Source organism: Pelodiscus sinensis, chromosome 5, assembly GCF_049634645.1.
Source record: "Pelodiscus sinensis isolate JC-2024 chromosome 5, ASM4963464v1, whole genome shotgun sequence".
Classification (NCBI taxonomy): Eukaryota; Metazoa; Chordata; order Testudines; family Trionychidae; genus Pelodiscus; species Pelodiscus sinensis.
In genome coordinates, this window is record NC_134715.1 from 130,725,534 (window position 1) to 130,869,712 (window position 144,179).

The following is a 144,179-nucleotide window of genomic DNA, read 5'->3' on the forward strand; positions in this document are numbered from 1 at the left end:
GAGACTTCTTCATCTCCTGTCTGATCGTGCTGGGGGCTCTGTCCTGCTTTTCTCCTGCCCTCTGAACCCCCGGCTACCATCATCATCTGGGAACCCCGATCAGTGCAAGCTCCGTGGAGTGGTGAGGTCTCTCTCTCTCTCTCTTTCTCTCTCTCTCAACTATCTCTCTAAGCATAGCCTCCTGACCCTGCCCTGTGTAAACTGTTATATGGTTACCTAACATTTGTAATCAGCTTCAATTTAGATTTAATATTGTAATTGTTAGATTTAATATTGTAACTGTTTGATATCTATTCACTACTCAGAAATAAATCACTTTCATTGTTAAACTGGTTGCTTCTCTCTCTTTCTTTCTCTTTTGCTCACTCTTCCTTAAGGGGTGTTGTTTTGGCTTCCCCATTCGCTCTGCAACAACGCTTCTTGTACCCAAGCAAAAGATCCCTGGAGTGCCCAAAATCCTGTGGGGTTTGCTCATCGTGTGGTTTACCTGTGAATGACTGTGGTGTGAAAGTGGTGATAGGGGGTGCTGAACCTGGGGGCTTATGAGGATGGCAGCTTAAAGTGCTGTTTAATCCAGCCCACGGAGTCCAAAGGCACATGAGGGTGCAGTGTGGCATTGCTGTGAAACCCAGCCAGCTGAGTCCAGGGACATATGAGGGGGTCAGCTTGTGAGTGCTGAGTACCCAGTCCTCTCAGACGTGCTCTGATTAGTGGGTGTGAGTGTCTATGTGTGTTGCTAAGGTGGGAAGAACCCCATCCTGAGGAACCTAGTTCCTGCAGGAGAGCTCCAGTGGGAGGGGGAATTGGCAGCAGGGAGAATTCAGCTCCATATGAGAGCCCAAGTAAGCACCAACAGCACACTGATAGAACTGTTAACCTTCCCCCAGTCCCATAAGGGTAACCCTGATAAATGAGCATTCCCCAGAGTATTGGGCAAATCTGGTAACACGTGCCATTCGTGCCCTTTGATCGTCGCACATGGTCCGGCTCCCGCCAATTCCTCTCACCACCCAGTTATCTGTAATAAGAAAGAGACAAAGCTCCAGAGCGGGGAGGAGGGCGGGCCGTGGAGCACCCACGGGGACACATCTCGAAGAAACATCGTTACTGCACAAAGGTGAGTAACTACTACTTCTTCGAGTGGCCCCAGGGCGGGGGGGCGGGCTCCACTGTAGAGGACTACACAGCAGTATTCAGAATGCTCTCCGGAGTTAAGGTTTAACCATAATCAAAAGTACTGCAGAAGTGACAGTGGAATCAGCAGCCAAGCACTGTACGATTACATAACGATGCATGAATGTAGCATTCAATGACCAGGTAACTGCTCAACAAATATCACTCAATGCGACTCCTCACATGAAGGCTGTAGAAGTAGCTACTGCTCTCGTACAGGCTGTGTCCAGACTCAGGGGTTTTTTCGGGAAAAGTAGCCTTTTTCCGAAAAAACTTCACCTGCGTCTAGACTGCAGCTGCGTTCTTTCGAAATTAAATCGAAAGAATGCGGCTTTTCTTTCGATGGTGGTAAACCTAATTCCACGAGGAAGAACGCCTTCTTTCGAAAGTGCTCTTTCGAAAGAAGGCGTTCTTGAAAGCAAACAGGCTTTTTAAAAAGAGAGCATCCAGACTCACTGGGTGCTTTCTTTCGAAAAAGCGGCTTGCTTTTTCAAAATTCCACGTGCAGTCTAGACGCTCTCTTTCGAAAGAGGCTTGCAGTCTAGACATAGCCACAGTGGGCTTTTGGTTGGGATTGGAGAGGTTTATTGCGAATGGCATGGCAGGTTGTAATGCATGTCACTATAAGCCTTGCAATGCATTGGTTGCATAAGGCGTTGCCTTTGGATCATTCTACAATTGATACTATCAACTGATCCATGTTCTACACCATTCTCGAGTCCTGTCAATATCAAAGGAAAGCGCTCATCGTTCGTCGAGTGTATGGAGCAGAGCTTCTCATGAAGAAGAATGAGGTTTCGGATAAAAAGAGGGTAACACTATGGGTTCATTGATATGAAAATTAGAACAAACTTTGGGAATAAAAGCAGGGTGTAAATGCAATATGACTGAGTCTTTGGTAAACGATGTGAATGGTGGTGTTGCCATTAGAGAGGCCAACTGGCTGACTCTGTGCGCAGAAGTAGGATGCTATTAAGGTGATGTTGTTTCAAATGCATCAATTCCACAATCAGACTGCTTCTGCCACAGGGAACGTGATTGTGCACCTCCCTGCTGACTGATGCAATATATCACTGCGATGTTGCTGGACAATATTTTGATGATTGTTCCGGATATGTGAACACAGAAATGGAACACACGCATGAAAGACAGCTCTGAGCTCTAGAAGATTTATGTGACAAGCCCCTTCTGAAGCTGACCACTTGTCCTGGACTTTCATGCCATTCATGTGTGTGCCCCCGCTGGTAAGGGAGGCATCTGTAGTTAGCTGATTGGTAGGTTGCGGGCGATGGAACGGGACACCTGCTATGAGGTTGTGCGGGTTGGTCCACCACAACAGGGAACTGCGGACACAGGCTGGAGGAGCTACTGACTTTTGAATGCTGTGCTTTGTGGGAACATATACCGAAGCCAGCCAATGCTAGGCAACGGAAGTGTAGTTGGGCATGATGTACTAAAAATGTGGTAGTGGCCATGTGTCATATCAGTTGCAGGCAAGTGAGTACCGATACCATAGGGGTGTATATGAGGATGGTTACCAGCTCTTGTATTGCGTGGAATCATTCTGTCAGTAAATATGCCTGTACCAATATAGAATCTAGTCTGGCGCCTATGAAGTTTATGGTCTGAGTCGGCTCCACCGTGGAGTCGGCACACCCTCACTGACGTGGCCCAGGGAGTCGAAGGACTGTCTGACTAACATGACCATGTGGGACGTCTCCTGTCGTGATCTGAGACAGTCGTCCAGGTAAGGGAATATAATGACGTCTTTGCGACGCAGATGAGTTGCCATCACCGAAAGCATTTTCGAGAAAAGCCTGAGAGCGGATACCAGACCAAATTGTACTATGCAAAATTGAAAATGACCATCGCAGACAACAAAATGAAGGAATCATCTATGCGCCAGATGAATAGTAATGTGAAAGCAGGTGTCTCGCAGGTCGAGGGCTGCAAACCAGTCTTCGTTGTGTAGTGATGGTATTATAGTAGTAAGGGTTACCATTTTGTAGTGTTGTTTCCGGAGGTGACGGTTCAACTTCCACAGATCGAGAATAGGTCTCCATTCTCCCGTTTTCTTCCGAGTTAAGAAATAATGGGAGTAGAAGCCTCTTGCTTTGAACTGATTTGGGACCCTCTCTACTGCTCCTATAGACAAGAGGCAATGGACCTCTTGTCTCAAGAGATCCCCGTGAGATGGGTCCCTGAAGAGGGACGGGGTTGGTGGGGTGGTGGGAGGAACACAAGTAAATGGGATTGTGAATCCAGAATTCATGACTTCCAGGACCCATCGGTCCGATGTTATACTAGCCCATTGGTGGTAGAATGGCCGTAGTCGGTGGTGAAACAAAAGAGGGACCTGGTGTTGAGTCCTGACAACTTACCCTGTGTGCGTGCCGTCGACCGCAGAGCCAAACCTGCTGTTTTGTGGCAGATTGATTGGACACGTGGGGTGGCTGGGCATGTCTGTATTGCAAACATTGCTTTGGGCGAGACTGATCATGGGGCGGTGTTGTTGCCTTTCGTATCGGAACTCATATCTACTCTGATACAGGTAGTATCTCTTACGTCTATCTGGAGGAGTATACATCCCTGAAGTACGCAATGTCGTACACAAGTCCTTCCCTGAGCGGAGGACTACATCTGTCGTTTCTGCAAAAAGCCTGTGTTTTTCGAAAGGGAGGTCTTCTACTTTACTTTGTAACTCTTTGGGAACCGCAGCTGTAGCTAGCCAAGACGATCTCCTCATAGCCATCGCCACAGCTGTGGAGTGAGCAGCTGTGTCCGCTACATCTAGGGCAATCTGCAGTCCCACCCTAGCTGATGTGTATCCTTCCTGTATGACGGATCTCAGAAGTGGTCTCTGAGTCGGGGAGATATTGGTGCAGCTCCGTCAATTTCAAGTAATTATCAAAATTATGATTAGACAACAAGGTGGCATAATTTGTTATGCAGAGAAGCAAAAATGTCTAGTTTTTTACTGTCCTTGTCCGTCACAGAGTTCCTGTATTGTGGTGTCTTCACCCTATGTTGCACCGCATTCACCACCAGAGAATTCAGCTGCGGGTGGCTGAATAAAAACTCAAGGCCTTTGGAGGGGACAAAGTACTTCTTGTTGGCCCGCTTGCTTGTTGGCGCCACAGAGGCTGGGGTTTACCAGATTTCTTCCACCGCCTCCATAATCACTTCATCAATAGGAAGCGCAATTTTTTACCTTTGCTGGGGGTGTAGGTTTTTCAGCAGACGCTATTGTTTGGTCTGCACTTCCACCAGCTGCAACTCTTGGGATTCTGCAACCCACTTGAACAGCTTCTGAAATTGTTTCAGGGCATCTGGAGGGGACATGTCACCTGGAAACACCGCTTCATTGGGGAGGAAGAGGACTGATCCGATGGTGATGTCTTGGGTTGCTGATCCTCTCCCCTCACAATACTGGCCCTCCTCCGGTTCTGACTGTTGGGGCTGTGCAGCAGGGCTCTGTTCTGAAGGAGTTGGAAGGTGCTTGTGCTGTTGTGGTTGAGGCTCAACAGACACATGCGGATAAACCAGCGAGCGGCAGCAACATGGAGATCACCTATGAGAATGTGATCTGTAGTAATGGCGAGATGAGTAATGTGGTTTGTGGTAATGCTCATAATAACGATCAGAGTGAGCAGGCAATGAATGTCTGGATGATACAACACGACCATGCCGCCTGTAATATGCTGAGTGAGGAGACTGTCTTGACGAATGAGGCAAGTGTGGAGAAAACCTCGAGGATGGTGACATCGAGCTGTGCCTGGAGAAATAGAACTGTGCTGGTTAGCTGACTTATCCGCAGCTTTCCTCGGTGCTTATGCAGTGCTGCTCATTGGAATCAACCCTGTTTCTGCCCTTTCTGGAGCCACTGATGCCGATGTGCGTGACTCCATCATCATGGGTGCTGTTGTGCACGGCACTGTTGTCGACGCAGAACATGCTGATGGTGGCGAGGGCAACGACGGCAACGATGGTTGCGATGCCATAATATTGTCGGTTTGGGCTCCCAGTGCCGCTGAGGTAATCAACTTTTTAGATTTGGCTCTTGTAGAGGTTTTTGAGACCACAGGAGCAGTGCTGGATGTATCAAGCTTATCCCCTTTACTGACTCTGCTGACAGGTTCAGCAGGTACAGATTGCATGGGGGATGCTCTGACTTTCTTCATGGCAGTCACCCTCAGAGAAGAAGCCCTACGCTTCTGCGTCAGATGGGATTGGTCCTGCCTAGAGCGGGGGGCTGGACTTGACGACCTTCTGAGGTCTCTTCCAATTCTATGATTCTATGATAAGGGGATGGTTGGGTGAAATAACATGATCTTGGTAACTAATTGACCATTCATTATCAGTTGGAAATAGGTCAATGGAGGGATGATAGGAGTTGCTATAGGGAACTTTCTGGGTGTCTGGCTGGTGAGTCTTGCCCACATGCTCAGGGTTTAGCTGATCGCCATATTTGGGGTCAGGAAGGAATTTTCCTCCCGGGTAGATTGGCAGAGGCCCTGGAGGTTTTTCGCCTTCCTCTGTAGCATGGGGCACAGATCACAGCTGAAGGACTCTCTGCATGTTGGGGCCTTCAAAGTATTTGAAGGCTTCAATATCTGAGACATAGGTGAGAGGATTATTCTAAGAGGGGTGGGCGAGATTCTGTGGCCTGCACTGTGCAGGGGGTCAGACTAGATGATCATAATGGTCCCTTCTAACCTTAAAGTCTATGAGTCACACCCGCCTCTGAACTCGGTGGTGGAGCGAGGTTCACAGGGTAAGGCTTTATCGAACAGGATCATTTTGAGGCACATTTTTCTGTCCCTGCACGCTCTAGCAATGAGTTTAGAGCAATGCGTGCACTTCTGTGGGACTTGCGCCTCCCCGAGACAGCAAATACACACTAAATGGCTGTTGGACGCCTGCATGACCTCGCGGCATAGGGAGCACTTTTAAAAACCTGGTGAACCAGGCAGTGTCTTCAGTTAGGATACTTGTAGACTTACTAAAAGCTAACTAAAAGAACTCTTTTCTTTTTTGAAGTAAAAACTGAAAAAAAAAAAGCTTTGTTCTCTTAAGTACAAATGAACTATAGAACTGTAAACACACTAAAACTAACAATAACAATTTCTTAACTAACTATTGACTGGAAAACTCTGACCAGATGAGAAGAACAGAGCTCCGCCTGCGACCGAGGACGGTTGAGAGGAACTGGCGGGAGCTGGACTGCGCACGACAAAGGGTGCAAATTGCAGGAGACACTGACCACACATGTGCGGTCCAGCTGACTATGGCTACTGTGGCACCAGGACGAGCCTGACATCTACAGCGGAGCACCAATGGGGACCACTCTAAGAAGAAATTCTGGGTAATTAAGAGCAAGGATGGGGAATCTTTTTTGGGTCAGGGGCCGCTGACTCTCAGAAAAATCAGTCGGGGGGGGCCACACACTAGTGAGAAGCAAAAAACCAAAACACACCCTCACTGATGTGGCCCTGACTGAGGAGAAAGACACTCCCCAGACTCCCCTCGCACACCAGAGCCTGGGGGGCCTCAGGCTAGTAGATTGTGTGATCTAGCCCTACTGGGAGGCGGCAGGGGGGCTGGAATGCCAGCCCAGGATTCCCAATGCTAGGGGGGAGCTCTGAATCTTGGGGTACTGGATGCAGGCAAGCTGGGGGCCACATCTGGGAGGGAGGGAGTTTGGATGCAGGAGGCGTCGCAGAGCAGGGGTCAGGAAATGGGACAGGTTTCAGGATGCTGACTCTGGGCGGTGCTCACCTTGAACAACTCCTGGCAAGCAGCAGCATATTCCAGAAGCTCCTATGCATAGGCATGGCTAGGCAGGTCTGTGTGCTGCCTCCGCCCCTACAGCTCCCATTGACCATGGTTCCCAGCCAATGGGAGCTGCGGAGCCAGCGCACAGGATGGCAGCAACGCATGGAGCCCCCCTCGCCATTCCTCTATCTAGGAGCAGCAGGGACGTGTTGCTACTTCCGGGGAACCATGCAGAGCCAGGCAGGGATCTTACCAGAAAATCTGGTTAATAGAGCTTTCCAGCTGATCAAGTGCCAGATAACACCGCTTTTACTGTAACAATAAAACCTTCTGAACTACATAAGGAGATGCTTTCACTCTCCATTTCATCTTGACTCTGGGTTGAGCATAACAGCTACTTAACAGCACATGGTCCTACTAGTTCAGCAGAAAAAATATTGAGCTATATCCTGATTTGTTGTAATTCAGTGCTACTCCGTTGACTTCAATGAAACTACAACAACTTACATCAGCTGTGGATCTGGTCCCCCACCTGCAATGGAAGCTTCAGAGGGAATTTAGCTAGGCAGACTGCAGTTAGTCAGAACAACACGAACTTTCATTTCTGTTATGAAAAGCACTGTGACATTTTAATGATCACAAGAGGTTAGGACTCTCATATTTCACTCTTCTAGATGAAATGGATACAGAAATATACAAAAAAGTCTTAGACCCAAGACCATTCTTTGCAATTAATAAATATTTCAGCCATAGCTATAGTGGAGCAGATAGTATTGCAAACATAACGTATGGTTTGTATGGACTTGTTTTAGTCAGATGTCTTTCCTGTTTATACATTCATACAGTCTCTTCTGTGGCAAACAACAAAAGCCTATTCTGGGTATGAAGGTTACACTGAAAACCGCACATTTACAAAATGTCTTCTATCACTAGCACATCAGTTATGTGCATAGCTAAACATCCTGCAGAGAGCACCTCGGTAACAGAAGGTGGGTAGAGACAGATAGAAGGATCACAGCAACCAGAATTGGGATAAAAATCTTGACTCTACGATTTTCTGTTCACTGAACATTTACCAAATAAGACTTCTTTATCGTTGTCATCTTCTCCTTCCTGGAACACAAGGCCAATGTACTATAGGGACAGTTTGCTGTCTTACCTCTTCTTCTGACACTTGAAAATGGACTTGCTGATCATCTCAAAATAGACCACCACAGTAGAAGAGCAGAGCATGTTCTTCAAAGAGCATGAGGGTAAGAAATCAATCCCTACTTGGTTTGCCCCAGTATACATCACTGGGATCCTTCCTGGTAAGGCTTAAACATTTATTCTGTATAATTTGTGCTCATTAATGCAAATTCAGTATTGTTGGAGTGGTAGGGACAGGGATTTTTTTTCCCAAGCTGGTTAGTATTATTTGTAATTGGAACTATGGCTTTTTTATTTTAGTTACAGTTGAAACATTTTATGCCTTCAGGGTTTGAGTGCCCCCCCCCCAAAAAAAAACCTCTATTATTTCTCTGGATATAGTTTAGGAATGGGATAACCCTTCGGGAATGGAAAAAATGAATTCCCAACAAAATGGAGAAATACATTTTGCACTGGCCTCTACTGCTGAGTACAACAAGGTTGTATAACTATTCAATCATTATTCAAAGAAGGCTCAAAAGCTTATCCACTCCACAGAGTGATAAAATTGTCCCACCCACCTTAAAAGATATCAATTACAGTCTTCACTTATCCTACCCAATAGAAACCTTTCATGGCTGTTTAATTGTGGATGCCATACATACCAAACTGTTGAAGAATGACTACTATAAAGTGACACTGTAAATCAGTCCGAAGCTATTTAATTTTTTTCAGCAGTACAAAATAATTACAAATATTGAGCTATGAAATAAAAATTAAAAAATCATTCTTAAAATAGTTATAAAAATAAATAGTTAAAATCTGTTATCTACAAGAGATCATTGATTCTTAAGTATTTATAAATACTTCCAAACTAAATTAATCCGGGAAGGGCATAAAAATGCTGCTGAAATCGGTCATTTAATTTAAATATTTTTAAAAGCAATCTACATAAAATCATTGATCCTTAAATAAAAATACAAACTGTCAACATGCTAAGCACATACAACATTATTGAATTACACCAAACATTCTCTGCACACTGGAAAATTTACTATGGTTTCTCACATCACAAATGAATGTACATAGGAAAGATTCTAAAAATTCACTACGTACAATACACCTTATTTAAATAGATGCTGATTTTTCCAATCAGTTCCAAGGCACTTTTCTTCCTAAGATGCGGTTGGTGATCTTCTGTGGGAAAATATGAAGACATATAACAGATTAATTAGTATTATTTTTCTAACAATGCTACTACTTCATATTAAACTGTTCAAACACTGTCACCGGTACGTAAGTAATGATAAATCCCTTAACATATCTTATACCAACTATGCTTTTCCCCTTAGAGGGATAAGGAGAAAAAAAAACGTTGAGACACTTCCCACTAGTGGGATGTCACAAGCAGAGAACCCAGACAGGGACTAAGTGTCCATTGTTATTACAGAAGCAAATTGGGGATTAATGTGTAACCGTATAATGGCTGATATTTCAATTCCAAACTCAAAAACCTGTTTTGACTGACATAGTGGACTTATTGTGTGATGAAAGTACCAGCTGCTACTCCTCTGTTTTAATTGTATTTTAGTAAACAAAAAAAAATTAAGCATACACCTTTCTAGAAGGCCAGATCAGAACCTTAGTTGTGCATCACTGAATAAGATAAAGAGCCCTTACTCCTCTTGCCTAGCAATGCTTTATGATTGCATACACACAAAAAACACCAGGCCCCACCCCGGACAACTCTTGTGGCTCTGCAGATGTACTATCATAATACAATAGACAAGGGCTTACAACACAGTTAATGTGTCAAGTCATTATGTGTACAAACAGGTTCTCCACTGATTATGGGGTTTTATATAATATCTATGCTGTATTATTATTCTTTCCTGATTCAGTGACAGGCTGTCCCATATTGTGAGGCTGTTTCAGACAACTGTGATCAAGTACACAGCTCCTCTTCTCCACGTTTCTGAAAATTCAGGTTTCTCTCACTCTCTTCCCCCTCACACCTTTTTCTCACTACTACATCTCTTCTCTTTGAGCATCTGGTGAGCTGTTTCTGATATTAGGTGAGCAAACTTCAGATATAAAACAACCACACCTTTGTGCTGGTTCAATCAGCAGATGTCAGTATCGCCAAAGCATGGAGAAGTCTTGATTCTGTACACTGCACTTTACAAAGCAGAGTATCTATATGATCTCCTAACAGATAACTGACATGCCTGTTAGCATATTTGACCTACTGCCCCAAAGACAGGAAGCAGATACACACAAACACATAATACTAAACATTACAGTATGGATAACAGAAGACTCTGGGAGCAACAGAACAATCATCATCCATCTCGGTATGGAACCTGCCCTAGAATACTGCACAAATACTGCCCTAGAATACTGCTCACATGCTGCCCTATTCCATCCTGCAATTTCAAAATACTTGACATTGCATGACTACTGAAGAACAGCCCTGACTGGAATAAATTATGTCTGCCATGTGCAGCTGCACAGTAAAGGCACCAGTGTCAAAGCTTGTGTCTTGCTCTTTTCTGACAGTTTTGTAGAAAATTGGCAGAATTAACAGTCTATCAGATGGTCTCAGACGACCAGAACTCAAAAAGTTGACCAAACTGAAATGAACTCTGGTCCCAAGGATGGAAGATAAGAACTTTAACCACTGCTCCTTTGATAATTGAAACAAAAGTTTAAAAGTAACTGGTGGGAGGCAACAAAGGAGTCAAAATCAGATGAACAGATTCTCTAACAGCATCAAGTGGGAATGGCAGCTCTGAGAAGTGTATTATATGCCTCTAGAAACAACATTCTTCCTTTCCAGCTCGTGTACTGACACCTAGTGGCCAATGTCTTGCTTACACCCCCCGGCCCTGCATCCTTAAAGATATTAACAACCTCAAAAAACGGTTCATTGGTTTGGATTTTGAATACATGCATGGGCACTCACGTCTTTAAAAAGGAAAAATACGTAATCAAATTAATTTTTCCAACACCTGAGTAATTTTTCTCCTATGCTATCCAAATATGACTCATCTACAGAGCACCATCCACCCTGTGCCCTGAATGAATCAGGGATCCTATGGAAAAAACAGTAAGTTATCATATAATTAAAATCTGTATCATCTCACACACACACGAGGGTCAAATTAAAGTTACACAATCAACCTGGAACTCTCTCCCTCCTACAGTCTCAGTCTCATCTACTTCAGTGTAGCCAGGATGAGTAGGAATGATGTCTCTGACCTCTGTCAGGGGCTGGAAATGGGCGACAGGAGAGGGATCGCTTGATGATCCCCTGTTCTGTTCACTCCCTCTGGGGCATCTGGCATTGGCCACTGTCGGCAGACAGGACACTGGGCTAGATCAGTGGTGGGCAAAAGAGCCTCTGTGGGCTGAATCTGGCCTGCCAAGTGAGTTGATCCGGCCATTGGAGGTCCTGACACTCCATCCGCCCCAATGCCAATCAGGGCCTTGGGGATGGGGGAAAGCATGTGAAGTCTCCTTCCGTCCTGCCCCTGTCCTGCAAGGAGTGTACGGTGCTTAGAAGCACCACGCGCTCCTGGCAGGGCGGGAGGAGACTGTGCACTCCCCCCGCTCAAGCCCTGATTGACCTGGCCGTGGGGGGAGCGCGCTAAGTCTCCTCTCACCCTGCAAGGGGTGCGGCTCTTCTAAGTACTGCATGCTCCTTGCAGGACAGGGGCAGGGTGGGAGGAGACTTGGCACGCTCCGTTCCCATCCCTAGGCCAATCAGAACTTGGGGGCAGAGGGAGGGCAGTTGGCTCTAAGCACATGCTCCCTTGCAGAAAGGGGGCAGGAAGCGGGACACTTCACGTGCTCCCACTCCCCAGGCCCCTCAGGTGCATGGGTACCTAGAGGGAACTGAGAGATGTTCAGAACAGCTGGTAGTTCTCTGGGAGGGGTGGGGGGGAGAGCAAAGACTTACTTTGCGCACTCCTCCACCCCCAGACCAATCAGGAGCAGCCTGTGGCCACATCAAAAATTTCTGAAGTGGCCCCTGGTCAAAAATTATTGCCCACCCCTGGGCTAGATGGACCTTTGGTCTGACCCAGTATGGCCATTCTTACATTCTTAGTGTTTCTCAAAGTGGGACGTGGACCCACTCAGAGAAAGCTGCTAATGGGCCACTCCGGTTTGTTTACTTGCCGGCCCCACAGCCATGGAGCCTCATGGCTCCCATTGGCTGCAGTTTGCCATTTCCAGCCAAGGGGAGCTGCAGGAAGCTGCCTGGGCCACACCGCTTCCCACGGCTCCCTTTGGTTGCAAATGGCGAACTGCAGCCAATGGAAGCTGCGAGGCTCCGTGGCTGCAGAACTGGTAAGTAAACAAACTGGAGAGGCCTGTTAGCAGCTGTCTCAGAGTGGGTTCATTGCCCACTTTGAAAAACACTGATCTACCTCAACTTCCACGTTCTCACCCTCCCTGAGCCAGCCTCCAGTCTCCCTCTCCACACCAATGCTCCAATCTCCTGACCCAGGAAGCCGGGCACATGTCCCTGCTGACTCACATCAGACAGCTTCTTCCTCACCTCGGCCCGGGCAGGGAGTCATCATTGATAACATGCCAGTCAGGGTCCCTATTCTCCATTACTGCACATGCAACCCAGCACGGGCAGAGTCTACAGCAGTTCAGAGCTGCAATTGCAGGTAAAAGCCTGCTTGGCCACAGGCTGGGGCATACCCAGCCAGGACAAAATCTACAGGGAATTTTAATGCTAAAATCCAAGTAATTGCTACTGAGCATGTGCAACTCAAGTTTTTCAAAGGGTTATAATTTGGCCAAATATTGGCAGATTTTCACAGCCAAATTTTGAATTCCTACTCAAACGCATGGAGGCACCACAGCTTCTTCAAAGAAAAGGTCAAGAATTTCTTATAAATGGGCCAAACAATATATTCTTTCCTAGCCTCATTCTCGGAAATGGCAGAGTCATTTTTGCTGAAACTTAAAAGGGAGATGCATTAACACAGATGTGTCTAGGGTACTTTGTGTGACGTGTCTTTTACTATAGCTGCCTCTAAGTCACAATATGACTGCATAAAGAATTTGGAGTATTAATCTTTAACACATTAGCACTGGCCAACCTGCCAGCTAAATGAACTCCTAAGAATATATGGGATTAACAAGTCATCTTTTCAAAGTCCTCTCAAACCGTGTAGTTAAAGTTATAACCAGGTCCGTGATTCCTTGTTAAACTTATCAAACATGCTTTGCAAATACAACTAGCTTAAAGTTATATATATTCTGCACAGCAGTCCACCTTTACAGAGGTGCATACTGTAAACAAAGTATAAATAGAATAGAATAATAGAAATACGGGGCCAGGGAGGGAATCTTGAGAAGTCAAGTAGTCAAACCCCCTCGATGCTGACATGAAACCAACTGTATCACGTTGTTGACTCATTTATTTTGTCATCCACTTGGATGACAAAAGCGGAACCTTTTCTGCTATACTACTGCCTGCTAGTCACTACTCACTTTGTAGCTAGGCATTTAAGTTTTCCTTTCGAAGTGTAGTCCTTCACACTTGCCTTTACTGAATTTTATCTTCTTCATTTCAGACTAATTCTCCAATTTGTCAAGGTCATTTTGAATTGTAATCCTATCTTCTAAAGTACTCGCAGCTTGCTGTCATCTACAAATTTTATAAGCATACGCTCCACTTCATTAACTAGGACATTAACAAAAATATTGAATAGTATTGAACCAAGACAGACTCGTGTGAGACACCACTAGATATAACAGTCCTTTTTGATGGTGAATCATTGATAATTACTCTGAAAAATAGTTTTTCAACCACTTCTGCACTCACTTTATAATGATTTCATGTAGAGTAAATGAATCGGAACCAAACTAAGAGATCTTAGTGTAATGTGTTTACCTGCAGTTCTCTTTTCCTTATTGACCTGTGGCAGATCGGCTTGTGAAACAGAACACCTACCGTTTTGTAAAGCTGTGCTTTCAGCCGGTATGAAGAATATTCAGATTTTCTTTTTTCTTCCTCTCGTCTCTTCTGCACCTCAGGCAGCCGTTCATAGATTCTTAGTGCAAATACAAACAGAAAAAAGTTACTTGGGAGTAAAGGAATTTGTCAATGAAAAAAGCACACTGTTCTTTATCTTCAGTTCTCTTAAAAACTTCCGGTCAAATATAGTAGAGAAAGATTATCTTTTGGGGTTTCTAGTGCCATGGAGGCCAAACGTGAAATCCATGATCATTATCAGCAAAGATACCGGAAGTCCCCACATCCCGCAATGCCACTCACTGAAGTATCACCCCCCCCAAAAAGTATTTCTGGGAGTAATGTCAATGATATAGCAGCACTGCTTCAAAGAGTGGAAACAGAAAACAGAAATAGTACCACCAGTGGATGGGCATATTGAGATGCAAATACCAAGTTTATTCATGAATAGTAGATATTTCTGTGATAAGAAGCACTTGAAATGCCTAAAATTTGACAGAATCATCTGTGATATTTAAAGATCTAGGCCAGATTTTGCCCTCTCCTCCTGTTGAAAATTTCCCAGGCAAGGACCGGGAATAATGGGCAGCCTTGAATTTAGGAAGCATAAGGACTCAGACCTCTGCCAGGCAGCGTTGCTGCTGCCACTTCAGGCACAGTGTTCATAATCTGAATTATCAGCCCTCTGTAATACTTAAACAAGAAAAACTATATCTTGCTTCTTTACTGAGGGTATGTCTATATTACAGCATCAATTTGAGTTATCTTAATTCAAAATAGTTCATTCGAATTAAGCTAATTCGAATTAATGTGTCTACTCACAAAATGCAGCTCAAATTAGCATTTTGCTAATTCGAAATACTGCATCCACACTGACTGGACACAGAATCAGATTTAAGGCCAGCCAGAACCACGTCAGGCCCGGCATCAGGTCAGGAGTGTCTGTGTGTGCCTGCTGCCTGAGGCGGATGCCTGTGCTTAAGGGGACACCGCCCCTCCCTCCCCCTCCGGGCAGCCGGTTCTCAGGTGTCCCTGCTTGCTTGCCTGCCTCGATGAGGGACAGCAAAGCATTTGTGCCTCTGCATGCTCTTGATGCCCTCTCTTGGGACACCACAGCCCCATGGCACTCTGGTGCTTCTCGTAGACATGTTGCTGCGAGCCTGGCTGCACTTTCTGCAGGCTGCCATCCTGGAGGTCCATCGGGGGACTGTCAGTATCCAGGAGGCCCTGCAGGAGAGCTTCCACTCTGAGGAGTACTAAGAGCCTCCCTGGTGTGCTCCACTGGGGGCTTGTGCCTCATTTCTCCCTCCTTACACTTACCCCTCCCTAATCCCTCTTCCTGATGTCAAATAAAAACACATTTCTTGCCAAAAACAAACTCTCTTTATTGACCGAAACTGAGGTGGGAATGAGGGTGGGAGAGGAAAGGGGGAAACCTGGGAGGAGGGAGCTGGAAGGGGGAGTTTGGCATTACTCTTTGTAGAATGAGGTTTACCAAACTCGAATTAAGTCCCCCGCTATTTTGAATTTAATTCAAAATAGCAGTTTGCTTGTGTAGATGCTATGGAAGTTAATTCAGAATAACGGCCGAATAGTATAGACATACCCTGAGAGATTTGGGATCAAGTGTACACAGGAGAAACTTTCTATAAACACGGTGTTGTACCAAAAACACATTCTTTTAGAAGATTTATTGCGTGACTCTTTATGCAGTAGATTTAATCAGATCACTGCCTACGTTTTAGAGGGAATTAGAAGCAGATTTTCTTTTAAAAAGACATTTATTCCTTCAACGAGTATTCATTAGAAAGGGTTTCAGTGGCTTGAGGATGAGGGATACTTTCAGCTACATTTGATTCCATGTAAGTGAGTACACCTCCCATGGCAGTGTCTGTGTTAACTTCAGCAGGGACAGAATATGGTAAGATAGTCAGAAAAGGAGAGCAAGTGGCAAAGTTGTGTAACTTGCACCAATTTGATATTAAGTACCTCTGTAAAACACATCATAGGGTATGAAAGCTGGAGGTGTTAGCAGGAAAAGAAGTGGGTGTGTACAAGACAAAGCAGACTTTCACTACTTAAAATTACTCTTCCACCATCCCCAGTGGTCCCTGGCAATGAATTTGACCAGTGCTGAACATGATTCCCATCAAATATCCTAAAACTCAGACTAGAATAATCCACAAACATTTGTAAGAAGCCCAGACTACCACGTATAAACATGTTAGCTAAACATGTCTGAATTAGCAATCAGTTCACTTGAGTTAAATTCTAGAACAAACATACCCTATATAAGCGGATTCTTGTGGTAGTAGGCAGTTACACATTAAAATAGAAAGAAAGGACTCCATTATTTAAAATATATATATATAGTAAGTACAGAGGGGAACTGTTACTGCAGTGACTAAGGTAAAGCTTTGCTACTACCTTCTCAAAGACATACCTTCTCTTTTGTCCCTGTTTTCCTACTCTGTCTGTAGCTGCTCCCAGAAGCCCAACATTTCTAAAAACTTCACTAGCAGCATTACCTCTATAGAGAAGACAAAATGAATAACTTCTAGTAAGCCTTAAATTGAAGGAGGTAGGTGGTATTTGGATTAATACATTGATCTTTTGCCTCTGAAGTCACAGGTTCAGAACTGCATCAATTCACAACTGAAAAAGCTACAGGTGATTTCATTCTCTGGGTGGATGCTTCAGGCCAACCTTCCTGATGAAGTGTTGAGGGTTTTAGCCTAATACTTGGGAGAGGTTCGATTCCCTACTCTGACACAAACTTCCCGTGTTGACCTTGGTTAAGTCACTTAGCCTCTCTGTGCCTCAGTTCATTTCTGAAATGGGAACATCGGCACCAACCTCTTTGACAGAGCTGTTGAGAGGATAAATACATTAAAGATATTAAAGACTGAAGTGCTTTGAGAACCACAGAGTCATACAACTAGAAGGGACCTCGAGAGGTTACAAGGTTATTATGGGGGGGGGGGGGAATTGTGGTATTACTACCCTTACTTCTGGACTGCTGCTGGCGACAATACTGCCTTCTGAGCTGAGCAGCTGGAGAGTGATGTCTACTGGCCGGAATCCTCGCTTCGAAGGCAGAGCTGCCACCCTTACTTCTGCACTGTGGCTGGCAGGATACTGTCTTCAGAGCCAAGTGCCAAGTCAACAGCTGCCACTCTCCAACTTTCCAGCTCTGAAGGCAGCACAGAAGCTAGGGTGGTAATACTGCAATCTCCCTAATATAACCTTGCAACACCCCGTAATTCCCTTTTGGGATAGGACCCACAGTGTGAGAAATGCTGGTCTTCCCCATGAAATCGGTATAGTGTAGGGACAACACACATAAAAGACTAGATTTCATGGGGGAGGGCAGCAAAATAAGATTTCACATGTGTTTTTCATGGTTGTGAATTTGGTAGGGCCCTACTTATTATGCATTAGCACATGCGCCTTTTGGAAGTCTCTCCCTAAGGTCATACAAGTCCTCCATTGGAAATGGCATCAAATCCCCTTCGGACCTAAATTATAAGAATGGGACAGTCCACAGAACTCTTTCAGACTACTGTCCCACTTACTCTCCACAGTTCCCTCCAGCTAGGGATGGCTGGATGTGCTGCATTAACTAGAAAGTAATCTGCTGTTCAGATATTAGGCCATTGGTGTGCCTATTTATGAAGACATTTAACATATGTAGGGCATCCATAATTGTGGCTAATTCAGCATCCCGTTCCATAGTGATTTTAGAATTCTAACTAGTTTATCAAGGTGTAAGGAGAAATAGAATATTCTCCTCCCTGGAATGACCAAAAAATGTGTGCTTATTAAATAGGAAGATTTTAAAAGGCCAGTGAAAGTGATAAATTATATTCCAACTTAAACAGAGAAAAGTTATGCGTGCAGAATGAACAAATAAATGGTAATAAAAATACCACAACTGGATCCAGGTTGAGTAACTCAGAGTTAACAGACATTCTGTAAATTCAGATATTTATGAATTCTGAGTTCATAAAGATGCTGCAATTAACAGCACAGATCAAGGAGTCCTACTGACCTATGGACAGAGTTTTTTCCAGAATAGTGGAGCATTTTAAGATTTTTGCATCTGCGTTCCCGGGGCCAGAAGCAACTTTCATAAGTATGATGAACTTTCCATTTATGACCTTTGAAACAACTCTGAAATAAAATTTATCATCTTATTCAGTCTCTTTTGGCCTTTATATTAAATCACAGGGTTTATTTTGTATAGTATTTATTCTTTCTGACATGTATTTGCCCTGTATATAGTACTTAGCAAAGTAATCAGCCACATAGAATCACAGAATACTAGAACTGGAAGGGACCTCGAGAGGTCATCGAGTCCAGTCCCCTGCCCTCACGGCAGGACCAAACACCATCTAGATCATCCCTCATAGATATCTGTCTAACCTGCTCTTAAATATCTCCAGTGATGGAGATTCCACAATCTCCCTAGGCAATTTATTCCAGTGATTTACCATATGTTTAAATTCCATTGACTCCATATTCCTGTGGTAGCTGTTTTGATTCTTTCAATATCTTTTGTATGGAAAGTACTCCAGAAGCAAAAGACTTAAGTACTATACAAGCTACCATGCAGATGTCTCATCCCCTCTTTTCTCACCTCCTTCCTCTTGTACCATTTTCATGATCCAGCTGAAATATCAATTTTTTCATTGCTATCTTTCACTTATTGTCCCTATCTCACCATTTTTGTATCCTTAATTCATTATCTGATTATTATGAAATCCCCCCCCCCAACTTCTGCCCAATTTCTATCCTATATATAAATACAGATTGGACCTCCCTGGTCCAGCTCCCCCATGGCACCTGAGCAGTCCCAGACAAGGGAGTTTGCCGGACTAGGGAAGATCTAGGAGGAGGGGCACCAGCCTCTCCACTCAGGTCCTCTCCCCAGCTCCCTGGCACCACTGCCCTCATCCCCCTGGCTGCAGGAGCCTTGCTGGTGCTCACAGCCCCGCTAGCTGTGGGCTCTGCAGTCCCTCCCTTCCTGGCCCCACCAGCTGCAGGCTCTGTGGTTCCCCCCACCCCATGGGCTCCAGCAGCCCTGTCGACTTCAGCCCAGCGGGCTATGGGCTCTGGTGCCCTGCGGGCTCTGCTGCCCCACCAGATGGCTCTGTAATAAAGCTCTCTGGTCCAGCAATATCCGTGGTCTGGCAGGACCAGAGAGTCCCAGAGCACAAAAGTTCAATCTTTTGTCCCAAACTTTCAAGCAGTGGTATGTTAGATGTCTGCAGCACTCCACATACCTGTAAAAGTTTTAGAGCTCTAAGGGTATGTCTACACTGCATTCCTCTTTTGAGAGAGGGATGCAAATGCAGCTGAGCAAAATTGCAGATGAAGCGCGGATTTGAATTTCCCGTGCTTCATTTGCATAATCGCTTCCGGCCGCTTTTTTTAAATACCCTATTTCAAGATAAAAAACGCTGTGTAGACGAGGTTATTTTGAAAGAAACCCCTTCTTTTGAAATAACCCTTACTCCTCAAAAAATGAGGTTTAACGGTTATTTCGAAAAAAGGGGTTTCTTTCAAAATAACCGTGTCTACACAGCAATGTTTACCTTAAAATAGGGTATTTCGAAATAGTGGCTGGATGCGATTATGCAAATGAAGCACAGGAAATTCAAATCCACGCTTCATTTGCAATTTCGCTTGGCTGCATTTGCATTCCTCTCTCGAAAGAGGAATGCAGTGTAGACATACCCTAATTTACCTTTCACTATCCATGATGCTTTATTACTTTTTGCTTTTCACTCAGTTTATGCAATGGCTAGACTATTCACAAACTAAAGGTTTATTTTTCTAGTCCATTTCAGTTATAGTGCTCTCATATTTGCAGTGAAATGTTCAGATGCAGCTAAAATAAATAATTTTCCCAAATATCAAGGGGGTAGCTATGTTAGTCTGTATCTGCAAAAATAACAAGGAGTTCTGTGTCACCTTAAAGACTAACAGATTTATTTGGGCATAAGATTTCATAGGCAAAGATCCACTTCATCAGAGACAGGAATCCTCAGAATTTTCCCAACTTTTTTTTTTTAACCAAAACATTGAAACATGTCTATTAATAACAAATCATGCTCCCCTTCTAACAGCAAACTCTACATTTTGTACTAAAACCACTTGATGTATCCTAAGCAGCCAAAACCTTCACTTGTAAGAGTGAGAATAATTTTCTATCCTTAACACCCCATTCATGTCACCCGATTTAGTTTATCTGATACAAGTCTTAGCCTTACCTTTTAGATCTCTGAACCATTTCTCTCATTGGAACTGTCCTTTCCTTCTGTTTAACCAGGTAATCTAAACAGAAAGGCAAAGTTCTGAGCATAATAAAACTCTAGCGCTTACAAAAACAGTGAACAAGTTTGTTTAGATTAGCGCACTGATCTACTATTGTAATCTCAGTCATATATACAATTCATTTATATAGAATGGATAACTACCCTATTATAAGAATCTCATGATACATATAAAATAAATGTATATAAAATGAATAATTATGTTAAAGAATCTCATTAGAAATAAAGTACACTTGAAATCATGCCAAGTAAATTCAGTATTCCCTATACAGCACGCACAAACATGAGGCACCTCTGTTATAGAGCAGGTAACTAGCATTCTTATAACCCTTCTTCTCTGGGGAATTGAACAGCTCCTCTCGCTCGTTCTGCAACACACTCTGAATCTTCCTTTCTTCCATGATGAGCTTCAGGCGCTTCATACGCTCCCCAGAGCGGGAGATGAAATCAGGACGGTGCAATACAAGCGCCTCCTATGCAGAGGGAAAAACACTCTGCGGATAAAATGGCTTTAGAATATTCCTGCAAGCTGGGAGGGGATGATCAAAATTAGTGAATAGTGGAAAGCATTCCTTTCAAAAAATCACCCTCTCACAGTACAGAATGCTGTACCCATAATGCAGAGCAGCTCTCTGGGGGTCTTGTTAACAAGTACTTTGGCATTAAACAGCATGAAAGTTAACTGGCTGGGGAAAAGAATAGCTAAAATAATTTACAAAAGAGGGTGTGAAGTTCAGTTTAAACAAGCAGTCAAAGATCAGGCAGCCACACACCCAAACCAAGATAGGAGCAATCATTGACTTAAACACTTCCATCAAAATAAAACTAAAGTCTATTACAGCTATCCATTTAAGTAGTGCATATCTCAGTGTCTACAGCAGGGGCAGGCAGTCATTTTTTTGCCAGGGACCACTTCAAAAATTTTTGAAGTGGCCATGGGCTGCACCTGAAGGGGCAGGGTCAAGATGCTTTGGGCTTCCCCACCCACAGACCATGATTGGTCCGGAAGCCCCTTTGTTCCCCCTTCCACTAAGCACCATGCACCTGGCAGTGGGAAGAGACTTCCCATGCTCCCCCACTCCCAGGCCAATCACAGCCTGGGGGTTGGGGAGTGTGTGAAGCCTCCTCCCGCCCTGCCAGGAGCGTGCAGCACCTCTAAGTGCTGCATGCTCCTCGCAGGGCAGGGGTAGGGTGGAGGAAACTTCACACATCCTCCCACCTCCAGGCCAATCAAGGCTTGGGGGCAAGGGAGCGCGCGATGTCTCCTCCCGCCCTGCCAGAAGCATGCAGCGATTTGAAGCGCCACATGCTCCTGGCAGGGCAGAGGAAACTTTGTGCACTTTCCCCTGCCCCCAGACCCTAAATGGCCTGGGGTCGGAGGAACGGCAGAGCCTCCATTGGCCGGATTAATCCGCTTGGCGGGCCAAATCCAGCCCTTTTGCCCACCCCTGATCTAGAATATGTTGGCTTCTAAAGAAAACTTTAAAGTGGGATCTCAGCATTTCACTTTCCTTTTAACCCCAATGTTTAATAGTAATAAGCAGCTTTCAAAAAATAAAGGCAACGAGTACTGTGACTTGGCTGAGACCCCTTCCTTGAACGTCACAATGTGTGCTTATGCTGACACCACCTATCTTCATCTCTATTCTACCCCATATCACAAGGCAGCAGGTAATAATGCTCTTGCTGAAGTAGGCCATCAAGGTGTGAAACTCAATGCCCCTTGACATCAACTTCTGTCCACCAGTGTTCCCTGTAAGCTGTGCAGCAGCATGGAGCACAGCTTCACAGGTGATTGATCAGGCCTGCCCAGTCATTCCGCTCCATGCATGGAGCCCTGAGCCTCTGACTGGGTGGGGCTGATTAATCACCTGTGAAGTTGTGCTGCTGGTAGGGAACACTGCTGTCCACCTCTGCTGACTTTTGATCCTCACCATAAAACTGTATTTTTCATACCTGGTTTTGAGCACCTAAATAATTTGCCATATGGATACATGAAATCCCCATTTTAGTGTCCAATACATAGATAAATGTATTATGTTTCTGTTATATTCACTGTTTTTAAAATATCACACTGTAATCTTTATTACTTAGCATTCATGAATACTTTTGCATGGCAGCAATTAAAAAAATTTATGTTGTTACTGCTGCTGCTACATTCCTTCTGAAGTCTTGAAACATGAGATTTGATCATCCTGATTATTTTAGCTTGTATAGACATAGGTATTATAAAAAGTGTAAAATTATCCAACAGTGTTGTTATACTTGTTGACTGCATACAGCAATGAAAGTAAAATGGTGAAAATCAGGGCCACAAGTTTTGTTTTTATGAGCACCTAAACATGACTTCATCTTCTCCATCTTTTTCCCCTCACTCCTCCAAAAATTACAGTAAAACAAGAACCTCTAAAGTGGAGTGTTCTTACCTGCAGTGTCATTTTCACAAATGGTCTTGGGGGCTTGTTCTCAACATCTCTTACTGGGACCACTGGTTGAGTCTTTATGCTTCTTTGCTGCTCTTGCCAATTCCTCTCTCGGAGTGGCTCTCTCCATGGCTTTGTGCTGGTCAGTGGCTCAAACCAGGATGGACCTGGACCAGAAAAGGAGCTAAATTTGTTCTCCTTCCTAGAATCGGATTTTAAATCCTCAGCAGGAACAAACCACAAAACTCCTATTGAAAATATTTTTTAGAGCCAAAAAGTACAAATTAGAGAAAAATGTTAAAGAATATATACATTTCCCTTTTGTCTTCTCTTTTCCAGACCCTCTGTATAAACAGTGCCTCCAAACACAGAGACCTGATCCTACAGCCATTGCTCATGTCAGTAGTTCCACTGACTTCAATGGGAAGTCCTTGAATCTGTCAAAGAACATAGATAAAACCCTCTGAAATGGCTCAACTAACAACATTTCTCTTTACTTGTATAATCATTTACTAATAATTTCACATTTCTAAAACACCTATGATCCCCAAAAGTTTAATCACTCTTTACAGATGTTTCTAAGGGGCAAGTGCTTTGTATCTTCCAAACCCCTTACATGCATGTGAGTGCTTAGCCCGCCTGAATTTGCAGCCTTCTGGAATGTAAATACAATTAAAATATACACTAGGTATGTTAAATATAGAATAATCAACTAATTGAATAGTCAATAGAATTTGCATCGACTATTCAATTAGTCCATAAGGGCACCTCTGCCTTTGAAATGTAGCAAGAGCCTCAGTAGCTCTTGCTACATTTCAAAGGCAGAAGCGCTGTGGGGAGCATAGGGCGAGAGGAGGACTCAAGCAGTCCCCAACTGGCCCTGTACTCCCTGCTTTTGAAATGTACAAGAGCCCCATTCTTGCTACATTTCAAAGGCGGAAGCACCTCCAGTTCCCCACTGTGCCCCTGCCATAGACACGGTGCTGATAGAGGCAGCAAGGAGGGGAAGCGACTACTCACTAGTTGACTATCTGATAAATATATGCTTACTGGACAGTAGACTAGTTGCTTATACCTCCAACATACACTTTAGAAGTTTTCATGTGAAGCAGATACAAGACTGTGATGAGTAGGGTTATCTGTTCCTAACCAAAACATGATGAACAACTGCATACAGGAATGGAATATAACATTTTAGGACATTTCAACAGCTATGCAGCTGAGTGTTGAAGGGAAATTCAGATTAGGAGGCTGGACCCTGTATCTTCCCAAGATACAGCCACAGCTGAAGAGGGGACAAGAACACTTCCTTCCAATATCATGACCTTCTCTTCGTCTGAAATCTCACTTATTCCATGACACCCTCAATAAATGAATCACTAAAAATAATGAACTATAAATCCTTGATGAAAGTTAGTAATTCCATTGCCTTTAAAAAAACGATAGATTTGTCAATGTTAGAGACTGTTCCTATGGGGCCAGCTAGAGATCTCCTAATTACATACATTGTGTATTGGTAACAGGGGCGGATATAGGGCAGGGCGAACAGGGCAGCCACCCCGGGCCCCGCGCTTCAAAAAGCCCTGTGCATGTGCCGTGGCGCCGCTGCGCATGCGCATGGCGTCACTGCGCATGCGCCATGGCAAAGGGGGGGGCTCGCGGAATTACGCTGCCCGGGGCCCCGCAAAACTGTCATCTGCCCCTGATTGGTAATACATGCTGGCTGATGGGAAATGTGAGCACTTTCCCATTCCAAGGTGCAATGCTTGGGGCTCACCTTGTGATAGCTGTTTCCCCTTGCCTGCTAGGTTTGGAAAATCTGAACACACACAATTCAACTGCCCAAAACCATCATTCGCATAACTCAGGGGTTTCTGTGGCCTCGCCTGGCTAGCTCTTGGAGTGGGGAAAGTCACACCAACATCTCGAGTATTTTTCTTGGTTGCACTGTTCACAATCTCCAAGTCACCTATAGTTCAAGAGAAAGAAAAAGGAACACATTACCCCACAGCAGCAATGACTAAACACACTAAAATGTTGGGAAGTCATCCCTGGTCCTTCAAACTAAGCAAGTGGCCTACTGCCATATCCCCATGTACTCTGACTTTGTCAGATATAATAAGATAAGGTGGATTGAACCAGACCAGAACCTTGATGGAAGACTTCTGAGGAACACCTCAATCATCAACATGCTCTAAGCCTTTTAGAAGATGGCACTTGTGAAGGTTGACAGTTTTTTGCCATTTTACTGTAATCTTATATATGGGGCTGGTGGACTTTAAGACTCACGCCTTTTAAGTTATCACTCCAAATCCAGCTCAAATACAGTGACCAAGGGTTGTTACTATATGATGATCTTCATGAAGTTAGTTCTGTGGCATCAGTCTGGCTCCCAAGGCAAAAAGGTGTCTACATCACACCATTAATGCAATTGGCAGTTAGAGCAAAGGTCAAGCACTGAGTGGAATGAGGGAATGAACTCCTCTCTCTCTTGTAGAGGAAGATTCCTGTTTCTGGGCTGTGTCATAAAGGCCGCTTATGTTTTACTGGATAAACAAGGGAGAACTAAATGTGTGTAAAACTGAAGCTGTTAACCAAGGCTTAAGAAACTATAAGCAACCTTGGAAGAATGTCACAAACATTTACCAACCCAGATACTAAGTTTATTCACACCTCCTTATCAAAGTGATAGAAATGTAGCCGTGTTAGTCTGGGGTAGATGAAGCAAAATGCAGGACAATGTAGCACTTTAAAGACTAACAAGATGGTTTATTAGCTGATGAGCTTTCGTGGGCCAGACCCACTTCCTCAGATCAAATAGTGGAAGAAAGTAGTCACAACCATATATACCAAAGGATACAATTAAAAAAAATGAACAAATATGAAAAGGACAAATCACATTGCAGAACAGGAGGGGGATGCGGGGGGGGGGGGGGGGAGGAAGGAAGGTAACTGTCTGTGAATTGATGATATTAGAGGTAGGGAGAGTGGGATGTTTGTGAGTTAATGGTATTAGAGGTGATAGTTTCCCCAATTATCACCTCTAATACCATTAACTCACAAACATCCCACTCTCCCTACCTCTAATATCATCAATTCACAGACAGTTACCTTCCTTCCTCCCCCCCCCCCCCGCATCCCCCTCCTGTTCTGCAATGTGATTTGTCCTTTTCATATTTGTTCATTTTTTTTAATTGTATCCTTTGGTATATATGGTTGTGACTACTTTCTTCCACTATTTGATCTGAGGAAGTGGGTCTGGCCCACGAAAGCTCATCAGCTAATAAACCATCTTGTTAGTCTTTAAAGTGCTACATTGTCCTGCATTTTGCTCCTTATCAAAGTAATCATAATGAAAAGCAGGAATTTTCTTTGTCCATCCAAACAGTCACTCATCCCTTAAAGTAGGATTGTACAGGCCTGCTTTAACAAACTGTCACTGGAGGATGTGGGGGGTGGGGGAGGGACCTGAACCCAGGAAGCATACCAGTCAATAAATAAATCCTATCTGAAGTGGGGACAAGAGATATGCAAAGGGAGAATCCTGCCAACAGGAATAAAGACTGCAGTTGGCTGGCTGACTAGACTGATAGAATAGTGAGTGCTTAGAAAGATATTCAGTAACTTGCATACAAAGGACCTCGGGACTTTTAGAACTCTTACAAGAGAAAAGTAACATGGAATCTAGTGTAATCAGTTATTTGATACTGAAACGGATTAAAGGTCTGAGATAGCAGAATTCACAGATGAACAAATACCTGGGCCAGTAGCATGGTGGGAGCCAACAAATGCAAGTGTCTGATTTTAACACTTTATTCTGAAAGGATCAAAGCAGTACAATTTGTAGGCAGCGAATGCCCAGTGTACTTTCCTGTCAGTGAAGACCTGCATTAAACTCTGAAACAGCCCTGAGATGAAAGCCAGAAGTGAATAAGCAGAGATGAAGATCAGACCTAAGGAAACTCACCTGCTTGGATGCCCTTGTTTAACATCCGTGTGTGTCGCTTGTTATTGAGGGCAGAGCTTGGTCTCCAGGAACTGCTGATTGTAGCAGAAGATTCTGATGAAATAACAGAGTCTGTCATCTAGAAAAAGCATAACAGGTTCTTGGGGATCTCTATTCAACTCAAGTCAGCCTGGGGGCAGAGGTGAGGGATCAAGCTGCAAGGGAACGATAGCCACAAGTTCAGTTCTTACTGATTCTTTTATGGGCTCAAGCCAAAGGGTTGCAGGTAACCAAAGCATTTATCTCCTGGCAATGAGGAGAGTTGAGGACAGAGCATGTTTAACATGGTTCAATAGTTCTATTATATGTAAGTGCACCAGGAACTGTACGTTTAGCTGAGCACTTTGTTCACAAAGTCAGAAGAAGAACCTGAGAGAGAAGGCGCTGTGCAATTTCAAGGCAGAACATCTGGACCAAGGTACCTGAACGCTGCAAGAGAAAGGGATTATGCTGGAAGGCTGCTGGGTTCCCTTTCTGCTCAGTAATGATTTCTGTTTCTACAGTACCAGAAAGAAAGCAAAGGACTTTCCAAAAGGCACCAGTAAAAAATTCTCCCACTTTTTTCATGCCCCCCAAAAATCAGTGTTCTCTACTGAGGCGAAACCTGTTGAGAAAACTGCAACTTAGAGGAGGTAAGAAACAAGGAGCTAAGTACCATGAGTGGGAGGTTATACAGGCACTTGTACCTCTTAGTTCATCATAAAAATAGAACTAGCTGTGCTCATAGATCTAATATTGAATGGAGCTGCTTTGTAAATTTGTGTAATGATCTTATTGCCCTTTAAAATTGTAGGGCATTTTGTCTGTGAATACAATGCACCTCTTTACGCAAGATTTGTATTCTGATTATGTAAATAGGGATATGTTGGTGTTTAAATAACTCAGCAGTTATTGACAATGCTTCTACAGCCCTCAATTTTGACAATGTGGCGTCAAACAGCTGCTAGAATGAAGTTAGTTGTGCTTCATTTTAATTAGGAAACAGATTTTTCACACCTATTACAGTAATCAGTATTCTATTAATACCTCATAATACTAAATCTGATGGGCGCAACAGGAGCTATATTTTATTGCTCAGGTACCTTCATTGTCATCAATTCAACAATGCATAATTTCAATCACCGCATTTAAAAGACCTGGCTTTTATTCTCAGAAATACAAGAATGCGTCACTTTGCGTCTTGTAAAATCAATTACAGCTCTGGCAGATTTTACATGATAGATATGGCAGACATGCACCTGCACATCTGAGAACCGAATCAAAATGCATATACACATTCTGGAAAAACAAAATCCTTATTCTATATGCAGAGAAAATTGATTTCCCTCCCTCCCAAACAAGCATTTCAGCATTCAAGCAGGTTAGATATACGCAGTCATTCAGCAATTAATATATACATACTTATTTCCATTCAAACCAACTTCAATGCAAACCCTGGTTTTGCAGCTGGTGCCAGATATAACTTCAAGAGTACCTGAGAAGTACAAATTATATTTGATAGTAAACACCTTAAAGGAAGCATCCAGCATTTGTATACTGTTGAGCAGAAAATTGGCACTGTTACTGAATAAAAAAAATCCAGAACAGGGTTCTGTGGAGGCAGAGCTGACAATATTACTCAGATAAACCAGAAATTTAATAAAAACTGAGTATAAAAAGGGTGCCACTTTCTTATATAGGTTGGACCTCCCTGGTCCGGCACCCTTGAGACCTGAGTGGTCCCAAACCTGGGAGTTTGCTGGGCATGAGGAGGTCAATGCTCCCCCTACTGGCTGCCCCTCTCCCATCTTTTCCTATCAACATCTTTTGTTGCAGACTACTGGGACATTTTCTGAACTTACACTCACTTACACTCCAGACTTGCCGGACACTAAATCTCCATGAAGATCTGTCAGACCTGTCAACACTCATTGTGCCACATGGTGCTGAGGGGCTGACAATGGGAATGGTTCCAAGATATCCCTCATCAATGGTGTCTGCACATTCAGTAACAGCACTGCCAATGCAGGAAGCTGCAATGCCAGTCTGTAGCACCAGACTATGGGGTACCAGGTCATTCTTCAGTAGTGCCAATGCTGAAGAGTTGGAAGTTTAAAGAACCAAGTTCCTCTACACAGGAAGTCTTGGCAGTGCTTTTTGTGAAACCTCTTCAGAGAAGCCTCTTCTTGATGAAAATGCGCTGGCACTATGAGGAGACTAAGCAGAGTGATCTCGAGGAGATACTCTTTTCTTCTTTTAGGTGATCTTAAGAGATCTGCCTCTGGAATATGTGCCCTGTATCTTTTCGGACAATGAGTGTCAAATTAGGTTGATCTTGGTGCTGAAACAGACGGAGCCAATTGGGCCAAAGAGCCAGTTCTCACATTTGTTAGTGATGGAAGATACAGGTAGGTCATATAACCCAGCGTCCAATAACTTAATGGACTTGCTCATAAGGTAGATCTGCAGCTACATTTCCCTATTCTTTACACTTACGATGGGTGAAGCACTTGCAAATGGCACAATTTCCAAGACTTTCCCCAAACAAAATAAATGTTTTAAGGGCCTATAATTAAAGAGCACAATACTCTCACAGGAGATTTGGTTGAGGCCAATCTCATAAAAGAAAAATTTTAGTTCTGGTAAAACAAAACTAATAAAATGAATACAATGCTAACAAGGCAATTACTATCACCAATTATGCTCTAAACAAGTTTGAAAAAAGGTGCTAGAAAGTTCACTAACCACCGACAGTAAGCTAACCACGGACAGCAGGAGGCAATGAGAAGAACCGCAGTGGCAGGTGGTGTGACCAACTCTTTCATGTCTTCAAATCATGATACAAAGACACCATACAGCCCAGTGGGCCATCTTATCTCTATTACATTAACTGCTTTGCATTATATAATCAGGCTACAACTGAGAGGGCATGCATAGCCTATGAAAAGACCAAAAGACTCCAAATTCAAGTGTACAGCTTGCATACACATCATTAGTAGAATGCACATATGGACAATCAGTGATCGTTATTGTCTACTGCCCATCTACCTTTAACTCCTGCATACCTTAATTACAACAAACAAATCATCTGAAGAAGTGGGTTGTGCCCTCAAAAGCTCATGATACTATACATATATTTTTGTTAGTCTCTAAGGTGCCACCAGACTACTTGGTTTTTTTTAAAAGTTGTTTATAACAAACAAAAAGCTATTGTTGGCACTACACAGACAAAGCTGTAGAAAGCCACGCTGGATTGCTATATTCTACATAAAGATTCAAAGAAACCACACCTCCATTTTTTATTATATACATGCCAAATATTACAAAATATGCATAGTACTTAAAAATAGAATAATTGAACCAACTTTCTTTTACCCTTATTTGAAGTAGAACAGCATTCTTATCCCTATTTTATACAGGGGGACACTTCATCAAAGAGATCAACTTACTTTCCCAAAAGCACAGTATCAGAGTTAGAATTAAAACTCAAGAGTTCGTAGCTCCTAGTCCCATGCTCCTAACGCTCCCCTCTCTGGGGATGGTTAATAACCAGAAAGAACAAAAAACCTGGGTGCAGTTTGCTGAGCTGGTAGTTGAGAGGGGACAAGAAGGGAATCAGTTCCTAACCTGTAAACCATGAATATTTGATCTAAAAAAGTTACTGAGTATCAGAAAATAAACAATCTGAATGTCACTTTTACAGAAGTCACTTTTCTGACTATAACTGCAACTTCAGGATCATTTGCAGTAATTTTATATATTTTAGACAAGCTAAAAATCAAGAGGCACATTTACTCCCAAACACCTAATAACCTACTTACCCTACATTAAATGTTTTGATTTATTAACTGCTTTCATCAAAGATCAACAGTATATCTTAAAATAGAAATGTAGATGAGCACTGATACACTACCATTTTGTTCTCTCAAATATTAAACAGAGAGTACTAACATTTAAAAATACAAGAACCAGAAAGATGTACTATGCAAACACTAGAACATATCACATTCAATACTGTATCTTCATCAAACCCAAGCTCATGCCACATTTTGATAATTATCCTTCATTTATCCTCCTAACTATGGTCAAGGTCTATCATCCATTTAAATCAATTGAAAGATTTCCATTGATTTCAGTGAATTTTGAATCAGGCCTTTAGACAGTTTGAGAGAGATTTTCAGGGCAAACTTTACAGTTTAAAGTGCCATCTATAACCACATTTCTACAGATACAAATAAATCAGAAAAGTCCAGAAGTTCTCATCTAAATATAACCCCATGACTAACACAATAATTAATATTAATTACAATTGTACAAAGTAGGTTTGCTCAGACCAGCTAGAGCCAAAGTACACAGTCCCGCTTTCCCAGTTTTATCTGAAGAAATATGGAACCAGGGAGGGAATATTTAAGTGATTGCAGAGCAGGTATATTTTGAACTTATTGCTCTACAAAGTCTACAGGATCTCCAACAGACAAATTAGGAGGAAAAGGAAGGAAGTGAATGAAGGGGTGTGATGGGGCTTAATTTCTCATGGCTTGTAAGACAAGGGAAAGAACCTTGTCCTCCTGGCCAGAGGAGATGAAGCTAAACTGTACAAGAGGTTGATGCAGCTCAGTAGAGAGGAAAAGATCCAGAAGAGAGAAGGTAGAGAGAGTTCCCTCTTCCTCGGAAGAACCTGGAAGAAGGTCCAATAGGTTGGGAGTGGCTAGGGACAGGAAGCAGAGCTACAGGAGTAGGCTTAATTCCTATGGTTGGGCCCTAGAGCAGCAAAGGGCAGCCTAGTCTAATGAGTGGGTGACATAAGAAGCATTCCATCTCAGTGGACCCCAAGATTGTTGGAACCAAGACTGTCACCTGGGTGGGGTAGTTTTGCTAACTGCGCTTGTGTACCTAGAATTTGCGGAGTGTGTTGCTTGAACCACAGCAGTGCTCTGATTAGATGCAGTGGGAGCACATGGCTCTCACAGTCAATGCTCTGTGCAATCAGCACACACCTCACTTCACGTGCCCTTGCTTTACATGCGCGTCACTTTAACACTGACAGGAAAAAATCTACAGTCAACCATTCTTTACATAAGGAACAGTTACTAAGTTTTCCACTCAGTCTCATGCAGCATCAGCAAAGCTATTTAAAAAACTGTTCATTTTATGACATTATTGTATTTTTATATGAACATACAGAACATTGTTGCAACCACCGTTATATATTTGCATCAAATTTTGTACAAAGTGGGTTAAGTGAGATATCTATAAAAAGTTAAGCAAAATCTTAAAGACTAATAAAACATGTAGATGGTATCATGAGCTTTCGTGCATACCCCATAGTTGTACCCACGAAAGCTCATGAAACCATCTACATGTTTTATTAATCTTTTAAAATGCTGCTAGACTATTCGTTGTTTTTTTAAGTTTTTCCAGTTACAGACTAACTTGGCTACCCCTCTGAAGCTTCAGAAAGTTTATAATTCACTGAAATGTATCATTTCTGTATCTGAAGTAATGAGTATTGGCTAAGCACTTGTATTTCAAATGTTTGCTTCTGGAAAACATTAATGAACTTGGCCAACCTGTCGTAAAAGGGTTGCTAGTCAAGTGAATAATAGTTCTTCACCGACAATGCACCTCAAGTGGTACCAATACACATCTAAAGAACTTTGCTGTGAATGTTCAGACTAGCATATAAGCAATGGCTGTTAAGGAATCGTGCATCAACAGGTGACTTGCAATGCTAATATGACAAACTTCACCTGGGGCTTATTTTCACACAAGGAGAACAATGGAATTCCCTCCACAGCTATGTCTACACTGCACAGTTACTTCAGAATAAGCTATTCTGGAATAGTTATTCCGAAATAGCTTATTTCAAAATAGCACGTCTAACACTGCAGAGAAGCCTCAAAATTAGTCCGAGGCAGGCTTCCCTAATGTAGATGTGCTATCTTGATTTAGAGCCCCAAGAGGAATAACTTAGAACGGCCCTGGTGAGGGGCTATTTCAAAATAGCAGAAGTGGAGTGTCTACACATGCCATATTTCAAAATAGCTCTTTCAGAATAGGTGTTGTTCTTCATAGAACAAGGTTTACAGAAGTCGGAATAAGCCATCCGTTTTTTCAAAATTATTTTAAAATAATGGAATTGCTCTCATAGTTATTTCGGAATAACGGCCGTTATGCCGAAATAATTTTGCTGTGAAGACACACCCCACGTGGGCAAAGGTATAAAGAGGGGGCATCTTTGGTTTCATTCCAGCTCATCACTTCTGAAGCATCTTTGCTATGAATTGTGCCCAAAAGGATTGATGACCCATCCTAACAGCGGATTTATTCCAGAAACTTATAAAACAGTAGATAATCCATCACTGCTATAAGCCTGCACCAAAAACTTTGTAGTGTACATCATTTTATTCCTTTAACAATTTACTCTAAATTTTTTAAAATTAAACCTTTTGATGTCAGATTCTGAAGTACTAGCACAGTGTACTCCTTTTGGGTAAGATCTGAGGTATAAATTGACCTGGGGATGTGGCTGGTCCTTTGTAATGGGGCGAATCGGTTTGGATTTAGTGAGATTGGTTTTCATAACCTTTCATCTGTGTAAGGGGTGGCATTGGTTGTGGCACCAAAGAAGCTGGAATGTCAAAGGGCTTGTGTGACTTCTTGCTGGCCAGTGTGGCAAACTGAAGTGCTCTTTGTGACAGGTTTGGTGTGCCTTATTTTGGAGGACTCCCAGTCATGGGCTGTGAGTAGCCCTGTTTCTAAGCAATTTACCCTGTTTTGACCCTCTCAGTAGTACCCAGAAACCCTCCAATATTACAATTTGCCTCTTGGTTTAACTGATCACATACCTGGATATCTTTTCTTTTTCTATGTCGCTCAGACGCCATGTTAAGATCTTTCAGGCCCACTTTACTTCTTTCCTCGTTCCACTTCTCAGAGCGACTTTTCTGCTGACCGATGGTGCAATATAGTTTGGACAGTCTTGGTGACAAGTACACTCTTTCATGACCAAAAGCCCTGATCAGTCTGGCAGTGTCAATGGTGGAAATGGAACTGCTCACCTCAGTTTGAGAAGTTGTCTCCATCTCTGTTTGGGTCACCACGTCTGATTCAGAGGTGGTAGAATCTGTCACCACAATGTGGTCTTTAGTAGGCATGGTCTCTGAAGAGGTGTCACTCAAGGGATCTGAATATTTCTGTTTCAAGAACCTCTTCGTGTGATTGATAGCTCTTTCTCCTGCCCTTTGCTGTCTAGACTCAGCTTGGCTTTTTTTCTCACAACTGATTTCTGATGTTTCTCCAGCATTCAATAAATTCCTATAAGAGTGTAGGTTTCTTTCATGTATCTTCTTGTCATGCAATCTTACTTTCTTCTGCTCTCGACCCCTAGTTTTCTCTCCAGTATTGCTCTTCTCATTCTCTTCAGGCATTAATGAATGCCTAATGGGATTCTGAAGGACTCTGGCCAGTCGATCAAGACGTTCAACTAGGGACAGCTCATTGCCATGCTTACGATTATGGAGATGGTGCTTCTTTTGACGCTCTAAAAACTTAGTCCAAAGCTCATCTAAACTACCAGTAGAATAGGTACTCTGTTGCAGTGGCAGATCCATCTTCTGTCTCCTGCTTAAGTCAGTCCTTTGGCTGCTTGGTAGCAGATAGTCTCTGACCTTCTTTTGGTCTTCACGTACACGCTCTTTCCCTGAAACTTCATTTTCTAAAGATGCACTAATTCTCAAGTCTTCAATCTTGCTATAATCCACTTCTGCAGTTAGTGGAGAGAATTCATCCTCCTCATGCTCTTGATGGTAAACAAAGGCATTTTGGTCTTTCTTTGTAGCTCTCCAGTTCTGGAAAAAATTTCTTGAAGAAGGTTCAGGGTGTCCAGCATCAGTGCACTTCTTTGAAGTTGCATCATTAGAGAAGAAGTAATTCTCATGTTGCAGGGGCACTGGATGGTGAAGATAAAACTGGGCCGACTTGAAAACAGAATGAGACTTTTTTACAGATTCCAAATGATTCATGGACTCTGGAACAGAAAGATAACTTTTATTTTCCCCCCCAATGATGGCTACCAGCTTCTTCAGAAATAAACGATCTCCTATAAATGGGGCAACTCTGATTCCAAAAAATTCCCAACTACAAATATGAGTCACTTCGCATACCACTGAAATACAGCCACCTCTGCGACAGAGTCTGAAATTTTTACCTCTCTTCTAAAGGACAATATCGCTAGCCTACAGTACCATGCTACTAACTTAAAAGAATGCCACTTATAAGTGATGCTACTTCCAGTATCACCCTGTGAATATCTTAGAAGTTTCACACACAAATACTGAATAAGTCTGACCCTCTTTACCTTGTAAAATTTGATCGGATTACTCAACCCAAAAGTAGAATGGCTGCAAGTGAGTCCCACCAAAAGATGTGTAGAATAACTTATGTTTTCAAATCACTGCACACTATATTATAAATGAGATTATAATTATTTCATAGGCATGCACTGTATTCTAATAGGAACGTGCACTTCAATCAAAAAGAGTCAATGCTTGGAGGGGAAGACTCCAGACTTGTATTACAGAGCTTGCAAAGGATTAAACAGGGGATGGCTCAGCAAAGAAAGATACAGTAAAACTCCAGTGGTCCGGCATCTAATGGTCCAGCACTCCTGATGGTCCGGCACCAACTGGAACCCGGAAGTGCTCCGGGCAGCCGGACAATTGGAGCTGCTCTGCCCCGGCTTCTCCGATTCAGCCGCTACTGAAACTGACCAGCAGCTGACTCAGGGAAGCCTAGGGCAGAGCAGTTGGGGTACTGCTGGGTTGGTCCCGTATTGCCGCCCCTCTGCGCTGCGGGACCAACCCGGCAGCACCCCAGCTGCTCTGCCCCCGACTTCCCCAAGTCTGCCACTGCTGAAACTGACCAGCGGCTGACTCCGGGAAGCCCGGGGCAGAGCCTGCTGTGCCAGGGGCTTCCCAGAGTCAACCGCTGGTCAGTTTCAGCAACGGCTGACTTGGGGAAGTCTGGGGCAGAGCAGCTGGGGTGCTGCCAGGTTGGTCCCACAGCGCCAAGGGGCGCATCCCCCCCTCTCCACCCCAGACCACTCATAGCCCCCCTTCCTATAGTCCAGCATATTTGATAATCCGGCACCCCCTGGGTCCTAAAGGTGCCGGATTATCAGAAGTTTACTGTACCTCTTAGAGGTCAAAAAATGCAGGGTTACCTTGAACATTTCCAAAAGTCAACCTGAGTTAGACTTTGCAAAGGAAATTAAAATAAACAGTGCAAAAGGTTCTTTAGCCATATAAATAAAAAGAAGAAGAAAAAAGAAAAAGTAACGTGTAATGAGAATGGAAAAGAAATGAGAGATAATCTAGGTACGTTTTCCCAAAACAATGTTTATTTTGCCGGTTTTCAATAAGATGATAATGTAGAACATGTGGGCTAAGGCAAGATGGCTAATGGGAAGGATTGTGTAAAAACAGAAATCACTATATCTGAAGTGGAAACAAAACTCAAAAAGCTTAATGTACTCGGGTCTGGAGAAATGGGGGATGTGATGTTGTACCCTTGTATTTCTTTATGGAAATATGCCTTTGAATAGGAATATGCGTAACCCAAATATGCTTTACGCAAAATGTGGCATGTAACCTGTGATTGAAAAGCTTGTAATCCACTGAATGTATATATTCTATTTGTGTTCATGTATCATTCCTGTATTTGAAGTTAAAAATCTATATTTCTAGATGTGCTAATGAAGGCCATTAGTAATACTCGAGGAATTTAATGGCCTGGTACTCATGATAATAATCTGTGAATGCTCTTGCTTTTCCTATAAACCTGGACTATGATTGGTCCTGCCAAGACATATGGTCATGTCACCTGATATTTGAACCCATTTTGGATGTGGTACTTTTCTGTGGGGGCGTGAAAGGATTGAAATTGAGCACAAAGGATTCTCACCTATAGTATAATCCACTTATAAGCAGGAAACCAAACAATTGGGACATTTGCCGGACACCAAGACACTCCCTCCTTCCCACTCAGATGACTGTTGGAAATAGCTAAGACTGAACAGGGGGAAGGATCAGGCCCAAGCTAAGAGGATGCCTAGCTTGTGAGAAAACCTTCTGCACTGCTGACTATCAGAGTGACCAAAATCTGGCCACAAGAGCATAAGAAAGATGTGACAAAGGATGGTGTTACAAAAACTGACTGCTATGTCCTGTTCAAAGGTATAAGATATTCTGTTGTAATATCTCTTCCTAAATATGCCCTAGCACAAGGATGGGGAATCATTTTTGGTGGGGGGCCACACCAAGATTTTTGAAAGTGGTTGAAAGCCGCACACTTCCATGATATTAATGGAAGAAGTGGGAGGTCTGGGATGGAGGTTGAGTGCAGAGGGAGCCTTGAATAAGGGATTGGGGTGCAAGAAGGCGAGTGGGGTCTGGGAAGGAGTTTGGGTGAAGGAGGCAGTTGTGACCTGGGGCACTAGACTGGGGTGTAGGGATGTGGGTTGGAATTGGGGTGCCAGATCTGGAAGGGGATATGGGTGCAGGAGGGGGAAGAGGGTTTGGGTATGTGGAGTTGGGGGGGGGCAGGAGTGGAGGGGCAGAGGGTTGGGGAAGAGAGGGGCTGGGGTGTCAGAGGCAGGCTCTGGCCAGGAGACTTACCTCAGTGACTCGCGGACAGCAGCTCAGCACATTTCTGAAGCAACCTCCCTGCCTTTGCCTGCCCTGCCCCCACACAGGCTACAGGGCCATGTGCGTGTGTGAATAACTACGAGACGGAGGGGAGGGCACCCAGTTGCTTCTTTTGCTACCTGTTATTAAAACAGGCAGCTCTTATTGGCCAGTTTCTGGAAAGAAACCAGCCAATGGGATTGTGCTGGGGGTGGGGGCAGCGCCTGAAGTCTTCCCCCCTCCACTCCAGGCTCACAGTTTTGAAAGAGAAATGGCTAGGCAGCTCTTTTCTGAGCAGTGTGCGGGTGGGACATGGCAAGCAGGGAGCCTGCCTGGGGCTCCCTGCTGCATCCATAGGCCAGGTCTGGTGGTTTGGCGGGTCGGATCTGGCCTGGGGGCTGTATTTGTCCCATACCTAATATAAGGGTATATTTTGTGTGTGGATGCTAATGAGAAGAAAACAACACACAAAAAACTGGGCACCCCAATATTCTTGGGGAGCATAATACAGATAAGAAAAATGAGTGCTGACACCTTCATGCATATGCAACCTGGATTAGGTGTACAGAGAATCATATGACAAGTGAGGGTGCCTGTAAAACCCCAGCAGGAACCATCTCTCTCATGATGATCAATTGGCAAAGCATGCATCAAACCCTAAGAATATCACTGAGGATGTAAGAACGACTATCATTATAATTATTACATAGCTCACCATGGGATTTCTATGTGCAAAGATGACTGTAACTTTACTTATTGCTTTGATAAAACTTGTAAAACAGACATGACCTTACAGGTGTGGTCACCATCCTTGGTCTTCATGTGTTCCTAGAGGCTCTAAATCTGAAGCAAGTAGCAGAGGTAACTTTCACTCTGTTGAGCTTGAAACTGTAGCAACCAGAGCTGAACCCATGAACATCACTAAATTCACTTTAAATAGATACAGAAAAAAGAAATGCTCATGGGCAACCTACTTACCTGTAGTAGCTTTCTGAGGTGTCTTTTTTTCATTTGCCCAGGCTACCTTAGGCTCAGCCCTCTTACTGTAGATGCCCTCTTTATGTTTAACAGCTACAATGTCTAGAGGATTCTCATCCATGGAACCAAGTATCTTTGCTGGAAAATTTGGAGGAATAGCATCATTTGAGCCTACAAAGAAAGCAAACAACATGGCAAGAGTTGTTTATCATAATGAATACGAGAATAAAGTGAAACAGCATGAAGAAAGCACCTTTAAACCAAGCCGCAACCTAGAGCTGAAGCAAATCACTGAAGACCAGCTAACACAAGGAGTTTAATTTACTGCCTGAGTAAAGAATTATTAGTTGTTCATTCAGCTAATGAACAACAGAGTTCTAGTGAAATAATACCAGCAACTTACCATTACATAATTTTTCGATAACACCTCTGATCTCAAGATCAAGATACTTCCCTCTGACGTAGACAAGTATTATACCCATTTTTCTACAGATAGGAGGCATGGGGAGATCAAGGTCACATACTCAGAAGACTAGACTACCCTTTGCTGATCTTCATATTCAATTTTAGCTATTTTCACTGACGGATGCAGACAGCCATTTTCTGGGATTTGACTAAGGAAGTGAGGAAGCACGTTGGCAAACGTATGAAACAGCAGTCAGAGGGATTTATTTAGTGGTAACGAATGTTTCTTAGTTATATAACTAGGACTGCATAGCCTCTAAACAACAGCTCAAGACAACAATATCTTTTTCCTGATCAGCTGTCACAGCACTATATTTTTGTGTCTTATGAGTTTGAAAGCCTAAAGGACAGTAAACTGATTTATATTCTGTAGCAACACTATGCAATTATGTTCAGTGGCCTTATTCAACTCAATTTCTCTCAGATATTTCTCATGAACGACGAATCCTAACTACAACAGGAAATTTAAAACCATATGTTTTAAAACACTGTGAATTTACACTGCTAGCATCATGGTTCCTGTAAAGCACACATCCTCTCTTGCCTCTATCTCTTCCTTACATTACAGCAGGCAGAATGGGCAAAGATTAGGAAGCATGTGGAAATGGATTTGGAAACCTAACCTTTGCTTTTGCTCCTATAATTTTTCAGATGAAAACTGTGTGGACAGTTATAGCTATTATTATTATCCAGTGTACCTGTGCATCAGGGAGTCAAGACAACATCTTTATAACATTAGCTGTCTACAAATAACTGTGGGTGCCAGAAGGAAGACCAGGTTAAAGGAAATCTGAAAAAAAATCAAGCCTAGAATGTCTGTTATGAGCAGCATATTCTGAACATAATCATATTTAGAGAGAAGTGGGGCACAATATGTGAGGAATCATCCTCTTTCTTCCACTCCCCTAGTGTTTTCAAAAACTGCAATTATAAATCACTTTTAAAAATCCACACATTTCTAAACTGAACTCACCTAACTTGGGGTTACCCTTAAAAACTCTACATATTACACTTTATTCTGATATATGTTCCTTAACACATGATATCCCATTACACTTCAGAATGCATCCATAAAAAATTCCTTTTCTCTTGAACCTGTTAAGAGGAGATTCAAAGCAGGAAATTACATCAGGATGGATAGGAGGATCGCTGGAGAAGTGACACAGGTCCAAAAGAAGAAGGAATTTGAAATGGAAAGAAGAGAACTAAAGGTAAATCTGTCAGGTTGTGTGAAACACACACTCATTTCTCCTTTCAGTACCAACAGACAAAGGTAATGAAGTCTCTGACTGGAAAAGTCTAGAGTACCTCTTTCAAATCCAGGATATTATATATTTATGACACAAAGCTAGAAACATAAGAGGCATAAAAATGTACTGGGACAAGATCCTACACAGTTACACAAAGTAAATCCAGAGTAAAAATAAGTGGAGTTACTCAAGATTTGCATGTTGTAACAGAGCTGAATTTAACTCATGGGGACATTCTGCAATTGGATTATGAATAGTTGACCCTAGTGATTACAGCAAGAGCTCAGAACTATGCATTCAAACTCAGGATAGAATCTGACTCAATTTTGTAAATATTTTGAGAAATATAAATACCTGAGTGAGAGCTCTCAATAGTGGTCTCTGACCTGACACGAGATATTTTGGGTCCTTTCATTGGATGGGGAACATAGTACATCTTGGAACTTCCAGAAGGCTTATAGGGCAACAATAGAGGCTGATCTGCAGGAATGGAGAGCAATGCAGTTAACAAAAATCAGTAACGCCTAATATGCTACTGAAGCAGAAGTCATAGATAAGAACTCAAAGAGATCCCGGAAGATATTCTGTAGAGAGTATATTCAGTTTGCTTTTCCCTAGAGAACATGCTCAATTAAAGAGAATGTTCAGAAAGAAGTCTAACTGTTGGAAAGTTGACCTGCTAATAGCGAGAAGGGGTGGCTTAATCATTTAACACATTCCTTAAAGATTAATAAAATGTGTGACTAGTCACAGCTGTAATAAATAAAAAAAAATCTCATTTGCATACCAACACTGCCCACAGTGAACAACAGCTAATGAAATCATTTCTAATCGATTACAGAAACCTGCCTGTGCTTAGATCAGAAAACAACTTGCAATTACAGCACCACTCCACTGGAGGATTGTTTGTTGCAGGTGGCAAAAGAGCTAGCAGACTTAGTGCTTCTTAATAGTAAAGATAAACAATTGCTCAAGTAACTGAAAAGAGATCTTTGTATTGCCATTTAAACTGAGCTGGAGGTCTTCATACACAAGGGATCTGATCTCTTCTCACACCATATGCACACGACTGACTGAGGTTGCTTTACACACTCCTCAGAGAGAAATACAGAGTTTGGAACAGAGAAAATATTAGAGAAACTGAAAGTCTACATACACCAGTAGTGTGCAGCACTGTTCACTGGTGCAGAGAGATACAATTTGCATCAAAGTGAGTTAATCTGCCATATGTGTTCTAATTTTATTGGGGTGTATATCATTGCTAACACATTCCCTTTCAGCAGCTGTATAAATTATTTTGCCCACAGAGTAATTTCAGGTTGGTTACCTGCCAACTCATAAGCCCCCTAATGATTTCTAATATGCATAATTTTAAATATCAATATTAAAAATAAGTGCATTAAAAACACTTTGTGTTTTCTCACAAAGTGCACAAGAAGCAAAACATTTGACTTGATAGAATGTGCGGAAGAGGAAAGATTATAGGTTCATGGAAGGCACTTTGAGCTTCTCACCAAGTGGCCTGAGGGAAGATGAAATGTGGTTCAGAGACGAAGTAGCTAGGTTGGGGATTTCACCCGCCTTCTGGTGAGAGGACCCAAAGGTACTGGCTTCACCATCTTCTGTACTAACATATATCTCTGCTGAAAATGTTGTCTTTTCAGGACTTTCTGTTGTTATCTGAGTTATGGCATCAGATGTTGCCTTTCCAGTTTGCGCAGAAACAGTGGACTTGAAATTCTCCTGCAAATTAAGTTCACATGAAGCCTGCCTTGAAAATGGCATCCTCAGGCTACTTTCCAGAGACATATATGTAGGATGCTGTGAAGATACTGATTTTGGGAAGTATAAAGAACCTTGATCATTTGGGATAGATTCAGCAGTTAATAGCTTAGAGGCAGATTCTAATAAAATCTGGGGGGGAGAGCTTAAAAGTATTTGTTGAGCGTCAGTCTTAAGACTGTCATTAGATCTTGCTTCAGCTTCGGTGTCCAATATACTGAATGGTTCTGCATTATTACGTTTTGGAGAGAGTGTTATGCGTACACAAGACAGTGCTTTCCTGGTTGGAGATGAAGGCAATATAGGCACAGTGGTTAAAGTTTTATCTGGGGAGGAACAATTTTTCACATTGGCATATCTTGTCTCAACATTTGCCTGACTGACGGAGAACATATCAGAACAAAGTTTATTCTTTTCCAACAAATTACCATGGTCTTTAAGCAGAAGGGTTCGTAGGCTATGCACTGGATCTTCTGAGCTATCTGCAAATGGAACTTGGCTGTACTGACTCATCTTTTCCTGCTGAGGAGGACTCCTGGAAAGAGGTTGATGAAGCATATTTACTTCTTGATCAAATTTGATCAGATCATGGTCAATCCCAGAAAATCTGGCACTATGTCTGCCCAAACCAAGAGCATCGTGAGTGAAAGGTTCAGCTTCCTCAACTAGGGTCAGTCCCTGATCAGTGTAAGTGGTTTTAGAACCTTGACCTGATAAAATATCTTCTTCTCGGGAAGTTTCATGTTTGCCAATAGCAAAGGGCACATGCTGAAACCTGTCTTTATTGGCCTCAAACTTAATATCATTATCAATTAAGTCAGTGGCTGTCAGGTTTGATGAAGGACATGATTTAAGACCTTCCACCTGTTGCTTGCCAGATCTAAGCTCTTTCACACCAATTGATCCAGTTTCAGAAGGCAGTATACCATGAAGAGTATCTTCACTGAGACTGGCACTAAGGACCACGGAAGCTGATGGAGACTGAGAACGTTTACGAGATGCAAAAGTGATGGAAGTAATTTGCTTGACAACTTCTACCGAAGGTTTTTCTGTAGATGACATCTTCTGAGCTGAAAGAAACACATCCTCCTCTGTTGGTACACTGGAGGCATTCTCCAATTCCACCGAACATTTGTCCATATCTTTATGCAAAAGTGTGCAAAGCCCACTGTCCACATCCAAAAGATTAGCTGTGAGTGTCTGCAGCTGAGGGTGGATATGTGTTTGGATGTTATTCAAAGCTTTAAACTGTACATCCCCTAGAGACGAGTAATCAGCAGGGTCACTTCTATATATTGGTGTAACCTCTCTTGTGTTTGACTGTGGAGGGTCATTTAGTTTGAAATCTTGTGTCTGGCTGTCAATTTGGAACTGTTTGACAATTGGAGATTTGAAGTGTTCTGTGTTCTGCCTCTGACTATGGCGGTGACTAGATGTAGCCTCTGCACTGTTTCCCAATGGATCCTGTAAATGCAAAACACCACAAAGATTATTGAAAAAAATAAGTTTTGTGATAAGAACTTAACAATTCAAGTAAGGACTACAGGTGACAATCTTATTTTTGCCATTACACAGAAAATACACACATTTTGGAACACAACTGCTAATATGATTATAAATATTACAACACTAGTCTTCACATGTGCCAGAAAAACAGCCAGTACAGTCCCAAAACCACAATATACACTACTACCACTATAATTTATCTTCCTAAAAGCATTCTTCAGGGTTTGGTTTTATTGTAATAAAACAGACTATAGTTTTTCTTGAGATAGGGAGAGGGTAAGTCAGTGTTGGGCAAAATATGGCTTATGGGCTAGATCCGGCCCACCAAGCCACTGGATCGGGCCCATGGGACTCTCTGCCAGGCTTCTTGCTTGCCCTGCCCCTGCTCTGCACTCAGAGGATCCCTCTGAATGCTGCAAGTCCAAGGCGGAGGAAGGGGGGGAAGCTTCATATGCTGCCCCCACCCACAGCAAAATCTTGCATCTGCCATTAACTGGTTTCCAGCCAATGGGAGCTGCCTGTTTGCTGGACAGGCAGTGCATGAAGTATCCCTCCCCACTCCAGGCTCAGAACATTCAGAATAAGCCACACATGGCCCCTGCATCTGACGCAGGGACCCTAGCTGAGGAACCTGCTTGGCTGCTGATGGGGAGCTAACCAAGTGTCTCCTGGCCAGAGCTTGCCTCCCCTCAACCCTCTGCTCCACTCCTATCCTATGTACCCAAACTCTCTTAGCCCTTGCTCCTATACCCATAACCCCTCCCAGACTCTGCACCTCCTCCTCCAGGTCACAAACCCCTCCCAGACCTTGCACTCCAAACTCCTACCACCAGTCACAACCTAAATGTCTACAACCCCTCCTGTACTTCTGCTCCAGATCACAACCCGCTCCTAGACCCTGCACTCTCTCCTCCACCAGAGTCCCCTGCCTCAGGTCTCAACCCCCTCCTTCCCCCTCAGATCCCACACCCCCTCCTGCATCCCAATCCCTTACACCATGTTCCCTTCTGCACCCAACCTCCATCCCAGGACCTGCACCTCCTCCATTAATATTATGGAAGAGTAGGGCCCTTGACCACTTACCAAATCCTTGGAGTTCCCCGCCACCACCAAAAATCATTGCACACTCCTGCTGTAAGTACTTTTTCAAACAAACCTTATTCACTTCATTCACTGGGATCTTGTTCTCCCATTTTGCACACCACCAGCTATTTGTTTCATCTATCCTGTTCCATCTTGTTATAAACCTAGATTGTAAAGTGTTGTAACAGAGATTGTCTTTTTAGTTCCGGTTTGTAGGGTTCAGATCCCCACTTGGGGACTTCAGACATTAAAGAAATGACAAATATCGATATGGTGAGGCCAATAGCTACTTGGGACCCAAATGGATACTACTGCTCCATAGACTTGTGCTACTGAAGGACTATCTCCACCACTTCAGGTGAAAAGGAAACACAACAGTCCCATCTACAATTACTCATGACCTCTAGAGGATTACTGAATTAAAAACTGGGGTTATATGAAAACAAATACATAGAAGCACCTGGCAAGTATGCCACAGAGACCAAATTCAGAGCTATCAAACAAAAACCTTTATAAAATCAGAAGGGATAGTGCAATTTTGAAGAATATGGAACTCTACTTGTCAGACATTTTTCTTTGCCATAGCTGTCACTGTAAGAAATAAAACTGGTCACATTAAAAATTATCCCTTGCTTCACTCCAACAGAATTTAAGAAACCAAGCACACATCTGTTTCACACACAAATCAAAGAAAGCCTCAATTACTGATAAAAACAAAGCAAAAAGCTGTTCTTTATACCGATACATGACAAAAATCTTTAATTAAGTTTGTTGGTTTTAATTCTCAAATTCAATAGTTCCCTTTTTCCCCATTAGGAAACAAATCTTTCCAAGAGAGCAAACTAAGCATTAGACCTACAACAGTATTATTTCTGAAAGCCAATGTCATACTGACAAGAAAATTAAACAGAATTAAAAAAAATCCAGAGCTTAAAAAAGCAACCATTAATTAGCAACAGCTTTTTACTCTCCAGACATACCTCATCTTTTTCCATATTAAAATATGCATAGCTATACCATGGGAGCATTCTTTTGTTTTACAAAAACTGGTAAGATTGCTTGTTATTGTACTTGAAGTAAGGGGGGGGGGGGAGGTCTTATGATTTTTAAAACCAGACTAGTTACTAACCATTAAAGACATCAGGGGCGGAACAGCTTTCTTTAATGTTTTCATCACTTATAAAAGTTAGTGTTATTTGTCATAATAATCCTCCACTTACAGAACACCTTTAATCCCAAAGAATTTAAAAAAATGTAAATTAGCACTAAACTATACACAGGAAATTACTTAATCCACCTCAAACGCTGGCACCTCTGGTATGAAACATGCAATTGCACAATAATTCACAACAATGTATAAATAAAGTCTTGCCTTGGTAGGTGAATAAAACTATTCATGGTATAGCCCATCAATTAATCCGAAAATAAGTGCTGCCCTACATTCTGATGATTTTCTCTCCTGGTCTCAGAGGATATTCTGTTTGTCAGATCTTGTGTCTTTCATCTGTCTATTAGCAAGCTATCTTGCTAGCACGGGCAGCTAAAATAAATGACAGAACTCCCATTCACTTAAATGGCAGGATTTTTCCTTTCAATTGTTAACTCCTTGGGGTACAGACTGCATCTTCCTCTATATTCTGCCCTTTAATTTCTAAGCAAAAAAAAGGAAGCAATTTTTTGTGACAGTTTCAAGGTCTCATGATAAACAATGTATATTTTAAGATGGCAACATCTACCCCTGTATGGTAGTCAATGTATGCGCAGACTTACTAAGAACAACAAACACCCAAAAGAAGGCTTTTTTAGCTGCATCTCTTGCAGGGTATGTTGATTCATTTAGTTTAACAGAAGAGGGGGGAAAAGGATGTTCCCAAGAATATCCTTATTAGCGAAGAAGCACCAAACAGAATCAAAGGACCGAAAGGGTCCTCGAGAGGTCGTTTAGTCCAGTCCCCTGCCCTCATACCAGGAATAAGTTATTATCTAGACACAAGAGCAGATGCTTGTCTAACCTGCTCTTAAAGATCTCCAGCGTTGGAGATTCTACAATCTCCCGTTCCATGAACAATTGTTGTTTGGAGCAGCTTACCTGACAGAGCAATAGGGGCATCTTTAAAAGAAAAACTAGAAATAAAATACACCTCTACAGAGCAGATCACACTGCAAACAAGTTGACAGATAAGTAAACAAACGCGAGACACCCAGATGCATGCAGAAAATTCTCTACTACTGTCTAAAATTCCCTCAAAGAGGTATACTAGCTAATGAGAAGTCACACTGTTTAACCCCACTGCAGACAGCACTGAAATGCATCAATCACGCTCCACACAGCATGCTAGAAAACCACTCTCTGTTACATCACTTGAGCCCATTACCTTTAGTAACAAATTAGCATCAGAGGAAGAGACATATACTGGAAATAGACAAGACATTTTTGATCAGCAAATTTTACATCAGTCTCACTAGAGACCATATTTGCTTCATAAAAATCTTAATCCCTGTCCAATTTCTTTAGAAACAGAATTCCACTGACCAAGACAAAAGTAAAAACGTAAACATCAAATAGGCTGGAAGCACTTTATAGACTAACAAAACATGTACATCAGGTATGTCAAACTGGCATTTGGCGGGCCGCATGTGGCCTGATCTAATTTTTTTGCCACCTGCCACTATATTTTTATAAAGGAATAAAGTGCGGCCTGCTGGCCGCTCGGAGCAAGTGGCCGAGTGCAGATCACAGCTGGCAGATCCCTGTCTGGGATCCTCTGCCTCCTATCCAATACCCCTTCTTCCTGCCCCCCCGACCATGCTCCCTGGAGCAGCCAGACTGTCACCAACTGCAACTGCTCGCGGTCAGGGCCGCTCTGCACATGACACCCAGCATGTGCTCACAGCTGGCCGGGCCACTCTGCGCTGGGCGCTCTGCACACGCACTCACAGCCTGTCAGGCCGCTCTGTGGTGCTGGGCGCCCAGCATGCGCTCACAGCTGGGGTGCTCATGCCGCCCCAGTGAGCCTGAGGAAGAAATGTGTGGCGGCGGCAACAGCAACTCTGGGTCCGAGGTATTAGGTTGGGGGAGCTGGGAGTGCCTGGCTGTGGGGGAGGGAGGAGACATTGGGTTGGGGGTGTCTGGCTCTGGGGAAGGGAAGAAACATGGGGTGGGGGACCTGGCTCTGGAGGTGTGGGTTAGAATGGCAGTATGGGAGTACCTGTCTCTGGGGGAAAAGAAGGGAGCTATTTTGTTAATATTTTGTTTTTTATTTATTTATTCCCAAATAAAATCACAAAATGTATATTAATTTTATATCAATAAATGTGTCAATTTTTTGCAACTGCATGGATAATTATATGTTTATGCAATATCTCAAATTTACAAAGTATCTGAAATTTTCACAGAAGCGTGTACTATTTGATTAACCAGTCTATACCTGTTTTCATTTCAACAAAACAAGTTATGTATCATATAAAAAATTTAAAAGTACCTTAAATTTACATTTAAATTAAAAATTATTTTATATGAGCAAACAATAATTTTACTCATCAAATTATTGTATATATTAAAACAAGACCTGAAAAGTTTATAAAATATACCTAAAGCAATCTATAATAATAAATAATTATGACTTTCTGATACAGTATATTTTCTTTGGTGGCCCTGAAAGCTATCAGTTTTCCTTTGTGCGGCCCTCGGCAGGCTTCGAGTTTGACATGCCTGACGTAGATAGTATCATGAGCTTTTGTTGGCACAGCTCAATTCTTCAGATCACGTGGGCTGTATCCACAAAAACTCATGATACCATCTACATGTTTTGTTAGTCTATTAAGTGCTACCAGACTATTTGTTGTTTTTTAAGTTTATCCCGTACAGACCAATTCAGCTACCCCCTGAAGCTTCAAGTGTATTTTATTTTTATCATACCAGTATTTGCAGTCCTTTAACTTAGAGTCAAAATTGACAGACTTTCCACTGATGCTGTGAAGAGCTCATGAGAAATAAATTATACTGATTTAGACATTTAGATAAGATTTTCTAGCCCAAAACTGGACTATGTAGTCTATTTATCTTCTGATTTGTACAACTAGGAAAAAATGCAATCTTACATTTCATTAGTACAAGCCTATGTGGACATGTTAATAACTACTCAACCAACAACTAGGCTACGTCTACATTGGCAAGATTTTGCGCAAATACTTTTAACCCAAGAGTTTTTGCGTTAAAGTATTTGCACAAGAGAGCGTCTACACTGGCATGTGCTTTTGTGCAAAAGCATCCGTGCCAATGTAGATGCTCTCTTGCGCAAGAAAGCTCTGATGGCCATTTTAGCCATCGGGCTTTCTTGCGCAAGACATTCATGTTGCCTGTCTACACCGGTCTCTTGTGCAACATCAGTTGCGCAAGAGGGCTTATTCCTGAGCGGGAGCACCATAGTTCTTGCACAAGAAGCCCTGATTTCACACATTAGAACATCAGTGTTCTTGCGCAAGAACTCCCCACCAGTGTAGACAGGCAGCATGTTTTTGTGCAAAAGCAGGTGCTTTTGCACAAAATCATGCCAATGTAGACACAGCCCTACAGTAAAGGAATTAGCAAATAAAGCCAGTCACAATAGAATAAGAAATGATTTTGTATAAGCCATGAGTTAAATAGATAACCCTGGACAACTGGTTTTTGACAACTCCGCCCAGGTGGAGAGGGGATAAGGGACACCTAGAAGGTAAGGTGGTGGGGTAGGCTCTGGCGTAGCCTGGGGACTAGGGTGTTCACCTGAGGTGGGGGGGTGACAGGACAGGCAACACCCAGGCGGACCTGGAGGGCAGAAGGATTTAAATCAGTTTAATCTTTACCTCTATCAATTTAGCTTAAATCAGTAACTTATCAAACCTAAATCAACTTAAGCAAGAAATAAATCAACTTAAATGGGCAATACTAAAAGCATTTGCACCAGATTAACCACAAAACATTAAAAATCTATTGAGTTAAACTGGTGCATTTTTCTACAAGAGAGATGGGCTTAGGCTAAGACTACATTGCCACTTTGCTGTACTGCAGCTTTCTAGCAAGGGGTGAGAAAAAGCAGCCCTGCACCCCAAGCGCAGCAGGTTACAGCACTGTAAAGTACCAGTGTAAATGAGCTCCCAGTGCTTGTTAGCCGGGCATCTACCACTGTTAGCCTCTGCTCCTGGAGGTAGTTTACATAGAGTGCTGAGAAAGCTCTCTTCTCCCAGAGCTCCTGCTGTGGCCAAACTTTCACTTTAAAGCACAGCTCGGCACTTTAATTTTAAAAGTGTAGACAAAGCCTTAGGAATTCCCCTTGAACAGGAATGCCAGGGTTCTCCCTCCAGCCAGTTCAGTTAACAGCTTGCAGTATTGTCTGAAGACAAACATGCTACAGCAGCAGTTCTCAAACTCTGGGCTGAGACCCCAATTGGGTTGTCACTATTTTGATGGGTCACCAGGGCTGCCTTAGACTTGCTGAGGCCCAGAGCTGAAGCCAAAGCCGAAGCCTGAGCCCCACTACCTGGAGCCGAAGCCTAAAGGTTTCAGCCCTGAGTACTGGGACTCAGGTTACAGGGCCTCTCTCCCCCCACAATGCCTGGGGCTAAAGCCCTTGGGCTTCAGTTTTGTTCTTCAATCCCCTCTCTTCTCCCCAGCAGGGTAGTTGGCTCAGTAATAATTAAAATCAGAAAGGGGCTGTAGTGCAATGAAGATTGAGAACTCCTGTAATAAAGCATGAGAACCAGAAACAAACTGACCAGCATTATAGTTTCATTGTCCAAGTTAAGCAAATTGAAAAAAAAAGTGAACAAACAGCAAAAATGGTGAAAAATAGGCACTCACATACCATGACAATTAACAAAGTACTACAAAAAACACACAAATCACATTTTGCAACATTTCCATTTTAGTAATTTCAAGTGCTATTAGTAACAGATATAAGGGTTTTTTAATTGTATGTTAACGATGATGATAATAATAATGATAATATGGAGATATACCATCTCAACCGGAAGGGACCTTGAGAGGTCATTGAGTCCAGTCCCCTGCCCTCACAGCAGGGCCAAGTACCATCCCTGACAGATTTGCACCAGATCCCTAATATGGCCCCCCTCAAGGATTGAATTCACAACCCTGGGTTTAACAGGCCAATGCTCAAACCACTGAACTATCCCTCCCCCCGATAGTCCTTTAAATACAATAGTCCTTTAAAAATGCAATCACCATGACAACCCAAATTAAACTAGTGACGGCAAGAAAACAGTTAAAAACAAAAATACATACACTCTTCCCCATTGTGTCAAAGTATCCAAAAGTTAAATCTTAACGATCCTGTATTTTGAAAAACAAAGGAAATAGAAGCCCAGACTCAGCAAAAGGCTTAAATACATGCTTAAGTCCCACAAAAGACAATAACAATTAAGTACGTTTACATACAGAATCAGGATCTCCAATCACTTTTTCAGGAGTGTTTCCTCAAACATTTTTAATGGTGACAAATTTTAAAAACTGTTTCAGACTCTCCTACTACAAACCTAAAACTGCTATATTGTTTTTTTAATTAGAACAATCCCATACACTATAAACCAGATTGGAGGTGTGCAAGGGTGATGCAGGGGAGGTATCTCTGGTGACTCAGTGACCACTGGTGCCAGCTGGCAGAGGACACAGAGAAGCAGAGTGTTTGAGGGATCATATGGGTCAGATATATGTATAATTCACCAAAGGGTGGTATGCGAGGTCTTTAATGAGCAAAGAACCCACTGGTCAACAATCATTGTGAAATGTATGCCTGGATGATATTTAAGGAATTATGTATCTATACTAAAAGTATGTTTTGAAGGTCTAGAACAGTGTTTCTCAACTAGGGGTACTCGAGAGAACTCTGGGGGGTACGTCAACACAACTGAAAATTGGAGAAAGCTGAATTTTTGTTGTAAGTTTTACAGTGCTTGATTATTTTTGTAGGATGAAGGCATGTCTATGCCTGCTGGAAGCCAGCACCAAACTCCGAGGATTTCCCTGGAGATTCCAATCTTGGCTCCTCTGGACACACACACTATTCACAGATCTGCTACTTCCAAAGAAATGGTACACCCCAGCTTACCATTTCCACCACAGATCAAGAAACGTATGCAGGAGTTCTCAAACTTCACTGCACTACGATCCCCGTCTGACAATAAAAATTATGACATGACCCCAGGAGTGGGAATCAAAGCCTGGGCCCAAGGGCTTTGACCATGGACAGAGGTCCTGTAACCTGAGCCCTGCTGCCCAGGGCTGAAGCGCTTGTGGTTTGGTTCTGGGCAGTAAGGCTTGGGTTTTGGGTTTGGTCTATCAGCAAGTCTAACACCAGCCCTGGAAACCCCATTTTGAGAGCTACTGGTATAAAGTAAAATCATAAAATGCATTCTAGAGCCTAGATTTAATTAACTAGATAATCCTGTATTTAAAAAAAATATTGCTCACCAGCACTTTTTGTGAGATGCAGTATGCTGCCAACTTGCCTTCACCATCTAGGATCCCGAGTTTTATTTTTATCTTTGTTAATCAGGCTAATCCTTTGATCTTTGTCATAAACAAGATATTCTCTGCTGGTCCCTCTTGCCCCTGTTGATTTTTCTCTTATAGATTTTGCAATCTTTTGACTTGTGTCTCAGTGTGAAAATAAGTGTAATGCCGATGCACCCTGTTCATTGGCAGGCAAGATTGAACTAGGGATGTAAGTGACTAATCCACTAGTTGACTTAGAGGCAGCAAGCAGGGAGAAGGGACAGGTGCTGGGGAGAGCCGGCTTAAAAGCCGGTTCCCCCCAGCTCCAGCTCCATGGGAGGTGGCAGGGGTGCAGTGGTGGCTAACTTTGAAATGCTTCCCCTCTTGCTACCTCTGAGAAAGGCAGCCGGGGGGGGGGGGGGGGGGGGGGGAAGGGGAGAGGAAGGAGCGACTAGTTGAGGAACTAGTCAACTATCCAATAAGCTTTTATCAGATGGTCGACTAGTCACTTACATCCCTAATCTGTATGATTGTGTGTTGGTTACAAAATTCTTCTCTGCTCCTGTTGCATACTTTATTTCCAATGACATGCTAGATACTCTTGGCAGTGCAAAACTCCTGAGCATTATGGATTTAACAAAACAGTATGAAATATGCCCTTAGACGGAGAAAAAATGCCTTCATGACAAATTCTGAACTCTAAAGTTCTAAGTGTTGCCTGTGGGTTAATTAGTGCAGGATCCAAATTTCAGAGATTTGTTAACCTGTTCTAGGATTTTACTTCATTACTTCTGGACAGATCATAAAAACCATTTGGGAGTGTCTGAAGAAGATCTAAGATGCAGATCTTACAATCAAAATGTAACATACGAAAGGTTCAAATCCTTTGCCTAGGTGATTTCTTCAGGTTCTCCTTACAGAGTTTATATCAAAATCAGGAAAATTCAAGAGTGTTACCAGAAAAACAGGTTAATATTCCCTGCATCATCCCTGACTGTTCAGAGTTAATGAACCATAAAAGAGAGAGACATATTTCTCAAGACATCCTTTAGTTTAGGACACAATCAATAATTTTGATACTAGCTGTGTGATTCCCCTTCCTCCTCACTGCTCCCTTTTCTGCTGGAGATTTCAGTCCTGGGAACACTTCTCTCAAAGTAGAATAAGGTAACCCTAGCTGTGCCTTCATGGACTATTGGAAGATATGAGCTTTTCTGGTGAAGCCAGCAAGGGACGAGGTATCAGCACAGATTAAAATTAAAGTTTCTTGTGCTCACCTCAAAGGCTGTCTCCAACTCACACCCTTTCTACTTGTCATTTATTGTCCATCCCCATATCACCCCCACCTCCTCCAATCTGCCAACAATCAAACCTCACCAAACTATTTGTTAGCTTTTCAGACAAACATCTGTATACTTTCATCCAATCTGCCCTTTTTGCTTGCAAACTCTCCAAGAAATGACCCATCAAGATCTCTGACACAGAGGAGCCACTCACAAGTTCAAGTTCCTAATGGCATGGCTAACACTAGTTCAGACAAATGCTGAAAACGAATAGAAATTCAAGAGCAGATTGGAGACAATATACTCTGTCCAGGTTACTCATAAATTCGAGCCAGGATGCAGTATACTGGAATGTATGAATCAGAAATGTTCTCAATATAATATATTGCAATGACAGTTCAGTAAATGGCAAGTTATCATCAAATTCATCACAGTATTTCAGGCTACAGGGAGAACAAGATTTTATTAAATGTCACCACTATTTATATGGTAAATCAACACCAGTGGTGAGATACCAATGAAAAATACCCTCAGTCAGTGTTTATAAGAATCACTACACCAAAATTAAAAAAATCTGTTGCATCTGTCCCCTTCCAAAATTTCCTCTAGATTAGCTTTCTCATCTCCTTTATACCTTGGCTAACACCGATTTCCTGGAACTCAGAAGCAGCTCTGACTTGATCTCATCTATTCTCTGCCTGTCCTCTTCATTCAGATCTAGCAGAGAATCCTGAGGTTGGCTGGTCAGCTTCAGCTTCACCCATGCTGTGAACAGAAAACAACAGTCAATCCCTTCATGCTTGCTGCCATGTTAATTTTACAGACAGAAGTGTGCTATATCCTAAACAGGACTGGGTGGGAATAGACATTAATCAGAAATATCATACAAGATAGTATGACTAGGAATAGAACTACATTTAAATTAACTAATACGACCCCTTCTGATGACAGCTAGTGATAGCCTAGCTGAATGATGCACTGTAAAAGTGCAGGCAGTCTCTGAGCATTCCTTTGCAGGCTAATGTGATGCTGTACGTGGGCCCCATCTGTAATTTTCCCAAGTGGAGCAGCAATAGCTTTCTCTTCAATAATACATAGCAAGGAGAAGCCAACACACATTAGCCAAATGCCATGTTTCTTTTAATAAGGCTTCAGTGCATTACACAAAACCATTCTCAGTCCAGGAATCACCACTACAATACATTCATTAGGCCTCCCAAACTCACAGTCCATACCCAAGTGTCAGAATTGAGCTAAGTTTGTCTCCAGGTGCCTCGGAGACCAAGTGCCACCCAATTGAAGCCTGCCTGGCTTCCTCTCCCCTCTTTCAGACTCCAATCTATCCCTAAGGGATATTACCGTTTTTCCCACTTTAATAGACACCCATTACCTAATCCTCATATCACAACCAGCTCTAGATCCAGAGTCAAATAACATTTTCCTCCCAAATGTCTTTTAATCTGGGGCATAAAGAACACCTACACAAACAGAAAACAGGCTTGGTGAGGTAGCCTCCTGAAAAGATACACAAAATCAACGACCATGTTAAGAGTTCAGATCACAAATTATGTTAATCCATCCCAATAGGTCTAGTGGTAACAATTTGCTGCTGTCAATGAATTATTTTGGCACTAGATATTTGAGGTTAAGTATCAAAATGTCCAAGAGGAGAAAAAAGTCTCCTTTAACTTTGAATTGCATGAAAGTAATTTCAGTAGCAAATACATGACTATTTTCAACTGGCTTTGGAAGACTTTTTTCTTACTATGGCAGTTTTACCTTGCAAATCAGTGTTTTAATTACATGGAGTTTGGCATATAATTTTAAATCCATGCAGTACTATAGTTTATTGTAAGATGGGACAGAGTCCAAAGCTATTATCCTGTAAGACTGCAGGTCAACAACTCTGGACACAAGTCTGATCTAGAATGGCCTTTCTAGGGATGAAAAAGTAAGTCTTCATAGCCATTCAGTCTTTGATGCCTCTAACAAGACAGTCCACAATGATGCCAATTAGTGCAAATTTTTATAAGGACCCCTCCATCTCAGAGGTAAAGACTCAGTCACTATTACCAATGCCTAATTCAAAATGGTGACACCAAACCGAAAGGCTCCTTATATTCCATTACAAATCTGCTGTGCCCCAAAGAATATTTAAAGCAGCTTCTATTATATTCATCAACCCAGGATTCGGTACAGTATTCTCATGTCTTGCATAAAACCCGTTAGTCAGTTAGATAGGGGTTTACTTCTTACCACAAGCTTCTCTATCCTTTTCCTCTGTACTTTTTAGAATTTGTGTTGCTTGTAGCACCGGGGATTCATTTTTCAGAAGACTTTTGACACGGGCAGCTAGTGAATCTACACTGCTACTGTCATCACTCTCTCGAATGCCATCTTCCTCTTTGCTGCCAGCCACACTAGTTTTAGCCAAGGTATGCTGGAAATCCCCTAGGTCATTGGTGATGCTACCTAAGGGCTCTGTAAGATTCTGTAATTTTAAAATCTTTTCAATGCTTGATTCACTACTTGTATTACTCTTTGTAACAGTCATGAGAGGAGGCAGGTTTTTATTTATTGTTCCACTACTGCAACCCTCTGGTTCTGACCGTCCTATGGACTGTGCTACCCCACACACTTCCATAGCTCCCTGGTGTGTTGGTCCAGTCATTTCTTCCACACTTTTTTCCTTGGTTGGTAAATCAATAGCAAGACAGCTTTCCCAGTTTAAACTGCACCTGCGGGAATTCAGGGTCTTCAATAGTGAATTATCTTCTCGGATGCTTCTTCTGGCCAAGGACTCATCCCATGATAATATTCTCTGAAGTGCGGGACTGATGTCTTTCGCTAATCTAGAATCTTCAGACCCATCCTTTTCAATTGACACTGATGAAGAGTTGCTGACTTGTAAAGAGGCAATGGAAGGAGCAGGATCTAACTGAGTGACAGCTATATTTTCTGCCTCTGCTAAAAGCTTCTGGATCTCTTTCAATGTGTTGGATCCAATGAAGGAATCATTTCCTTGATCCCTATTTAAATTAACAGAGGCATCTACGTCTAAAGACACTGGTTCTCCACTGACATGCGTTTCATCTGCATTTCCAACCAAAGGACTGGAGGACAACTTCTCTAGACTGAGGTCAATATCCCTAGACTCAAATTTATCTATGAGCTTTTGAACATGTTTTGAAACAGGTGTGTGACCCCTTTCAAAGTCAGAGTCAACTGGAACTGCATGCATTATCTGGCTCAGTTCAACAGATTTTGAGACAGTTGAAGATTCTGAGCTGCCTTTGGGGAGGTGTGGGACAGGTAACTCTGAATGATGGTAGGCAACATTGCATTGACTCAGTGGTTTGTCTTTGGAAGATCTTGAGAACAGAGGTGAGAGATCAGTGGGTAATGGATTAAAAGGGCCAACATCTGAATCCCTTGGTATAGACATGCTGAGAGTGGAAGCATCAGAGTTAAAGCTTATCTGTGTAGTGTCAATTGCAGACGGAGAACTTCCTACAAAAAAAAAGAAGATTAATTAAGAGTTATAGGAAATATTAATTCCAGTGTAGAATATCAGCCTTGTTCCAAAGGCCTCCTGAAAAAAAGAGTAACAGTGATTATTCTAGAAAATATGCAAGAACATATATAAGAAAATATACAAGAATGTATCTTCTGTTAAAACTGTTTGTGATTACTATTTACTAAAAGAAACGCTTTAGATAATTCTGTACAAATCTCTAGAATTTATGTACATTGGGGAAACTGTTTCAAATAACTGGACATTTAGATTCATAATATTTCTAGTGCTGAGAAATTCTGATTCAGTGTATATCCTTTGCACAGCAATAAACAAGAATACTCATCAGATTTAACATCCTAAGGATATGTAAAGAAACACGAGATACTTTAAAAAAATAAAACAATATAAAAACAGAGAGCCTGATTGATATACGCATGGGAGAGAGCTGCATCCAGCCACCATGGCTCAGAAAGACAAAACAAGTCAATGCAGAGACTCCTGAGAAAATAAGCATTAGTGACTTTCAGGGAGTTGGTCTGAAGAGTATTAGCTGTAAAGAGATTGCAAGACTGCTTTCTTGAATTGGCTACAAGATATGGAGGCCTAATAGCTGGGAATGTTGCATAAAGACTCATACAATTCTCTACCCAGTTCTCTACTCAATGTATATTTCAACAAAGAATTCACTGTGAAGGCATGTTATGGAAGTTATCTTAGATCTAGTTAAATGTGCTTTCATTTGATCCAGTGGCTGAACATCTACTAAGCCACAGAAATCAAGTATTTATTAGTCTTAGACAGTTTGTGTGTTGACATGGACTCCCACAACTCCAATATTGGGGCTCTGAATTGATTAGATCATATTTTGATAACTGGGGAGAGGGATAGCTCAGTGGTTTGAAAATTGGCCTGCTAAACCCAGGGTTGTGAGTTCAATCCTTGAGGGAGCATTTAGGGATCTGGGGCAAATCTGTCAAGGATGGTACTTGGTCCTGCTGTGAAGGCAGGGGATTGGACTTGATGACCTCTCAAGGTCTCTTCCAGCTCTAGGAGATAGTCATACTTTAAATGGAGATACACCCACCTCTACCTGTACCCCAGTCACATATTATACCAGAGAAATTAAAGAAGGGGAGAGAAAAAAAAGAGATACAAAGATATTTTCACCATGGGAAAAATGTAACATTTTTGTGAATAACTCGAACTTCAAAACTATTGGGGGCCGCAAGCCGGTAATCAGTATGGAAACACCCCTCACTAAAGAGAAATAATCAAGTATGCAAACTGTTCTGTTCTGTAAGATCCTTGCAGCATGCCTCTACCTTTCTCCATACCTTCAGATAGCTGAACATGCTTTGTTAAGGTGTCAGTGGATTCCTTCAAGGTTCTGAGCTCTGATGGGGAAAATTCAACCTCTCTGATTGGTCCTCTGGGTACAAATGGAGTCAGTATAGCTGAAGGTGACTGATCAATGCCAAGATTGCGAAGATACATCTTACGTAAAGGGGGGACATGGAACAAGGAAAGTAATAAATATACATGGTACCATTATAAAGAAACTCTGATTATAACCTACCCTCCCCCCCCCCCCCCCGCAACCATCATCTCCAAACCACAATTTTTATTTTTAACATCCTCCTGCCCTTGAAAAGTTTGTTTCAACCTATTCTCCAGTGTACGTAACAACAACAAACCCAGACCACTGGTTTTATTACATATTGTGCCATCCCTCCACTTAGTCTGAATTTTAGACTCTACGTGTTTTGTCAGTCTATCAAGTGCTACCAGACCATTTGTTGTTTTTTTCTGTACAGACTAACTCAGCTACCTCCGGAAGCTTCTTTTATAGTATTTCTTTGAAATATCACTAATTGAAATCTGGAAGGAAAAAAATGAGCCTTTGGCTTAAAACTCAACATACACTTCTCCTCTCCAAAAACATCTTAACACTTGAGCTGGGCACCAAGAAAAATTCCTTAACATTTAAGGCCAGTTATACTATGGGGCAGTCTCCAAAGCACAGTGACAGAATCCTCATTGCTGGAACTGTTTAAATGTCTTATTGGACAAAGTAGTTGTGGATGCATTACATGGTACAAACCTGAACTGGCAAGGAAATGCTTTCTTTTGTTTATTTTAAACCTGCCACCTATTAAATTTTTTTGGTGACCCCTAGTACTTGTGTAATGAGCAGTAAACATTACTCCTTAGTTACTTTCTCCAGCAGTCATGACTGTATAGACCTCTGTCATATCCCCCACCTTCATTTGTCTCTTCTCCAGGTTGCGCTCCAGTTAGGACTAAATCAAGAATTGCCTCTCCCCTTGAGGGTTCCAAAACCAGCTGCTCCAAGAAGCAGCCATTTAAGGAAGCAACAAATTTTATCTCTGCATCCTATCCTGAGGTGATGTGTACCCAGTCAATATGGGGATAGTTGAAATCCCCCACTATTACCGAGCTTTTTATTCTGATAGCCCCCCCGAATCTCCCTTAGCATTCCATAGTCACTATCACGATCTTGGAACAGGTGGTCAAGAATATATCCCTATTGTTATATTCTTCTTATTAGAGCACAGAATTACTACACAGAGATTCTATGGAATATTTTGGTTCATTTAAGATTTTTACTTCATTTGAGTCTACATTTTCTTTCATGTACAGTGCCACTCCCCCACAAGCACAACCTGTTCTGTCATTCCGATATATTTTGTACCCTAGTAAATGGATATATTCCTTGAAATTTACTCTGGGAAAATTAGAGTCCAAGTTTGACTGCAAATACTACATTGTTATGATATACATTATTTTGCAAGAGGAAGAGCCACTTATTCTAAATAAAGTCCATCATTCATATACATCTGAATTTAATTTTTACTAGCACTCATCAGCTACCAACAAAGGCAAGTGTTAACATGGTTGCCGCCTATTCTGGCAGCCATCCTATTTCTAAGCCACTCTGAAAAGAGATGGAGGGGAGACTGGACTAGCAAAGTAAGATCCCATTGGTTTGTATGTAAGGAACTGTAGGCAGAATGGCTCCCTTTTCTTTAATGTGTGTTTATTAATCATCTGCTGTTTAAGACATTCACACTGGGGCAAACTTGAAAGAACATTTATAGAAGAAGCCATCTGCTCTGCCAGGAATGTTCTGTGTTGCTTTTGCTATTATTGAAGACGTGTGGGTGTGTGAAAAGTTCGCTCTCTTGAAGCTTAGCTCCTCCCCAAACTCAGTGGTGGAGTCAAAACTTGACGTTTTGAAATCAAAACCTGCTTACATGGAAGAGATTGGAAGGTCATAAATGACTTGCCAATGTGCTGCTAACAAAAAGGCTTGCACCTTGTCCTTGCTTTCAAGGCTGTGGATCACTCAACCCCAATCTACATCACTGATCTTGTCCTCTTTTTGCCTTCATTCTTATCTCCTACAATCAGCCACTGTCACTTGTCTTTATACACCCTTATATCCTTTTCCCACTGCTGCCTCAATGCGACCCTCTAAGCAAGGAACATCTTCCTTTAACCCACTATCCAGGAACTGCAACTGCCTCACTGAAATAAACCCTAAAAGTGTGCTACTTCCACATCACAATGAGTAACTAAAATACTGATTCAACATCGTGAGATAAATTCACTGCTGTCATGAACAGGCAGCATTTCAATAGTGCCATGATAATTTAAGTCAGTAGTAATGTTTACCCCGATTGCAGAAAGAGCGTAATAAAACAGTGTAGGACAAAGTGGATTTAGAGGATTTTAACATTATATACTTTAAAGGACTTCTTCACTGAGGATAACTTTAAACTTCCTCTGTTCAGTTACCTTATTTAGAATCTTTCATTATATTAGCTAACATCTAAGCTGAAGAAGTCTGTAGCTGTGGCACCCAATAGTCTTACTACACGTCAGATATTAAAGGCTTCTGTTAGCTACACTGATCTCTCCATACAATGGGCCATTCATTGTGATGTTCCAAGCGCCTTCAACTCCTACTGCTTTTAACCCAAATTGAGGCTGCTTTATCAGCAAACCTAAAGAGAAATGGCAAAATTACTAGCAATATCTTACCGGTATTCTTTCTTCAATATTTATCTCTTTTTTATCTGGAGTTTTCAAAGTAGGTGTCCAGAAAGGAATGACATTATCCCCTTCTAAACCGGTGAAAAAATCCCTGGCAACTTCTGAAGAGGAGCTTGCAGAAGACAAATCAATATGGCTACTTGCCTGTGAATTAGACAGGAGGTTTAAGCTATCTGGAGAAATGTCATTTATGTCAATGTCCATGATTTGACTAGTAGAGAGTTCTGGGTCATCTGACTGTCTGGTATTATTTTCAAGACCATTGTATTTCTCTTGCCCACCACTTGGATGGTGTTCCTCCTCTCTGAGAAGTTGAGCAACCCTTTCACTGGAAATGAAGGCATTTTGATCTGAATTTTGTCCTATGCTATATTTGTCATCATCATCATCACCACCACCACTGGACCCCGAAGGGACAAGGACAGTTGTAAACTGTTGGGTCATGGCGTCTCCTAAATGCGCATCATTTTTTCTAATTTCAGGCATTTCAGAAACTCTGCTTTTGTCTTCTGTAGGCCGAACAACTTCATCTGGCTTTGATGCCTGAACAACTTCAATCTGTGAAGCCTCCCTGCTGATTATATTTACTGAGTTGTCAGACTGAGACCGGGTAAGTGGCGAAGTATGTGCTGACACTTTATCATGGGAATGCAAACTGGTCATCGAGCCTATGTCTCCAAAGGATGTAGCTAGACCACTCTTGAGTTTACTAATGCTACTGCTCTGTCTTGCTAAAATACGGTTTAAGGAATCAGCAATTGCACTATAGGCTTTCTGCCTTGGAGAAACTCCACTCACGCCACGTAAAATCAAAGCATCAGGTATCTTGTCCATTGGCTGCTTCACATTCCAAGCTCCTACCTTTTCCATGAAACTAAGGGTAGGAAGAGACTGGATTCTTTCAGTACGAGGGTGAGTCATTCTCAAGGACTCACTAGTTTCACTGTTTATTTCCCGTTCACTCTGGGATTCATGATGCTTCTCAGCAGAAGAAATTAGTGTACTTGTCGATGAGTCCCTAGAAGTTTCTTCATTTAAACAAGTAAGAGAGGCCTGAAGGTTTGATTTGATAAGAAGGGGCTTACTGGGTACTTCTTGCTTTACATTTCTGCTTACAAATATGCCTGGAGTGGACTGATAGATTGGTTGAGCTAAATGTCCAAAGAAAGAACCATCATCTACAGGAAGATTAAATGAAGGTGAAATGCCTGTATTTTTGTGTCCCCTCTCTATGCTGAAGTCTGAAAGAGTTAATTCACTTCTGTTAACGTCAGGCCGGATTTCCGCAGCAGTATTTTTCTCGATGCATGTTCCACCATATTCTACATTAGCAGTGACAGGCTGGTGAGATGCACTGTTCTTGATACTAGCTGCAGACTTAGCAGAGACAGTCTCCTCTTTCAGTTTCCCAGACATTTTAGAAAACAGTTGTTTATGCTGCATATCTAGAATGGCTCCCTGGGGCTCAATATTAACACCAGAAAACTCCAGTCTGCTGGAGTCTTTCAAATCTGAATGATGTCCCTTGGAAAACATGAACATTTCTGAAGGCTTTGCAGAACACACATCTGGGGCACTGGCATTTTTAAAGGGTTCTCTCCTTGAAACATCAGAAAACCTCTTGGAAGAGCCAAGCTCAGGAACGCACTCTTCTTCTAGCTTCTGATGTGATTTTCTTATAATCACTTCTGACTCCCTATCAGAAAGCTCAACATTTCCTATTTGCTGCATTGTTTCCTTTTCCCTTTGGTCCCTTGTTGATATGCTCTTGCATGAAGAGCTCTCTGAAGATGGGAACCCACCGTGGCTTGACACCCCCACTTCTTTCTCCTGAAGCTCCAGGAGAAGAGGAGCTGGCATATTGCTGTCTAAAAAGAAGGGATCGTTATTTACAAAACCACTAGGGGCCTCCCTAGCAACAGATACTTCTGGATGCTGTAGAGTTTCTGGCTTGTTTATAAGAATATCTCTATTTGGGTCTGTTACATTTTCATCTGTATTAGGGATTAAAGATTTGTTGCTAATATCAAGTTTACAATTTTGATCTTCAACCTTCTCCTGCCTCTCCACAGTTATCTGTCCAGAAAGAGAAATAGGGCGCTGAGACAAATAGCTGGTACAGTCAACATCACAAGGTTCTATAGTGCTGATTGCAACTGGATGCTGGGACAGGGTGAAGCAGCTAGTAACTAAGTCCGAAGATACTTCAGTGGCTGCTGACTGCACAGCTTCATGGATCTGCAAAGGCTTTGGATACTGCTCAGAAGCATCAGAAACATCAGGGATTCCTCTGGAAGAGAAAAGACAAGTAAATGTTTCTTTGGTTACATTTTCAACACCCACATTTAAAAGAAGTGAAGCTTAAAGATAGGATAGCTACATGAGAGCAAACAACCAGTGTTCAGCATAAGGGTGAGCAATAATTTTGGAATGGGGCCATTTCAAAAATGTTCAGAGTGGGCACAGGCTGCCCCAGAAGGGGCAGGGCCTCAGGCAGAAGGGGTGGGATCTCATGTGCCTCCCAAGCAGCTCCCAGGCAACATGCTAGCCACAGGGCCGGGAGCTGCAAGCCCTTTCAACTGCTTCTATTTAAAGGGCTCACACTTTCCCCATGTGCCCTTTAAACAGAAGCAGTTGAAAGGGCTCACAGCTACCGGCCCCACCGCTAGCACGTAGCCTGGGAGCCACCAGCCCTTTCACTTGTTTCTATGTAAAAACCACGTCCCTTCCACCTTTGAAAATTTTTGAAGTGCTGCCCCCCTTCAAAAATTAGGGCCCACCCCTGCGAATGAGTTGCTTAGCAGCCGTGCGGAAGATGCAAGCTCTCTAAACAGAAGCTCATGTCTCCCAGTCAACATACTAGTGGCAGGTTTGGGGAGCCGGGAACCCTTTCAACTGCTTCTACTTAAAGGGCCACCATCCTGGTGGCTGCTACCATGTTGCCTGGCAGACATGGGGAAACGCGAGCCCTTTAAATAGAAGCAGATGAAAGGGCTCACGTGTCCCTGGCTCCTAGACAGTGTGTTAGGGGGCAAGGCCAGGAACTGCCACCCGGGCTGGATAAAAGAGCTAGGCAGGTTGGATCCAGTCCACTGACAGGCTCTTGCTCAGTCCTGGTTTAGCAACACATTCATCTTAAGCCAAATAAAATCAAGAAAATATTTTAAACCTCAAAGACAGGGCAATTTACATTAAAAATGATTTTAGATACCTATAAATAATGGTTTGGAAATATAAATACTATGGCTCTAATGAGCATGTCAATGTGTTCCACCAATTAGGACCTTCTAATTCACTTTGTATTAATAGACTCTCATTCAAAAATAACTGTATTTATTTTTTAAATTATCCAATTTAGGACTTCAAATACTTTTAACAAGAATATAAAATAGGTCAAGCCTGAAATGAACAGCAGGGATTGTAGCAGTGAAAGGTTTCTGCAGATTTCTTACATTTTTATCTGCACCCTGAATTATTAGCAGTATGGCTAGTCAAAAAACGTTACGTTTCAAAATCTTTTGTTCCATATCAGAACAAGACTTTTATACACTTTCATTTTTAAAAAATTAAGACACCTTCATTCCAGAATAGCCAGTAATCTGGTGGCCAGGACACTCCCCTGGGATATGGGGGGGACAGGCTCAAATTCTTGCATGGAACTTAGGTAAAACAGACTTCAAACTGGACACCCTACATTCCACTTTTATTTGAGACTTGAATCTGGATCGCCCACAATGCAGGTGAGTGTCCTAGTCATTAGATTATATTCTAAGGTCTCCACATGCACTTGAAACCCAATCCTGGACCCAAGAAATAGTCCCAATGAAGTATTGACCCTGGAGCTGGGATGACAGACAGCTCTCCCATGGGGGGGGCTTGTTCCTGTCTGATACCCAGCCCCACTGTAAATACTGTGGATTGATCACTTTTTATATGAGTAGAGCTGGTTGTGAATGTTTCAATAAGACATTTTTTAGAGAGAAGTGCCCCGTGCCATTCAACTATGATTTCTCTCAGATTCTGTAAGGAGACACAGAATGACTCAGAAGGGTTTTGGTCAGTTATCCTCAAAACATGGCTTAAAATGAAGGGGAAATGGAAAGACCAACAAACTGACAGGCTCTTCTCACAAACTCAAGGCTATTTAATCAGATTTTATCCAATTTCTGTCCACTATCTGTGCTGATTTTAATTTATTATGCAATTAATACAAATGAACTTCAGTAGATTCTACTTAATATCTTCCTGGATAACAACAACTTCTGGTAAAAAATCAGCATTTTTCTAGGAGCCAGTTCTGTCCCAGTGACTTTAATGTTAATGGCATTCACATATTGGCAATAACATGCTGTTTATTAAGAACACTTTGTGGAATAAAGGCCACAACTACAGGCAGATTTGCAAGGGTGCTCCCAGTAAAGGAAGTGCTGGGATGTGCCTTTCTCCCCTACAGTCTTGCAAACTTGCCAGTAGCCAGTGCCCAGAGGCACGTCTGGTGCAGCAGTGCTGCCTGGCACAAAACCACACAGGAGGCTGTGAGCTGCAAGTAGCAGCTGTGGGAGAGGTAATGGTGGGAGTAGAGCTGCAGCCCAGGTTCCAGCACAGCTCCTCTCCCTGCCCACTGCAGGTTGTGCCCTGCTGGTGGTTTGTACACAAGAAAGCAAGCATTGGAACATCTGATCCCCCAGTCACTGAAGAATTCAGGGTGGATGCCAGGTAGCCCTGTGGTAGAGGTACCAGTCAGTACCAGACAAGTGGGGAACTCCTACTCCCCTGTGAGCGGCATAGAGGACGTATGCTTGAAGGCAGAACTCTTACCTGCACAGCATCAGTGTAGAAATTAAGGATGTAAGAAGTTGTTTAAAAATGTAACCATGTAACTGCTAAAAATCCTAGAGGTTAAATCCTACGTGCACTGCAGAGCCCGCAGCAAAGCCACTCCAAGAGTGGGGCGGCAGCCCCTGCCTGCCATGCTCCCAGGGAGCCAGCACGTAGCCTGTGGGGCAGGGACAGGGCCCACCACAGACAGAGATAAATGAACCTGTAAAACAGGAATCCCACTGCAACTAAATGTTGTACTTAAGAGCCTTCTGGAAAAAAACTAACCTTTAAACAGAAGTGAAAGCAGTGCTCGCAACTCCCATGATGTTGTTATGAGCAGGGTGGATTTTAAAAAGATTTTTTTTTACATCATTCATCAATAAAATACTAAATTTCTCATTTTAAAAAAATGGCTATAATTAAGTATTATCACAAACATGTTATTCCTACATTTACAGTCTCATAAAAATAAGTTAATGGCTCTAGTCTGTCCAGCTAAACAACCAGCTTTTGCTCCCTGAAAGGTATGGGCTTTCAGTTTCTGTTAGGCTGATGAGAAATGTGCAAAGACAGACAGACTGGATAGGATTGTTCTTGTGCTGTGCTTATGTGGTGGTGAACCTGGTAGAGTTAGTTAAGACATTGTCTAAAGACAGAGGGATAATGCATAGGAAAAGATGAAGGCAGCATAGAAAGGAATATTGGAGTGGACTGGAAAAGAAAAGGGAAGCCATTATTCAGCACACACATAACTTCCTATATTCCTCTACACTTTTGCCACAGAAAAACTGTCATGGCTGCTGGGTGTAAGACAGACCCTCTTTGGGAATATTGTGAATATATTTCTTCGCTGGATAAAAAAGGGAAGTGTGTCAGGTATAAGCAGAGCAAGATGATGATGCAGGGCCTAGCTGCAAGAATGAAACATCGCAAGGAAAATTACTTATTGTGAGAAAATTATGTGGATGAAGACATGGATATGTCTGAAGAACAGTGTGGATCAACTCTGAAATGCTCTCTATGCCTTTTAGTATACGTGTGATTTAACAAGTAAATTCCCAAGCTGTTCGCTATGGTGGATGTTACTTTAAAAAAAGAAAGTGTAGCTTAGCTAATATTTATGGCTTGTTTAATTAGTTAACTAGATTTAGAATCTATCACCCAAATATACAGTACACAAAGCTGCAGCAAGAGAAATCTAGAGTTGCCAGTTGCCACGAAGTGTCATTTTCTTATGTTATAGTACATAATACATGCCTCTTATTTTGGAACACCCTTGTCACAGATGATAATAGGATAATAGTGATGCCACAAGTCTATTCCCTATTTTACTTCAGCATAACTCCGCTTTCCCAAAGGAACCCCCATCCTATACTTATTTTCAATGCGGCTTACTCCAAAATTAAGTACACTCTAAATCAGTGGTTCCAAAATGTTTTGGCATTACGTTCCCTTTTTGATTTTTGAGAAACCCTCATTCCCCTCCCCACCCCAGCCCCCAAAAAATTGCAGGGGACCAGTATTAAAAAAAAAAAAAAAAAAAAAAAAAAAAGATGACGGTCCTCCAGGGTAAAAGTTGGTGACCCCCCCCCAAAAGTTGCCCTTTTAAGAGCATAGCAGCCATTGCCCTTTTAAGGTGGCCATTTTGAAGTCTGCCCAACACGCTCCATCCTCCCCCCACCCCAGCTAGTCCGAGATGCACGTGTTCTGGCGGAGTCCCGAGCCAGGAAAAACAGAAAATACCGGACATTTCACATGGTATTTTCTGAATTTTTTTAGTAGAAGGACCGGGCTCTTTCTTGGGGGAGGAAGTTAACGGGGGGGGGGAGAGGAAGGGGAGAGGAGGCACTGAGTCGCCTTGTGCTCCCCCCCGGAATTTCTTCACACACACCCAGTTTGGGAACCTATGCTCTAAATAGTCAGTCTTAGCTTTTTTGGTATCTTGGTATCAAGCTGCATCAAAAAGCCAGTGGGAATGGGGAAGATGAGAGCTAATTGTAGAAGTTTTAAGGATGCTGTACATTTGGTGTTCTAAGGATGTGTCTGTTAGAGTTAATAAAATTTTTAAAAAATTGAGAGAGAGCAAGCTTAAGGACAGTCATCAGCCAGCAACTCAGGAGACTATTTCAATTACAATTGTGAAACATTTTTGTTATATTTAAGATTTAGTTTAATAAAATGTAAGTGCTATTGTGTTTGTGTGCATGATTTAGTTCTTACCATTCCTAATGTACTGCTGTTGCATCTGCAGCTTGATAAAAGTAATGAGTATTATGTACTATTTCCTAAATTAATAAATATCGAGTTATCTAAAAAAAATTACACAATGCATACTGTCTTAGACGATATGAAAGGGTGTAATGAGCTGTAAATTAACATGTTTTAGTGATCAGATCTGCACTATTTGTTGAATAAATATGTGAAGAAATATCAGTGGGAAACCTGATTTAAATCAATGTAGTTTTTTGGTGATTTAAATTGTGATTTAATTCAATTATTTAAATTGTACTGATTTAAATCAACCCTCCCTGGTTACAAGTCTTATGATTATTATTTTCATTGAACCCCCAGCTTTTGGAATCAAGCGGATGTGTGATGATTTCAGCCATCACTCAAAGAAAAAATGACGTTTTTAACCCCTTGTGGTTGTGGAGAAATCTTCAAAAGGTGACCTCCAGTGCAACCAAAAGGATAGGAAAAAAACCCAGAGGGCAAATAAAAATAACACCAAATCTATTATTTTTACATAAATTCATTATTTTTGATGAGCCTGATTCATGATTTTTTAACATTTGGGGTTGGCAATAGTATGAAGGTGTCAGTTTCATCTCTGTTTATAGTCAGCTTCTAATCATTATTTGCAGTGGGTGAACACCCCTAAATCCCAGGGCAGGTGCAGTTTAGACTCATGTGGCCTTGCCCTAGAAGGATGTTTGCAAAAGGGAAATGATCTGTTGCAAGCTTGGTGAACTGCAAAAAAGTGATAGAAATTAATCGATATTTCAATTGTTGTATTCAAGAGTTAGTATAAAGTAAGAGTATACATTAAAACTTTAAACCGAACCAATGTCTCCTGAGTAAGTTGACACAAGGTATTAGAATCTAATAATTAATTTTCTTTCATTATAGGAATTAGAGTTCTGTCGGATAATAATTTTTAAGTTATTACCTGCACACAAAAAACACAAAAAAACCCCACAGTTTTCAGGTGCCTAAGTAGCCCGGAATCATGGTTAAAGTTACACCCACCCAAAAAAAATATGAAATGGTGCCCATGTTCCATGGGGCCCCTAGCTTCCTGTAGAAAGCCCTTACATCTGGGCTGCAGCCTTTTATCCTGCTACTGCCTAGCTAGTAGGCAGGATGGCACAGCTTAGCACTTCCTTTCCTAGATGCAATCTCACAAACCTGCTGTCCACAGAGGGATTACTAATAAGCATATTCTACTGTACCTGAAAATTCACTGAATCACAGGACATACAATGTAGAGAATTCAAACAACACACAGTAACTTCATCCCACCTTAGAGGAGCAAAATCCAGCTCAGTTTGCTGAAATAAGGTATCGTCCAAAATCTTCTGATCTCGTGCCGAATAAGTCATCGATAGTGGGAGACAGGGAGAAAAGCGACTGTCCTGAATTTCTGTTAAGATTTAAAAAAAAATCATGGTGATGTGATGATAATGCAATAGTCAGGGCTTGCTAAGCAACCCCTTATTAATTCAATTGCCCGGCCATCTGGAATAGCTTGCAAAGCCAAAAAATGCCAATTATGGTAAAAAAAAAATTACATAATCCAGCAATGCTAGTGACTGAAGTAGATGAATAAAAAATAATTCACATTTCCATTAAGCTGATATTGAAGGCTACCTTATGATTCCTTATACAGATATCCAATTATATTGATGATGGAATTTCAGATATCAGATGTTTACAATTTTAGAAAATAGAGCCAGAAAAACACTAATAAATCAATCACCTACCCACCCAAACTGCCAGCTTACTGATGCAACTTCAACATCCTAGGCATTTATCTGGATTGGATCTTTGACAAGCCCCCTCAACTGCCAGTGAAACAGCTTAGCACCTATGAAGGGCTGATGCCCTGCTTTACTACAAAACACAGAACAGTCAAGATCCCACTAATTTGCAGAAAAAATTTACCCATGCCTGTTTTACAATCTAAATTACAAGAGAATACCAAAAGTTTGACAAATATTTAAACTTATATTGATAGTCTTCAGTTTGAATGATTTCAAAACGCTGCACAAATTGTTCATCAAAGGATCAAAACCCTCACCCAAAACTAATATGCACCCACTTCTTGGGAAATTCTGGCTTGACAGAACAGATCACCACCACAATACATTTTTGGAAGGTGTCATAACTATGAGGGCTGGCCAGCAGCCTGGGGACTAAGAGGTTAACTATGTCACCTAAACCTAGCCAGGTATCTGGTCAAACAATAACAATGCAGGTAGGGATTTCAAACTGGGACATAGGAATTTTAAACTTTTCCCTCCTTTGTCTGGGTCATAGCGGTTTCTTCCATGTAACAGGGAGATAGGAAGGCCTGTCTCTCTCCCAAGAATGGACTTTTTAAACGTGTAAGAAAGGCAAAGTCTAGATAACCCGTCAGGTTTTATTGTTTTCTGGTTTGGGAATGTGGAATTGATGTCTAAGCTGTTCAAAGTGTATTTTTTTCTTTTCCCTTTAAAAGTGTTTTCCTTTTGTACTTAAAGTCCTGAGCCAAGAGATTCCCGAGTTTTTCCTTCACAAAAAAACCCTCCAAAAACAGGCACTAACTAGTTATAAAAGACTTGGAAGTTTGAGTTTGTGAAAAGATATGGACATTTTTTACACAAGAGGAACCATTTTGACAATGTTGACAGTTTGGGATGAGCCAGTTTTGTTTTAGAAAAGAGTCCTTTCCTGCTCCCTAAAAGGAAAAAAAACTTGTAACAATTTCACACAGCTCAGTGTTACACTCAGACATCTGGGTGCATCTTCAGCTCCCCTTAGTGCTACCGGGGAGTATAGTATGTGTGCTCCACACCTTTCAGCAGCAAGTTAACTGCAGTGTAGATCTACCCTCAGTGCACTAACTCAGCTAAAGGTTTTGTCCGTCCGTCCGTGAGCTGTAATGGACATCTCCAGCTGCAGTGTAGAGTGCCCTTGGGGTCTGTCTTGAGCCTGTGACGGAGCCAAGAATTAAGCCTGTGTATCCGAAAGTAAGAAAGAAAAAGATTCTTTTAAACAGAATTTTTTTGGAGTGTTGCAGATATCTAAAACTCTGATCTTAATGATTTTTTTTTAATCCTGTGTTACTAAAACTGTAAGATCTGCATCTTTATTTATTAATGAAGCTGCTGTAAGTAGGACTATTATTGACTTTAAAAAGTACTGATGGCATGCAGACCCATAAATAGAAGCAAATAAGTTACATCTCGACTTGCCACTTCTGAAAGGTTGCTGATTCCTGATCTATAGCATAATCCTTTGTAAAGGTGTATGCAGAAGCTCATGTTGCTGCTCTGCAAATGTCCCTGACGGGTACATTATGTAGGAAGGCCATAGAGGTGGCCATTGCTCTAGTGGAGTGTGCCCGCTATTGGGTCAGTAGAGGCACCTTATTGATAACTAGCTGGAGTTACCCGGTGTTGCTCGGGAACCGGAGGAAGAAAATGTAGAAAAACAGTAGTCCATTATCTTTTTTGGAATGGTAGAAAAGTTGAACTGATTTCTACAGGGATTAAAATATAGGTCTGCATCATCCCCGGAAGGGGGGTGGGTGCGACTCCAGGTGGAGAGGAGGTTACACGTGGGAGGGGCACCCCAGCTCGCGCCCGGGGCTTGCGGGTGCTCAAGCTGTTGCGGGTGCTCGCGGGTGCCCAAGCTGTTGCGTGTGTGCTGGCGCGGGGGGGAAAAAGGGTCGCTTATGTAACCTCGCCAGTGGGAGGAGGTGAGTCCCAGACGGCGCTGAGGGCCACAGGCGGCGGGCACGGGACCTAGGGTGGGCAGAGAGGCCCCTGCAGCGCAGCACGGAAGGTTACTTTTTTATTTTTGCAGCTTGAGCTCGGGCCCGATCGGGTCCAAGAGTACCTTAAAACCTTCTCCTGGATGAAAGGTTATCCCATGGAAAGTTTGGTTGTGGTAGCCCTTCTAGTGTCCAAGTTATTAGCCCACAAACTTACAAACATTCTCCTTTATATATTAGATACAGCAATTTGTAATACAATTTGTTATCCACTTTGAAAGTCTCTGTTCTGAGATCGCGTGTCCTTTGAAGCGATTTGCTACGGAAATGAATAGTCTGGAAGAATGTCTCAACTGTTTTGTTCTGTCTAGGTAAAAAGCAATCATCTGGCGAACATCCAAGGAGTGGAGTTGTGCCACACTGGTGTCCAGATGAGGCTTTTGGTGAAAAACAGGTAAGTATATAGGTTCGTTAAGGTGGAAGTGCGAGACTATTTTTTTAGGAGAAATTTTAGATGAAGCCTTAACACTACATTGTCTTTGTAGAAGATTGTGAATGGCAGATCCTCATTGAGTGCTATCAGTTCACTGACCCTCCTTGTTGTCATGATTTCTAGTTTAAAAAAAAAAAAAAAAAAAAAAAAAAAAAAAAAAAAGGAAAGGTGGTTCAGGGAGCATATTGCCATTGGCTCAAACAGAGGGTGGGTCAAGGTGTTGAGGATGAGGCTGAGATCCCACAGTCGAACTGTCAGTTTTATCAGGGGAAAGATATAAGTGAGACCGTCTAAACATTTCTTTGTGGTCAGATGTGAGAGTACAGAGTGACCATCTACACCATCATGCTCACTCGAAATAGCCACTAAGAATCTTTATTGATGAATTGGAGATGTTCTCTTTCCTTTAATGAGAAGAGACAGTGAAAAATGATCATCAGATGTGTTGAACAAAGTTGCAGTATTCTGTGGTTTGCCCACTCAGAGAAATGGCCATTGTTGTAGGTAAGTCCTTCTTGTACTCTGTATGCGACAGTTCAGGATTAAACTGAGAACTTCCTCTCAACAGATCTGGTCTTGCCAGAGGAACCATGCCTTGAGGTGGAGCTTGAGTATGTTGGGATGAAGAACTCGGTCTTGGTCCTGAGATAGAATGTCCGGCCATGGTGGAAAAGGAATCCGAGGAGTCAGGTCTGTCCGGGCCAAGAGGGAGTTATGATGATGACCCTGGCCCCGTCCTGTTTTATCTTTTGTATGATTTTGCCAGTAAGGGGAAGAGGTGGAAAGGCATATAGAAGGTTGTGGGACCAGATGATCATCATGGCATCCCCCATGGAGCCCTTGCCCAGCCCCAATCTAAAACATTATTTGGGGCATTGTGTAATGTGGCAAATAAGTCTATTTATGCAAAGCCCCACCTGAGGAATACGGTATATAGGGCTCAGGAGCATCTCTCCCATTCGTACTCATGATGAAATATGCGGCTCAAATGGTCTGTGGTGACATTTTGCTTGCCTGGAAGGCATACTGCCGATATGGTGATCTGGTGGTGGATGCACCACTGCCACAGTTCTATCGCCTCTTTGCAGAGAAGGTATGACCTGGCTCTGCCTTGGTGATTTATGTAAAACATGCAGGCAGTGTTGTCTGAGTAGCCTCATGGACTTGCCCTGGATTCGGGGGAGAAAGTATTTGCATGCTCTTCTTACGGCACAGAGTTCCAGAACGTTGATGTGCAGGCTTGACACCGAAGGAGTCCACCTCCCCGGGCTGCTGGCATGCATACTCCAGCCCTCCAACAAAGCATCCCTAGTTAGGGAAAGATATCACCTCCAGATCAGCTGCTAGAAGTGGGCCTCATCCTCCCTGATTGAATTTACCTCGTTATCCCTAGCCTGATTCTTGCCTGCATATTTATACCTGCCTCTGGAAATTTGCACTACATGCATCTGACGAAGCCAACGAAAGCTTATGCTCCAATACATATGTTAGTCTATAAGGTGCTACAGGACTCCTTGTCGTTTTTGGCCAGAGCCTCCCTCAAGTGCAGATGGCCCTTGGTCAGAAGCCACTGCTGGGGTACGTCTAAACTACATGCCTCCATCGACAGAGGCATGTAGATTAGTTTATTCGAAAAAGGGAAACGAAGCGGCGATTTAAATAATCGCCGCTTCATTTAAATTTAAATGGCTGCCGCGCTGAGCCGACAAACAGCTGATCGGCAGAGCGGGGCAGCCATTTAAATTTAAATCAAGCCGCGATTATTTTAATCGCGGCTCCATTTCCCTCTGCCGATCTGTCTAATCTACATGCCTCCGTCGACAGAGGCATGTAGTCTGGACACACCCCTGGGGTTGGAGAGGTCTGCAATGCCGATTCCAAAGCTGGCCTCTCAACTTTCTCCATAGCAAGGAGCTTTTACTGTCACTCCCGTCCTTTCAAGAATCTCAATGAGAGCTTCTTGCAAATGGTGGCAAGTCTTTGGTGAGTGGCCCTGGCCCAGGCAGCGAATACACCGGGCATGCCCATCGGAGATAGACTGTTTGAAACCTGGTGAGCCTGGCATGCCTACTCTATGCTAATAGCTATGAACAGAGAGAAGGTTTTTTTAAAAAAAATAACAAATAATGAGGGGAAAACCGTGAACAGAAATAAGATTTAAAATCTGAACACCAAATACTACTCTAAATACACAAAGATCTATCACAGGGCGCTGCTGTTTTCCAACCAAACCAGGAGCAGTTGAGAAGGAACTGAGGGATGATTGACAGCGCGCATGCGTCAGCATGTTCAATACATCACAGTCGGTGCCACAAGTGTGCGCCGGCACCCAGGGGGATACTGCCACTAAAAAGTTTCAATCTTAAGTGCAGGAGCGCGAAGACACCTACCGTGGAGTGCCCACAGGGACACTCCTCAAAGAACTTCCTCTTCTCCTTCGAGTGCTGTCCCCAAATGCTCCACTCAGGTGACTAAAGAGCAGTACCCGCTGTCTGCGGGGATGGGCTTTGGAGTCATATAAGAGGAGGCAACAACAGCCTTACCCACAGAGGTGGATGGTATTGGTCCTTGCTGCAGTGCATAATGCGAGGTGAAGATGTGATGTGAGGACCGTGTGGCAGCTCTGCAGAGGTCAGCCAGGGGCACATTCTGCAGAAAGGCAGTCCATGCAGCCATCGTGGTGGATACTAGTTATTCCAAAGTCTGTAGCAGATGTTTATTCAATTTGATATCCACTTCAAAATATCCGTTGTGCGGAGATGGCTTTTCTCAGAGAGCTGTGAGGAGACTGGGGTACTGGAAAGAAAAGGTTACTCACCTTGTGCAGTAACTTCTGTTCTTCGAGATGTGTGTCCCCGTGGGTGCTCCACTACAGGTGTCGGGCTCGTCCCGGCGCCGCAAACCGGAAACTTCTTCATAGCAGTAGCCCCCCTCCGGAGGACCGCGCGTGCGCAGTGTGTCCCACGGCATTCGCGCCTTTTCTGCGTCGCGCAGTCCGACCCGCCAGTTCCTTCTAGCCGGAACATCTGCAAGATACAAGAGAGATCTCCGAAGCAGGGAGGAGGGCAGGTCGTGGAGCACCCACGGGGACACACATCTCGAAGAACAGAAGTTACTGCACAAGGTGAGTAACCTTTTCTTCTTCTTCGAGTGATGTCCCCGTGGGTGCTCCACTACAGGTGAGTATGAAGCAGTCACCCTCGCACTGATTGTGCTTCGGATTTACTTGTGCACGGACGAAAGGACTGCTTGAGCGACTGCTGTGTCTGCGACCTTGAGACGGTCAAGGGCATAGTGTCTAGCGAAGGTGGATGCGGACGACCATGTCGCTGCCCTGCATATGTCTGTAAGAGATACATTTTTCATAAAAGCCGTGGAGGCAGCCATACTTCTGGTTGAATGCGCGGTTAGCGGACAGGGCAGAGATTTCCCCCGAGAGTGTAGCAACGGGTGATGCAGTTAACTATATGTTTGGAAATACGTTGGGACGACAGCTGATGACCTTTAGAGCGATTAGCGAGTGATAATAGCAAACGCGGAGACTTCCGGAATGGACGTGTTCTGTCAAGATAAAATGCCAATGCCCTTCTAATGTCCAGAGTGTGCCAGCGGGCTTCCTCCGGTGTAGCGTGTGGTTTGGGGTAGAAAGTAGGGAAGATTATAGGTTCATTGACATGAAAGGACGAGTTGACTTTTGGCAAGAAGGATGGATGACATCTCAGTGAGACTCCCTGCTGAGTGAACATCGTGTATGGAGGGTCCGCTGAAAGTGCTGCAAGCTCTGAAACTCGCCGAGCTGAGGCTATTGCCAGGAGAAAGGTAACCTTTATCGTGAGAATTTGTAACTCACAAGTCGCAAGTGGTTCAAATGGTGGGCGGGTAAGGGTGTCCAGTACAAGGCCAAGGTCCTATGGCTGCGGGATAGGCTTGTGTGGTGGACAAATATTGGAAATTCCCTTGAGAAATTTCTTCGTAAGTGGATGAGAGAAAACGGAAAAGCTCTCTATGGGAGCGTGAAAAGCCGAAATAGCTGCCAAGTGTACTTTTAGCGAAGCAGCGGCCAATCCTTGGGAGTGTAAATGCAGGACGTAGTCCAGAATACGCTGGATCTGCACATTTAGGGGGTTAATGGCTTGTGGCTGGCACCAGGCTGAGAAGCGACGCCACTTATAGATGTACGATCGTTGGGTGCTGTGGCGTCTGCTTTGCACGAGTACATCCATGACCGCTTGGGAGCAGGTTAATTCTAGGCCCTGGAGCCAGTTAGGAGCCAAGCTGTCAGGTGCAAGCGGTCGACATCCGGGTGGAGAAGGTTGCCGTTTTGTTGTGAGATCAAGTTGTTGATCCGTGGAAGACGTTGAGGTCTGGACACCGACATCTGCATGAGTTGCGTGAGCCAAGTCTGGCGCGGCCAGAAGGGAGCCACCAGGATTACTGTCGCCGAGTCTGATAGTATTTTCTGTATTACCCGCGGTATCAGCGGGATTGGGGGAAAAGCGTAGAGGAGATGGTACGCCCCCCAATTGAGAAGGAAGGCATCCCCCAAGGATTGGTTGTCTATCCCCGCTCTCGAACAGTAAGAGCGGCACTTCCTGTTGTCGCGAGTGGCAAAGAGGTCGATCTCTGGGTAACCCCATGCCCGAAACAGATCGAGGGCTACAGAGTGAAGGAGCTCCCATTCGTGTTGGGAGTGGAATGATCTGCTGAGCGTGTCCGCAATTATATTGGTTTTGCCGGGGAGATAGGAAGCTATGAGCGCGATCCTGTGGCGGATCGCCCAGTTCCACAGGCGCACTGCTTCCGCACACAAAGTCCTGGACCGGGCCCCGCCTTGCCGGTTGATGTAGTAAACCGTGCATATGTTGTCGGTAAGGACTTGTATGGTGGTCCCCTGTATGTGGTGGACAAAGTGGCGGCATGCGTTGAAGACTGCCCTGAGCTCCAGGAAGTTTATATGGAGTAGGGATTCCTGATGGGACCACAGTCCCTGAGTCCGGTAGTGCAACATATGCGCCCCCCAGCCTATTAGGGACGCGTCCGTGGTCAGTTGAATGGATGGGGGCTGGATCCGGAATGGAACGCCTGCTAGAGTATTGGCAGGTAGAGTCCACCAAACGAGCGATTTCCTGACTCGGGCAGGGATGGTTATGAAAGTGTTGATATTGGTAATGCCCGGTTTGTAGGCTATGAGGAGCCAATGTTGCAGACATCGCATGCGGAGGCGAGCATGGGCTATGACGTATGTGGTAGAGGCCATGTGGCCCAATAGTTTCAGGCAGGTAAGGTAAGGGACCTTCGGGGCCGTGAGCAAGACGTTCGATAGGTCTCGAATGGTGTCGGCTCTGTCCGTAGGCAGATATGCCATAGCAGTGGTAGAGTCTAGTCTGGCCCCAATGAACACGATGGACTGGGCCGGAGTTAGAGTAGATTTTGGCAGATTGATAATTAGGCCAAGGGTCTCGAAGATGCCTTTTGTAGTGGCAACTGCCATCTCGGCTTGTTCTCTCGAAGGTGCTGAGAGGAGGTAGTCGTCGAGATAAGGGAAGATGGTGATCCCCGCTCGACGGAGGTATGCCGCTATGACTGCCATGGTCTTTGAAAATACTCTCGGAGCTGCGGATAGGCCGAAGGGAAGTACCGCATATTGGTAGTGGTCGTCTCCGACGGTGAATCGCAGAAACCTCCTGTGAGCTGGATGGATAGGAATGTGGAAGTATGCGTCCTGCAGGTCGAGAGACGCGAACCAATCCCCCTTTTGTAGTGTTGGAATGATGGAACCCAGAGTAACCATCTTGAATCTGTATCTTCGCAGGTAGCGGTTGAGACCGCGAAGGTCTAGTATCGGCCTCCATCCCCCCGACTTTTTCTCTGTGAGGAAGTATCGGGAATAGAACCCCCTGCGATGGAATTCGGGAGGAACTATTTCCACCGCACCTATGGTAAGTAGGTGTACTACTTCCTGTCGTAACAGATTTTCGTGGGAGGGGTCCCTGAAAAGGGGTGGGGAGGGAGGGTTGGTGGGAGGCAAGGTGGAGAACGGAATGGTGAGTCCTGAGGTTACAATCTCCCTGACCCAGCGGTCTGTGGTGATGGCAAACCAACGAAGGGAGTATGGATACAGACGGCGGTTGAAGAGTTTGGTTACTCTCGCGTTGGGTTCTAGTTGAGGGATGGCTTGCAGACTCTCAATCAGTCCGTCAAACTTGCTGCCTAGATTGTTGCTGGTTGTTGGCCTTGTTAGATTGCTGGCGGTGACGTTGGGGGCGCTGCCTCTGTCTATGCTGGTCGTATGGCCTAAATCGTTGGTTGGTATAGTAGGAAGCCGAAGAAGGAGGCGGCCTCTGCCTGTTATATGGCCAGGCTCTCCTGCGCCTGAAGGGCGGGGTGTACATCCCTAGCGTTCTTAACATATTTCTAGAGTCTTTTCCTGAGTGAAACACTTGGTCTGTGTTTTGAGCGAACAGGGATGCTCGGTCAAATGGGAGGTCCTCCACCTTAGGGTGTAGATCCTTTGGCACTGAAGCCAGGTGGAGCCAAGAGTCTCGTCACATGACGATGGACGTCGCGGTAGTGCGGGAGGCTGAGTCCGCAATATCGAGAGATATCTGGAGCGCATTACGGGCCACTGTGTAACCCTCTTGCACTATGGCCTTCAGTACCTCCCTTTTGGAATGTGGGAGATGCTGTATGAGCGGCACTAACTTCGAATAGTTGTCGAAGTCGTGGTTGGCAAGATGGGCGGAGTAGTTTGCCATCCTCAATGTGGCCGTTGCAGATGAATAGACCTTTCTGCCTAGCAAATCCAAGCGTTTGGCCTCTTTGTCCGCGATGGAATTTCTCGCCTGCGCGGATCTCGCCTTTTGCTGTGCTGCGTCAACCACGATAGAGTTTGGAACAGGATGGGTAAAGAGAAACTCTGCATCCTTGGCGTCGATAAAATATTTTCTGTCCGTGCGTTTGTTGGTAGGAGGCATAGACGCCGGAGTTTGCCAGATGTCATTGGCTACCTCCAATATCGCGGCATCGAAAGGAAGAGCTAGCTTGGATTTACTAGAATGTTGTAAATTTCTGAGCAGCAGATGGTGTTTTGGAGGCGCCCCCGAGGTGCGTAGGTTCTGTGAATCCGCTACCCGTGTAAAAAGCTCATGGAACTGTTTATAATCATCTGCTAGAGGGGGTTCGTCATTAAACACCGCATCGTCAGGAGAAGAGGAAGCGACATCTGTCGGGGAGGCCACTGACTGGTGTTCCGCCACTGGTGACTGAGTGGTATCGTCCTGTGGGACCGAAGTCGTGGACGCATCTCCCGTAGGCGCTGGTGGGCGTTGAGCCGGTGGAATAGAGCCTTGGGTCGTTGGCGAATATATTTGCTGTCGGCTCGGAGACAAGGGTGAGCGCCTCGATATTGATCGTGAACGCTCCGAATGCGGTGAGCGGTGACGAGACGCACAATGAGAGTATTGTGGAGAATAGGACAGAGTGCTCCTATGACGATAATAGCGGGAGCGGGTAGGTGATCGAGGGGAACGAGAACGGTACGAGTAACGGTACGGCGATCTGGAGTAGTATGATCGGTGATAGTGAGGCGGTGTGATGGACCTTCTCGGGGATCTATAGTAACGGCGTGCAGGAGAGTACTCGTGATAGTGGCTCCGCCGTCTTTGAGGTGAAATCGAAGGTCCAGGCGAGAAGGCTGCCCTGTCCGAACCTGGAGAAGGGGTACGAGGGTGGTGTGTTTTCCTCTGTGCCTTCGTCGGTACCGCTCTAGAAGTATAGGGGACCGGGCTATCTGGGATCGAGATAAGTGAGGCCCCATCAGAGATTTCCCCTGGAAGGCGTGGTGATTGAGGCGCAGGAGGTGAGGAAGGCGGAAGCACTTCTTGTCCCGACACCTGAGGGTGTAAGGTCGTCGGATCCGGTGCCGAAACGGGAGACTGGGACGGCTCCTCCACTTCCAGCGATCGGTCGGTGCGGTGCGGTGCCGACGTGCCCTGAGGATGAGGAATGGCTGCGTCGCTAGGCTTTGGATGGGATCTGGGTGCCGAGTGTTTCCTCGGTGCCGTGTCCGGTGCCTTAGGTTGTTGCGGCTTAGGCTTCGGTGCCTGTTTAGGTTTCGGTGCCGGGCCAGCCACCGGTGCCGTCTTAGTCGGGGCACGGTCATGCGCCGACGGTGCCGATTGCCTCGGTGCCGAGGACCGCACCGAATCCGGCTGCGGTGCCGCTCGGAGGCTCGGTGCCGCTGATGATGGTGCCGACTCCGGACGGGTTGGCGGGGCCGATGCCACAGAGAGTGCGGGGCTCGGCGCCGATGTGCTACGGGCTTTGGAAGGCTTTTCCATCGCCTGTGGGTGGCCCGACGCGGCTCTCGAGTCTGCCGCACTTAGGCTCCTGGACGAAGCGGAGGCCTTTTCTTTGGTCTTGTGCGTACCCTCGGTCTCTCGCTCCGTTGTCGGCGGCGGCTGGAGAGCCTTGTTGAAGAGGAGCATTTTAAGGCGCATCTCTCTGTCACGCCTCGTGCGCGCCGTTAGCTTGGCGCAATGGCCACACTTCTGAGGGATATGGCCCTCCCCTAGGCAGCGAATGCAGCGGGAGTGGCCATCCGACACGGGCATAGCCTCGCCGCATGATGCGCACTTCTTGACTACGTTGGGAAGGGGCTAACTGGGAAAAACAACTGAACATATATCTAATTTTTGACTAAACGATTTCTCCTCAGGAGAGGAGCGTGTTCCAGATCCGTCTGCGGCCGTGGACGGTTAGGAGGAACTGGCGGGTCGGACCGCGTGACGCAGAAAAGGCGCGAACGCCGCGGGACACACTGCGCACGCGCGGTCCTCCGGAGGGGGGCTACTGCTATGAAGAAGTTTCCGGTTTGTGGCGCCGGGACGAGCCCGACACCTGTAGTGGAGCACCCACGGGGACATCACTCGAAGAAGAAGTGTGTCTGTCAGAATCTGTTTGGGGTAAGTCACCATCCTCCTTTTACACTTGGATAGTTGCCACAGGTACCCGTGGAAGATGGGCCAGCAATGATTGTGTGGTAGTAGGAGGAGACCGTGGTGTTGTGTGTGCTGGGGTCACTGCTGTTGATTCCCATAAGTGCTGGTGGGAGCAATGACAAAGGTACTGGTTCCATGGTGGCCAATGGGGTTGGTATTGCTGAGGTGGGTAACACTGCCGGTAGTTAAACGACAGATACTGTGGACTTTGATGAGATGGTTGGTACCTAGTTGAGCACCAAGATGCCACAGTCAGTGATGAATATTGGGAAGAGAACCTACTCTCATGACTGGTGCCGGGTCCAGTGCCCAGAGAGGATGGCATGGGCAAGAAAGATGTTCTCAGAAGAACGATGGTGCTGACTAGTCTCCATAATTATGGGAGTGCACAGGAGTGAAACATTTGTCAGCCCCAGTAGTGATGGTGCCGGTGGTTGTGGTGTTTGGTGCCACATCTCTGTCTTCTGGGTTCCAGACTTTGAGACTTTCAGTGCCTATGTATGCTTAGGTGCCAGTGTGCACTGGGAAGTGGAAGACTGTACCAGTGCCTCAGTATTCATCAGCCCTGGTGGTAACAACATATCCACCTTGGTTGGTCCCAGGTTAGAACCCATGCCAGCCAATGCAGAGGAGCTAGTTTTTTCTTTTGCTCCGACTCTGCCCTTTCTGTCAATGCCACAGCACCAGTGAATGCGTGGCAAGAGATGTCGATGGCATGACCAGTAAGGACTAAAACTACTAATTTGTCTTTTCAGTCAGAAAAAGGATTGCTCCAAAATGTTGTCTTCTGCCGAGGACAGTAGAAAAGGAACTGAGGGGACCCGTGCCATGCATGCAGCTAACAGATAAAACAGCACAAGATAGTGACTGCGCGTACGTGACATGGGAAGGCACTGCTAGGCTAAAAATCTCCTATCGCCCATGTGAGGACACATCGACACTAAGTGGAGCAGCCACAGGGACACCACTGGAAGGAGAACATAGCAATAAGGCAGCCTCAAAAGAAGGCCTAAAGCAGGGCTGTACAAAATACGGCCCGGGGGCTGGATCCAGCCTGCCAAGCCACCAGATCCGGCCCATGGAGCACCCTTCCAGGACCCTCAGGAACACAGCTGCCATGGATTAAAACACAGTCCCTGTGGCTCTCTGCTCTGCAGAGAGGGGGGAAGCTTCATGCAATCTCCCCACCCCCAGCCCAATCCTCAACTGGAAACAGCCAGCCAATTGGAGCTGAGAGATTGGCCTGAGCGACTGGGCCAGTGCAAGTCTCTTCCCCTATCCAGAATTGAGAGTCAGGTGGAGGGAGCAACCTGCATTTTCAAGAGGGCTGGAGCTGCAGCAGGCAGGGAGCCCAGCCTCCCTTGGATGTGCTGCAGCCTGCTGGCCAGAAGACACTTAGGTAAACTCCTCCCAGCCAGCACCAGCCTCTGACACCTCAATCCCTCCTACACCCAAACTCCCTCCCCCAGGTCACCATCCAAACCCTCTGCACCCTCCTGCCCCCGGTGACAACACCCTCCCATACCCTGTACCCCTTTCTACACCCCTCTCCCAGGCCAAAATCCTCTCCTGCACTCACAATCCCTCCCTGACTACACCTCAATCCTCTGACACAGGTCACAATCCCCTCCTACACCCAAACACCCTCTCAGACCTCACACCGTCTCCTGCACCCGTGTCCCTTACCCTGTGTGCCCTTCTGTACTCAATCTTCAATCTAGACTCCGCATCCCCTCCACAGAAAAGTGAGGCCCTTGACCGCTTACCAAAACCTTGGAGTGGCTGCCCACCAAAAATTATTGCCCACCCCTGGCCTAAAGGAAACAGTAAGCCTGTTGTATAACCAGCTAATCTGGTATGGGATGAAAATAAGCATAACTAAAACTAAGATAATGTGCATCAGCAGGGGTGCCACAAGGAAAGTGGATACAGAGATTACTGGAGAGACTATAAACCATACTGACTAGTTCAAATACTTTGGTGTCTGGATTATGGAAAATGGCATGCTTGAATGAGAGACAGTGTCCAAGACCAGGGAATGCTGGAAGAGCGTGGAATAAAATTTCAGTCTATTACAAGTATATGCATAGACTAAAATCCCTAATGTATAGCAACAAAGGTGCGTCCTAAAACACTATATAGTGCAGAAGCACAGAAAACAAAGAGATGGTATGATCAATCTCTTCAGGTGTTTTAGATGAGATGCCTTCATGCTGGGACAAAATTCAGGAAGTGTAACTTTCTGGTTCATACACATGCAGAAGGTGAAAGAAAAACCATGAACATATCATGGCTAAATATCATGTGCAAAGCCATTGTTTTAAGGGTTTATGGCTACTGCACTGCACTAACATCTTACATAAATACAGTCTTTTAACAGTTTTTAAAAATGTACCTGCCTTTCCTCTCAACATTTTTAAAGTTTCTAATTTTATGCAGTGTGGAACACATTTTTGATAATTTATTGCAGGAACAGAAATATCACCATCATATTCTGGCTGCTTATGATGATTTACAGGATCATTACACCAAGATGCACCCTACGTTTTGGGGGCAGAAAAGCAGATGCATGATGCTCAAAGCACAACACTCTGAGCATCTTGTGTCGAAACAGTAATTCTTTCAGCTGTCACTCTGAAGGTCAAAAGCCTTCTCTGTGTTGAATTTACAGAGCAAGCAAACCTGGGCATTCTACTTCATCTTATATTTACTGACAAATCTGAATGCCAGAGTCAAATTGCTGTTCATGGAAGATTAAAGAGGAAGGCAAAAACAGAACAGTCTTAGCTTTGGCAGTTTGCTCTATATGTAGATGTGGTGACCTCAGTACAAATTTCATAATGGAAATAAAAAAAGAAGCTGCAAAGCAGTTGCAGATTCAAAATACTTTTAACAAAGAGAAAGCCAGCATTGTAAGAATCAATATTTTGTTCTCAAAACAATTTTGAAAATTCAAGCTTGTGTGTTGAGCTATTGTTTAATACATACTATATCAATCTATACCAAGGCTACTCAACTTTGGAAGCCCTGGAGACCACAATGATACTCAAAGCATGTGCCGAGGATTGCAACTTAAGTGTGGTTGCATATACATGCAAATATATGCAAATAGCTTCTTTCATACTGACAGGCATGAATACAAAGATTAAGGCAAGACTACACAACACAGGCCCCATTTAAATCAGTTCTGCCAATATTAATAAAATGCAATATTTCCCCAATTTCTACCCATATGACAGCACTTTAAATAAGCAATGACAGTCCAGGAATTTAACTACTAATACACATCAACAGAAGACCATTATATTGACTCGCTGGTGTGGTGTGTGTTCCCAGTAGAGGCCTGTCATAATCAGGAGTGCTGACCAGCACCTGGTGACTAAGAGGTTAACTATGTCTCCTGTACCTAGCCAAGTATCAGGTGGTCAGCCAATAACAATTCAGGTAGGAATTTCAAACTGGAAAAGAGGAATTTTTCCTCTCCATTTCTTTGTTTGAAATTTTAGAGTGGTTTCTTCCAAGACTGAAGGAGATAGAAGGCCCATCTCTCTTGAAGAACAGACTTCTTACAATGCGTAAGTAGGGCAAAGTTTAGTCCGTCAGGATTTTGTTGTTTTCCTGGTTTAGGAATCTGGATTTAATGTCTGAGCTGTTAAGCTGTTAAGTTTGTTAACCAAACAAACAATGGAGGCGCCAATTGTTCTTATCAGCCTCTTGTAACTACTTGAACAATCTACTCACTGTCTCCTTCTCTCCCCCCCCCCCCCCCCCCTTCCACCCTCTCCCTTTTCCCTTATTTATTCTTGGACTTCTAGATACTCCAGTCATCTGAAGAAGTGAGTTGTGCACATGAAAGTTCATGATACCATCTACGTGTTTTGTTAGTCTTTAAGGTGCTACTAGACTTTTCATTGTTTTTTAAGTTTTTCCTGGTACAAACTAACTCGGCTACCCCTCTGAAACTAAGTAATTGGTAATACACTGAAGAAACAAATTACCCACAGACAATTTCTAAAGCTTTTCTCATGCCTCACCTGAAGGAGACCAAACAAAACTTTGGTTCTTTTTTCTATAAAAGATATAGATGCAGCCATCATTTTAAAAATCTGCTTTACCAGACGTGTGATAGCAACTAAACGTTAACACTGTGCTAAGTTTTGTCAAACACAGATACTCTCCAATTAATGGAAAAAGTGGATATATTGAATACCCTAAAGTTAAGCCAGACCAAATAACACAATATTAAACAAAATCACACCTGTTGACAATTAATGCTCAGTTGTACTAATCTTTGCATTATTTACCACTGCTTCTCAAGGTCATATTCTAGCAAAATGTATTTTCTCAGTGTAGACAATCTCTCGGTGCAGGCAAGGACAAGCTGAGTTTGCACCATGAGAGCTAATTTTACTGAACCAAGCATTTTTAGATGCCCGATATATCACAAAAGGAGATTCTTTAAACAGGTCATACAATTATGATAAATTTACCTCTGTGTGCTAGTGGTTAGACTGTTTTTTTTCATTGAATGTACTTGTTTACTTCCTTCATAATACCAATGTGAGAGTGTAAATGAGTAATCATTAAGCATGAGCTTATTGGTTACCCAAACTGCTACCCGCGGTTTCCAGTCCAGCTCCCGGAGAGCTGCCTGCAACCCTGCATATAATCATGGTTAATCAATTACACATATTTTAACATCCCTTTTTCATAATCACCACCTGATTTCTGATGGAATGCTTTCTCCCTAAATAGGTTTAAGTTATTCATTTGAATGTATTCTTCTATCATAGCAGCCTCTTTGAATGCATACATGCACTGACTGAGGACTTTGATCAGAGATGTAATAAATTAAATCCACATCCAGGATTGTGAATACTCAGTAAGTAGCTAGTTAAATAAGAACATAAGAACGGCCGTACTCGGTCAGACCAAAGGTTCATTTAGCCCAGTAGCCTGTCTGCCAACAGTGGCCAGCACCAGGTGCCCCAGAGAAGGTGGACCTAAGACAATGATAAAGCAATTTGTCTCCTGCCATCCCGCTCCAGCCTCTGACAGAGGCCAAGGACACCATTTTATCCCCTGGCTAATAGCCTTTTATGGACCTAACCTCCAGGACATTATCTAGCTTCTCTTTAAACTCTATTATAGTCCTAGCATTCACAGCCTCCTCTGGCAAGGAGTTCCACAGGCTGACTACACGCTGTGTGAAGAAGAACTTTCTTTTATTAGTTTTAAACCTGCTACCCATTAATTTCATTTGGTGTCCTCTAGTTCTTCTATTTAGGGAACTAATAAATAACTTTTCTTTATCTGCCCTCTCCACACCACTCATGATTTTATAGACCTCTATCATATCCCCCCTCACTCTCCTCTTTTCTAAACTGAAAAGTCCCAGTCGCTTTAACCTCTCCTCATATGGGACCCGTTCCAAACCCCTAATCATTTTAGTTGCCCTTTTCTGAACCCTTTCCAAGGCCAAAATATCTTTTTTGAGGTGAGGAGACCACATCTGTACACAGTACTCAAGATGTGGCGTACCATAGTTTTATACAGGGGCAGTAAGATATTCTGGGTCTTATTTTCTATCCCTTTCTTAATCATTGCTAGCATCCTATTTGCCTTTTTGACTGCCGCTGCACACTGCTTGGATGTTTTCAGAGAACTATCCATGATAACTCCAAGATCTCTTTCCTGATTTGTCGTAGGCAAATTAGCCCCCATCATACTGTACTTATAGTTGGGGTTATTTTTCCCCGATGTGCATTACTTTACACTTATCCACATTAAATTTCATTTGTCAATAAATGATTAGTCAATATACCTAATTGTGGAGTGTCTGCTATGTCGCCTGTACGCCGCCTTCCAAGCTCTTCTCTCAGAGTCAACAAGCCTTCCTCCAGAGTAGGGAACTCCGTCAAGTCACTTCCATCACCAGTCAAGCCCAACCTCATCCCTGATGTTGCCGCAAGATGGCTGACGTCCATTTCTGCTGGCAGTTGATACCATGACTCCATTCGCTTTAAAAAAAAAAAAAAAATCTTCAACATGTAACTAGTTGTACTTATATTTCCAAAATCAAAAGTGTAACAGTAAGCTATTTATATTTTTATTGCATTAAAATATATTTTACAATAAAAACAGTTCTTCTATTTAAATGTCTTGAATATATTCCGATCTATTCAGGTATAAATAAAGGCTACAACCAAAGTAGGACAGTTAAATTCAAATTTGGTAAGCATAAGCTTGCAATATCACTGGTACATTAAAAACAGACTTCACTTGGCTGTAAACTGTGAATGCAACTTAACAGAATTACATAGATATGGCCATTGACTGGTACAAAGGCCATAAGCGAAGGAAAGCCCTTTGGGGATGTTACATTTTCAAAAGGATCTCCCAATTACCCAATCAAGGATTATAAACTGAATGTCCTACCCTCCAAGTGTGGATAAAAGAAGGCACCAGAAACCTTTGTCTAAAAATCACCAACAATGTACATTTGTAATTGCTGAAGTGTACAATGAGCATTGTACTACGTAGAAGGCAGATCCCTTCATAAAGCAAAGATAGAAAGCAGCATGAATTGCAGGCGAGGGAAAGGGTTACTACTGGGTCCACTGTTTAAGAAAAGGCATGAGGGGCAAGTGGAGGGAGCAAAATATTGAATGCTCACTCAACTTGAGGATACAAGGGAGCGAGAAATAAGGAGTTTTCTTAATGTCTTTCACCTGAATTAAAGCCTCCAATCCTATCCAAAGTCCAGCATCCCCATGTTCCACTAAGGTTCAACTCCCTCCACCAAAAGACCTCCTCCAGATCTGCAAACATCTAGAGGACAGCAGTCCTGTTTTGGTGAGCTACATATAACCTGCTCAAGCAAAGGACCCCTCCAGAAAATCATATATGCCAACCCAAATTTTTAAAAATTGTCACTTTTTTATTTGAAGCATACATGGGAACATGAAAACAAAAAACTTTTGCTAAAAAAATTAAAGGCTGAAAATGTGCTCAAAAGGAGCCCAGCTAATTATCTCCCCAAAATACACTTTTACACAAAAATATTTTCAAAAAGATACAAAATCTTTAAACGAACAGTTGAAGTATCCAGTCATTTCCCTACAACCACAAGTCTCTCCTCACTCCCTCACTCACTCACTCCCCCCCCCAAACTCAACTCTGCCTCCAAATAAAATCTGAAAATAAATATATGCAAAAGGTCAAAATAAGTTACATGGGGATTATAAATCTTAGTTCTTATTTAGAGATCAATTTCCAATAATTGGTTATTTGATCTTTGCGTATTGTTTTGGACATATTTTATTGGAAGGCAATGTTAAGTTTGAAGGTTAAAGCTTCTTTGAAGTCTGTTCTGGTGCTGTGCTACTGTGTGTAGTTTGCGGCTTTGGTAGAGGCAATGCTGAGGCACGAAGTGTTGATTTCCCCTTAGCGCCTCTGTCAGAGCTAGTACAGACTTTGGCTCGAGCAGTACCGAGTAATCCTGCTGTGTCAGCTTATTGGTGCTGACAGCAGAATCAGTTCCACTGCTGACTGTCCGCTCATGGAATGGCATTCTCAGCCAATTCCTGCATGGAGGACATAGGTGTCTGCCTTTCTGACAGTTTTTTGGCAGGCTGATCAGACGCCTGGGTTGAGGACAAACCCATGTCAGAAGCTGCAGTCAGTGAAGTTTGTCAGAGTGGAAGCGGGGTGGGGTTCAGGCTGTGCGCTCAGGTCTGAGAGACTTCTTCATGAAGAGGAGCTTAGCTGCAAATCTCTCACCTTTCTTGTCCAGAAATGACCTTGAGGCAGTGCAGACACTTCTGTGTTGTGTGTGTTTCACATATATAATGAACACGTCTGTCCAAGACAGGTATAGCAAACTTGCAGGTAAAACCGCATTTAAAGCATGGGGAACAGGGCAATTCTGTTAGGGGGCATTCACCCTCACAGTGGCTGTGTATGGAAAGGTTCAACTAAAACATCTCCTTAGCTGTAATGTAACCTTAAACTTTAAAAGGAAGTAAAAGAAAAGGGTTTTTTTAATTATTTTGTTTTAAACAAGGTGAGGAGGAGAAAGGAAACCGATTAACTGTTATCAAGGTAACTAAATAACTGTTAAACTTATTAAATACTAAGTAGCTAGGTGGCGTTAGTACCAAGGACAATAGGGCAGGAATTGAAGGGAGATTGGTCACACCCCTATGTCATTACCTCACAGACACTTACCTTCCCCCCTCACCCCCACTCTGTTCTAAAATTTGATTTGTCAATTTCACATGTGTTCATTTTTTTGATTGTATCACTTTGGTATATATGGTTGTGCCGATTTTCTTCCACATATTGATTTGAGGAAGTGGGTCTGGCCCACGAAAGCTCATCACCTAATAAACCATCTTGTTAGTCTTTAAAGTGCTACATAGTTCTGTCTTTTGTTTCAGCTACACCAGACTAACACGGCTGCATCTCTATCACTATTCTACAATGTCTCTCAGATATGTCAGTTGATGACCAGCTGGCACAACTGACTTCTCTGAAACTCCAAAGCCACTGTTGACATCCCTCACAAACCAATTCAGTAGAAAACAATATTTTTGTATGACTGACTATAGCAGGGATGAGATTTTGGTAAGTGGTCAAGGGCCACACTTCTATGAAGGGGTGCAGGGTCTGGGACGGAAGCAGCATGCAGAAGGGAGCATGGGGTAGTGGACTGGGGTGCAGGAGAGGGTGTGAGGTCTGACAGAGTTTAGGTGAAGAAGGGGGTTATGATCTGGGGTAGAAACTTAGGGTACAGGATCCAGCAGGGGATATGGGTGCAAGAGAGGATTCTGGCCTAGGGGAGGGGTATAGGAAGGGATGCATGGTTTGGGAGGGAGTTGTGACCTGGAGGAGGTGGAGAGAGGGGATACAGAGGGTTTGGGTAGTGGCCTGGGGTAGGTAGTTGGGAGGGCAGTGGAGGTGAGGTGCCAGAGATGGCAAGTTGGGAGGTGCTTACCTAGGTGGCTCCCAGCCAGCAGCCCTGCAGGAACCTGAGGCAGGCTCCCTCCCGGCCTGCTGCAATGCTAAGCTAGTCACAACTGCAGAAACTGGCTAATGGGAGCTGAGAGATTTTGCTGGGGGCAGGGGCGGTGCACAAAACCTCCCTTCTCTCTCCCCAGCGGCATAAGCTGCTCTATGTCTAGGGGTTATTGCAAAGCGACCGCAAGCTAGATCTAGTGGCTTGGTGGGCCGCATCTGGTCCACAAGCTGCATCTTACCCAACCCTGATCTAAAGCATACCTCTAAAGGCCAATACTAGAAAATTTCAAGTAAGTGAACTCCTTTTCCGATTCTAATCGGATAAATAAGGATCTATTAAAGGTTTATTCGAAATACCTGATTAACAGTAGACCTCTGTCGGATTGCTTCTCCCAAGGAGATCCCACTGGCAACTGAAATCTGGGTCCCACTGCTGCTTTGGCTTAACAACTCTTCCTTCCATGCAGGACGTGGTGGTGTTGTAGCAATAGGCTAAATAGGGTGTTTTTTTAAGAGGGAAGTAAAAATTAATTTTCAGGATTCTTCAATGTAATAGCCATTTAAGTTGTAATGTACTACGAAATATCAGTAAAAGCAGCTAGTTGCTGTCCCAAATTAATGAGCCAACAATCATATACTATAGCTGGAGATGCAAAAAGGACAAGTTAATTTGTGTGTAATATTTCTAGACTCATATGTTAAAATGACAGTAATGAAATATGTTCTGTGCATAAGATGATCACTTGCATGAGTCAGGAGTTTGCCTTCCTCCATCAGCTAAAAGGCCTGGCTAGTGATAGCATAGCAGATATGCCAGATCAACTGTTTACTCTGGCACAGGAAACTGTTTTGATGTTAATTGTTATTCCTTAGATTTATACCGATGTTATAAATCAAATTTTAAAAATGTAAAGAAAAGCGCTATATAAATCTGTCAAAGTGACTGCACTTTAAATATGTAATTTGAGTTACCTGACAAATATTTAGGATATATCTTGAGGGAGGGGGAGCTTGACTTGCACCTGCAAAAACAGTTATCACAAGCTTTAGCCCTGAGGAGGCATCAGAAGCTATTTTATGTTCTAAGTGACCTTTCTTCTCTATAGTATACCAAGCATAATCTGTGTAGCTGCCTTAGCTCCTAGTGAATTCTGCAACCAACTTCACAGTTCCAATCATGCTAGCAACAAAGTGTAAAATGGAAGCTGTCATGTATTATACAGAGATTCAAATGAAAAAATAATGGTTCCCTAAAACAAGCTAAGTACTAATCCAGAAGAGAAGCATCAAACCACAGCAGATGCAGACACAGTGTACTGGTGTGCTGAAGAGGGGTATGGAGAGTACATTTGGGATTGCTGAGGAACACATCTGCTGTCTAGGTTTTGCTTGGTTCTTTTGGGCTGGAAAGGGACAGATGTCTGGGAGAGCTAATATAGGTGGGTAGAAACCATCAGGGAAGGGAGCTAGTCTGTCTGGGAGTCAATGATCTTCTTGGAGGGCTGCTCTTTGGATCCAGCAGGGATCTCTTTGAAAGACCAGAGATTGGAAGGAGACAGTTCCAGTGGAGGAGCAGGGCATGTCTCTGGGGTTTCGGGTCTGGCTGAGGTCTCACTGGGACTAAGATAATACATCTGAAGTTCAGATGGGAGACAAACTTGGGACTGGTACTGAAAACCCTTGTCCTCTTGACACTACCAGCATTTCTTTTTGCTATTGCTGCTTCAAGTCCATCAGTGGCATATGCTCAAATCTATTCAAAAGTGCCCAAAAGCTATATGCCACAGTAGTCTCTAGTTTCCAGAACATTACCACAGCTCCTCCCCATTGCTTAGCCAAATGTGTGACATTGCTGAGCCAGGGCTTGTGTAATCGGGCTGCCAGATGAGTGACAACTGGAACCTAGGGCTACAAAGAGGCTGGAAAATGCAAAGGTTGGTCATTTCATGGCTCAGCAGTTAAAAAAAATCATCCCATCCTCAGGAGCAGTAAAAACTGTCCACCAACGGCACCATGCCAAGAAATGTCTGGCACTAGCTGAATAAACCTGAGCAATGCATCAATAGGACTGAGCTCCCCTGAAAAGATGCAACATGAATGGCTCCTGATGCAGCACACCATGTAGACTACATTCCCAGAACCAAACAAGAAATAGCACTGTTTGAATCTGAGCCATCTAGGGAGAGAATCAGTCTTAAAGTAAGAGTTCTGGCTGACCCGAGTCCTGAAAAAGGTAATGCAGACATGCTAAACTGCTCTAGGAATAAGTGTATTTACATTAAACATCTGTGAAACCATTTTCAAAACTATGTTAATTTAGAACTATTGGTGCTATGGACAGGGATGGCTTATATATGCTTTTGTGGCTTCAATTTCTCTTTCAATATCCAAAGTGATCTTCCTTGCTTCTGAAGCCATAAGTGAGTTTGCCACATCATACTTCAGGTGAAAGGTAGGGTGGGATAGTAAAGCTCTATTGTAGCATATACAAATTATTCAGGATTGAGCAGGGCTGATTTTTCTATGAAACCATAGGGAAAAAAAGGAGTCTACATGAAATGAATTAGGACGGGGTAGCCAACTCATTTAACAAAGAGAACCAAAATAGCAGTGGAAGAGAACTGTCAAGCCAAAAAGGGCCCCCAGAACAGAGTTGTCGAGAAAAAGAATTCAAAACTTTTTTTTTTAGAAAGGAGGCTGCCCCTTTAAGACAGCTGCCATCTTGGGCACCATTTTTAAAACCCTGCAGCTCCCACCCAGTAAGCACAGGGAAGCTGGAGGAGGCAGGGGCCATTTGAGGGAGGGATGCAGGAGCGGTTTCATGAGCTGCACTTTTGGGGGGCAAGAGCCGTATGCAGCTCACGAGCCATGGATTGGCCACGGCTGAATTAGGATCTCAGATTAGTTCCTAATGGAGAGAGGTCTATATCACAAAAGCCACCAACACATCATTACATTGTTGGCTGTAATTTCAACTGACACAATGAGTCTGAATGGACCACAAAGAGTGAATTCCCCTCACACCTTTAATGGTCAGGTTAGTGTTGGAACAAAATGACAAAGTATGACTGGGAAACTTGCTCAGCTACCCTCCACCCTCAGCCTGTGCATAAATGGAAGAGTTCAATCTCCTGAGCTGTAAATCGCAACCCATGTCATTTTTTAAAGTGGCAGATTTTAATTTGTGGCTGTAAGTGCTCAAAGGCCCCCTTTAACAAAAGCCAACTTGTCCAAATGGCTGATTTTAAAAAGAGATGTCAACACCACCACACCCCCATATTTCTTCACTATCTGTTAAAGGAAAGCCATTTCATGAATTTATTTCAAAAATCTTAGGTCTCAAAGGCGTAAGAGTTGAGGGAAATTTTCAGCACAGTTTGCCTTCTTGGAAATCAAATCACTGAAATATTATGTACATGACGTAGCTGTTATTTGGTACTGAACTGTGGGTGTAAAACACAGGGGTCTCTTTGAAAATAGCTGTTCCAAAGCTGTTGACTGAAATCAGTTTAAAGCATCAGTATCTGTAAAAGGCGAAATGGAATCATTTTGAAAACCAGTGCTGGACTACCTATGGCTTGCGCATGGAACAATGTTGCAAAATAAAGGCAAACAACTTCTCAAAAAATTATTGATGTCATTCAAAACAAGATCAAAATGTGTATTTAAACTTTTAGTATTCATAAACATTTTTATTATGGAACAATTTTTTAAATCAAACTTGCATATGCTCAATTGACAGCAGGCAATTTATGCAATAAAATCATTTTCTAACACATTACTACAGCATGGATGAAATTTACCCATAATAGGGACCATTTAATTCTCTTAACACCAGAACAGCTGTTGCACAACGCCTGTTTTGCTGAAGAGGGGAAGGGGCAGCTACAATGTTGGCAAACAGGGTGATTCTCTACCTCTGAAACCAGTGGAGTGATCATTCTGTGTCACCCACGCATAGGGACATCAGGGGGTAAGCTAAGACAATGCCACTGAATCTGCAATTAAATGGACCAGTAGCCATGAACCTCTGCACAGCAGTCTGTCCAAAAGCCATATCTCCTGTATAGTCCAGATGCCAGAAGCACAGCATCATATACAACAAGAAGCTGCTTCCTGATTTGGCTACTGGTTGCCTGAAGACCATTCCAAAAACCACTTACACATCAATTTGCTTGGGATTTGAGCTGAAGCAGGGGTAACTAGTTTCTTCCTGTATGCATATGTTCCATTATTCAATACTTATCAGTCATTAGAAGAATTAACACTGAAAGGTACTTGACAATGGCTTTGAGTAAAAACACATTGCAGAATCTGTATGATAATTAAATAAGGGACTTTTTATATAAAATTTAGATTTTGAAAACATTATTATAAAACCCAAATTGTATACATCTTCAGTACAGGGGGATTTTATTAATCCCACTTAAGCAGGGATAGGCAAAATCAGGCCCACTGGGCGCATCTAACCCAATTTCTCTCGGGCCAGCCCAGTTAGTTAACAGAGAGTGCATACCTACAGCCCGAAAAATGCCAACCTATGACCACGTACCAAAATTCATAAAATGGCCCCCTTGTGAAAATTATTGCCCACCCCTGGTCTAGCGTATAGAACACATACTGACCTTAGGAGGCTAAACAAAAAAGTGACTAATGAGATACAAGCAAAATAGTACAGATAATTAATGAAGGATTAAATGTGATAATTATCTAAATAAAAATCAATATCTAAGTATAGTATTAGCTTCCCTCTACCTGAGTTCTGATGGGCTCAGTTCTCAAATTATGAATATTTCTGATTCTGTGCACGAGGTAAACTGACACTCCAGATCAAGCTAGAAGGGGTTGCAAATGCTTTGAAGGATAGGGCTATAATTCAAAATGATCTGGACAAATTGGAGAAATGGTCTGAGGGAAATAGGATGAAGTTTAATAAAGACAAATGCAAAGTGCTCCAATTGGGAAGGAACAATCTGTTATACACATATAGAATGGGAAATGACGGTCTAAGAAGGAGTACTACAGAAAGGGATCATAGGGGACCACAAGCTAAATGAGTCAACAGCGTGACACTGTTGCAAAAAAAAAAAGCAACCCTGATTCTGGGATGCATTAACGGAAGTGTTGTGAGCAAGACACGAGAAGTCATTATTCCACTCTACTCTGCACTTATTAGGCCTCAATTGGAGTATTGTGTTCAGTTCTGGGCACCACATTTCAAGAAAGATGTGGAGAAATGGGAGAGGGTCAAGAGAAGAGCAACAAGAATGATGAAAGGTCTAGAGAACATGAGCTATGAAGGAAGACTGAAAGAATTGGGCTTGTTTAGTTTGGAAAGGGGAAGACTGAGGGGGGACATGATAGCAGTTTTCAAGTATCTAAAAGGGTGTCACAAGGAGGAGGGAGAAAAATTCTTCTCCTTGGCCTCCGATGATAGGACAAGAAGCAATGAGCTTAAATTGCAGAAAATGAGGCTTAGGTTGGACATTAGGAAAAACTTCCTGTCAGGGTGGTCAAACACTGGAATAAATTGCCTGCAGAGGTTGTGGAATCTCCATTTCTGAGATATTTAACAGCAGGGTAGATAGACATCTATCAGGGATGGTCTAGTCTGTGCTTGGTCCTGCCACGAGGGCAGGAGACTGGACTCGATGAACTCTCAAGGTCCCTTCCAGTTCTATTGTTCTATGAGTCTACCACGGAAAAACACTGATTAACTCAGTAACTATCAGCTTGTACTTGTGGATGGCCGTGGCTCCTCCATGCAAATGACCTTGCTCTTGTCTACTTGCATGTACACTCAGCGATACAAACAGAAATCCATTAATTTCCCAATAAACTCCCTTTCTGTCTCTCAACACATAAAATACTGCAGTGCAAAAGGTATGTGGGTTACACAAGCAGAAGTCTTTGATTATTGTTAGTACTGAAGATGTTAAGATGTAGTTAACTGGCTAATCGAGTAGTCAATAAAAATGCTATTGACTACTCGATTAATTGATAAGGGAAGGCAGCCCAGCTCAGTCCTGGTTCACGCTGGGTCCAGGACCTACCCCCGCTGTGGCTCTGCAGTTTAAATGTACCAAGACCCGGGTGGGGCAGGTAGACCGGCTCAGTTCCGGATCACACCGGGTCCAGGACCTAACCCAGTTGGGGCTCTGCATTTAAAATGTAGTTAGAACAGTTCTTACTACATTTAAAATGCAGAGCCGCAGCAGGGGTAGGTCCCAGACCCAGTGCAAGCCGGGACTGAGACAGGTTGCCTGCCCGGCCAGAGCAACCCCTATCCATGGGCAGACCGGGCTGCTGCGGACAGGAGCTGTATCATAGCAATAGCCTCCTCTGTTTCCGTGACACTACCTGTTAAGCCAGCTCTGATAAAGAGGCAGCAAAGAGGGGGGAAGCAAGTAGGCGACTAGATTAACCGATAAGCCTATGTTTATCACTTAATCAGCTAGTCAACTACTCACTTACATCCCTAGATATTGTTCATGTTTTTCTGGGGGCAGAATTTGGTGGGGGAGTTATATAACAAGGGAAAAGGACAAGACTGTACAAGCAAAAAGGAGCAACACTGGTGTCATAGCAGGACACTTTGGGGATAAAAGGAAGGGGCAACTTTCTTCAGAATGCAGTCTCTGTTAACACCTGGGAACTGGAAGGAAAAACAACCATGGCTCCAGGTCATAAAAAAGACCCTATTTGGAAATATTTTCAAGAAATTCCCATGCTTCTGGGTAAAAAGGAAACACATGCCAAATGAAAGCAGTGCAACAAACAGAGGTGAGATCTGGTTGTTACATTTACATTATGAAAAACGCTCCACAGAAGATAGTGACTTTGAAGTTATAATGGGATATGTCTGAACAATCTTGATTAACTGAATAATAAACATATCTCTTCCCCATTCCTATGGGCTGCCTACTATGTCTTATTATTAAGGCTACAATTAAGCCACATATTCCATGACATTCCAGTACCCCTATGTCTACTCCTGAGGGCAGGAATGGAAGCAACCTCAGTTTGTTACAGGAGTATTTATCAATTACTTATTGACTGTTTTAGTAGACATCTGCTCAGTAAAATCAAACATCCTAGATCAATATTTCCTGTTTAAAAAATAAAGTTTCATTAGGCATTTATAAATATTAACCATTAAATGATTTTTCAAGCTATTTGGAATGTTGCAAGAGATAAGAGTTTAAATAGATTTAAACAATCCTTATGATATATATTTTCTCTATAAAAGTGGGTCTAGAATAAATCATATAATTTAAAACAGGCCTGGGCAATAAATTTTGACCAGGGGCGACTACAGAAATTTTTGAAGTGGCCCCGAGCCACCCCAGAAGGGGCAGGACCAGAACACTTCTGTGCTTCCCCACTCACAGACCCTGATTGGTCTGGGAGGGTGGGGGAGTGCACAAAGAGAGAACTGCCAGCTGTTCTGAACAGCTGGCGGTCCCTGTAGGTACCCATGCCCCTAGCAGTGGGAGGAGACTTCGCATATTCACCCCTGCATCTGGCAGTTGACTTTAAGTGCTGAGCCCCTTGCAGGACAAGAGGAGACTTCATGCACTCCCCCTGCCCCCAAGCCCTTTCATCTTGTTCAGAACAAACATTTCGTTGATACAGTTCAATCACCACAACCAGGCCACTCTACCTGACAGAGCAAACACTGTTGCAAGAGTGCTGGATACAGGAAACTGAACAGTGAGCATATGATGGGGCATACCTACCCTGCACTGGTTCAGCAGGAGTTATCACAAGCTTTGCAGACAGAGGAGGCCATATCTTCTCGTCCCTACTTGACATACTCCAGATAGAACCAGGATATGGTTCAGCTTAGTCTGGACTGACAGCTGAAAAGAGCAAAGGCCAGGCTGCAACTCTTACCCCTAGCCACAGGATACCACAGACAGGGGAGAGACCGCAGAACCCCCAAGACCACCAGCTGCAGAAAAAGGAGTAGGAAGTAACCCAGGGGAACTAAGCACTGCTCCGGTTGAGGTACCAGACTCCGGCTCTGTGTGTTTCGGAAGGATCCCTGTTGCAGACATGGTTCTTGAGCTGGGATACTCTGGAATAGGGAAGGTGGGGGTTCCTATACCTTGGCTGTCACCCATCCCTGGGTGATGGACCACCCCACTCTAGCCACTAGGACACACTGCTCTACCTAAAAGGGTAGCCCTGGCAACTTGGCCATCAGCCCATGAACCGTCACCAAAGGGCTACTACACTGACTGACATGAGGCCACACTGCTTTATGAACCAGGGCTGCAGTGGTGGCGGGGAAGTCTAGGCCATTTGGGCCACTTCAGTTCTACTTCAATTGCCCCACAATTCAACACCATTCCCCACCCCCACAAGGAATACCTACCCCACCACAGTGGAAAAAACACTGACGGGAAAATCATTACGGGTGGAGCAACATATACAGTGATCCAGTCCAGTAACAGATGCTTGTGTAACAAGAAATGATGGGATTGTCAATCACATGGAAACAACTGATAAATCAGAAAATGTCCATACCTCAAAATACTTAAAAGTAGTAACAGAAAAAAGCTCTAATAAATTCAAGTGTAAAGTGTATAGTTTTGTCAGAGACAATGCAGCAAACACAACAAAGAAAGAAGCAATCTAGAAGATAATAGAGGGAAATCATATGTATACAGTACTCATTTAATGTATCCTTTAGCTAAAAGCTTAAGCAAAACTCCAGGAATCAAGGAAAACAGTGAAATTGTTAACATTTCCGTAAACAACCACTTTGCCTCAGTGCCACTGAAGAAAGCAGAAAGATCCAAAATATTTTCCCCCCAAGATGTATGATGGAATTCAGTGGTTGACTGTTTTAATATTTATGAGGAACTGGCCTGCTCGGATGACAATTTTTTAAGAAAGCCATGACAAAAAACAGATTAATTAACACAGCCAAAGTAGTCAACATGGGACTAAAGAGTAGCGTAGACGATATGCTAAATATACTGAAACTTATTTCCACAGCCTTAGACAAACTGCAGAAAGACTGCTGCCATACTGCTGATGCATCCAAAATTTGGAAAGAACTTCAAAAGATACTGGGGGCATGTTCATCAACCCCCCTCACTCTGGCCACTTTCGCTTTCATTCTTTCACGCAGCAGGAAAAACTTTTTTCTCTATAGCGAAATTAAAAGAACAAAATGCCCCCAAAACAAAGTTAAATTGCAGGCAGAAGAGAAGCAGATAGAGTAAGCATTTACACCACCTCATATTTTTACCAATATTTCCAACCCAAACTATCAGGGTCGATGACCAGCTGTGGAAGCTATAACAATGGAACCGGCCAATGGGATTGTGCTGGGGGTGGAAGCAGCACCTGAAGCCTTCTCCTCTTCCCTTCAGGATCCCAGTTTTTAAAGAGAAAAGCCCGGCAGCCGCTTTTCTGACTTGCGTGCGGGTGGGGCAAGGCAATCAGGGATCCTGCCTGGGAATCCTCTCAGCATCCATGGGTTGGAGTCAGTGGCTTGGCAGGCTGGATCTGACTTGTGGGCCATATTTTGCCCAGGACTGCATTAGAGCCTTAAAGGCTAGCAACTGGAGCAATGAAAGAAACAAGCAAGATAACATTCGGAGTGTTTCAAAAAATACCAGATACCAGAAAGCAACACTAAAGGAATATAAATGGTCAAGAAGCTCTACCATTTGATACTAGTAATGTGTAAAGGTAATGCAGGGGTGGGCAACAATGAATTTTAGCACGTGGTCATGGAACAGCTCCACTCCAGAAGGTGTGGGAGCTAGGGTGGAAAGGGCAGGGCTGGGACTAGCCTCTCCCCCTCCTCCCTCCCCCCCCCCCCCTCCCCGCAGAATTGTCTGGGACCAGTGGCTTTGAATTAAAAACACAGCAAAGGGCTCCCAGCTCCCAGCACCACTGCCACTGTTTTGCTTGGCAGCTACCTGAGGTCACTGTGGATATTTAAAGGGCTCCCAGCGCCAGCCCCTGCAAGGGCAGTGCCACAACCAGGAGCTGTGAACCATTTAAAATAGGATTCTACTGCCTGAACCACCACTTGGAAATTCAGTGGCACGAGTAGCTGGTTATAAATATAAAGAGGCCAGATGCAGCCTGCAGGCCGGATCAAAGTATAAGGTGGGCCGGATCCAGTCCCTGGGCCACATCTTACCCAGCCCTAAGCTAATGTCATCTTGGCTGAGATGCACAAAACAGTTACAAATAGAAAATAAATTTAGCCCAGAAAAATTGTCTGAGGGTTTGTTCAGATAAAGTATAGAGCAGAAAAAGTCAGGTTTTCATAAATTCCTGTTCTCTCCACTAAATATACATTGAGAAAAAAATGGCTGAGTAACTGAACCAGCATATCACATCTATGATGATGAATTTTTTGCTAGGGAGAGTAACTTCAGTTTGAAGTCTCTAGTGTTCCCTATATTTTGTAAAAGGAAAAATGGCATTAGGGTGGAAATCTCTATTTCATTAGGCAATAAAACATAGTGTATACGTCCTTGTTCTGAACCAGAGTCTTCTGAATGTATCACAAACAGAATAGAGCATAACAAAGAAAGCTAGAGGGACCTAGCCAGAATGCAGTCCCCAGTTGAAGAGTTCAATCTTCAAACAGTAAACAAGTGCTTCTCCCAGAACACCAAAAATCAGAATAGACTCAAAGAATTCTATTTAGTTTGTCTTTATGAAATGCATAATGCTATGGCTGGTTTTAAAATATTGTATTACTGCACGTGGAATTAATATTATACCTTATTACAATCAAATACTGAACTAATGTAACTTTTTGTATTTTATTTCTTTAGATTTGGGGGAGGGAGAAAAGAATGAATTAACTCATACAATCATATTCAGCTAAATGCAAATTTCGAGCATGTATTGCAAATATATGCATGTGGAAGATAAATTAAACACAGATAAAGGGCGGAACCAATCCTACAAGCCCTAAACATCAGGGCTGGGGCCCGCTTAACACTTTGATCCGACCCACAACCTGCATCTGTCTACTTTCTATTTATATCCTGCTACCTGAGCTACCAAATTTCCAGGTGGTAGCTCAGGCAGTAGGATCCTATTTAAATGGATCATGGCTCTCGGGGGTCATTGGTGCTACCCTTGCAGGAGGCAGAGTCATAAGCCCTTTAAATAGCTGCAGCAACCCTGGGCTGCTGCCAGGCAATACAGAAGTGGCAGGGGTCAGAGCTGCGAACCCTTTACTGTATTTTCAATTCAAAGTCTCTAGCCCCAGACAACTCTGGGGGGAGGCTAGTCCCCTACCTCGCCCTTTCTTGGGGTGGGGACCAGATGGGGCCAGCCTGTGACCACATACCAAAATTCATTAAGTGGCCCCTCTGCAAAAATTATTGCCCACCCCTGCTATACATGCACATCTTTTCATAAGTAATACAATTCAAATAGACATACAGCATGTACATTATCGCACATCTGATCACTGAATGTGAATCATCTCAATTTACAATACACAGACACTTGTCCTCGGTGAGTACTAAACCTATCATAAGTCTGAAGTTTTAAAAGCCTATTTAGATTTTAACATAAAACAGAACATTTCTTAACGTCTCACTATATTTGTGCTTTTAAAAAAAATCAAAAATTGCCATAATAAAGAATTTTATTAAACTTTGTAAATATGCTTCATGTAGGCTATAGAACATCCTACTGAATAGAGAAGATCTGAAAAGGCAGAGTTTACTAGAACACTACCTATACATTGTACAGCAATACAGCTCTCACAACACTTGGAATCAGTGCGTAGGTCACTCTACACTATAACCAGTACAGCAGTGCATCTGATATACCACAGTGCCATACTGCAACTACTTCTTATGTTAACAAAAGGGATTTTTCTGTCGCTTTAGCAAATTAACTTCTCCAAGAGGCAATAGCTAGATCGACAAAAGTTGCAACTACACCGGGAGATAGATTGATTTAATCACAGCACTCAAGACGTGAATGTTTTCAAACTCCTCAGAGTGGATCTAATTTATAAGCAGTAGGCTAGGTAAGAATCCCACTGCTGTAGGAAAAAGATCTTTGTGGATGGAGGAACAATCCTTTTTTGAAGAATTAAACTTGAAGGAGCAGGCAGCTGTTAATTCAAGAAAATTTAGGGCTGGCAAACAGGTGTAAAAAACTGAGGAAAGATGAGGGACTTCATCAGATTGCAGGAAACCCCTCAGGACTCATCCCTCCTCTTCAATAAGATTACAAACCTCATCTTTCCCTTACCCTTATTTAGCAGTCTCTCAGATGCAAGGCCATCCCCAGGAGGCCTAGGGTTCAGGGCAAACTCTCTCCCCAGTGTCCCAGGCTGTGGCACTGCAGGCCCTGCCCCACTCCTTCCCACAGTCCCCGTCCTTGCTCTGTCCACATCCCACCTCTTCTGGCCTGTGCTCCACCCTCTCACTCCCCCATAGCATCCCTTACTCCAGACTCCCTCTTCACATGACACAACTTGGGATATTACCGGGAGGTGGGGGGGGGGCAGTCTAGGGCAGCAGTAGAGGTTGCCGCACACACACTCATCGCTGTGGAAGGAGCGAGAGCTATGCAGCACCCTGCCCTGCTCCACCGCATCACTTTCTTCCCCACCTGCTGCGCTAAGCTTCACCATGGCCACAGGAAGTGGAGCACCCCAGCCCTGGCCTGCTTGCCAAAGCCCTTCCTGCCTCTGCAGTGAAGAGGAGCACAGTGGGCTGGGAGTAGATGGCGAGGCAGGCTGCCGGATAGCTCCAGTTCCTGCAGTGAGTGCAGGAATGGGGGGAAAACCCTGCTGCCACCCCATAGTAGGAGCCTCCCCCAGGTAATCCACTGGGTCCCACAGTTCCATCGACAGGACACTTGATCTGACCTTTGCAGGGCCCCCAAAGTATGGGGCCTGAGGTGACTGACCCAAACAGTTATATGGATGGGATGGCTCTGCTTAGATGGTATGAAAGATGGGAATAGTTTTATTTTGAGGTAAAAGAAGCTAGTTAAACTTTTTTATACTATTTATAATTGAAAATAGTTTGATTTATTTAAATGTATTATAGATTATTATAATATTTTATGAATTTACATATATTTGTAATTACAGTTAACATTTTTAAATCTAATTGACAACAATGCTTTACCTATCCTGCTTTAGTTATACATGCTAAATACCTGCTAGCATTCAGCTTCCTGTTATAGTACAGTATCTTTTCATTCATCCAAAACATTATGCAGATTATGATACACACACACACAGAAATCACTTGCTTCCACCTAAACAGCTACACTTAGCTTAGTGCAACACAGAAATAAGGGTGGCAATGTGAAAAGTGACATGCCTCAGTAACACTTTACATGGAATACTTAGCACCCCATTGCCACCCTTACTTTTATGCTGCTGCTGCCACAGTAGGGGCTAAAAGCCAGAGGCTGGTCAACTCCAGGTGAGGGATGGGGAAGTGGTGGCTAGCTGGGTATGGGGACAGTGACTATAGCTCCAGGATAGTAGACCTCTGGCAGCCCCCTTTTCCTTCACCTCCCATATGTGCATCACCCTTCTGCGGCACTCCAGACAACAGGGCTGGCAACCAGAGTTCTTTATTAGGAAATATCTGCTGTTATTTATTGTATCTCCCTTGACACATTCCTACTCCTCCTTGCGAGGCCTACCCCATAATTTGAGAACCGCTGCTCTAGATCAGTGTGAATTGATACTTGTTTATGACCTTAGAGATTAACAAAAATATATAGTAGCATGAGCTTTCATGGGCAAAACCCACTTCTTCACATGAGCCTGAGTGGAGAAAAAAAGGGAACTATCAGAATTTATAACAGAAAAAGAAGGGAGAGGGGAAAAAAGTGTATCTGCCAATAGTAGTGCTAATGAGGCTAACGGAGGGTATGCCTACACAGCAGCATTATTTCAGAATAACTGACATTTTTCCAAAACAAAGACCAAGCCATTATTTCGAAATAATGGTGAGCTGAAAGACTTCTTACTCTGACTCCTGTAACCCTCATTTCACAAGAAGTAAGGGAAGTCGAAGGAAGTGTGTTCTTCCTTAAACTTCTTGCTGAGGAGACAGAGCCAAAAGCCAAATTAAGCTATTTCAACTTCAACTATGCAATTGAAGTAGCTTAATTCGAGTTTTGCCCTGCTGTGTAGATGTACCCTGAGTGGGATGGAAGTGTCCCATGCTTAGCTTTTCATGTCAATGACATGTTACATGTAAGGAATACTGGTTTTAGTTATTCAATATACTTGTAAAAGCATAATTTCAGATTTTAAAAGAAAATATGCAGAAGCAGTAGCTTCTACAGTTAAGATTACAACCCACCATTTCAATAGGAATAGCTTAAGAAAAGCTCCCAAAGTAACAGGTGAAAAGTTGCATATTTCTGCCTCCACAACAATTTTACCCATCTTTATTGACCTCTGCTCTCTCCCAGACCCATGGTCATCTTCATGCTATGGTTTTCTATGGCCAACTGCTCAGCATATGATCCAGAGATTTATTCAGTGCTCCAGTGATTTCAAAACACACTTGTGATGTTGCATCCAATATTCTTTATGGAAATATGCTCATGAATATGAAACAATCTGAATAAGCTTTATACAAAATACTTCATGTACTGTAACATCATTAGAAAAGTTATAATCTGCTGATTGTGTATATTCTATTTGTGTGCATGTACCATTCTTATATCTGAAGTTAGAAATATGAAGTAAAATCTGTTTTACTAATTTAGACATGCTAAATGAGGGCCATTATTAGTACACAAGGAACTTAACGGCCCTGAACCCTAGACAAAGATCTATGAATAGCCTTGTTTTTCCTTGTAAGCCTGGACTATGGTTGATCCCGCAAAGATATGTGGCTAGGTCACCTGATGCTGGAACCCATTTTGGATGCTACAATTTTCTAATGAAGGTGAGAAAAGTTTGAACTGGACACAAAGGATCCCCACCAGGGGCAGAATCTATATAACGGTGGAAAAATCAAACGATATGCAGCAGCCAAGATACCTCTGCTTACCACCCAAGATGGATGCTGGAAACAACTATGACTAAACAGGGGAAAGGATTGAGCCCAGATTGGGAGGCATTCCAGTCTGTGAAATAGGATGATTAGAAGTCCATGTGGAGCCCCACTGGGGCTCTTGTGCATTTCAAAGCAGAAGCGCCCACATGGAGCCTGGGGTCAGCAGGGGACTCAGAATCCCGCACTGGCCCCTGACTCCATGTTGCGCTTCCTCTCTGAAATGCACAAGAGCCCCCACTGAGGACTCTTGTACATTTCAAAGCTGGTACTCCATATGGAACCCAGGGTTAGCTGGGGATTCTGCAGCTGACGCCGGGCTTTACGCGGCAGTGCCACTTTGAAATGCTGCACCAAAGCCCGAAGTCCCCACCTGATCCCCAGCATTCCAAAGGGGCAGCACCACACAGAGCCCAGGACCCATGCAGTGCTGCTGCTTTGAAGTACTCCCGCCCACTTCTGCCCCTGACAGAGGCAGCATGGGGGGGGGGGGAAGCAATTAGTCAACTATCCTGTTGACTATCTGATAAGCATTTGCTTATCAGATAGTTGACTAGTCCTTAACATTCCTAATTAGAACTACTGCTTGATAGGGTGCCCCAGAAAGCAAGCAGATAGGTAGGTTCAGTGGTATTTCAACAAGATCAAGTGACAGTCTCAAAGGAACCTCTATGACCAATTACATTACAGCAGTGACTTCAAAAACAGTTTTGACTGAATAAGAAATTTTGAATAAATGGACCCAGCATTTCACCCCAGGTGATTAACATTGTGCTCTCATTCTAGAGAGTGGATTGCTGCTGTTATTAATCCAAGTCCAAATATTCTGAGCTTCACTTTTAGATCTATTACAGTTTTCTTTTTTACTGCTTATCACTGGCATAACTGCCACAATCCTACAGTATAGTAGTGGGTAACCAGAACTATCCATTCATCTATTTGTCCTCTGCTTGTTCCAGATATAAGCAAACTTCATAAAAGAAACTGCAAAAGACTAAATGTTACCTATTTCAGACAGCTATAGTTAGTTATTTTGACTCACACTCAAATACCCTCTAACAGCTTGTCTTTCATATTGTGACTCCAACGACAAATGCTTACATACTTGGGGTACACTGTCCTTGTTTACAACTGAAACAAACCTATTTCAGTTTTTTTTTGTAATATCACACTTAAAACTAAAGAAAAATGCTTGTCATCATACCCAAGTTGTCCTTATCCTTTGGGTTAATGCTCAATTTCCCCACCCCCCTAAATTTACACTGGGATTAAAATTAAAAGAACTTGGATCAGATCCCTAGACACAAATTTAGAATTTTTTTTTTTACACTACAAAGTCTAACACTAAGATAAAATGTTCAAATCCTAAAGAAAACATCACCCTGAAGAATCTGCAGCCCACTCAGAGTTTTGACCCTGCAAAAGCATGCAACAACTCAGGCACTTAAATGTTTGAAACCTTTACAGAACAGGGCCCTATGTGATTCTCTTCAGGGCATGAGAGACAGAAAGTGAAATCCACCTATCTATTTTCACTGGCAAAGTTGAAAGGAAAACCTAAGTAAAAAAACACCATGACAATGAAAAGTAAATTAGACTTTTAAAACTTCTTTGGATTGTAGCAGCCATGCGATACCAATCCCATATTACAGTAAGAAACATGGGTGTCCATCCACATATACACGTTTCTAACAGCAGCATATTTATTATGGGAGCCCAATTTGAGACAGTGAGGTTCTATTTGCTGCAGTTCTGAACCCCATTGATTTCAGTTGTAGCCTTGAGTGCTGCACTAGGGATGTGAAAGGCTAGCCAATTAACCGCTAAGTATCACCCTTAATGGGTGATGCTTACCAGCAGTATTCCCTGTAAACTGAGTGCTTGAGTGGCTGCCAGGACAGATTCTGATGCCACCCAGCAGCTTAGCAGTGTGCCCACAGCTGCCAGCAGCATGTGTTTCTATTGGTGGTGCACATCAGCACATGCCCTGATGCACGTAACAAAACTCAATTTGCACATGGATGGAAAAAATTTAAAAAAACATCCCTTACCAGTTCCCAATCAGCAGGGGCTGGAGCCGCTCCCCGGAGCAGCCCCCACCTTAATCGGTTTCCTGGTTATATGCCACATAAAGGTCACATTTTACCAGTTAACCCATGACATGGCATTTTACATCCCTACTCTCTGCAGCTCTGGACAGCAGGCAGCAGAGGTCTCACGCTGCGCACCCCCAGGGAGGGAGGTGCCCCAAACCAGTGGGGTTGCGCTTTGGCCAAGCTGTAGCCAGCGATGTAATGATGCCCCAGGCCAACCCAACAACCCACCTGCCTGAAGCCTGCAGAGGGGGGGCTCTAACCACAGGCCCACCATCACGGCGTCTGGGCACTGTCAGGGTGCTCGCCACCCACTTTGGGCCAGGCAGCTCCAAGCCCCTGCCCCTAACCCTCCTAGGTGGCTCCAACCCCCCCCCCAGTCTCCCAGGCAGCTCCAAGCCCCCCCAACCCTCCTAGGTGGCTCCAACCCCCCCCCCCCAGTCCTCCAAGCAGCTCCAAGCCCCCCCAACCCTCCTAGGTGGCTCCAAGCCCTCCCCCCTGTCCCCCAGGCAACTCCAAGCCCCCCCCCGGTGACTCCAAGCCCCCCCCGTCCCCCAGGCGGCTCCAAGCCCCCCCACCCCTCCTAGGTGACTCCAAGCCCCCCCAGTCCCCCAGGCAACTCCAAGCCCCTCCCCAGGCGACTCCAAGCCCCCCCGTCCCCCAGGCGGCTCCAAGCCCCCCCACCCCTCCTAGGTGACTCCAAGCCCCCCCAGTCCCCCAGGCAGCTCCAAGCCCCCCCCAGGCAGCTCCAAGCCCCCCCCAACCCTCCTAGGCGACTCCAAGCCCCCCCCCAGTCCCCCAGGCGGCTCCAAGCCCCCCCCCCGACCCCCAGACGGCTCCAAGCCCCCCCACCCCTCCTAGGCGGCTCCAAGCCCCCCCCCCAGGCGCATGGGACCCAGCAGCCTCACTGGGCGGGGGAGGGGCAGCCTGGGGCCAGGGATGTCCTGCTACACAGGAGCGCCCCCACCCATAACCGTCCCGCCCCCCAGCCCAGCGTGGCCGAGCCGGGCCCCCCAGATACTCACAGGCGCCTGGCCCGACCGCTCCGTCCCCCCCTCCTTGTCCAGCTCCATGCTCCCGCCACCCCGGCTTCTCTGAGGTAGCGGCACCCACTCGGGCCGCACAGGCCAGCTGCGCATGCGCGGCCACCTCCACGCCCGTTGTTAGGGACTCTCGCTCCGGACAAAAGGAGGGCGGGGCCTCGAGACGGCGGGAGCCGTTGGGGAAGGGGGAGGGGCAGAGGGCGGGGCCGGGGGCAGAGCGCGCGACTCTATCAGCAGCGCGAGGAACAGCGGTTGGGCGCGCGCGCCGCGGAGGGGAGCGGCGCCTGGCGCGGCTAGTGGAGGCTTGAAATGCCCGGATGTCAGTTCTGCGTTCCTCGCCCGCTGCTGCCGCAGGGCGCCCCCTGCAGCTGTTAGCCGTGCACTGCACCGCCCTTTGCACAGCCCCATACCCAGCACAGCCCTAGCAGTGGTACCATGTCTGCCCACACCCAACAGGGTGGCCTGGCACCCCCTGTTCACCTGGCACGACTCCAAGGGGGCCAGCCAGAGGTGACCATGGTGCGCAGCTCTGGCAAGACCTGGCTGAGCTGCTGCAAAAGCCAGCAGGGAGCCAGTGAAAGAGCTGGCAGGGACCCAGTTTGCAATAGGACAGTACCTGCGACACATTTAAGTGCCTTTCCCCGAGGAAGGTCACCGTTTGCCACCTGGGAGGCATTGCCAATATGAAGCTGCTGCGTGGTACCCGCTGGTTTATGGTTCTTGATGCCACGGATGCAATCCAGGTTGAACCTCCCAAATCTGGGATGCGCTGGTCCGGCATCATCCGTGGTCCAGCAGGAGGACTTCCCATCCGATCAATGCTGATAAATGCAAAGTAATGCATATTAGAAAACATAATCCCAGAAATGCATATAAAATGATGGGGATTAAATTAGCCATTGCCACTGAAGAGAGAGATCTTGTTGTCATTGCAGATTGTTCTCTGAAAACATCCACTCAATGTGCAGCAGCACTCAAAAAAGCATGTTAGGAATCATTGAAAAAGGGATAGCGAATAAAGCAAAGAATATCTTAGTGCCGCTATATAAATCCATGGTACGCCCACATCTTGAATACTGTATGGAGATGTGGTTGCCTCATCTCAAAAATGATATATTAGCATTGGAAAAAGTTCAGAAAAGGGCAACAGAAATGATTAGGGGTTTGGAATGGCTGCATATGAGGCAGGACTAAGAAAACTGGGACTTTTCAACTTAGAAAATAGGAAACTAAGGGGGGGTGATAGAGGTCTATAAAATCATGGCAAGTGGGGAGAAAGTGAATAAAGAAAAGTTGTTTACTTGTTCCCATAACACAAGAACTAAGGGTCACCCAATTAAATTAATAGCAGGTTTAAAACAAACAAAAGGATATATTTCTTCACACATCACACAGTCAACCTGTGGAACTCCTTGCCAGAGGACGTTGTGAAGACCAGGACTTTGGCAGGCTTCAAAAAAAGAAATAAATAATGGAGGATAGGTCCCTCAATGGCTATTAGCCAGGATGGGTACAAATGGTGTCCCTGGCTCCTGTTTGTCAGAAGCTGAGAATGGTGACAGGGGAGGGGTCGCTTGATGAATCCCTGTTCTGTTCATTCCCTCTGGAGCACCTGGCATTAGCCACTCAGGAAGCTGGACACTGGGCTAGCTGGACCTTTGGTCTGACCCAGTATGGCCGTTCTTATATTCTTAGTTGTGAGAATGAAACAGCATTATGAAAAATGCTCCTCAGAAGAAGTGACTTTGTAGGTGATACAGACATGTCTGAATAATCCAGATCAGTGTGTTAGTAAACTTATTTTTGCCCCATTTTGATGGGCTGCCTACTGTATATTACTATGCGAGTAAATTATACTTTAGATATTTGTTGGAAATTTGTGTTTTGTGGGGATTATTTTACTGATTTACGCATTTCAAAAAGTGTGTATTCCAAATATGCATAGTGCATTAGTTTGTTGGAAGAGCATCAATTACATTTTTGCTGTTACTCTTGGACTTTTGAAATGATTTTTATTTCTCAGTATAATCAAACATCCAAGGGGAAGATTTGCTGTTTAAAAATACAATTTTATTAGGGATTTATCATAATAATTTCCAAACTGTTTTGTATGATGCTGAGATAAGTGTTTAAATTGATTTAAGCAATCCTTATGATTCATTAAATTACTTTCCCTTTAAAACTGAGTTTAGAATAAATGATATCATTTAAACAGTGGAGTGAACAGCTGTAATAGGAAAAATCTCGAATTTACAATCTCGGTTTTGTAATGCAGCGCGTTGAGTAATATTCAGTGAGTGAGTGACTTTGCTATTTTACCGCAGCTCTGAAGTGCCCCCTTCTGGACAGTGTCTACCTGCAGTTACCTGCCTCTTCTTCTCTATCACCTGTCAGAATCCACGTCCCTTCCAGACTGCAGTGCCCTTTCCCCTGGGTACTGCTCCACAGGGGACCCGAGTTACCTCTAAACCCATCACTTTCCTCAGTGACCCACTGCTGTTCTTCATCTAGCCCCTTCCCCCTCAAGTACAAACTGCACTCTGAACTGGCTATTTATCATTGTCCAGGTGCGTTTATACCTGCTGCCTATTTCTACCCTGGCTGCCCCTCTGCAGCCCTACAACCATTTCAGGCCCCTGTAGCAGAGCCTCTGTCTGGGCCTTGGTTAAGCCACGGATTCCCCTGACCTCCTGACCGTTCCCTACACAGCTCTGTTCCAGGTACCTTCCTAGTAAGCAGCTTGGTCCCTGCCCTCCAAAGCTAGAGAAGAGACTAAGCTCTTGCTGGGTAGCCACCTATTTATACAGCCCAGCTAGGTCCCGATTGGTTATCTCAAGCCCTTTTCCGATTGTTGCTGCCTCCATGAGGTGTTTAACCCTTTATTACCCAGGATGAGACAACCACTTTGTCAGAAGCACAAAATTTATGACTATCTTCATCTGTTATCTCTACGACTTCAGCGTCTTCTGCTGGTACCACCAGCAGGGCTGCAACGAATATACATCAGACAGTAAGCTATCTGTACCAGTAAAATAAAAAAAAGACTTTCTTCATCATCCAATGAAATCACGGGTAATTTCAGAGTCAGGACGAGCAACTTCCGGCAAGACTCCATAGACGAAAACATAACTTAGTTCATTTATGAAACAAATACTCCCATTCATCTTCACAACAAATGTGTCATTAGCATGGGTCAGTCATTATGACAAAGCTACATTCCACTCAGCAGAGTAGACACTGCTGGCAGGTTATTGTGTATGTGAGATGGAAATTGAACAGTGCGCAAAAAGCATTGAGGGGAAGTTAATTTGTAAGATTCTTATGGTTCATGCTGGATTTGCAATCACTGACCATTTACAAATCAAGACTGACTATCTGTCTAAAAGATCTGCTCTAGGAATTATTTGGGAGGGGGGTCTATGGATTGTCTTGTATAGCAGATCAGGTTAGACCACACAATGGCTTTGGAAGCTACGAAAGATGGAGCTCAAAGAGCAAGATTTTTTTTCTAAGGTTGCCAGACTCAAAGCTGCTATGAATGGGCAGTAGGTGATCCCCTTAGCTTGGGGAGGCAAGTCCCCTCCCTCCCAGCCCCGTGCACCAGAGTCCAGGCCTCCCCCCTGTAGCCACTGCTAGCCCCAGCCCAGCCTAACCCCTATCACCTCTCCCTCCCTCCTTCAATGTGGCTGCTGTCCTTTGCCCCCTCCCTGCCCCACAGTAATGTTCCCCGCCAGCCCTGGCCCGGTGCAGCCAAAGTCTGCCCCTGTCCTGGTCTGCTGGCGGGCAGCACAGCTGAAGCCTTCCCCTAGCCACCAGAACCGGTGGGTGGCACGTCTGCAGCCTGCCCTGACCCCAGTGAGCAGCATGGCCACAGCCTGGCCCAGGTCTGAAGAGCTGGCCAGGGGCTGGGTTTGTACTGTGCCCTGACTGGCAAGGCCCCACCCTGCAGCCGAGCCACCAGCCCTAGCGCTGAGCCAGGTGAGGCTGTTCGGATACCCTCTGCCCATGCCCCGATGGGGCTCAATAGGGCAATGTCAGCACCTTAACTTTAAAAAGGCAACCACATAACCACTAAAAATCTTAGTCTCATTACAGTGCCTTCAATCAAGCCTCCCCGAGAGCTGGGCTGGCACAGCAAAGCCGCCTCTCGGGATGGAGGGTTAACTGAGGCGTCACTGCAGGCACTGTGTAACGACTACGATTTCCGCTCCCAGGGAGCCACAGAGTGTAACCTATTGTGGAGGGAGGGGATAGGCTGGGCCTGCCATGGATGGGGGTTGTGGTGGGCTGGAGCAAGCAGGGTGGTGCTTCAGCCCCTAACGGTTAACTGCAACATAAGAACGGCCACACTGGGTCAGAACAACGGTCCATCCAGCCCAGTGTCCTGTCTGCCGACCACGGCCAATACCAGATGCCCCAGAGGGAGGGAACACAACAGGTTATCCTCACATGATCTCACCCCTGTCACCTACCTCCAGAGAAACAGGGGCTAGGGACACCATTCCTACCCATCCTGGCTCATAGCCATTGATGGACCTGACCTCATGAATCTATCTAGATCTTTTTTGAACCCTGGTAAAACCTTTTTTGAACCCTGGCCTTCACCACATCCTCTGGCAAGGAGTTCCACAGGTTGACTATGCGCTGAGTGAAGAAAAACTTTCTTTTGTTGGTTTTAAACCTGCTGCCCATTAATTTCATTTGGTGACCCCTAGTTCTTATATTGTGGGAATAAGCAAATCACTTTTCCTACACCAGTCATGATTTTATAGACCTCCCCCATCTCCCCTCCCTCCTCAGTCTCCTCTTTTCTAAAATGAAAAGTCCAAGTCTTTTTAAACTCTCTTCAGATGGGACCCGTTCCAACCTCTCATCATTTTTGTTGCCCTTTTCTGGAACCAGTAAGTCAGATAACCTTTTACATCCCTACTAAGCAGACAACTTTAGTCACACAAGCTGAAATGTTTTGAGTGATCTTGAGCACATTGCAGAGGCCGTGTTAATTCAAGTGAGGCAGGCATCCAAGAGGCAATTTGGTTTGGGATATTACCTTAGAGCAGGGGTGGGGAACCTTTTTTGGGGTTGGGGCCGCTAACCCACAGAAAAAATCAGTCAGGAGCCACACACAAGCAAGACAAAAAAACCCACCAAACCCTCACAGACGTGGCTCCCGACTGAGAAGGAAAGAGACATTCCCCATATTCCCCTTGCACAGCAGAACCTTGGGGGGCTGGAGCACCATTGCGGCTCCCCAATACCGAGGGAGAGCCTTGAGCCTCCAGGTCCGGATCCAGGCAACTTGGGGGCCGCTATCCATCCCCTGGGCCTGAGGTTACCCACCGCTGCCTTAGAATATTGACCTACTATTTTAATGGTGATCAAAGGCACCTGACAAGACAAAAGGGAGGATTTGGATGCCAGATATTTGATTCTCAGATATTTTCTTCCTTTTACTGTGCTCATAATAAACTCAAAATCTTAGACAGGAATTTAGCAGAATTTCTGACAAGTAAAGTCACCTTCCATCTCAAAGTCAAATTTGTCAATGCATCGAATTATTACAATTTGCCCTCTGAAGTGTTTTCCTTTATTCTCCGACATATAAAAAAAGCATTGTCCAGAAAAATGAAAATGTATTGCCACAGCGTAATCTAGAGAGCACAGGGCAGGGGCCAAAACGCCTTGTTCTATTCTGAGTTTTATTAATGATTCATTATGGGGAATTAAGCAATTCATTTCATTATTCTGTGTCTCAGTTCTCTGTATGAAGGGAGGACTAATCTCTTCATATTGTGAGAATTAACATTTGCAAAGCTTTGGATTTCTTCTAGGATAAAAGGTGGTATAAAACAACAAAATATTGGATTTTATGGCTAGAAATCAGGCGAGGCCTCATGTAAGCACTAGGAATGAAAAACATTGACCCCTCCGATTGCAGGCAAAAGAGAATTCTATAGAGAGTTTTTCCCAGTGACCAAGGGTGCATGCTGATATCCTGGCTCCAAAGCCTTTCTATTTCTTTATTGGTATTCTACCCAACATCTGATAATACAGCTCCAGTGAGTGTTTCAGTGACAGATTCGAGCCAGATATCTTGAGTCACACATTATGCAATCCTTATCCTCAGCAGGATGCTAGTAAGAGCCTATTAAATCTGCCCACACAACATTTCTAACGCGTGAGCAAAAAAGTGAGGAAATTATGATAGACTTATAGAGCTTTTCTCCAGATTTCACACGAATCGGAGAAAGTTCCTTATGGAAAATGTAAAACTAATTGTGGATTTTCCTGCTGAGATAATGTTTGAAGGTATAAGCTTTTCCTTAATGAAATCAAAAGTTCACAACTCAAAAGTAACATTTCTGGCAAGTATCTGTAGGGAATAGCCTTTGAATTGGTAAATTAGCTGCCTTAATATACCTCCTGTCAAGCTAAAACATGGCATTTTTGGGGCTATGTACTAAGTTTAAAAAAAGAAAAAATAAGTGAATTTAATGGAGGGGAAAGGCATCTGACTGGCAGGTCTGGAAGACAAACTCATTCCTTTAGTCTGGGTATGTCTATACTACAGCGCTAATTCGAACTAACTTAGTTCAAATTAGTTAATTCGAACTAAGCTAATTCGAACTAGCACATCTAGAACTAAAAACTAGTTCGAATTAGCGTTTTGCTAATTCGAACTAGTGCGTCCACACTGATTGGATGCAGGGGCGCATTTAAGGGCGGCTGAAACCGGTTCTGGCAGGGCATCAGGGCAGTAGTTGCTTTGTGTGGCTGCTGTCTGAGGCTATCTGAGGCTCGTGCTTAAAGGGACCCCCCTGGACAGCCGGTTCTCAGCTTTTCCGCTTGCTTGCCTACCTCGCCGAGGGACAGCAAAGCGTTTTTCTCTGTGCCTGTCTGTGTCGGTGCTTCCCTTCAGGGATGCTGCCGCAGGTGGCAACATGGAGCCAGAGCTCACCCTGCACTTTCTGGTGCAGTTTATGGACTTGCTGCTGCAAGCCTGCCAGCAATGGCTGGAGGCTGCCTGGTTCCACCTGGTGCACATCAGCCCCCTGCCTCTCCGCCTGGCCACCCTGGGGGCCATGGAGCAGCTGTGGCGGTGCCCGGGTGCCGGCGTGCCCCGCCGCATCTGGCGTCTGGACACCAGCAGCGACTGGTGGGACTGCATCATCCTGGAGCGCTGGGGAGACCAACAGTGGACCCAGAACTTCAGGATGAAGAGGTACACCTTCCTGGAGCTCTGCGAGTGGCTCGCCCCTGCTCTGTGCAGAAGGGACACTCGCATGAGGCCCACCATCCCCCTCCAGAAGCGTGTGACCATCGCCCTCTGGAAGCTCTCCACGCCGGACAGCTACCGATCCATCGGGAACCAGTTCGGCGTGGGGAGATCCACCGTCGGAGCGGTGCTCATGCAGGTACGGCACTCGCTGGCCACTGGGCCGGGAGCGAGGGGGGTTGCAAGGAGGGGATGGGCCGCCCCAGGGAAAACGGGGGGACGGGGGAGAGGAGGCAAAAGTGCCCCGCACCGGAGGGGCCGGTCTCTCCCGGCCGTACTACATGCTGCCGGGGCGGGGGTTGCTCCTGGGAGTGGGGCGTGGGGCACTGCCAGGGCACGAGCACTCCCAGCCACCTGGGCACCCCACTGATTCGCACTTTGCTGTGTCTCTCCGCAGGTGGTCAAGGCCATCAACCAGGTGCTGCTCTGCAGGGTGGTCCACCTTGCCGACCCGGACGCTGTCATCTGGGGGTTTGGCGCCCTCGGCTTCCCCAGCTGCGGGGGGGCCATCAATGGGACGCACATCCCCATCCGTGCCCCGGAACACCAGGCCTCCCAGTACGTGAACCGCAAGGGGTACTTCTCCGTCCTCCTGCAGGCCGTGTGTGACCCCCGGGGACAGTTCACGGACATTAATGTGGGCTGGTCTGGCAAGGCACACGACGCCAGGGTGTACCGGAACTCCTCCATGTGCCAGAGGCTGCACGCCGGGACCTTCTTCCCCGACCGCCACATCAGGGTCGGGGACGTGGACATGCCCGTGTGCCTGGTGGGGGATGCAGCCTATCCCCTACAGCCCTGGCTCATGAAGGCCTACACGGGGCAACTCAACCCCTCCCACCAGGCCTTCAATGCGAGGCTGACCAGGGCCCGCATCATCATTGAGGGGGCCTTTGGGCAACTGAAAGCCCGATTTAGGTACCTCCTCACCCACCTCGACCTTGCCGAGCACAACATCCCTCCCGTGGTGGCAGCATGTTGTGTGCTGCACAATTTGTGCGAGAGAAAGGGGGAGGCTTTCCTGCCAGCCTGGATGGCTGAGGCTGACCGCATGGCTGGCCAGTACGCTCAGCCCCGCACCGCCGCTGTCCGGGAAGCCCAGGGGGGGCCCTCCGGATCCGGGAAGCCCTGCAGGAGAGCTTCCAGGTGGAGGAGGAGGACTGAACTCTCCCTGCATGCCCCACTGGGGCCTTCTTCCACCCTCCCCACCTTCCCCTCCCTAACTTTCCTTCCTAATGTCAAATACAGACACCTGTTTAGGAAAAAAAACTCTTTATTTTACATAACTGGGGTGGGGGGAGGGAGGAGTGATGGTGGGAGAGGAGAGGGGGAAACCTGGGAGGAGGAAGCTGGAAGGAGGTGGAAGGGGAGGAAGGGAAGGGAAAGCTCAGGCTTGGGGGTCCGGCTGGCTCTCCCGTCTTGCAACACTGCGGGTGCGGGGGCTTCGGGGGGGAGCGGGTGTGGAGGGTGGGGCAGGAGGGACGAGGGGTGCGGAGGAAGCGGGAGAGGGAGCAGGGGCAGCAGGGGTGGGAGGAGGAGCGAGAGCTGGGGCAGCCACAGGAGCCGAAGCAGGAGGAGGCAGGAACCGGTCCACCAGGGTCTGGAGGTGGCCTCTGAGGCCACGGCCCTGCTCCTCCAGCGCATCCACACTCCACTGGTGCAGCCGAAGGTGCCGCCGCTGGTAGTCCTCCTCATTCCTGGCACGCCTGCTGGCCCGGGTGCAGGCGCGGGTGGCTGTTGCAGGCGGGGTGGTGCGCCCTGCAGTCCCAGGTGCTGTGGCTGTGGTGAAACAAGAGCAGCGGTCAGTTCTCCCTGGGGACAAGGTGGGTGAAACCCAGCCCCCCTATGCAAGGCCAAGGCCCCTGCATGACACCCAGCTGCTGCTCCATGGTGGGCAAGGCCCAGGCGCTCGGTCCCTGGGCTCCCTCTCCCCTCCACCCCCCCATACACATAAGGGGAGCATGATGGTACTCACAGGTGGAGGCCTCCCCGGCCTCGGACCACACAGCTGATGTGGTCTGTGGGGTTCCTCGGGGGTTCTGGGTCCTGGGAAGGCTCCCGGCAAGCTCCTGACTCGCGGCGTCCTCCGGCTCCTCCTCCTCGGTGTCCAGGATGGGTCCCTCTGCCCTGGGGTCGATGACCACCTGGGGGGCATGGACGGCGTCAGCCTCCAGGATGCGGTCCAGGGCGTGAAAGTGGGAGCAGGCCTCCGGGTCGGCCCCTGGCAGGCAGGCCCGGGAGTAGGACTGCCGCAGGTCCTTTATTTTACAGCGGACCTGCTCCCGGGTCCGCTGGTGGCCTCTGGCGGCCAGGCTGTCAGCCATGCGGCTGTAGACAGCCGCGTTCCTGTGGCTAGTGCGGCGATTGTGGACATTGGAGGCTTCCCCCCAAACCTCGATGAGGTCCACGATCTCCGCACTTGACCAAGCGGGCGCCCGGCTGGTCCCGGGAAGAGGCGGAGGGCTGGGTGGCATCGGGTGGCTGGCTCATGGCGTGCCAGGTGCAGGGTCTGCTGGGTGGGTGCTGGCAGGCTTGCAACTGGCACAAACTGTGTAGCCAGCCCGTACCATTTTAAGGGCTCCGGGGCCGGGAGGGGGGCAGACAAGTTTCCCTGGTGTTGGCCAGAGTGGCCACCAGGGCAAGCTGGGAAGGGCTAGCCTCCCACTAGTTCGAATTAAGTGGCTACACAGCCCTTAATTCGAACTAGCTAATTCGAAATAGGCGTTAGTCCTCGTAGAATGAGGTTTACCTAGTTCGAATTAAGTTCGAACTAGCGGAGCGCTAGTGTAGCGCCTATCAAAGTTAATTCGAACTAACGTATGTTAGTTCGAATTAACTTTGTAGTGTAGACATACCCTCAGAGAATAAGGATAGGAACAGCAGTGCAAGCATCTGCCATGATTCCAGTCAATAACTTTTAACTCTTACCTGCAGTCACTTCTAAAGGTTAAGAGGGTTGTTTGGTCTCCATAACCCATTAGATCTTCAGTTTCTGTGCTGAATAAGACTGCCAGCAAGGACCTGGTTTGTGCCAACTGTGCTGGTGGGTTTTGAACACACAGGGCCTGATTGTGCTGGGATGATCTAACTGTCTGTGAAATGACTGTTTGCGAAAGTCTTTCTGCCAAACAATTGATACAGGGATGAATTCTCAGGCTATGACCATGGCTGTTGGCATACTATTTATCCTTTCAATTTGGCATTCTTTATACTTGCCTAGAGATCAATGTTCCAGAGATTGATCTTCCAGGGTTCAATTTAGTAGGTCTAGTAAAGACCCACTAAATCAACTGTCAACTCTGGTGCTCCACATGGTCGTGAGGAGTAAGGGAAGTCAACGAGAGAATTTCTCTTGTCGACCTCCCGCTGTCAAGATACCACAGAAATTTGACTTAACGAGTTATAAATTCTCGTAGCTGGAGTTATATATCGTAAGTTGACTTTCTCCCCCTGTATAGACCTGAACTTTTTTGTTTTCTGCAATGGCATGCTCCAACCCACGACACCAAATGCATCATCAGGCACTGCCATCCAAGCTCTGTGAAATAAAGACCAAATATCCTACCCTCAACTCCCATTGGTATCACCCTGCAGAACTCATCCTTTTATTAGTTAGGACCTGATCTTTCAGAGGATCCATAAAGACTAACCCTTTGCAGGCCCTTGAAGCATGATGGATAAAAAAATTAAAATCAAAACTTAGATTTTTCTTTAAATTGGATTTTTAAAAACTGTAAATGAAAGACTTTTTCTTTTTTTAAATGTCACATTTAATTTTAAATAGGTGTATGGCAACCTATGTTAATGCCTAAACTTAATTTGAATTAAATAAAAAAATAGTATTAAGCAGTAAATGTTTGTGGCTGAAGTTTTAAAGTCAAACCACTGACCTGCTGGAAGTCACTAGCTAAGCAACTGCAACCAGAAGTTGTTGAAGTATTAAGTCTGCAGGTTCACTTCAGCTTTTTCAACTAGTTCAGTTCAATGACTAGTTCAAAGTTAAGTAATCGACTGGGAGTAGAAAAGGCAGAAAAGCTTGTTTTCATGGGTGCTGAGTGGAGTTCTCCTTTGAGAAGGCTAGTTATGGTTCCTCCCCTTATCCTCTCACCCCCATGGAGGCCCGAGTGTCCCCCCCAAACCCTGAGTCCCCCCCAGCCTATCTGAAGGAGCCCCAGGTCGAGCAAAGCCCCAAGACCCCCACCTACCTGGAGGGGTCTCGAGTCAGCTGCAGCCATGCCACTCCTTCTCTCACCCAGACCAAGCCACCCAGGGAAAAGTATCTCAGAGACTCAGGTCCAGAAGACACTTTTTATATACCCCATACAGCAGGGGTGAGGAACCTCAGGCCCGGGGGCCGGATGCCATCCCCAGCTTGCCTGGATCCAGCCCATGGAGGTTTACGGATCCCGCCCTGCGTTGGGAAGCCCATGCTGGTGCTCCAGCCTCCTGCCACCCACCCACAGGGCTGGAGCACACAAAATCTACCAGCCTGGGGCCCTGTAGGCTCTGGCATGTGAGGGGAATGTGGGGAGCGTCTTCTCAGTCGGGGCCTTCTCACATTGCTCCTTACTTGTGTGTGGCCCCTGACTGATTTTTCTGTGGGTCAGTGGCCCCTGAACCAAAAAAGATTCCCCACCCCTGCCATACAGTTTCTGAGCTAGTGGCATTTGCTACTCAGCTGCACCAGAAGCTGCATGGGGCATAATAAAGCGAAACCATCCCTGCCCGACTCCTCACCTGAGAGTCAGAAGGCAAAGCCTTCTCTGGCCAGTTATACCTGCTGCCCATGCTTCTTCTAATCTAGCAATAAAACAAGATGGAAAAGACCACGATGTACAAGTTCTAAAACCTTGACGCACCTGGCGACCAGAAACAACAGTTCAATTCACTAGCTATAGTTACACCTTTCTGTGTTTGATCAATGAGTTTGTTTGAAATGCAAGACAGTGTCGGGCAACTTTTTTCCTTGTGCTTTCTAGCACATTTCAAGTCGCGTTAGTTAACTATTTTAACAATTTTAAAACACTGGCTTTGTGCAGTTTTGATTGAATTCCAGTTTCCATCCAAACAATCTGACACAAATCATGAGTAAAAAATTAATCACCTAGTAAATAAGAAATGCATCATTCAAAATATAATACACAATGTGGAAAACAGTCTGAATAAGTATATGTTAAGCTATATCATTGCTTAAATTGATGTGTATAGTGTGACAAAACTCCTCCTCAACCTTGGTAGATCCCATGTTTTCAGGTGGATTACACACCTTAGAGGTTCATAGCAGCCCTCAATTTAGACACCACCTCACTGTTTGTGGAGCTACTCTCATTATTGGCCAGCATGGGGAAAAGAGGGGCAATCAAATGTCATAGTCTCTGTGGCATGTCCCAGTGATACAGGGTAGAATAAACCCTTGTACCAGAATAGGTCTCTTTCTACTACTGGAATGGGGAACTGGTCATGGTGGGAACCCGGGCCTGCCTCTACTCTGGGTTCCAGCCCACGGACCCTATGATAGCAGCTGTCTGTAATGTCTCTGATAACCACTGCATGACAGCTACAAATTCCTGGGACACTTCCCCACAGCCTTCCCCAGCACCTTCCTCCTGGTACCTGCTTTCACTTTCTCCTCTATGACTCTCCACAGCTTCTTCTCTCTTTAAACTCCCCCCACACTCTGACTACGTCTACACTGGCATGATTTTCCGCAAATGCTTTTAACAGAGAAGTTTTCCGTTAAAAGCATTTTCGGAAAAGCACGTCTAGATTGGCAGGATGCTTTTCCGCAAAAGCACTTTTTGCGGAAAAGCGTCTGTGGCCAATCTAGACGCGCTTTCCGCAAAAAAGCCCCGATCGCCATTTTCACGATCGGGGCTTTTTTGCGGAAAACAAATCTCTGCTGTCTACACTGGCCCTTTTGTGCAAAAGTTTTTTGGAAAAAGACTTTTGCCCGAACAGGAGCAGCATAGTATTTCCGCAAAAGCACTGACAATCTTACATGAGATCGTCAGTGCTTTTGCGGAAATTCAAGCGGCCAGTGTAGACAGCTGGCAAGTTTTTCCGGAAAAGCAGCTGCTTTTCCAGAAAAAGTGGCCAGTCTAGACACAGCCTCTGAGCAAATAAAAGAGGAGCCCTTTTAACCAGTTTCAACTGGCTCTGAATTGGATCCAGGTGTTCTGATTAATCTGATTCACTTGCTTTCTAAAAACTTCCTCCTTGGCTCCAAATGCTTTAATTGGCCTGATTGCCCTGATTGATTCGAGTGGGTTCCTGCCGGTTCTGGGTTAGCCCTTGCTAGTTTACCCTGGGAACAGGAACCTATTTAATCTGGGGCTAATATATTTCCCCTCAACTCTTTCCTGTAGCCCTCTAGCCCAACTCTGTCACAATATGTATAATGAATCCTGCTACTTAGCAAAAAGAACCAACTATAGTGTAAAGCCTGTATTTAGTTGCAAATCAACATATTTTAATGGTTACCAAGCAATGAGTGTCAACCTTTCTTTGGAGAAATAGCTAAACAGTACAAATGCAAAACAAGATTCAACACAATTATTTAAAGAAAGCTTTTCTTCTAGCTGATTTAAACAATGATTAAAATCATTTTGATTAAATCAGTCCAGCCTGCATTGACCTGGTTTTGAGACAAAGTGATAGCACCCATAAAAATAATATCTATAACAACTGGAAGAAAGGGAAAGTTGATTGGAATTGTAGAAAATTGGTAAGAGAAGAAAAGGGACACAAGGAGAAACCTATGAGTTAAGAAAGCAGCAGAAAAAACTTTAAAAACAACAAATAGTCTGGTAGTACTTTAAAGACTAACAAAACATGTAGATAAAACAAAAGGAAAAACTATGTAGCACTTTAAAGACTAACAAGATATCTTATTAGGTGATGAGCTTTTGTGGGCCAGACCCACTTCATCAGATCATATTCTGAAAGAAAATTGGCATGACCATATATACTAAAGGAATACAATGAAGAATGTGAACACATTATCAACTAACAATCAAATTTTAGAACAGAAGGTGGGGTGAGAGAGAGGGAAGGAGGAAATATCTTATTGTAAGTCAATGAGTGGCTAATCTGGAGTTACTAATCAATAGGTGGGGAAACTGTCTTTGTAATGTGTAAGGTAATTAGCATCTTTATTAAGGCCCATTCATGACGTGTCGAATTTAAGCATGAATGAAAGTTCTGAAGTTTTTCTCTGTAATCTGGTGTTAAAGTCTCTTTGAAGTAAGACACACCTTGTCAGGTTTTCAAGGGAATGCCCAGATAGATTAAAATGTAGACTAACAGGTTTTTCTTTGTGAAGATGTCGGATTTGTAGGCATTGATTCTTTGGTGAAGTGACTGAGCAGTCTGTCCAACATACATAGCAGAGGGACATTGCTGGCACATGATGGCATAAATCATACTGCTGGCACTAGCTTCCAGAACTCAATTGTACACCGTGACTTATGCATCTTTAGAGCCTGGTCTTTCTAGAGTTCCAGCAGTTCCATTTTTACAGTAGTTTTTTCTGTAACCACAGTTTTGGGAATCAGACAGCCATTGCTGATCACATCAAATACAAATGGGTTGACGAGAAAGGTGAAGCAGGATTTCAGCTTCTGCAAGTCTTCAAACCTGGTCTGAAAGTCATCAAGCAGTCTACCTTTGTATTCCTTGAGTTTGTGATAGTCTACTTTGATTTCAGGGAATGAGTTTAAGAGATGGGGAAAGTGGTTGAAGTCTCTTGACAATATGTCTCTTTGCAGAAATGTTGGCCTTTTCTCAGTAAGGACCAAAACAATCTTATCCTTACCTGGAGATGCCGTATTGAGTCTTCAGATGTTGCATATATGAGTGAAAAACATCTGATCCTGCTAAGATTGTTCATCTTTCAGTTGTGGGGCAAATTTTCCCTTTTCTTCGAGGAAAACATTGATAGGCTCCCACCGTTCCACAAACTTACCTAAGACATTCCAGGTTGATAACCACCTCACAAAACAATAGAAAGCAATGTTGTCAGCTTTGTCTTCAAGATCTAGCTCTTCAATTACACTGTTGAACTGTCAATGCGTCTTTTTCTTCCAATGGACGAAATTGATATTTTCCAGGACTGTTTTTGTAACATTCTCATACTTAAAATATCTGCCCATGAGATGTTCGTGATGGATGATACAATGAACAGGGAGAAACCCTGGAAATTTGGGATCATTTTTCAAGGGTCTGAGAAAGCCTAATTTTTTTCCTCCATAATTGCAGGTGCTCTACCTGTTGCAACACTGATAAGTTAATCCAGCCGTACATTGGCATTTGTCAGTGCTTTGTCAAGTTTTTTCTTTATGTCAGTAACATGGGTTGTTTCTTTTAGCACTACTAAGTCCAATATTTCTTCCTTCACAATTACATTTGTGGAGAGGGCCGTGCCGAGGGGAGGCATGGGACCTGAGTAACCCCCCATCAGTGCTCCAGGCACGGGGCACAGGGCAACCCTCCACCCACCACAGGCCTTACCTCACTTCCGCTCCACCTCCACCCCAGTTCTACCCCTCCTCACTCCGCCTTTTCTCCAAGCCCCATCCCTACTCTGCTCCACCCCTGCTTGCCTCCTTGCTGAAGCCACCCTCCCCAAGCAACATGAGCCAGGGGATTACTAGGGGGTCTGGTGCAGGATGGCATCAGGAGTCAACCCCTCTCTCCTGTACTCACCGTGGTGGTGTGAGCCACAGTGGCCCAGAAGCTTGCTCCACTCCATCTCATCACCCTCTCCCACTCCACTGCACCGCTCTTCTCAGCAGTGGTGGGAAGCAGAGCAGAGCAGGATGCTGGGTCATTCTGTCTCCTGCTGTGGTGAGTGCAAGAGGGAAGGCTAAGCTCCGACCCCAACCTTCTCTGCTCCACTGCCATCTCCCAGCCCACTGCACTCCACTTCACCATGGCGGTAGCAAGAGGAGCAACCCAGCCCTCACCCGCTCCACTCCCCTGAGTGATGCTGGGCTCAGGGGAGCAGGCTGGTGCCAGGGTGCTTTGCTTCCTGTCACCATGGGGACGTGGAGTGACCTGGCTCCATCACTCCAGATCCTGCCACCATGTGTGAGTGGGGAGAGCGACCCTTGCTGCCACCCCACACCAGGTCCTTGGGATTCCCTCCTAGCTCTGGGAGCTCTCGGTGCTGAGGAATGTCAAGGCAGCACAGCCATCTCTTCAGCTCTCTCCCTGCAGCCGCCATCTGCCTGCTGCTGTGTTCCTAGCCGGGCAGAACAGGCGCACTCCATTGATTTGCTCTTTGTTCCCCAAACGGAGCAGCTCACTCAGCTGTCCAATACTTCACAGAGCTTTGAGAGGGGAGAGGTTCATGCCTGCAAGGCATCAGAAACTACAAAACACTGAGCACAGCCATCAGGGAAGGCATTGTGTAATACTGGTGGAACAAACAAACAACAGAGTCTATCCTGATTCTTTGTCGACAATAAAGGGAAGAGAAAAGGCAAAAGTCTCTCATGGGATGGAATTTTGTTGTCGCCAAAACTGGGTGTTTTTCCCAACAAAAGTTACATTGTCGTTTGTACGCTCTCGCTGTTTTGTTGTCAAAAGGCAGTTTTTGGTGACAAAACGTGCCAGTGTAGATAAGGCCTTATTAATCTATAAAGCACTCTGAAGATGTTAACCACTACGCCCAATCCTGTGCCACTGACATCACTGAAGTCTGGTCATTGACATCAAAGAGAGCATGAATAGGCCTTATGCAAGTGTTAATCACGATCATTATTCTAAAACCATTTGCAAAGCCTTTTTCATTAGGTGGTGGGTGGTTTGAAATCCATACAGGTAACCTCAATTATAATTGGGTGAACATCCTTATGTGATTTATAGGTACAATTAAAAAGTTCCAAACTTAGATTAACAGCACAGCACGATTGCCCATTTGCAGAGTTGGCTAGGTAACTATGTTAATTGGACTGAGCAATTTTTGTATTTTAAGAAAGGAAAGATCTAAACTTAGTAATATAAGTTTAGCATATAAGCAAAATCCTACTCATCATAACCATCACTCATGTTTACTGTACGATCCTCCATAGTCTGATATTACATAGAATCCTTGTCATTTGGCTTCTGAACCATCTCAGTTCATCACAGATACATTAGTCATGCAATGAATGTCTATGAATTTGCATTTTTTACATTCTGGTTCTTCTTCATTTTATGGAAGGGTTTTTTATGAACATTTCTATATTTGGATGTTTTTTTAATGATCTGTGTTTTAATGCTTTGTAAAAATCAGACATACAGGAGAAATACGCATTCTTCAGCTGTCTAGTAACAGAAGAATTAATTGATTTTGCTATTAATCATGTTACCAAAGCTGATTATTTTCTGAATAAACTCTGCAAACAGGTTCTCTCTTTCAGAATTTAATAGCAAGCATTACATAGAGCTATTAAAGGGAACAATGTAGCAAATAACAGACATCTGAAAGATTTCCACAAGAGTTGCAAGGTATTATCAAAGCAACAGATGATTATCAAAAGCAAGTTTATTTTCTGTAGCTTCTCCAAGCTGGTCAGTTCCACGTTATTAAGCAGAAAAATGGGCTTTCTTTGAAGAGAGTTTGTCATTGTTTTATTATTGCTGGGTGCTTTCTATGCAGAGCCTTTCATTTTATTCCTGTATATATACCCACGTTCTTTGTAAGCGCTAGATATAATAAATCACTCCATCCACCCTGCCACAGAAATGCAGCCACCTCTGGAGTTAGGGATGTGAACGACTAGTCGACCATCCGATAAGCAGATGCTTATTGGATAGTTGAGTTGCCTAGTTGGCTTCCCCACCCCTTGCTGCCTCTATCAGAAAGAGGCAGCAAGTGGTGGGCAGAAAGAGGAGGGGGTACTTTAAAGCAGCAGTGCCACGTGGAGCCTGGAGGCAGACCCAGGGCTCCATGCAGTGCTGTCACTTTGAAACACTGCGTGTTTCAGCCACATGGATCCTGGGGTCAGCGGGGGAGTCCCCAGCTGATCTTGGGCTCCATGGGCCACTGCCCTAGGACTGTTGCTACACTTCAAAGGCGGAGGCGCCGTATCATCTAATCGAATAGTCGATGCCAATTGCATCGACTATTCAATTAGTCAGTTACTTGAAATTTAACATCCCTATCTGGAGTACAATGTAGCAGCCTTTTAACAGAGCCCAGAAACAGGACAGGACAGTTTATGGCAGGGAATGAAAAGAAAACTTTAACCAGCTGCAACACATGGGGAATTTTAGTAATAGCAGTGAAATGCATCTGATGAAGTGGGTTTTACCCACAAATGCTTTTGCCCTAATCAATCAGTTCATCTCTAAGGTGCCACAGGACTCCTCATTTTTGCACATACAGACTAACCTAATTAAACCTCTGAGACTTTGGTAACGCTCAGATCCCTAATCAGGACCCAGAGATCATTATGCAAACGCAGAAAAGAGACACTCCCTGCCCTGATGAGGTTACAGTCTAAAGTAGGCACACTCTAGTGACCCAAGTTGCAGCTTGCTGGGATATGCCTTGGGGCTTTAATGATCACCAGCCACAGGCTAAGGCATTGGTTCTGCACTGACCCCGGGAAGAGAGCTTCCTACTGAATCCCAGGTAGGATCATTCTGGGTGCTTTTCGCAGACAAACTAGCAAAATGTGTGTCTCTCGTTTTCTGTGAAAACGTGAGGTAATTTGTAGGGGCCCAATCATAGCCCTGAAGACTAGAGTTCTCCACAGCAAATACAGATGTTGGTAAGACTCTCATGTAAGCAGTCAACAGCCAAGTGCATAACCCCTGACATGAAGACATTCAACATGGGGCCTCAGATTCCATTTCCGCTCCGTCCTAAATCAGCCCGTCCTCTTCATTCCAGGGTGTCATGGCTCCTTCCCCACTCTGGCACGATAAATGCAGAAGTGGGGGCCAGCAAAAGGACCCCAAAACCTTATCTGCCAGGCTTAGGTATAAAACTTCCCCCCAAAATCTTAACAACCTAGGTTTCGGGAATAAAATCTCCACTGCCACCACCCAAGTATTGATACAAAAATCAGGGGAAAGATCACTTGGGAAATCTCACCCCTAAAGTACAAACCAGGACACAACCATTGACCAATACTAGGTTAATAAAAAGGAAAGAGAAAGAACTTTTATTAGCACCACACTATTCCTGTTGCAAGCATAATGACTAGATGGGAAAGTAACAAAATAATATACTCACGGAGGAGAAATTTACCATGGGCCAGGAACTTAGTTACAAAGGAGAGCAAAACCCATTTTTAAATGCACAGACATCGCATCCCAATTCCCAAACCATAAAACAATAAAACCTAATGGATGTATCTAAACTTTACCCTACTTACAGACTGTGAAGAGTATTTTCTTAGAGGGAGACATCCTGTCCCCTTCAATAGCTGGAGAGAAAACTGCCCAGAACAAAGGAGGGAGAAACCAAACATTCCTTTGTCCTAGTTTGAAATTCCTACTTACATTCCTATTGTCTGCCTGCCACCTGGTTTAGGTAAGGGACATAGTTAACCCCTTAGTCCCCAGGATGCTGGCTAACCTTCATGATCATGACATAGCTGAAACCAAAGACAGAACTATGTAGCACTTTAAAGACTAACAAGATGGTTTATTAGGTAATGAGTTTTCGTGGGCCAGACCCACCTCCTCAGATCAATATGTGGAAGAAAATCAGCACAACCATATATACCAAAGTGATACAATCAAAAAAATGAACACATGTGAAATTGACAAATCAAATTTTAGAACAGTGGGGGGGGAGGGAGGAAGGTTAGTTTCTGTGAGGTAATGACATTAGGGGTAATAATTAGGGAAGCTATCTTTGTAATGGGTGAGATAATTAGAGTCTTTGTTTAAACCAATACATAAAGTGTCAAATTTAAGCATGAATGACAATTCTGAAGCTTCTCGTTGAAGTCTGAAGTTAAAGTCTCTTTGAAGCAATATGCATGTTTTAAGATCATTGAGGGAATGATCCGTCTGGCTGACATCATGACAGGGCATCAATGAATTCTGGGAGGTTTTGCAATGTGGATTCTTGTCTGGACTGAGACCATCAAACCTTGTCCATTTAAGCCAATAAGAAGCCATTAGATGGTACAACTTTCATACATACTATCCATTAGGGCTGGATTAAGACTGAAAGTTAAAATATGCACCAGCCTGTTAACAATCTCTTGTGCCACCCAGTCACCCCCTGAAAATCTTTTAATAAAAATAATCATTGGCACTTACCTACCCCCTTCCATCTGTGAATCTCAAAAGACTTTATAAATATAGTATGAATAAATTATACCTAACAGCCCTGTGAGGCAGGTAAGAACTCAGATAAATTATTACTCACCTCATCATTTTTTTAGAGATGGAGAAACAGAGGTGAAATGGCTTATTAAAGGCCACAAAGCATGGCCAGGAAGAGAAACCCGTCCTCTGACACAGTTACTCAGGCTTTCACAGTTAACCCCAAGCTGCCCTCTTCTTCCGCTCTTGCAACTGATCACTTTGACGGTCAACCAAAAATAGAGGGTTTTCCCCTGTGAATGACTTGATAAGTCCTGTGAATGCTGACCACTGGCCATCATTGGGATTGGTCCTGCCTTGGGCAGGGGGCTAGACTTGATGACCTCTTGAGGTCTCTTCCAGGCCTAGGGTTCTATGATTCTACGATCATATTTATTATTGTAGCAACTCTCAGAGGGATAGCCATTTAGTCTGTAACTGTAACTTTAAACACAAACGGTCCTATGGCACCTTAGCCCTGGTCTACACTAGGAATTTATTTCAAAATAACTCCCCTTAGGTCGAATTTATAAGCAGAGCATCCACACTACCAAGTCCGTTATTTCAAAATAACGGGCCACTTCATTCAAAATTTGTGCTCCTGCTTTTCATCAGGAATAATACTAATTCCAAAATAGTTATTTCAAAATAGCAGTAGTGTGGATGCGCTGGTGCTGCTATTTTGAAATAATTACTCCCCAGAGTAATTGGAAGTAATTACTCCCCAGTGCTTCCTGGGGCTCTAAGTCTGAGGTAGTGCATCCACATTAAGGGAGCCTGTCTTGGACTAATTTTGAGGCTTCCCCATAGCGTGGACTCGCTAGTTTGATTTTGTTAAATCGGGAGTTATCAAGTCGAATTTACTTACAGTATTTCGAAATACTTTCCTATTGTAGGCATAGCCTTAGAGACTAAAAAATTAGAGAGAGAAAGTCATGAGCTTTCATGGGTAAAACCCACATCTTCAGATGATGAGCCTCTGCAACCAGTCATCTTATGTCAGGAATCAAAATGGATAGTGGAGACAGGAAAGAGCTATGAACATTTTCTCCTTGACATTTTAGAGCTTGTGTCATGAATAGGAGCTGCTAAGGAGAGTCTGGCTTACCTGAAGAGTGAGGAGAGGCTTAAGGAACTCTGGAAATGCACATGAGGGAGGACGCCTCGTGCATTCAGCCAATGAAAGGCAGATAGGAATTTCAAACAGAGAGAGGGTTTTTTTTCTCTCTTCTTTTGTTAGACATCAGAGCAGTTTTTCTCCAGGTAATAAGAAAGTCGGACTTTCCCAGGAATGGACTCTCTGAAATGTATAAGTAGGAGAAAAGTTTAGATAGCCCATCAGGTTTTATTGTTTTCCTTGTTTGGGGGTTTGGAAATCATGTCTGAGCTGGTTAATTGTTTGTCTCTTTTGTAACTAAGGATTAAAACCCAGGGATTTCCCCCCGAGTCTAATTCACTTGATGGCTTTTAACGCCCAGGCATTTACTATGCTTGCAACAGCAGTTTTGTTTTGATAATAAAAAACGTTTCCTTTTTCTTTGATTAACCAGTATTGGTTGATTATTGTGTCCTTCAGCCTATGCGCCTAAGTTACCTGGGAGGAGCAGAGACCCATTGTTCTTTGCGAATCCCCTCTGTTTTCCCAACTCCAAGTAAAACAAAGGTTGGGGGAGAGGGGATTCCCAAGTGATCTCTTCCCTAGAAAAGGGTTTTTTTAATATATTTTTTAACTCATTTGGGTGGTGGTAGCGACTGATCCTCTTCCTGTTGGGTGTCTAGGGAACTGAGACCGGACATGTTTGTCTCTGGGGAGTTACAGAGACAGGTGCTTACAGAGCACTGCTAGCTAGCCCCCATGTCTACACTCGAAGTGTCTGGTTGGGGAACTGAGCCATGACAGCTTGCATGCTGATTTATTTCTCATGCCGAAACTTCTTTGAGTGTGTTGCCACATCCCTTTCCCTTGATCTGACTTTGTTCTCTCTCTTCAAGTTGATGGCTCTTCCTGCATTTCTCATGCAACTAATTCCTAGGTGTTAGCTGTTGCGCTTGGCTACTGAGCATTCAGGCATATTGACTATCCTTGTTTCTTTCACTTAGCCTTTTTTTTTTTTGAGGGCACAACTGCTGCCTAGCAGAAGCCCTGATAATGGCAGGATCCTTTGAAGACTGAACTTCAGTGGGATACTGGCAAAAATCCACCACATACTCTGGACTGTGTTTGTTAGTCTCTGAGGAGCCACGGGACTACCCATTGTTTTTGTTGTACCAGCTGGTGCTTGATAACAAGGAGTGTGTGCCGGATCGGGCCTTTAAAAAATTCAGGGCCAAATTCTCTGATGATGTATTGGTAATACGGCTATGGATTTTAGCGGAACTTTGCCAAGTTACATCACTTGGCTCATTTAGGTCTTTGAAAAATCCCAGCTCATCCATTCTATTTACTGTGCCCAGTATAAGTAATCTCCTTGTTCTCTCATGTTGTTATTGGGGTTTGGATTTTTTAAGCTGAATCATTAGGGAGTCTTCAGTTGCCAGGTCAAAATAAAACCCCACAACATCTCCTTTGCAACGGTAGCCTCCAGAAATGACAAAAGATGGCTGGCTGCTTATGACAACCTCCCTAGAATCCCAGCCAAGTGCCGGGTAAAATGTCGGGAAAAGTTCAGAAGCAAAGGTGAAGCCCGCCCCCAGCTACTGACACACATTTGGGGAATGTGTCATTTTGTTTTTGCTTTTCTTCTTCGCTGTTCTTCTTCCTCCCCCATTTCTCCTCCCCTCTCTATTACAGAAAAAAATACAACAAGATGAGTAAGTAAAAGTGCATTTTATTGTCAATTCATTAGTATTTTGTTGTTCCCAGACCTTCCCCTCCCCCATATATTCATGGTCTCTTTAGTAATTGACTAAAGAGAATTTTTTTCACAAATGTACGAGTCTTGACGATGACATCTGCCCTATAGGCCACTCGAGTATGGACTGGATATGAATAGACAACCTAGAAGTGGTGGACGGTCTACCTATCAGACCACTGGTCTACCTATCAGACCAGGTAGCTATCAACTCATCCATTGTGTGTTTTTCTTTATGGGGAGAAGTGACTAAAAGGTAGAGGGCCAGTGTAATACCAAGTGTAGCACGGAAGTCTTCAGACTAGACATATGTGGTCCATTTGGCCAAGTGCTGGACCTCTGCACAACAGTCAATTTACTCTACTAAGTAGAGAAGTCAACGGGTGTCATGTGCAAATGTAATCCATGTGGTTCTTTGTCTCCCTCTAGTGGCTAGGGCACAGAGGTGTATGAGAGTGTTACTCCTGCCAAAGCTAGCACAGTACATGCTTTATATCCAGTAGTCCCGGGTTCAGATCCCACCGAGTATGACCTCTCTAGGGCACTGTGACACAAAGGAGCAGGCATCATTGTATGCCAGTGTGTCCTCGTCACTTACCCATGTCCTGATCACAGCGTCATACTCTGATCTGCCAGTCCCCATGACTTGTCTGTGTTGCCGGTGTCCAAGCAGCTTTTCCATTCACTTCTCTCCCCCCACCCCCTGCTTCTTTGTTGCTCCTCCCTTGCATCACCCTCTTCCCTAGATGGCCTCCATTTCTCCTTGACACGCCGCCAAACAGACCTACATTAACGTCTCGACCTTTCAGAGTAACTACCATCTCCTTTCGCCACCGGCTTTGAATCATTTTGGCTGACTCAGGACATATCTATGGTGCTGACACGCCTCATTATTTTTAGATGCAAAGTTATATATGAAGGGATTGTCTTCTCTCAGGCACTAGCAAGAGACAGCTTTTCCAGTTACATTGGCTGGCTACCGGATTGCCATGCAACTGCCTGCAAAATCAAAAAGTAGCCCCCATTTGCTCATGTTTTAGGGCTTGATTCAATCCCACTCATGTCAAGAGGATGTTTATGCTTTATGAAATTGTCATATGGACACAAATATGCATCACTCGAAGGTGCGTTGGACAAATACCTCATGTAACCTATCAGTTTTAATGCCACAGTCTGCTGGACCGGTATATCATATTTTGGTGTATGTAGCACTCTTGTATGTACAGTTAGAGATACAGGGTAGGGGATGGCTTATGGTTTTAAATGTGCAAATGAAAGCCATCAAGGCTGTTTTCAGTGCTCAGACATCTGAATGTGTCCTTTGTCATTTAAGTCTAAACAGTGCTTGGTCCGACCACCCCAACTGGCAGGGTCTGGCCAGGTAATATTCCATGGAAGAGAGGAATGTAGAAACAAAGAATTCCCACCCAAAAGAAAGTCTATAAAAGATAGTGATAGAAATGTAGCCGTATTAGTCTGGGGTAGCTGAAGCAAAATGCAGGACTATGTAGCACTTTAAAGACTAACAAGATGGTTTATTAGATGATGAGCTTTCGTGGGCCAGACCCACTTCCTCAGATCAAAAACCGCTATTTGATCTGAGGAAGTGGGTCTGGCCCACGAAAGCTCATCATCTAATAAACCATCTTGTTAGTCTTTAAAGTGCTACATTGTCCTGCATTTTGCTTCTATAAAAGATGTCTTTGGCTGAGATGGGACACCCAAAAGGAGCCAAAGACCCTAGGGAGAAAAAGATCTTCCCTGGCTTGGAGATTTTTGCCTGAAATAAGAACAGTTCATGCCCTGGTCTGCACTAGGGAGTTATTTCAAAATAGCTCCCCTCCCCTTATTTTGAAACAAGCAGCAGAGTGTCCACATTACCAAGCCCATTATTTTGAAATAAGGGGCTTGTTATTTTGAAATCTGTACTCCTGCTTTCCTCAGCGAATAACGCTATTTCAATTTTGCTATTCTGGAAGTTATTCATTTCGAATATAATTATTTGCTAATGTAGACATGCCCCTCGGGTAAGTCTGCAATAAGCCGTCGTGCGTTAGAGCTAGCTAAGCGTTTTCCTTTATTTTAAATTTGTAATTGACTTTGCGCTGTCTGTTTTCACTGGCAACCGCGTAAATCCTACTGTTTGTACTGAATAGAATTATTTTTATTTACTCTCAAGCTCAGTGTAAATTATTGTTATGTGGGGGAGCCATCGGTGTGTACGTCCTCCTCTCATTGCTAATGGAGCTTGCCTGAATGATTTATTTGGGGTTCGGATCCCAGCTGCATCTCCTTACTTGAATGCAGAGCCTGAAAGTGCATTCTCCTCAGACCTGACATGATTCAGTGCCTGCATTGCACTTTGTGGGGGAGGGCAGTGATCTCAGCTCTGTGCCTGGACTGGAGGAGATCTGGCCAAGCAGGACAAGGTGGGGAAAGCCCAGAGAGCAAGGTGGCAAGTGTTAGTGGCTCTATCAGCACTCCGGGAAGCAGCCCAAGGGATCATCTGTGACAGCACCCCGTCACAAAGGAGACTTTCCATTATCTTGGACTTTGCCCTTAGAGTTTTAAGTCATTTTCTCATCTCTATTTTTGCAGCCTTCTATGTGGTGAAGCAGGGTTTCATTGGCTCAAAGGTGTCACTCAGCAGCATGTACATCATACTGATATTTTAAAACCTCTACATTGATCTGAAACAGCTTCCCTCTATATTAACGCATCAAGATTTTAAGAGCTGGCATTGCAGGATTATCCTACTGCTGCTGTTAAACACAAACCCCTAGGAAAACTAGAACCCTAGCTCACGAGGGGATCCTCTACACAGCATCCTTAGCTTGAAAGAAGCTACGCCATTCGCACTACGCAGATTGCATAGCTTATTTTGATGCTATTTTGAAACAGTTTATTTTGTAATTTGGCGCTGTCTACACGGTGCCAAATTTCAAAATAACTTGCTCTTCCAAAATTCCCCTTAACCCTCGTGGAACGAGGGTCACTGGGATGTCAGAATAAGCTGCCTGTTATTTCAAAATCTATTGCAAAATAACAGGCTACTTCAATAGACGTGAAATAGCTATTTCAGGATACTTCCAATATCCCAAAATAGTTCCGCAGTGTAGACATACCCTAGTAGAAGGCGGCAAAAATGTCTGATTTGTGCACTCTATCCCACCAATCAGGTGTGGATCCAGGGTTGACGGTTTTCAGCCCTAGATCTTGAATCTGTATAATTTTCTGGAAGAGGGTGGGTAGATTCCACATGGTAGGGAAAAGGAAGATACATTTTTGTGGGATAATGGTTAACAGGGGCAGAGTCCAGCAGAGATAGAGCAATCGGCAAAGTGCAGGTGAGGAAGACAACAGTGAAAATGAAATGCAGTTTCTTTCATGGCTGCAGAGTTTAATTCATGTCTGCAGAAACAAAGACAATTATTCCATGGAGATCCTGGTAACTTATATGGTGAAATCTGATAGACGGAAGAAAATATTCCCAACTCAGCTCAGACAAGAGTTTGTCATTTACAAAATTGATTGGTTTTTTTTTCCCCACACATCAGAGAAGCACCAAACAATATTAATCACCGTGTACAGTGAATACTGAGGAAGCTGGAGCCGCTGCAATGAGAGGTTGTAATCACAGAGGAGAATGAAAAGAAGGTGGGAAGTCACATTTGCTGATGCAATGTGTGTTGTGGGCATTACCTAAATGATCACCCTCAAGAATCACAACAACGCCAGCAAAACGTAATCTCCTTTCACTCGCTTTTCAAAAAAACGTACTGATTCCCTCCCTCCAATAAATTCCATTGTGCTCTGAAGTGGACATCTGCAGCGATTGTGTGTGTCTGTGTTTATTATCATTTCTGCTAGAACCCATTGAACAGACCTTCACAAAAGAGAAGAAGTCACTGTGTGCTGTGGAGTGTGCAGAAAATCTAACGTGCTCCACAATAGAGCTGGCTGCATCCTCACAGAGGCTGAGAGGTGAGCATGAATCAGGCCATACTGGGTACAAAGCAGGACAGAACATAGCCTCTCCCTTGCAACGCTCTGCTGTAGCCTTCTAGCTGCTTTAGATGTAGGTGGATGGATAAAGATTATTACTATGAGACCAGGTAGTCATCAAAATGACCACCCCATAGCTTTACAAATCAACAATGTACAACAGCAGGAGAGAGGTGATCAGGGGAGAAATCCTGACTGGGAAAATCAGTTAACGTTCCCATTGATTCCAGCAGAGGCAGGATCTCAACCCAAGCTTGAGTTGTCAGCTCTGGGGATAACTCAGGGCTTGTCTACAGGAACATTTAGTTAGCAGCCAGCTTGGGCGCTAGAGAATCTACCCTACAGCAGCCTGTTGTGCACCCTGCTGAAGTGCATTACCAGCCCGCTATCCTGCTTTGATTCAATCCTGTTGTCAAGAGGATGAGATCAAAGCACAGGAACAGAGTGTTAGCAGGCATACGGGTCCACACATCTGCCTGCTGCAGGCTAGATTCACACCCCAGCTTGCTGCAAGCGACATGCTGGGTAGATGAGTCCTAACTGTGTGCACCACATCAGCCAAGACTCTTCACTTCACTGTGCTTCTCAGCCATCAGAGAATTAACCCACACGATGTCTCGCTGAAGCCGGGCAGCATTTTGCTAATACCAGCTCGACCCCTGTTCCCAAGGCGCTCTCCTAGCAAACGCAACCGATCACGTCATCCTATGTATGTTACCCTGAGCTTGTGCTTTTCCCAGCCCAGGTTAAAACACCACATCCAGTCTATTACTGTGCTTTGGCTTTATTATCAAATCTCAGTGGGGTACCTATATTAGTCTGTCTGCAAAAACAACAAGGAGTCCGGTGACACCTTAAAAATGAACAGATTTATCTGGGCATCAGCTATCATGGGTAAAACCACTTCGTCCGATGATTTCCACCCCATGCATTTGATGAAGGGGTTTTTACACACGAAAGCTACTCGTAGCATCCTAGAACTGGAAGGGACCTTGAGAGGTTGAGTCCAGTCCCCTACCCTCACGGCAGGACCAAGAACCATCTAGATCATCCCTGGTAGACATTTATCTAACCTGCTCTTAAATCTCTCCAGAGATGGAGATTCCACAACTCCCCTGGGCAATTTATTCCAGTGTTTCACCACCCTGATAGGTAGGAAGTTTTCCCTAATGTCCAACCTAAACCTCCCTTGTTGCAGTTTAAGCCCATTGCTTCTTGTCCTATCCTCCGAGGCCAAGGAGAACAATTTTTCTCTCTCCTCCTTGAACACCCTTTTAGATACTTGAAAACCGCTCTCATGTCCCCTCTCAGTCTTCTCCTTTCTAAGCTAAACAAACCCAATTCCTTCAGTCTTCCCACATCGCTCATGTTCTCTAGACCTTTCATCATTTGTTGCTCTTCTCTGGACCCTCTCCAATTTCTCCACATCTTTCTTGAAATGTGGTGTCCGGAGCTGGACACAAGACTCCAACTCTCCTAATCACCGCAGAGTAGAGCAGAAGAATATTATTATCTGCCTTACCGGAGCCTCAAGCAAGATCAGAGCCCCAATGTATGGAGTGCAGTAGAGCAATGGTTCCCAGCCAGGCATGCATGCCCGCTGGGGGAAGTGGAGGTCTTCCTCAGACTGGCCTTGTTTTACAACAGGCTGCATGAAAAGCACCAGGCAAGGCAGCACACGCTCACGACTCGGTTACACTGCTCTGTGCATGACACTGACGTGGGAGCCCCGTCTTTGCATTCCAGTGGATTCCTTTTATGACGATGTGGCTGAAAAGCAGCCCCGAAGCAGGTGTTCAGGGCGCGGCTGGGCCACTAGGTAGGAGTGCGCCTGACGTGGGAAGCAAGTTGTTCGTAGGGGAGGCAGAACTTGGGGCGCACACAAAGCAGCCTCCTCAATGGGCCACAGTGGGCTGGAAAGGCTGCGAGCCGCTGCTGGGGAGACAGACCCTGCCCAGACAAGTTTGGAGCCCGTGCGGCTGAGACACAAGGGGCAGGAGATGGGGAGGCGAGGCGCTGCGAGATGCATCCCACTCAAGGGCCCATCCCGTGGCCGGCCGTCCTCTGCAGGAGCCTGCCTCCTTGGCCCGCTTGGACGTGGACCAGGAACGCCAGAGTCACATCAGGAAGGGGATCTGACTTCCTAATTCACTGGGGGGTGCTCAACCCTACCTGTGCCCCAGGCCGCACCCCCACTTCACCCCTTCCCCAGCCCCCCACCCCCCTTTGCCTCTTCTCAGCCCTGCTCCATCCTGGTCCACCCCCTCCCCCGGCACCCTGCCCTCACTCCTCCCCCCCCCGGCACCCTGCCCTCACTCCTCCCCCTCCCCCCAGCACCCTGCCCTCACTCCTCCCCCTCCCTCTAAGCACCCTGCCCTCCCTCCGGCACCCTGCCCTCCCTCCTCCCCCTGGCACCCTGCCTTCACTCCTCCTCCTCCCCCCAAGCACCCTGCCCTCACTCCTCCTCTTCCCCCCAAGCACCCTGCCCTCACTCCTCCTCCTCCCCCCCCAAGCACCCTGCCCTCACTCCTCCTCCCCCCGGCACCCTGCCCTCACTCCTCCTTCCCCTCCTCCTCCCCCCCAAACACCCTGTCCTCACTCCTCCTCCCCCTGGCACCCTGCCCTCACTCCTCCTCCTCCCCCCGGCACCCTGCCCTCACTCCTCCTTCCCCTCCTCCTCCCCCCCAAACACCCTGTCCTCACTCCTCCTCCCCCTGGCACCCTGCCCTCACTCCTCCTCCTCCCCCCCAAGCACCCTGCCCTCACTCCTCCTCCTCCCCCCGGCACCCTGCCCTCACTCCTCCCCTTTCCCCCCAGCACCTCCCGTACTCACAGAGGGTATGTCTACACTACCCCGCTAGTTCGAACTAGTGGGATAGTGTAGACATACCCTGAGCAGCTGATGGTGGTGGGCAGGAGGCCCTGGGAGGGAGAGGAGAAGCTGAGTGCAGGAATGGGGGAGGTGCTGATCGGGGGCGGGTTCTGGGGGATGCTGAGCACCCCCTATAGTTTTTCTGTGGGTGCTTCAGGCCCAGAGGACCCACAGCATCGGTGCTTATGCCTTGACCGGTCATGGATGGTAATCACTTCTGGTCACTCTCTCCGTAGGCTTTGATCCCACACCAGCACTGATGCAGGCTGGGTCTGAGCCTGGTGTGAAGGGCTCCCTAGCCCAGAGGTTTTCAAATGAGGGGTCACGACCCAGCGCTGGGTGTCAGGGCGTCGGGCACTGGGGCTCATGGCTGCAGGGGGGTCAGGTGAGCAGTGGGGGGGCTAAGACAGCTCCCTGCCTGTCCTGACACCGCAGACTGCGCTGCACCCCAGAAGCAGCCGGCAGCAGGCCCGGCTCCTAGGTGAGACGCTGGGAAAAGCGCACAAGGCTCCACGCACTGCTCCTGCCCCAGGCACTAGCTCCACACTCCCATTGGTTAAAACCTGCTGCCGACTGAGACGGGTGCAGCCTGGTCTGCGGTGCCGGGAGAGGCAGGAAGCCGCCTTAGCCCCCTGCTGCACTGCCGACCGGGAGCTGCTCAAGGTAAGCCCCAGCCCTGCCCCCCAAAGCCAGAACCTCTCCCCCCATAGCCCAAAGCTCCCATCTTCGGCCCCACCTTGGAGCCCACCCTCCAGTCACATGATGTCGGGTTGCGGCATCAACCATTTTCTTCAACTGGGTCATGAGGAAAAAAAAAAAAAAAAAAAAAGGTTGAAAATCCCTGCTTCAGCCCCTGTCTGCTCCTTGGACTCATCCATTCCCTGGTCAGCTCCTGGGAGGGTTATGGTGAGTCTCACGATACTTGCTTGTCATAAAGCCCCAATTCCTGGAGTCTTGTGATCGCAGGAGAATCATGGAAAATATCGCTTTCCAGCCCGCACGGCTACAGAGTGAAATAGGAACCCCGACAGCTCAAGAAAGCAGAAGGCAATTACAAATGAGTTATCAAACTGAGGGGATGTTTAAGTCATGAATTGGAGGCAGGTCTCATTCCAGGATTTTTAAACACGTAGGCTACGTCTAGACTGGCATGATTTTCCACAAATGCTTTTCACGGAAAATTTTCCGTGAAAAGCATTTGTGGAAAAGAGCGTCTAGATTGGCACGGACGCTTTTCCGCAAAAGCACTTTTTCCGGAAAAGCATCCGTGCCGATCTAGACGTGCTTTTGTGCAAAAAAGCCCCGATTGCCATTTTCGTGAACGGGGCTTTTTTGCACAAAACAGTTTTTAGCTGTCTACACTGGACCTTGTGTGCAAAAGCTTTGCGCAAAAGGGACTTTTGCCCCAACGGGAGCAGCATAGTATTTCCGCAAGAACACTGACGATCTTACACGAGATTGTCAGTGTTCTTGCTGAAATTCAAGCGGCCAGTGTAGACAACTGGCAAGTTTTTCTGCAAAATCATGTGATTTTGCGGAAAAACTTGCCAGTCTAGACACAGCCATGGGGTTGGCGATGCTGGTTTTGCCCTGGTCCTTTTAAATTCCACCTGCCCCTCCAGGAAGGAAGAGTTGATTTTTTAGCAGGAACTGTGTGACTTTAGTGGACGTCTCTGGGCAGGGCAAGAGGAATTTTAAAGGGCTAGGACAGGTACGGGGTAACCAATGTTGGAACTATCTGAGTTCAGGAACAACTAATTTCTCCCGCAGATGCCTAGAACCAAACAAAGCTCCCTTTTCTGTTTATTTTTAATTGTTTCAACGCTCCACTTCAGAGAGACCCGTGGAAGCCAAACATGCCTGTGTCATCACTGGCTGCCGTACCGCCTATGACGAGACACCCATTCCCGGCCCTGGCGCTCTGCATTGTCTCAGGCTGTTACAGTGCACACTTAGACAGCGACCCTGAGCACGTTTGTAACACACCGAGGCTACAGCCTGATTCGAGTAGTGTTAGATCAGCGTCAGATTCTATTGTTGGGGTTTCCATGGAAACAGTGCATTCTCTTGGCAGGCGGTTCATGCTTTATGCCAGTAGGGTTTTTAATTTTTTTCACCGAGGCACAGTGGGCCAAATTATGCTTTGGTGCAAATCTGGAATCCCATTGACCCCCACACCTGCTGTTTCCGCCTCAACGCCAATTATGGGCCTACAGGAGGAGGCACTTTTCAGTTTCCTATTGGTGCTGTGTCAGCTCGCGCCAGGGAGTCGTTTCACACTCTCTAGCTCCAAGGGAATTTCCCCCACTGCTAGGAGTCTGTCTCCGATGAGGTGGCTGCACAGTCGGTCCCTGACAAGGAGATGCACGAGGCCAAAACATGTTTAGAAACCTTCCACTGGGTGGTAAATCAAGAAAGTAGCACAGCCGTGTGCGTCCTTCATAGACTTGAGGATCGCGAGACCCGGATTCTCGCACTGCCACTGACTCGCTCTATGAGTTTGGGGAAACACCCGTGCCTCGGTTTCCCTATCTTTGCCATTTGGCCCCTGATCTATTTTCACCTTTGTGAAGTGCCTAGTGATCTACTGATGCAAAGTGCTAGGCATTCCTCGCAGCAGCCTGCAAACCACGCTCTCCTGTGTCTAAGATGATATTATTATGAATATCTACACGACCATACTTCTTTAGATCTGCATTTCAGCCAAGCAATTCATGCTGTCACCCCAAGTCATGTGGGGTATGTCTACACTACAAAGTTAATTCGAACTAACAGCCGTTAGTTCGAATTAACTTTGATAGGCGCTACACATACAAACCGCTAGTTCGAACTTAATTCCAACTAGCGGAGCGCTTAATTCGAACTAGGTAAACCTCATTCTACGAGGACTAATGCCTAGTTCGAATTAAGCAGTTCGAATTAAGGGCTGTGTGGCCACTTAATTCGAACTAGTGGGAGGCTAGCCCTCCCCAGCTTGCCCTGGTGGCCACTCTGGGCACCACCAGGGAAACTCGTCTGCCCCCCTCCTGGCCCCGGAGCCCTTAAAGGGGCACGGGCTGGCTACGGTGCCCGTGCCAGGTGCAAGCCTGCCAGCACCCAGCCAGCAGACCCTGCACCTGGCACGGCACGAACCAGCCACCCGATGCCCCCCAGCCTTCCGCCTCTTTCCGGGACCAGGCTGGCGGCTCCCAGGAACCTGCCCGGGTCTGCAAGAGGCGGGCGCCCGCCTGGTCTAGTGCGGAGATCGTGGACCTCATCCACGACGTCCGCACTAGGCACAGGAAAGTGGCCGTCTAGGGCAGGATAGCTGCCAGCCTGGCCACCCAGGAGCAGGTTTGCATGAAAATCAGGGTGGTCCAGTGAGACCCCTGACCCTGAGCCCTGAGCTTAGAATGGCCGTACTGGGTCAGACCAAAGGTCCATCTAGCCCAGTAGCCTGTCTGCCGACAGCAGCCAACCCTAGGAACCCTGGAGGGGATGGACCGAAACAATGACCAAGCCATTTGTCTCATGCCAATCATCTCCAGCCTTCCACAAACAGAGGCCAGGGACACCATTTCTATCCCCTGGCTAATACCACTCCATGGACCCAGCCTCCATGACTTGATCTAACTTCTCTTTAAACTCTGTTCTAGTTCTAGCCTTCACAGCCTCCTGCAGCAAGGAGTTCCACAGGTTGATTATTTGCTTTGTGAAGAAGAACTTTCTGTTATTAGTTTGAAGCCTGCTACCCATTCCTTTCCTTTGGTGTCCTCTAGTCCTTCTATTATGGGAACTAATGAAGAACCTTTCTTTATGCACCCTCTCCACACCACTCATGCTTTTATAGACTTCTATCATTTCCCCCCCTCAGTCTCCTCTTTTCTAAGCTGAAAAGTCCCAGTCTCTTTAGCCTCTCTTCATATGGGACCTGTTCCAAACCCCTCATCATTGTAGTTGCCCTCCCCTCTCTCACCCTCTCTCTTCCCCTCTCCCACCCCCTTTTCCCAGTCTCCCCCAGTTTTGTTCAATAAAGAGAGTTTCTATTTTTGAACACACGTGTCCTTTATTTTGTACATCAGGAAGGGGGGCTAGGGAGGGTAAGTGGAAGGAGGTGAGGGAGGAATGGGGTACGAGCCTCCAATGGGGAGGACTGGGGTGGCTCTGCGGGCTCCTCGGGGTGGAAGCTCTCCTGCAGCCCCCCGATTGACACCCCTTGCCCCCCCGGATGGCAGCCTGCGGCAAGTGCAGCCGGGCTGATGGCCGAGTGCTGTGATGTGCCGAGTGTGGGTACTCCGGGCACTCCAAGCCAGGACTGCTTTGCAGGCGGGGCACCCCTGAGAACTGTCTGTCCGGGGTGGGGGTCGGGACCCTTTAAGCGCAGCCCTCGGCTAGCCTGAGACAGCAGCTCCCCGCTCTAAGTCCTATTCTGATGCCCTGCCGGCACTGCTTCCGGCCATCTTTAACCTCAGTTCAGGGTCCACTCAGTGTGGACATGCTAGTTTGAATTAGCAAAACGCTAATTCGAACTAGTTTTTAAGTCTAGCTGCACTAATTCGAATTAGCTTAGTTCGAATTAACTAATTTGAACTAAGTTAGTTCGAATTAGTGCTGTAGTGTAGACATACCCTAACTGAGGGGCAGGGGGTTGGCTTCTACAAAGAATTACAGCCAGCCAGCTATAGCACTGACTCATCAAGGGGAGATCTAGGAGCACAAAAAGCTACTAGAGCTTTGGGAAACTGGAGAGAAAACAACTCCCTGGCCCGGGAGCAGGTGAACAGCAACTTCCTCAGGGCTGGAGCTGGTACCCACTGAAAACAGGGTGAGTGAGGCATCCGCTGAAGGTAGGGAGGTGGGTTGGGTCATAGAATCATAGAATATTAGGACTGGAAGGGACCTCGAGAGGTCATCGAGTCCAGTCCCCTGCCCTCACGGCAGGACCAAATACTATCAAGACCATAGGGCCCCGCTGGGTCTAATGGATAAGGAGCCTGGGTTTGGTGCTGGTGGGCACACAGGAGAAATGGGGGAGGAGCAGGTAAGGCCAGAGAAGCTACTGTATCTATCAGCAGGTTTGGGGAGATCGGAAGCAGAGGAAACCCAGAGATGTGAAGGCACCAGCTCAGTGCGAGAAAGAAGAGAACATAGGGGATAAGGAGCGGAGCAAAGGTTTCCAGGAGCCGACTGCTTCGACAGAGCTGAGAGGTGCAACGTAAAATCCTAACTTAGAGGCTTGGGCAAAAAGCTAGCCCTGCGGAGTGCCTGCGCCGCTGCAGAGAAGGAATTGTCCTGGGACCTGGCCAGGTGGAGGAGGAGTAAATCACAGTGCTGCTCATGTCAGCATCCCCTTAGCAGCCACAGGGCTGATGACTAGCGGAAAGCTGGGAGTGCATTACTGACAGCCGCCTCCCTCCGCCAGATCCCTCTACTGCTGACAACGAAAAGTCTAAAAAAA

At 44.7% G+C, this 144,179-nt stretch overlaps 1 protein-coding gene across 4 annotated transcripts; it reads right to left on the reverse strand.

Annotated features, from left to right (window-relative positions):
* Positions 1-8,966: 8,966 nt before the first annotated feature.
* ALMS1 (ALMS1 centrosome and basal body associated protein) lies at positions 8,967-108,568 on the reverse strand. 4 transcript variants are annotated; one of them, XM_075931029.1, is made up of 22 exons: positions 108,409-108,568; positions 97,986-98,108; positions 91,219-91,268; positions 90,604-90,738; positions 87,050-87,245; positions 69,279-69,399; positions 60,924-63,225; positions 58,193-58,352; positions 55,598-56,851; positions 53,976-54,106; positions 41,713-43,444; positions 40,553-40,678; positions 38,484-38,654; positions 33,669-34,849; positions 26,803-26,920; positions 24,613-24,804; positions 22,839-23,083; positions 20,705-20,885; positions 20,350-20,413; positions 16,518-16,604; positions 14,054-14,153; positions 8,967-9,273 (listed from the first exon to the last, which is right to left on the reverse strand). In XM_075931029.1, the coding sequence occupies exons 2-22, from the start codon at positions 98,059-98,061 to the stop codon at positions 9,229-9,231; spliced, it is 8,667 nt and encodes a 2,888-aa protein (XP_075787144.1). In that variant the 5' UTR covers positions 98,062-98,108; positions 108,409-108,568; the 3' UTR covers positions 8,967-9,228. The 4 variants fall into 4 exon arrangements, with proteins under 4 accessions (XP_075787144.1, XP_075787145.1, XP_075787147.1 ...); XM_075931030.1 differs by lacking the exons at positions 91,219-91,268; positions 97,986-98,108; XM_075931032.1 differs by lacking the exons at positions 91,219-91,268; positions 108,409-108,568 and having other exon boundaries at positions 97,986-98,093.
* Between the last annotated feature and the right edge of the window lie 35,611 nt (positions 108,569-144,179).

Excerpts from the sequence above, each read along its gene's own strand:
- ALMS1 (XM_075931029.1), bottom strand. The coding sequence starts at position 98,061 with ATGTCAAGTAGGGACGAGAAGATATGGCCTCCTCTGTCTGCAAAGCTT. Across the intron at positions 23,084-24,612 it reads GGGGAAACAGCTATCACAAG|GAGTTTTGTGGTTTGTTCCT; the intron begins GTGAGCCCCAAG and ends TATTTTCAATAG. Across the intron at positions 9,274-14,053 it reads AAGCACAGCTTTACAAAACG|AAGATCACCAACCGCATCTT; the intron begins GTAGGTGTTCTG and ends ATTTTCCCACAG.